The 144,179-nt window shown below is 42.8% G+C and overlaps 1 protein-coding gene across 11 annotated transcripts; it reads right to left on the bottom strand.

Moving 5' to 3' along the window:
* Positions 1-43,721: 43,721 nt before the first annotated feature.
* p4ha2 (procollagen-proline, 2-oxoglutarate 4-dioxygenase (proline 4-hydroxylase), alpha polypeptide 2) lies at positions 43,722-143,670 on the bottom strand. 11 transcript variants are annotated; one of them, XM_078230680.1, is made up of 16 exons: positions 143,531-143,670; positions 114,956-115,059; positions 107,182-107,278; positions 106,493-106,644; positions 104,283-104,420; positions 101,387-101,626; positions 90,410-90,606; positions 88,459-88,635; positions 80,990-81,060; positions 74,694-74,793; positions 74,029-74,082; positions 67,985-68,044; positions 67,845-67,910; positions 57,109-57,177; positions 48,704-48,800; positions 43,722-46,945 (listed from the first exon to the last, which is right to left on the bottom strand). In XM_078230680.1, exons 2-16 carry the CDS (start codon positions 115,035-115,037, stop codon positions 46,875-46,877), a joined length of 1,671 nt encoding a protein of 556 aa, XP_078086806.1. In that variant the 5' UTR covers positions 115,038-115,059; positions 143,531-143,670; the 3' UTR covers positions 43,722-46,874. The 11 variants fall into 11 exon arrangements, with proteins under 11 accessions (XP_078086806.1, XP_078086805.1, XP_078086811.1 ...); XM_078230679.1 differs by lacking the exon at positions 80,990-81,060 and adding an exon at positions 80,734-80,804; XM_078230685.1 differs by lacking the exon at positions 57,109-57,177.
* Positions 143,671-144,179: the final 509 nt, after the last annotated feature.

Genomic DNA, 144,179 nt, shown 5'->3' with positions numbered 1-144,179 from the left:
TCCAGCATTTATTTCCCATCCCTGTGGGTATTTAAAGGATAACCACATTGCTATGGCTCTGGAGTCACATGTAGGCCAGACCACTGATTTCCTTCCCTAAAGGACATTAATGCACCAGATGGGTTTTTAACGACAATGGTTTCACGGTCATCATTACACCTTTAATTCCAGATTTTTTTATTGAACTCAAAATTCACCATCTAGTGTGATGGGATTCAAATTTGGGTCCCTGGAGCATTACCTTGTGCCTCTGAATTACTACTCCAGCAATAATACCACGACACCACTGCTTCCCCAGTGCATGTGAGTGCCAAGTAAGTGATGTAATGTTAGGCTTTCACGGCGATTATGTGAATAAATAATACTCTTTATTTAAACCTATTAAAGTTTCCTGCTGGTTATTCAAATTGACCACACCCTTGGGAGTTAAGAAACACATGCATCTTCCTTTTGAAAAACATACTAAGTACAGAAAATAAGGGAAGATGATTCGCATTTTCAGTTTCATCCCCGTCTGTAACACCATACAGGCATGATGGGCCAAGTGGTCTCCTTCTTTTCTGTAAATTGCTAATTCCATGAGCACAGAGCATGCAGCCAGTGCATTGAAGCAAAGTTCGTGTTTTTGCGGGAACCCTAATGTAGCCCAGATGAAGCGTGTCTCATCAAGTGTGAAGTGATGCATTTTGGCAGGGAGAACATGGGGAGACAATATAAAATAAAGAGTACAATTGTTAAAGGGGTGCAGGAGCACAGGGACCTGGGTGTCTATGTGCATCAATCATTGAAGGCGGCAGGACAGCTGGAGGGAACAGTTAATAAAGCATATGGTATGCTGGGCTTTATTAATAGGGGCGCAGAGCACAAGATCAAGCAGGTTATTCAGAACTTATAAATGGCACTAGTTAGACCTCAGCTGGAGTATGAGTCGTAGAGTCATAAAGCTTTACAGCACAGAAAGAAACTCTTCAGCCCAACATGCCTGCTCCAGCACCTATCTATTTTAATCCCATTTTTCAAGTACTTTGTTTATAGCCTCGTATGCTATGGCATTTCAAGTGCTTATCTAAATGCTTCTTAAATGTTGTGAAGGTTCCTGCCTTTTATACCCTTTCAGGCAGTGAGTTCCAGATTCTCAATATTCTCTGAGTGAAAAAGTATTTCCTCAAATCCCCTCCAAATCTCCTGCACTTTACCTTAAATCTATGCCCCTTGGATATTGACCCTTCTACTAAGGGGAAAGGTTTCTTCCTATTGATACTATCTCTGTCCCTCATAATTTTGTACACCTCAATCACGATCCCCTCATCTTTGTCTGCTCTAAGAAAAACAACACCAGCCTAACCAGCCTCTCTTCATAGCTGGAACACTCCAGCCCCAGTGATGCGCGATTAAATCACTCGGGAGGCTGGATCGTACCCAGGAAATAAAGGCTTTTATTAGTAACAAGAATGGAGCATACTGCATAACAATACAATCCCAGACTAAAGGGTCACTCGGCAGTGCAGTGACCTTTATACTCCTACAGGTAGACGGAGCCAACCGGAGTGTACCACAGAACAATACCAACAGGTGGAACACCCCAACCCTAACCCCAACAGTAACAACAGTAACATATGTACAAGTACCCATAGTGCTAGCCATCTATGGTTCAGTACCCATAGTGGTAACCATCTATGGTTCACCACACCCAGCAACATCCTGGTGAATCTCCTCTGCACCATTTGTAGTGCAATCACATCTTCCTATAATGTGGCAACCAGAACTGTACATAGTACTCTAGCTTTGGCCTAATGAGCATTTCAAACAGCTCCATCATAACCTCCCTGCTCTGATACTCTATGCCTCAGCTAATAAAGGCAAGTATGACATATGCCTTTTTAACCACCTTATCTACCTGTCCTGCTGCCTTCACGGATCTTTGGACATCCATGCCTGGTTTACTGTACTTCCAATGGCTTACCATTCATTGTGTATTCCCTTGACTTGTTAATCCTCCCAAAATGCATCACCTCACACTTTTCAGGATTAAATTCCATTTGCCATTGTCCTGCCCATCTGACCAGCTACAATGTATAGCTCTGAGTGCCACACTAGGAAGCATGTGAACACATTGGAGAGAGTGCAGACAAGGTTTGCAAGAATGGATCTAGGGCTGAGAAACTTCAATTATGAGGATAAATTGGAGAGGTTGGAAGTGTTCTCCTTGGAGAGCAGAAGGCTAAGAGGAGATATGATTATGTTGTTCAAAATCATGAGGGAACTGGACAGAGTAGATAGGGAGAAACTATTCTTGCTCTTAAATGGATCAAGATTAAGAGGGCACAGATTTAAGTTGATTCGCAAAAGAAGCAAATCCAATATGAGAAAAAAAGTTTTCATTCAACGACAGGTTCAGATCTGGAATGCTCTGCCAGGAAGTGTGTTGGAGGCAGGTTCAATCAAGGCATTCATGAGGGCACTAGATGATCACTTGAGTAGAAACAATATGGAGGGGTTCGGGAAAAGGCAGGGGAATGGTACTAAGTTATGTTGCTCGTTTGGAGAGCCAATGCAGACATGATGGACCAAATGGTCTCCTTCCCTGTCATTACAATTCTGTGATTCTGTACTTCTCTGCATTTTGACTGTTAGCAGTCACAGAGGGCACTAGCACCTCCTGACCGATGTTGAGTCTCTGATGGTTTGAATTTCCTCTGCTGTGTGTCATAGCTATTCATGAAAAGCCTTATCCATAAAAAAAAAATACAGAGTAGTCTGGGTGACATTGATATGTATTTACTTTCCATCCTGTCTCAGCTGGGACGCAACTTTCCAAAATTCAATCTCAGCTCCACTTCTGACACCATGTTCCGCGCTCAAAGACTACAGTCTTTCGAGTATGATGTCTGTTATACCAAATGTAAGATGGATGTCTACAGGGAGTCCCTCACAGCAGAGGTCATATAACAGCAGTAAGCCAGAAAGAACATGTAGTAATGGTTGCATTTCAACATCCAAACTCACATGAAGGACTCGCTCAGTGGGCAAGCTACCTGTGATCTGCTTGCACCCATCAACCGCCAGTAAGGAGCAGCACCTTGAAGGAAAGAGTTTGACAATGACAGAGATAAAACTTTCCTGAGCGTCACATTTTTGCAGTATAAAGGGGTCTGTTTTCAGTAGTATAGATCTGCACTTGTTGTAATTGTTGCATGTCTGAATTGTCTAGAATTAATTAAATCCAGCTTCACTGGCCCAGTGTTCAGTGCTGGAAACTCCTATGAACCCAATTATAATAAAGCCTAATTGAGCAAAGGGTTAGGATTTTGCTGATTGAAACCACTGTGATCTCTATGTGCACATGTTTCCAATTGAAACTGGTTTAAATATTAATAGCATGGTCTGAGCATTCCTAAGGTCTAATGTTAACCCTTCCTGGTGGAAAACCAGCCAGCGAGGAGTTAAAATGTGCACTGTAACTACCCTGCGCAATCCTGCTGTCTGTCCGCCAATTACAATCTTAATCTGTTCCTTCCAACAAGATGACAGGAGAGTTGTTCTTTAAATATCAAACATTGATAAAGTCACTGGGGCCAACTAGAATTCAGGGCATCAAGGAACAGGGCAGGATTGTAGAGCTGAGGTAGAAGATCAGCCATCATCTTATCAAAAGGAGAAGCAGGATCCAGGTCTACTCTGTCTCCAGTTGTTAGATTTTTAAGGTTTTAATGGGATGCCTCAGGAGAAGCGGGTAGAATGGTGAAAGGGTAAGGGATGCACTAAAAGCCAGGAGGAGGAAGGCATGTAATTGACGAAAGGATGAGAAGGGAACCACTAAAAGTCATATTTTCTCCACAATTTCCTGAACTGCAGCCTTTGGTTTTGTGTGCCTTCTTTTGCTGTTATCGCCCCCACTACCTCCCAAAGGAATGAAGAACAAGATGGGAATAGAGCCAGAAGACTGAGAGAGAAACACAGTAGCTGCCCTTTAACAGCTACTAGCTGCCATTAAGACAGCACTTGCGGTTCCGAGGAGAAATGGTTCGGAGCCAAAATGGCTCAGTGGTCAGTTAAAGCATGGACATGTGCAAATCCTGCCACACTGTAGAACGCAAGGGCTTTTTCTGGCAGCTTGCCACAGGAAAATTGATGAACCCATTGAACCTAATTAATGATGCGTAACTTCTTTGATACAAATTTGCTCTGAAGATTGGGAGATTTGACTGAGATCGCCAAAAACAAAAAGAGAAAATTCTGGAAATATTCAGCAGGCCTGGCAGCATCTGTGGAGAGAGAAACAGAGGTAATGTTCCACCTGTAATTCTATTCTATGAGTCTATGATTATGCTTCTATCTCCGCAGATGCTGCCTGACCTACTGAGTATTTCTGGTATTTTCTGTTTTTATTTCAGATTTCCAGCACCCACGGTAATTTGCTTTTGTATTGGAGATATCCTGTATTTATTTGGAAAAGAAGAATTAACGTAACCATGCCCCAGGCCTGTTAAAACTAGTTTGGAAGACTGTCAGCAGGTTGGTGTATATTTACTTCATAGCAGGGATCCCAGTCTGCATCAGCAAATATCTCTGGACATGTTCAGGATTGGAACCATGTTTTTATAATTGCACGGCATGTATATCCTTTTCCAGATACTGCAGTTGGAGCAGCATTCCCATAGGAGCACCTGTGGCTGCAAACACAAGAGGTTAGCAGCAGCTTCGACTGCAGTTAGAGATAAGAGATTTGGCATAGCTTTAAGAAGTTGTCAGGAAGTTGCCAGAAGTTTCACTCAGTTCTTTGGTCCAACAAAATCTAATAGAGTAAATCAATGAACTTTTACGAGATAAGGCAAGAACAGCAATATACCCCTTAACAAAGAAACAACTGAAATGATTAGGCCTCCTTGTGACATTCACTGTATATGTTCTCTTAACCTTCGTGCGGGTTCAGAACTCTGAATTGCATTGTGGAAACTTCACCTTGATGTAAGAAATTAGGTCCTATAAATAAGTTTTGCATCCAGCAGATGCCAAGTCATAGAGTCCTCTATAGCACAGGAGGCAGTCATTCAGACCATTGAGTACATGCCAACTCTCTGTGGAGAAATTCCACTCCCCTACTCGATCACCAGAACCCTGTAGAGTCATTTCATAGAATCATTGAATCTTACCGCATTTGGAATACTGCACCCAGTTCTGGTCGCCACACTACCGGAAGGACGTGGAGGCTTTAGAGAGAGTGCAGAGGAGGTTTACCAGGATGTTGCCTGGTATGGAAGGGCTTAGTTATGAGGAGAGATTGGGTAAACTGGGGTTGTTCTCACTGGAAAGACGGAGGATGAGGGGTGACCTAATAGAGGTGTATAAAATTATGACAGGCATAGATAGGGTGAACGGTGGGAAGCTTTTTCCCAGATCGGTGGTGACGTTCACGAGGGGTCATAGGTTCAAGGTGAGGGGGGGGAGGTTTAACACGGATATCAGAAGGACGTATTTTACACAGAGGGTGGTGGGGGCCTGGAATGCGCTGCCGGGCAAGGTGGTGGAGGCGGACACACTGGGAACGTTTAAGACTTATCTAGATAGCCACATGAACAGAGTGGGAATGGAGGGATACAAAAGAATGGTCTAGTTTGGACCAGGGAGCGGCGTGGGCTTGGAGGGCCGAAGGGCCTGTTCCTGTGCTGTATTGTTCTTTGTACAGTACAGAAGGACACCATTCAGCCCATCGAGTCTGCACCAACCACAATCCCACCCAGGCCCTATCCCCATAACCCCATGCATTTACCCTAGCTAGTTCCCCTGACACCAAGGGTCAATTTAGCATGGCCAATCCACCTAACCCACATATCTTTGGACTGTGGGAGGAAACCGGAGCACCCGGAGGAAACCCACGCAGACACAGTGAGAATGTGCAAACTCCACACAGACAGTGACCCAAGCCAGGAATAAAACCCAGGTCCCTGGCGCTGTGAGGCAGCAGAACTAACCACTGTGCCACTATGCCACCCATTTCCTTTAAATATCTATCCAATTTTTTTTTTTGAAATCACCCTCATGGGCAGCAAGTTCCACGCAACATTACTGTGTTAAAACATTCTTCCTCACATTCCTCCTGCATCACCTGCCCAAAAACTTAAACCCAAGTTCCCTAGTCCTTGTATGATCAGCCATAGGGAAGAGGATCCCCTGTCTACTGTCCCAAATCTGTCATAATATAGTACAATTCTATCAAATTTCTCCTCAATCCTTTGCTCCAAGAAGAACCATGCCAGCCTTTCTTGTAACTAAAATCACCCATCATTGGAAACATTCTGCACTCTCTCAAGGACCCTTACATTGGTGACAAGAACTGGAGGAATATTCCAGTGGGAGCCTAACCAAGGCATTATAAAAGTTTAGCATAATTTCTTGCTTTGTATTCAAGTCTTGTATTTATGAAGGAAGCCCAAATTCCCTTATGCTTTGCTAGGTGCTCTCATAATATGTCCTGCCACACTCAAAGATCAATGCACGTGCAACTTCAAGTACTTCTGTTCCTGCACACTGTTTAGATTTATTCCAAACAAGGAGATCCCCAATGTAAATGCAAATCTGAATCTCTATCCCTGCTTTCAAAATGACACTTCTCTATATTAAATCTCATCTGCCACGAGCCTGGCAATTCTTTTAGTCTATTTATGTCATGTTGCAGGTAATTCGTAGAATCATAGAATGTCTAAAGTGCAGAAGAGACCATTCGGCCATTGAGTCTGCACCGATTCTCTCTCAGAGTATATTACCCAGGCCCTCTCCCCTGACCTATTCCTGTAACCCCGCACATTTGCCATGGCTAACCCATCTAATCCATCTAACCTACACATCTTGGGACACTAAGCGGCAATTTAGCATGGCCAATCCACCTAACCTGCACATCTTTGGATTCATTCATACCATCATTCATACCATCCACACTGTTTACCACTCCTCCTAGTTGGCAAAGTTAAAAATTCTACTCTGTATTCAAAGATCCAAGTCATTTATATACAGCAAAAAACACAGTGGTCCTTATATTGGCTCTTGGAGACAACCAGTCTAACATTCTTCAGTCTGATAGATAACCATTCACCATGACTCATCGTTTGCTGTCCTTTAACCTATTTTTAGTCAAATTCTCCTATTCCATTCCATCTCAATTTTATTAATTAGCCTTTTATATGGTATGTTGTTGAAAGCTTTCTTAAAAGACAAATAGACATCATCCACTACATTCTCTTTGTCAACCTTCCCTGTTACTTCATCAAAAAATCCAATGAGATCAGGCAAGTATGATCTGGATTTCACAAATCATTGCTAGCTCTCTTAATTACCTCTCCAAGTGCAAGTGTATAATGGGTCTGCATGGGTTTCCTCCGGGTGCTCTGAAAGATGTGCTGGTTAGGTGCATTGGCCATGCTAAATTCTCCTTCAATGTACCAGTACAGGTGCCAGATTGTGGCATTTAAGGGATTTTCACAGTAACTTCATTGCAGTGTTAATGTAAACCTACTTTTAACACTAATAAATAAACTTTAAACTTATCCAAAAGGCACCACTTTTAGCAGGGCAGCACTCCTATAGTAATGCATTGGCATGCCAGCCTAAATAATGTACTCAGGACTCCAGAGGGAGACTTGAACCCACAGCTTTGTGAGTCGAAGAGTTCTACCAACTGAACCACAACTGACACAGGAAGTAATTTACGAAATATGGTATGAATCTGAAGTATGATTACAAGATATCAATAAGTCAAAATGTTAAACATTGTTACCTCTAGTTATGCTTATGGCTGATCTAGATCTGGGCTGGAATTTAACTGCCACACCCGCCCCGGCATCGGAGCGGCCATGGCTCACAGAACGGCATTCTCCATTGGTCCCCGGCGGGATCTTACGAGCCTAGGGCGGGCGAGGCGATAAAATTCCGGCACTGGTCTTGCTTGGAAAAGGGGACAATGGCGGACTAGTTCTGACTGCCTATGCTTAGAGTGGGACTTCTGGTTGCTACGGAAACTTTGCTAAAACTCTGGCCTGTGGACTTGCTGTAGAGCGTAGGAATTGGAGGATATTGAAGGCAGAAGAACTGCTGTTTTTGTGCTGCCTAAAGAACCGTTTAATCCTAAATCATTCATTTTAGCTTGTGAACATGTCATGCTCTGTGAATGTTAGGCCCAAGAGATCTACAGGCTCCACTCCCTATTTACCTTGATGGATCTAACTGGTGACCAGGATTCAACTGAAACAAATGCTGGGAAGAAAATATTTTGAATGACACAACAGTTTCATTTGGCTCTGGCTTCAATATATCTGTTCAAATAACACATTCTACAGCATCATTCCTGGGAATTAAGGGATGGATGGGGTTGGGATTAGGTACAAAGAGGTAGGGATATATGGCAAATCATTATTCCATCCCAACTCACTTTTGGACGACTGATGTCTCCAGCTTGTCACATGCTGGTATGCAGCAGTTTCAAAGTAAGAATGGCCCTGCAGACAATGGGTCTACTCTAGCCAATTTTGAACAAAGGCAATCTTTCGTAGGTCTTAATCTCCCATAATGGCCTAAACATTAACTGTTGTAACACCATGATTTCAACAAGAAAGATTCATTTACTTAACTCCAAGAACAAAAGGAATCCTGACTCCAATTAAATACCTCAAGATTTCAGCCATCTTTGTCCAACATTGAGAAGGGACACCATGTGACTCCCCCAAGTTGCACTGTAATATTTTCCAGTGGAGCTGAACTCAAGCAGTTACTGTTTGACCTCCAACATGAACAGAACTCCAGGCAACAGCCTGTGCTGTCTTGTTTAAATCAAGGCAGTAGCAGCAAAAAGAAGCCGGGCCCTTGTCAAACCTGCCAACTGCTGAAACTTTGGAACTTATGCCTCCAGACTAATTCACTCAATGTGCCTTTTCCCATTGTGGAAGTCTTGCTCTGAAAAGACAAATCATTCTACAATCAATCAGCTTCCCCTCAGAAGGAACATTCCAGTTGACTTCTGATTCTGGACACTGGACACATGTAAAGCCCCAACTTGTATTTTATTGTGGTTGTGCCCTGAATCCTCTTTCTTTTTCCCTATCCCCCATTTATCATGTTAGTGCAAAAGAGGTGGGCATTGCCAAACACCCATCTCTCGCATGTGTGTGTAAAAATAAACCACCCCTTTTTATTTTATCTCAAGTTTTCTGCGCAAGTTATTAATAGAGGATTGGGACATTCCAAATCTAAGGGTTGGGAAAAATAAGCCATCATTTTATAAAACGGAGAAGCAGAATTTAAAAAAACCTTCCTGATTACAGACAGGTCGAGAGTGGGGAAATCAAGACAGTTTAAATTGACTCCCCCTCCTGTCCGTGACACTATTTTCTTCTCTGAAACCCAAGAGTGGAGACAATGGAGGCTAACTCTGCACCCTTCTAATACTAAACAGATTGCAACATTTCAACGCACTAAAATAAATCTCTGGTTTCAGAGAACTTGATCTTGCATAATTTGTCCCAATGACGTTTCCTGACGAGTTATGGCTGGAGCAGTGAGATCTTTGAATATATTTTCTGCCTTGCTAGCAATAAAAGATTTTTTTCCCTTGTGTGATGACTAAGTGAAACATTTCCCAGAAACAAATTGGGCACTGATATTGGGGGGTTTAACTAATCCTCGCAAAAGAAATGTAACATGTGGAGGTTTATTTAAAGGTGACTCTTTTTGCCAATAAAAAATTGCCTTATCATTTGCAATTTGGATGTGTATTGTAATTTCTCTGTAAACTTTAAATCCCAAAACTTACAGTGAGCAACTTGGGCTGAAAGGAACCCAGTGCTGTTCCAATCTAGGTTTTCCCTGGCTAACAAATTACTGATTCAGCTTTGAATCAGTTGCCAAGAGGACAAAAATCACACCTTCCTTGCGTTGCAGGAACGGGACCACTCTTCAGAGGTTTTCGATCATTTATTATTTTGTGACTTTAAACCTACATTTGATTAAAGTTTGCTATTCATCAAGGAATAGAGTTTGGTAGCTACAGATGTGTGTATATACATAAATTATGGTTACAAGAGGGACAAGAATTCAAATTCCATCATGCAGCTGGGGCTTTTAAATTCAGTTAATGAAATAAAATCTGGAATAAAAAAATAGAGACCAATTTTCCGACTGCATTGGGCCCAGCACAGATTGTGCTTGGGTCAAGCAGGGTCGGACAATCGTGAGGGAGGGGTTTAGTGCCAGCCAGAGCACCCTTGGGATTTCTCCCACTCCATACCTGGACGTAATCTGATTCCTGCTTTCACTGGGCTTTGTCTGTTTCAAGTCAGATTCGACCGGCTCCCGGGATTTTCCGACACTCAGGTGCAGCAGGAATGCTGCATAAATCACTACTGGTCTCCACAAATGGATGATGGCCACACCAGGGGGTTTGGAGGCCATTGAAGCCCCCAGGTGGTTGGGAACATGGCTGGGCAGAGCCCACCTGGCATTGCCCCCTGGCACCCTGGTAGAGCCCACCTGGCACTGCCTCCTGGCACCCTAGTAGTGCCCACATGGCACTACCTCATAGCACCCGAAAGTGTCCACATGGCAATGTCAATTGGCACTGCCATGTCAGCACTGCCAGGGTGCCAGGGGTTAGTACAAAGGGGGCAGGCACCGATGGACAAGAAATGTTGGCCTTACCCACAATGCCCGCATCCTGTGAATGAGTAAAAAAATAACACCAATCCTGCACTTGTCTGCAAGGCCAATGAAATTGCCTACTCCTGTGGCCAGTTTTGGGAAGAAATAAACACAACTGATGTTTACATTTGTACATCGGAAAGTTTGATGCTCAAAGACGCAGATGTTAAGATAGCAGATCTTTGACGATCTAAACTGTGGCTAGATGGGAGACCCTTTGACCCCGTACCGGAGAAAAGCTTCTTTGAACTTGTGTCCTGAACAGGTCATATATAAAGCAGCCAGGAGTTTTCACTTTTGGAGAGTGACATGATTGAGTTTACATCAATGCTAATACCCTGAAGTTTCAGTGGGACTGCCTAACCTTAACCTAATATATATGTACAAATCAGTCTTTGAATTTCAGCATTGCACATCTGATGCTTTTGAAGCCTTTCATCATATAGATTGTAAAGGTTCATTTCTCTAAAGACTACAGCATGCCACTGAGACTGGTTCTCACTACTGCACTGAGTGGTGGAAGTTTCTCTTTCAAAAATAGCTTAACTTTCATCTCCTGTGGCAGATTTAATGATGTAAAGCTCTCGTTTTTTTTTGTTTCTAAAGGAGTGGAAGAGGGAAGACCCATGAATGAATCCAGGTTTTTTCTCCTGAATTTCTTCACCTGCACCAGATACTTTCAAATTCAATTTCATATTATTTTTCCTGAAAACTAGAATGTATTTTGCATCCATTGATGCTGTGATTGAGACAGTATTGTGGCCTTTTGAAATTAAGCAAAAAATCTTTCTGTCATGTTGTAAACATAAAACATCGTACCAAAATAATATTATTTGATTTTGACCCGGGTAGGTTGTTTGGATGACGGAACAGAGAATGGGGAGGAAGGCACAGAGTTTCTGAAATATCACAATGAGCATTTTTTTGTTTGCCAGGATCCCCATCAGACATCAGTTTGATTGAGAGTCAGATGGGGAGCAATCTAGAACTGTCTGCATGCCCGGGGAGGGAATTTAAGTGAAAAAAGATCCAATGTGGTTTTCTGGTCCAACAGAAAATAATCTCACTACCAATGATGGAAAGAAGAAAGAGATTTATATAAAATACCTTTCATAGCCTAAGGTAATTGAGCACCTTACACCCAATGATGTGTGTGGCAAAAGGTGCTTTAAGTTTTAATGTTCAAAGTGGTCCACCACAGTTTTCTCTGCAAGAGGGAGTTCTGTGAATAATTTATTCCCAGATTGCTAATTTAATGAAAGAAAATACTCAAAAACATTACCACATTTAGAATGTTTAAAGCACTTGTTCTCAACAAGTTCCTAATATCGCCCAGAGTAGATATCTGGATACATCTTATTGGTTAAAAATTTGTAGCTTTTTTTAAATGGAGAACAGCAGTGCAGAGGACCATTCTTGTTCAAGTATCTTTGTTACATGAACATTTCCAATCACTGTAATTAAAAAACCCGAGCATACGCAATCTTTGAATTTCCACCAATTACTAACAATAATGATACCACAGCTGACTCCAAAACGTCATAGATCTTTATGGAATGAAAATAATAAATATATTTTACCTCAGTAATCCAGAGTCTGTTTCCTGAATAAAGTATATCCTGGTGAATTACTAGTCACTCAGCACAAAATAACTGCTAACTAATATAGAATATTAAAATATTTAATGACTACATTAGCACTCTAATTTTTAAAAAAACAATTTCCAGGATTTGGAGTGACCATGTAGGCCACATCAGATAAGGACGGCAAATTTTCTTCCCTAAAGGCCATTAATGAACCAGATGGGTTTTTATGACAATTGTTTCCAAGGTCATTAGACTTTTAATTCCAGATTTTTATTGGATTCAAATTTTTAACATCTGCCATGATCTGAACCCAGGTCCCCAGATCTAGAATTGGGTTCAAGATTAGACCATTGGGTTGCTGGATTATTAGTCTAGTGACAATACCAATGGGGCGGCACGGTGACACAGTGGTTAGCACTGCTGCCTCACAGTGCCAGGGTCCCAGGTTCAATTCCGGCCTCAGGTCACTGTCTGTGTGGAGTTTGCACATTCTCCCCATGTCTGTGTGGGTTTCCTCCGGGTGGTCTTGTTTTCTCCCACAGTCCAAAGATGTGCGGGTGACGTGAATTGGCCATGCTAAATTGACCCTAGGGTCGGGGGAATCATTAGGGTAAATACGTGGGGTTACGGGGATAGGACCTGGATGGGATTGTGGTTGGTACGGACTCGATGGGCTGAATGGCCTCCTTCTGTACTGTAGGGATTCTATGATTCTGACCATTATGCCATTGCCTTCCCTGCCTTATTAGTACACCATTGAAGTTTTTAATATTTTATACCATTTATTATTTCAATTCAGAGGAACAAAGAACAAAGAACAATACAGCACAGGAACAGGCCCTTCGGCCCTCCAAGCCCGCGCCGCTCCCTGGTCCAAACTAGACCATTCTTTTGTATCCCTCCATTCCCACTCCGTTCATATGGCGGTCTAGATAAGTCTTAAATGTTCCCAGTGTGTCCGCCTCCACCACCTTGCCTGGCAGCGCATTCCAGGCCCCCACCACCCTCTGTGTAAAATATGTCCGTCTGATATCTGTGTTAAACCTCCCCCCCTTCACCTTGAATCTATGACCCCTCGTGAACGTCACCACCGACCTGGGGAAAAGCTTCCCACCGTTCACCCTATCTATGCCTTTCATAATTTTATACACCTCTATCAAGTCTCCCCTCATCCTCCGTCTTTCCAGGGAGAACAACCCCCCAGTTTACCCAATCTCTCCTCATAACTAAGCCCTTTCATACCAGGTAACATCCTGGTAAACCTCCTCTGTACTCTCTCCAAAGCCTCCACGTCCTTCTGGTAGTGTGGTGACCAGAACTGGACGCAGTATTCCAGATGCGGCCGAACCAACGTTCTATACATCTGCAACATCAGACCCCAACCTTTATACTCTATGCCCCATCCTATAAAGGCAAACATGCCATATGCCTTCCTCACCACCTTCTCCACCTGTGACGTCACTTTCAAGGATCTGTGGACTTGCACACCCAGGTCCCTCTGCGTATCTACACCCTTTATGGTTCTGCCATTTATCATATAGCTCCTCCCTACATTATTTCTACCAAAATGCATCACTTCGCATTTATCAGGATTGAACTCCATCTGCCATTTCTTTGCCCAAATTTCCAGCCTATCTATATCCTTCTGTAGCTTCTGACAATGCTCCTCACTATCTGCAAGTCCTGCCAATTTTGTGTCGTCCGCAAACTTACTGATCACCCCAGTTACACCTTCTTCCAGATCATTTATATAAATCACAAACAGCAGAGGTCCCAATACAGAGCCCTGCGGAACACCACTAGTCACAGGCCTCCAGCCGGAAAAAGACCCTTCCACTACCACCCTCTGTCTTCTGTGACCAAGCCAGTTCTCCACCCATCTAGCCACCTCCCCCTTTATCCCATGAGATCCAACCTTTTTCACCAGCCTACCATGAGGGACTTTGTCAAACGCTTTACTAAAGTCCATATAGACGACATCCACGGCCCTTCCCTCGTCAACCATTTTGGTCACTTCTTCAAAAAACTTCACCAGGTTAGTGAGGCATGACCTCCCTCTCACAAAACCATGCTAACTCTCGTTAATGAGTTTATTCCTTTCTAAATGCGCATACATCCTATCTCTAAGAATCTTCTCCAACAACTTCCCCACCACGGACGTCAAGCTCACCGGCCTATAATTACCCGGGTTATCCTTCCTACCCTTCTTAAATAACGGGACCACATTAACTATCCTCCAATCCTCTGGGACCTCACCTGCGTCCAGTGACGAGACAAAGATTTGCGTCAGAGGCCCAGCGATTTCATCTCTCGTCTCCCTGAGCAGCCTTGGATAGATTCCATCAGGCCCTGGGGATTTGTCAGACTTTAAATTCTCTAACAAACCTAACACTTCCTCCTTTGTAATGGAGATTTTCTCCAACGGTTCAACACTCCCCTCCGAGACACTCCCAGTCAACACATCCCTCTCCTTTGTGAATACCGACGCAAAGTATTCATTTAGGATCTCCCGTACTTCTTTGGGCTCCAAGCACAATTCCCCACTTTTGTCCCTGAGAGGTCCGATTTTTTTTTTTCCCTGACAACCCTTTTGTTCCTAACGTATGAATAAAATGCCTTGGGATTCTCCTTAATCCTGTCTGCCAAGAACATTTTGTGACCCCTTTTTGCTCTTCTAATTCCCTGTTTGCGTTCTTTCCTACTTTCTTTGTACTCCTCCAGAGCTCCCTCCGTTTTTAGCTGCCTGGACCTACCATACGCCTCTCTTTTCTTTTTGACCAGTCCCTCAATTTCCCTGGTTAGAGGGTGCAGGACTTAATTAATAAATCAAAATGACTAGATAGCATTGATGTTTCTGAGTATTTCATTTTTAGAGTGACTTTGGAAATATTGTCACATGCATTTTAAAATTTGATAATTTGGTGGATAAGAATTTAACTCTTTATTTCAAAAACTATTCTACAAGTGCTTGGTTGCTCTGTATGACTCTCTGAAAGAGATGCAGTCTTAATAAGAAGGAAAAGTGGACTCATATTGCAAATCTATTATAATAAACTCCTCATTATAACTAATGTTTTCCCTGGTGCCAGCTGTAATTCTATTTAGGAGCAATATTCCCTTAGCAACATGATCCTTTGCTATGAATTACTTCATCAGTCTGCACAAATTAACGATACTGAAATTTCACCATACATTTAAATTGACAGTTTATTGTTAACTAAATGTTATCAGTGAATTGCCCATTCCAATTACCCGATGGAACTCCTTGACAGCTCAAGTAAACTTTCCATCTTTCTAACATCCATATGCAACCTCAGAATACCAAAGACCATACACCAGCATTCCAACACTTTTACAATTATTTTTGTCCGCTTCATGGTATAGGTTTCACCATTGAAGTACATTCTACAGATACACTCCAGCCATATGTTTATTGTTGTGTTTAAGTCTTCATTTAGCACTAGCCTGCTGTAAATTAACTTCCCTGTGAGAAATGTGTATGAGGCGTACTTAACATCACTGCAATCAAGCTCCATACTGAAAGCAAGCAAGATTCTGCAAAATATGTCATGTCTTGAAAGGAATGTTAGTAACGGTTATTTATGTCAATTTGTTATATTGCATGCATGCCTTCATTGCTAATTTATCTGAATGGTACACCAGACACAGGTAGTAACAAGATAGGAAAGATGAGAATTGTAATTCTTACTGCAGTTGCGTCTCTTCCATCCACCATTGTTAAATCTTCCAGAAACCAGACCTCCTGGATTATGTATTTCTCTTTAAGCCCATTAGGTAAGATTTTCAAAAAAGTGAACTGCACCTCTTCATCCTTAGTAACTAATTTTGGAAAAAAGATGCATTGCAGGATATGTTAGAATATCAAAACCTTTAAAAAAATGTTTTAAGAGAACTATAATTTAGTGCACAAGCAAAACAGTTTACTAGATTAAAGAAAAGTAATTTTTATCCCTATTTGATTGACTACCTGTGAGGCACAAGCAGTAATCTTCATTTTCTTCAGATACCTGTGTTAGCAGAACGTGCATCAGCTTTTCCCCTTTCGGAGTGAAAATGTTCTCTTGTAGCATTGTCTTCCGTAGATTTGTCATGTTCTGGCCTGTTACACGTGAAATGAGTTGGCACTCCCCTCTTGCTTCAGTTCGAAAGGTTTATTTGGCTACTTTCTCCCATTCGAATAATTTTTAATCAGTGTGGGCTGATCAACAGCCAAGCAGAAAACTGCTCTAGCCTGAGAAAAGAAAGAATGGGAACCAAAATGTACTGCACTTCAAAATGATAGGACCCATTAGCAATCCATTATTTTCCAGTGAAGTAATAAGTCTGTGAATCGTTTTGGTCAGGAGGGTAGTAAGTAACCTAAGATCACACATCAATTGTCAAAATCATGCCGGGATCTCTGTGTGAGTAGAGACACAAACTGAAAATGGGCTGATGGATGGCGAATTACCTTAACCTGATTCCAAATATGGCCAACATACTCAAGGGACTGTAACAAGCCCAAATCAATCAAGTACTTTTCTTTTATCTTCAGGCACTTAATGCAGGCGTACGGTGTCGATGGTGCAGAAGCAATTAGTTTGACATAAACTGTATTTCCTGGAATGTAATCAGATGGGCAGCATGCAGTCTAGACTTTTGATGCAGTTCCCAGAGGACTGCAACAGTTGGATAAGGATAGGTTATAAATGTGACAAACATTTTACATTCAAAGTCAGATTACTGTAGCAACTTTTCTAACCTACTACCAGTCCATTAGTGCTAGAACTCAGCAGTGCCATTAAAGCCCTGATCAACCAGTTACAAGTTTGCTGAAAACTGAGTGCTTTTTTCTATCACACACCACTAATAGGCACAAGACATTGATCCACTGCTATATCATGACTCATACAGCCCATTGCCTTACAAAAAATCATTTACAGCTATTCTGTCCCAAAAGAGAATTTTCTCATATTTATTGCTCCTCTTTCCACAGTTACTCCATTTTTGAAGATATTTTCTTGACAATGGACTACGACATGGGCAAAGGGATAGGAAATTAGTCAGAAATTTGGTTCTCACCCTTCATCATAATTAATTAACATTAATAATATATATAATACATCTATATTATTATAATATAATAATATATATAATAATATGGCTATATGATATTCATATTATATATATAATAATACATAATAATATGGAGCGGCACGGTGGCACAGTGGTTAGCACTGCTGCCTCACAGTGCCAGGGGCCTGGGTTCAATTTCCGGCTTGGGTCACTGTTTGCAGATTCTCCCCGTGTCTGCATGGGTTTCCTCCGGATGCTTTGGTTTCCTCCCACAGTCCGAAGATGTGCGGGTTAGGTGGATTGGCCAGGCTAAATTGCCCCTTAGTGTCAGGGGGATTAATTTGGGAAATGCATGGGGCTATGGAGATAGGGCTTGGGTGAGATTATGGTACAGACTCAATGGGCCGAATGGCCTCCTTCTGCTCTGTAAGATCCTATGATTCTATGAATATAGCTATATAATATAATAGCTAACATAATACTACGTTAGCTATGTGCAGTGAAGGTAGAGGCTCCAACATTTTTTCTATTGTCCTCATAACCAGAAATCCCTCCCAAACCAAGATTTGTTATAGCCTCGTGCTACTCAGAGATACAATCATCTATGTGTGGGACAGGGGTGTGGATATCTACCTCATCAGTGGTGGCACAGTTGTTAGCATTGCTGCCTCACAGTGTCAGGGACTCCAGTTCAATTTTTGCCTTGGGTCACTGTCCATGCAGAGTCTGCACGTTCTCTCCGTGTCTGAGTGGGTTTCCTCCGGGTGCTCCGGTTTCCTCTCTCAGTCTGAAAGACATGCTGGTTAGGTACATTGGCCATGCTAAATTCTCCCTTAATGTACCTGAACAGGCGCCGGTGTGTGGCGACTAGAGGGTTTACACAGTAACTTCATTGCAGTGTTGATATAAGTCTACTTCTGACAATAATAAATAAATAGATTGACCAGTAGAGAAGGCCTTTGACAGAATATCACATGTCTAGATGATGGATGTGATATTCAAAATTATATAGGGCCTTGGTGAGGCTGCACCTGGAATATTGTGTTCAGTTTTGGTCTTCTTATCTGAGGAAGGCGTTCTTGCTGTAGAGGGAGTGCAGCAAAGGTTTACCAGACTGATTCCTGGGATGGCAGGACTGACGTAAGAGGAGAGATTAAGTCAGTTATGATTATATTCGCTGGAGTTAAGAAGGGTGCGGGGGATCATTTCATCCAAAGATATGCAGGTTAGGTGGATTGCAATGGTAAATATGTGGGGTTACAGGGATAGGGCGGGGGTTGGGGAGTGGGCTTGAGTAATATACTCTTTCACAGAGCCAGTGCAGACTCAATGGGCAGAATGGTCTCATTCTGCACTGATTCTATGGTATCATCTTATCGAAAATAAATTTTAATAGGACTAGACGGGATAGATGCAGGAAGGATGTTCCTGATGGCGAGGATGTCCAGAACCAGGGGTCATAGTCTAAGCATGCGAGGTGCTAAGATAGGAAAATCAAGTTACTGAAAATGAAATGGACCAAATGGGTTTTCTTCCCCGCAATTCATGCTGTGTCAGTGTTTCACTCATGCAGACTAGATAGAATAAATGGTGACACTGCTTAGACTCTCAGCTGCAATACTCTGCATTCAAATACTTACACCAATTCTGCCATGCATCACTATAAAGATAATCTGATTCATTGGGCAGGGATTCTCCAGTTCTGCAGCTGTAAATGAAGATTTGGCTGAGTGCCAAATTCTCCGTTCTTGCTAGCAGCGGGGCTGGGGTGCACAACACTGGAGAATTCCAGCCACTGTGCATCACCTGTTTTATTATGCTGCGACTTTCCTTGTTGTTGTGAAGCGGGTAAGCTTCATATTGGCCCTGCTTCTGCAATCACAATAATTATATGGTATTTTCTCTCTTTGTAGCAAGTTCAACGGAATGCTGTGCATTAAAGTTAATAAAAGAATGTGCGCATCTTTTTAAAATCTAAAAGAAGAACGAACATTCCAGTTAGTATGGAGTGCTAAAAGAATAATGTTGCCAGCAATCCAGATAGCACTTAATAGGCCTGTTTCATTAGACTCCATATCAATAAATGTGGCTTTGCACATGGCACACACAAATAACTCCATTCTGTTTATTCACTAATCTCTAACAAGGCCTGAAATCATCAAATTGTATTGCATATTGATTGTTAAATGTGGGCATCACTGGCAAGGCTGGCATTTGTTATTCATCTCGAATGACCCTGACAGGACGGTGGTGGGCCACCTTCTTGAATCACTGTCACGGCTGAGAAATTTGATGAAGTGATGCAGAGTTGATGAGGGTAGTGTGGTTCAGCTTGTGCACATAGACTTTTAAAAGGCATTTAATATATTACCACATAATAAACTTGTTAGCCTGTAAGGTTAAAGGGGCAGTTGTCGCAAGCATATGTAATTGGCTAAGAGACAAAATGCAGGGAATAATGGTAAATGGGCATTCTTTCTCTGGAGCATGATGTATAAAGGTATTTCACATTGGGGTGGTTGTGAGAAACACTGCTTCAATTTTCTATTCAGTCATGGGATGTGCACATTGCTGGCTAAACCAACATTTATTGTCCATCCGTTATTGTCCTTGACAAGGTGCTGGTAAGCTGCCATCTTGAACTACCGCAGTCCACATGGCGTGGGTACACCCACTGTGCTGTTAGGGAGGGAATTCTAGGATTTTGACCCAGTGAAATAACAGTAAAGGAATAGTGGTTTAGTTCCAAGACAGGATGATGTGTGACTTGGAGGGAGCTTGCAGGAGGTAGTATTCCCATATGCCTGTTGCCTGTTTTTCTAGGTAGCAGTCATAGGTTTTGAAGGCATTGCCTAAGGAACTTTTGGTGAGTTTGTGCAATACATCTTGCTGCGTCTGTGCGTCTTTGGTGGAGGGAGTGAATACTTGTAGGTGGGGTGCCAACCAAATGGGTTGCTTTATTGTTGATGGTGTTAAGCTTCTTGAATGTTATTGGAGCAGCACTCACTCAGTTAAGTGGGGAGTACTCCATCACACTCTTGTCTTGTGCTTTGTAGATGGTGGACAGGCTTTGGGGAGTCAAGAGGTGAGTTATTCTCCTCAGGATTCCTAGTCTTTGAACTGCTCTTGCAGCCACAGTATTTATATGGCTAGTCCCGTTCAGTTTCTGGTCAATGGTGACCCCCAGAATATTGATAATGGGGTGTTCAGCAATGGTAATGCCATTCAACGTTAAGGGATGATAGTTAAGTCTTATCTTGTAGGAGATGGTCATTGCCTGGCACTTGTGCAGTGTGAACGTTGCTTGCCTTTTGTCAGCCCAAGCCTGGATACTCTCCAGATTTTGCTACACTTGAAAATAGACTTCTTCAATGTGAGCAGTAGCAAATGGTGCTGAACATTATGTGATCATCAGGGGACATTCCCACCTCTGACCTTATGATGGAAGGAAGGATACAATATGTTGCCGGCAGGCTAGTGATGACATCTTGGGTGGGAAGGGCAAGCTAGAGAGAGAGGTGAGGTGGGTGGAATGGAAACCAGGAGGGATGAACAAAGAGGATAATATTTTTAGGGGAGATGGCCTGGATGTGCACAGGGCCCCCCAACAAAGGATTTCCCACCTTCCTTCATACTTTTTAAACACTTTGTGTAAAAAAAAGCCTGCGCACTCCCATCTGCCCACAATAATTGGATTGTGGCATGGGCAGCTCAGGGTTGGGTGGGAAGATGGTGGACTTGCCACCACTCATACTTCATTTGTCCTCCACTAAAAACACACCAAGCAGGGGAGACCATTAAACCCAGGCCAATGGCCTTTGCTTGATGACACAGAACTCAAAAATATAGTGAAGAACATAAAAGCAAACATCAGGAGATTTATTTGTCTCCAGTTCAGCAAAAGATGAAGTAATATTTGAGCCGGGAATTGAAGTAGAACAAGTGGACTGTGTTACAGTAGATTATCTAGCTCACAGTGACCACACATAATTCAGCTTAAAGCAATTATGGAAAGAGACAGACAATAGTGAAGATATCAACTGGGGAAGAACAAATTGCAATGATTTGAGAAAGAACCCAGCACAGCTAGATTGAAAAAGACAATTACAGGGTGAATCAGAAATGGAGGGCATTCAGGAAAGAGATAGTTCCGCTACAAACTAGGCATATTCCTTTGAAGGGAAGTGGTGGAGCATCCAAAGCTATGCAACCTGGATTTCAGAATAAATAAAAGAAAACAAAAGTAAGTTTATGACAAATGTCAGTCTTTTATCATATGTTCAGGGTCTAGATGGATTTTTGGGGGGCTTGTCTATACTCCCAAAGTAAGCTGCTTGAAACTGTTGTTTGTTAAAACCATTACTTGTTATTTACAGGTACTTTCTACATATTGGGAATTCTTCCCGAGGTTGGAAGTTCTCCTCCCTCCAGATCTCTGTAACGTAATCAGGTGATGTTACATCATCATTATATCAGCCTCATCTGTGTTTCTGATGTTAACCCTTTATATCTCTCCCACAAATCTTTATACCTATCATATTTACATCCTCCTACATCTCCGCCCAAAGTCTCATACTCCACAGGGTTGGTCTGTGAAGTGCCTGACCAATCTCTCTGAAGTTGTTCTGAGCTCTTTCTGAAATCAAGGATATTCCATACTCTTCCTTCCATCTGTGTTTGTGTTCTCCTGGGTGGCACTAGAGCTTTGTCTTATTCCTTCTTTCTCTTCAGGAGCTAAGTTGAAAGCCCAAGTTTCAATTAGCTCTCTTTCAGAGGAGATTAAACATTCTTTAATCAAATGTGAATCATGGGATTTTCACAGTAACTTCATTGCAGTGTGAATGTAAACCTACTTATGATTAATAAATCAATTTTACTTTTTTAACTTTATTTTATGTGATTCCAATGGCTTGTACAATGTGATTTAGAAATTTGATCGTAGGTGTGGTGAACTCACATTTTTCATTTAGTGTTAGGCCTGTATCGGGCCTAAGGCTCTCAGGACTGCTCTGACCCAGTGATCATGATCTTCTCTCATGGAGCCATGTATAAAGATGTTGTCCAAATGGCATTTTACTCTTCCCATGCCTGCAAGAGTGTAGAATTTCTGGACTGGGTATAATTCCAAATGGTAATCTATTGAAACAATGAAGACCGAAGGGTGTTATGAATGTAGTCGGCAATCTAAATTATTTGTCCAGAGGCAGCAACTAAGACCTGCAGTTTCATCCAATTTGATGAATAGTGTACTCTTGGCTATTTGGGAAGACTGCCATCCACTGAGATAGATCTCACGTTCCATTGATCTGTTTTGTTGCATTAAACCCATGCAGATTTTTATAGAGCTGTTTGGATTGGGACTACAACCATTCCAGAACACCATTGGCATGGTAACCAGGGAGGTAACTCCTTGCTGTTGCATTTTCTTAATTTCACCCTTGACTTTCTACAAGAATGGGTGAGGGACTTTCCTCAGTACAAAGAGGCAATTTGGTTAAGCGTCAGCTCATAGGGTGATATGGCACTCAGTCTTTAATTTCCCTCAACCTGTAATAATTTTGAAATTCATTCCTGAATTTCCTGCTACAGTGCTCATCAGTAACTTCATCCATTTTATAGGTTTGTTTTAATTTTGAGCCTGCCTTTTTGCTTAGCAGAGAGCATTCTTGATTTTTAATGACATAGAGAGGTTTGAAAATTATTCTATCTTTATACTTCAACTTTTCCATAACTTGGTCTTTGACTTTCAATGTTGTCTCACCAGGATCCTGTAATTTGATAGTTGATGGTTACAATGTAATCTGCTTGAGCCATTTGACTTTGTCTGACAAAACAGAAACTCCTGCTTTAGTGTCTAATTTTAAACTCTCTAGGGTGTCCATCCACTTCAAGTTTAAGACTTCAGTATTTGTTTTCAGTATCATTGACATGAAAATGCTAGCAAACTGGCATGGGGAAGCAGAAGGTGGCATGTCTATTGTTTTTCTGCCATCTTGCTGGTAGCAGGAAATGTCATAGACAGTCTGCCTACCCAGAGACTAATTGAGGCACTGAAGTGACCAACTAAAGGTCTTTTTCCAGCTCATTGGCATTTTACCAGCTCTTGGGGAGACCCTCCCAAGTGTGGGAAGATTGCTGCATAACCCTTTGCCTCCCCTCTCTGACCATCAAACCACTTCGTACCCCTTTAGGCCAGGACAGCAGGACCCCAACCCACTCCATAAAATTCAGCCCATAACATATAACTGGTTTGCTCAGAAAAAGATTGAGACAATTAAAGACCCAAGATAACATCTTCATGTATAGTCAAAGGATATGGCAAATGTAGTGAATGAGTACTTTGCATCTGTCTTCACAAAACAAACAGACGATGTGAAAGCTGTGCTAATAAGATGAGAAGGAATTTGTACACAGGACAATGATAAATAGAGAAGACACACTGAAAGGATTATCAGTGGTGAAAGTAAGATACCTGGAATGAACAAAATGCATCTTAATTTGTCAAAGAAGCAAAGATAAACATAGCAGCGGCATTGCTCATAATCTTTCAATCCTCATTGAGTAGTATAGGAGGACTAGAGGGTTGCTCGTCTTAGAACACATTTCAAGAAAGGAACGAGGAGGGCAAAACTAAAGTCAGCCAACATAACATTGATCATGAAGTGTTGTTGGAAGCTATTATCAGGGACACAATAAACTTTCAGTTGGAAAGGCACGGGTTAATCAAAGAAAACCAGCAAGGATTTATTATAGGCAAGTCCTGACTAATTTGATAGTCAATCTTATCCCTTACCTCATCAAAGGATTCAGTAGATGCTGTGTATGGATTTTCAAAGGCTTCTGCAGAATGTCACATTGGAGGCTGGGTAAGAGAATGGAGGCCCATGTTATTAAGAGAAAAGTGGCAGTGTTGATACATAATTGTCTCAGTGACAGGATGCAAAGGGTTATGGTGTATGCTATTTATCAGACTGGATGGTGGTTTGAAGTGTGTTCCACAAAGTTCAGGTTTTTTTCTCAAGTTTTGCAATTTTTATCAACAATCTAGACTTGGGTATTGGGAGCAGCATGATAAAGTTTCCAGATGACATGAAATCATGATGAGGTAAGTTATATGCTTCAGAATGACTTAAAGACAATGGTGAGATCGGCAGAAATACAACAGATGGTTCAGTGTCAAAATTTGCTATATAACCCCCCTTTGAAACACTGTGTGAGAATCTATTACAGTACATTAAAAGTGCTATATAAAAACCTGTTGTTATTATCTATTTGGTTATTGTCAATGACTGCCAAACAACTTTTCTTGACCAGAAAGTAAAAAATTGTAAGCGTGTGCCTCATTTCCTCAGGTTGGAGGTTGTTGCGGGAAATGTTTTAAAATAATAAATTTTAAATTTTAACATTCCTTTTTTCTTATTTTTCCCTTCTCTTCCTCTTATCTCTGTTTGTAAATCCAATCTTTATTGCCTCTCTTTATTACTCTTTTTGTCTGTGATTTGGCATTGAATTCACCCACTCTCCAATTCACCCTCATGCCTAGTCCTTCTGTGCATTACTTTATCCTTTAATCTTGTTAGTTAAGGTGATGGACTGTTAGTCTCATAGTTCAGTACGAAGTCTCACAACACCAAGTTAAAGTCCAACATGTTTATTTGGTAGCAAAAGTCACTAGCTTTCGGAGCGCAGCTCCTTCGTCAGGTAAGTGGGAGTTCTGTTCACAAACAGGGCATATAAAGACACAAACTCAATTTACAAAATAATGGTTGGAATGCGAGTCTTTACAGGTAATCAAGTCTTAAAGGTACAGACAATGTGAGTGGAGAGAGCATTAAGCACAGGTTAAAGGGATGTGTATTGTCTCCAGACAGGACAGTTAGTGAGATTTTGCAAGTCGTGGGGGTTACAGATAGTGTGACATGAACCCAAGATCCCGGTTGAGACCGTCCTCATGTGGCCGTGTCTCATAGTTCACCAGGGCCCCTGTTGCTCTGTTCCTGTCACTGCCCTGCTACCAGCTCACAGTTCCAGCAAGTCTGTGGGCAGAAATTCTGAATACCTAAACATGCACAGACAAGGCTTGCCGAACAGGGCAAGACATAAGACAAATTTATAATTGTTTTAAATGCATGAACTCGCTTCAAAAATGCACTTTGGCAGTCAATTTCATATTCTAACTGTCTCACTGTCTTAAGGTAAACAATCTCTCACTGTCTACTGTAACCTACCCTAATTCTGAAGACCTCTATCAAGGCAATTTACAGACCTAATCGAAAAACTATCCAGTCTCTCTTTTTAAACTGTGATACGTGACAGGTAATACCATTCTAATGAATTTGTCCTGAACTTCTTTACACTATTTTTGTATCCTCCTTCCAATGGAATCTGGAAGCTCAAAACCATCCAGGACAAAACAGGTCACTTGATTGGCACCCTATCCATCATCAAAATCCATTCCCTCCACCACTGACCCGAAGCAGCATCAGGGTGCACCCTCTACAGATGCAGTGCAGCAACTTACCAAGGTTCCTTCAACAGCACCCTCCAAACCCACAGCCCTACCACCTAAAAGCAGATGCATGAGAATATCACAACCTGGAAGTCCCCCCTCCAAACCACTCACCGTAGAACCATAGAATCCTTCCAGAGCAGAAAGAGGCCATTCAGCCCATCGAATCTGCACCGGCTCTCTGAAAGAACATCATGTCTAGGCCCTTTCCTCCACCCTACCCCTGTAACTCCGCATGTATACCATGTCTAATCCACTCAACCTACACAGTTTGGGATATTAATGGGCAATTTAGCATGGCCAACCCATCTAACCTGTACATCTTTGGTCTGTAGGAGGAAACCGGAGCACCTGCAGGAAATCCACAAAGACACAGGGAGAACATGTAAACTCCAGACTGACAGTCATCCAAGGCTGGAATTGAACCCGGGTCCCTGATGCTATGAGGCAGCAGTGCTAACCACTGTGCCACCATGCCGCCCTATATACTCACCATCCTGAGTTAGAAATGTATTGCCGTTCTTTCATTGTTGCTGGGTTAAAACCCTGGAACTTCCTCACTAACAGCACTGTGGGTGCACCTACATCACATGGGCTGCAGTGGTTCACGAAGGCAGCCCACCACCACTACTTGAAAGGCAATTAGGGATGGACAATGAAAATGCTGGCCTAGCCAGTGATACCCAAGGCCCGTGAAAGAATTAAAAAATCTGTAGCGCAGCCACTCACTAAAATTCCTTCAACAACATCTTGCAACGCTTGGCCTCAAGGTGAACAAAGGCAACTGATGCAATGGAACATAACCGCCTGCAGGTTTCCCTCATAGTCACACAACATCCTGCCTTGGAAATATATCACCATTCCTTCATCACCGTAGTATCAACATTCTGGAGCTCCCTCCCTAACAACACTGTAGGTGTATATACCACATGGACAGCAGTGATACAAGATGGCTCACCACCACCTTCTCGAGGGTAACTTGGAATGATTAATAAATGATTCCCTTCCTATTGATGCCCATTTCCCATCAGCAAATGTAAAAAAATCTCTAAATCCGTTCACATTATTCCATTTGGAACCTCAGTGAGGGTTTGGACAAGCTTAACATTGTCTTCCTTCTTTTGAATTATGTGCTTTTAGATTCAAAATGAAGGATTCTGTTTATCTTTTTTAATGGCTAGATTCACTTGTGCTGACATCTTTTAATAACAAAAAGGTTGGCAAACAGAGCATGCCTTTTGGAAACTGTACTGAGTGGCCTAAATTAACTCGTGTTTCTCTAAGGTCATAGTAATTTAATCTTGCACTTTATACCCCAGTAGTTGATCAACAAGAGTTAGGCAAGTTTTTGATAGGCTAGAGATTCAAATGTTATGTGGGGTAGACAAGAAATTGGAGCTGAGACCACAGCCAGATCAACCATGATCTTATTGAATGGTGCAACAGGCTCAAAGGGCGAATGGCCTATTCCTGCTCGTATGCTCCGAATGAGACTAACTGCCTATAGCTTCCTGTATCACGTGTTATTCTAGTTATCTTGCTGACTTCACGTTTGCACAGAATTTTGGAATATTCAACTTATAGGGAGATATTGGTACAATTGTAAGGTCACTGGCTAAGTACTCCAGAAATCTAGGCTATGGGTTCTAATCCTTCCACGGCCTCTTGTGGAAATTAAATTATTTGATAAATCTGGAATATAAAGCTAGTTTCAGTAATGGTAGCCAAGACAGCTATCGTAGATTCTTGTAAAAATCATTTAGGGAAGGAACCCTGCCATCCTTACATGATCTGATCATATTTTCAGGCAATGAGAACATAAGAACATAAGAACTAGGAGCAGGAGTAGGCCATCCAGGCCCTTGAGCCTGCTCCGCCATTCAATAAGATCATGGCTGATCTTTTTGTGGACTCAGCTCCACTTACCCGCCCACTCACCATAGCCCTTAATTCCTTTACTGTTCAAAAATGTATCTATCCTTGACTTAAAAACATTCAATGAGGTAGCCTCAGCAGCTTCAATGGGCAGGGAATTCCACAGATTCACAACCCTTTGTGTGAAGAAGTTCCTCCTCAACTCAGTCCTAAATCTGCTCCCCCTTATTTTGAGGCTATGCCCCCTAGTTCTAGTTTCACCCGCCAGTGGAAACAACTTCCCTGCTTCTATCTTATCTATTCCCTTCATAATCTTATATGTTTCTATAAGGTCTCCCCTCATTCTTCTGAATTCCAATGAGTATGGCTCCAGTATACTCAGTCTCTCCTCATAAGCCAACCCTCTCAACTCGGAATCAACCCAGTGAATCTCCTCTGCATTCCCTCCAGTGCCAGTATATCCTTTCTCAAGTAAGGAGACCAAAATTGTACATAGTACTCCAGGTGTGGCCTCACCAGCACCTTATACAGCTGCAACACAACCTCGCTGTTTTCAAACTCCATCCCTCGAGCAATGAAGGACAAAATTCCATTTGCCTTCTTAATTACCTGCTGCACCTGCAAACCAACTCCTTGTGATTCTTGCACAAGGACACCCAGGTCCCTCTGCACAGCAGCATGCTGCAATTTTTTACCATTTAAATAATAGTCCATTTTGCTGTTATTCCTACCAAAATGGATGACCTCACATTTACCAACATTATACTCCATCTGCTAGACCCTTGCCCACTCACTTAGATATCTATATCCCTTTGCAGACTTTCAGCGTCCTCTGCACACTTTGCTCTGCCACTCATCTTAGTGTCATCTGCAAATTAATAAATTGCTTGAGCCATGCAAAATAGTATTGGAGCTTCTGGTGGTGAGGTGGCACCCCCCCCGACTTTCCAGCCTGTGGGCAAGGCCGCCACCTCTGAGTTAAATCCCAGCCATTGTCTCTTTCATCTCAGTTGCAGTCAAAATGCTGGATATTCGCCTTCTTTGAACATCACACATGGGGCCTTCAGTATCTGTCGTTGAATTACAGTTCATTAACTCACTAAGATATTCCTCCACCCACTTCACCCCCTATATCTTTGCAATTTCCTGCATTAAAATAGTGATGGTACTTCAAGATATTTGGTTAGCTGTACTGCTTTGGGCAATTATGAGGATGTGAAAACATTAAACATTAGTCTTTCTTTCCCTGCAGCCTTGGATTCATTCTACTATTTCTGGCCTCTATTGCATCCCAATAACTGATTAGGGTTTTCCCCAATATCAACAAAGGCCGATGCCAGGCAGAAAAAGGGGCATTGAAGATGCCGATGGCACAGCCAACTCCACTGTAAAGTGCAGCTTTTGAAAAAAATAACTTCAGGTCATGGGTTCCATCATGAATCGCTGGCAGGTGGCCTGACCTGCCTGCCCCACCAGCAATTTACAAACACAATGAATGGGGCACCATCTTGAAAGGCTGTCCCAGCACACAGTGAGCAAAATTTCATTCTGGAACTCCTGCTGGCACCCCCCCAGAAACTGCTTGGACACTCCCTCTGGCACTGGCTGGGCATCACCAGCACTGCCTGAGCAATACGAACGGGTGCCTGGGTAGTTCCAGGGGGCAATTGAATTGATTTGAATTGATTTATTATTATCACATGTATTGGGATAGAGTGAAAATGATTGTTTCTTGTGAGCCGTATAGACAAAACATACTGTTCATAGAGTACATTGGGGAGAAGGGAAGGATAGGGCGCATTCCTTCAGAGACCAATCATGATTCATGCCGTTCTGCCGTCACAATACTGTGGATGGATTTCCTGAGGGGCGGGGGATGATTCTGGTGTAGGGACCTGATAATCATATGTTAATTTACAATAATGATCTTCACTGAGATGGTAGGGGACAATCACGTCACATATTTACACCAAAGTTAAATGCAACTTTGCACTTCTCGCTATATTTTCTGCTCCTGTTGCCGAACGTGCCCAACATGAACAGGAGCGGAAAATCCCAGCCAGGCTCTGCTGCACCTTTGATGGGAGAGTACTGGAACTGTCTTGGTTCCACACTCTGGAAACCCCTTTACCTAAACCCTTGTCACATCTCTTGATATAACAGTCTCTTCAAACCTATTTCCTCTGCCATGCTTATCTCCTCCTTAACTCTCTGCTCTTGCCCATCAACATTTTTCAAATCAATGATACTCCTTGGAACTTTTATCTTTATGAAAACAACTACACAAATGCATGCTGTTAATGCAGCATTATATTCAACACCCCTACTTATATTACTTTGAGTAGGGTTTTAAACAATCAAACTTGAAATAATGGATGTTTAATTTCTCCCTCCCCAACAATTACAATATTAGATCCAATTAGGAGATCATTATGCAAGGAATTACATTAGACCTTTTATGTTCATAGATTTAAATTTGAAAGCAATTTGCAAACATAAGTGTCCAAAAAAAGGTTTAATTAGAATTTATTTTCTATCATCTTATACTTGAATCAATATTTGTCTACATAAAATTTTAAGTATCCCATTTGAAGGGGAAAGATACTTTACACAAAAGTGGTTGAGATCCATTAAAATCAGGATGTATAACTTGTGTGAGTGATATGGGTTAAATATTTAAGTATAGGGAAAAAGACTCATTCTGTATGCCAACTGAATTGAAATTGTTCATTTATTTACAAAGATAAGATACAGTTGGAAATCTGTTATTTATTTTTCAGAATATTAGATGTCCAGGTACGTCACGGTAAACCCAAATGAGTTATTTTGGCAGTTGCAAATGACTAGAACAGGAGTAGGCTGTTCAGCCCTTCGGGCCTGCTCTGCAATTCATTTAGAACACGGTTGTTCTATACATGACCACCAATGATACTCCCAGGTCCTGGAAGCTCCAATTGCTCTAGTATCCAAAGTTTTTTGCCAGAGAGTTCCAAGTTTCTGCATTCCATTTTGTGAAATAGTGCTTCCTGATTTCACTTCTTAATGCTTGAGACCAAATTTGAAGATCATGGGCCTGAATCCTCCTAATATAGAACTAGTTTCTCCATATCGACTCCATCAAATTATTTTACTGTCACAGATTAATCAGATCACCTGACTTGCTATTATAACATAATACCTTGGGTTTGGGCTTACTGTACAAAACACAAGGCACTAATCACTCATAAGGAATTGCTTTTTTTAAAGTTTATTTATTAGTGTCAAAAGTAGGTTTACATTAACACTGCAATGAAGTTCCTGTGAAAATCCCCTAGTCGCCACACTCCGGCGCCAGTTCGGGTAGAGACAAAGAGTAATAGAGGTTTACAGCATGGAAGCAGGCCCTTCAGCCCAGCTTGTCCATGCCACCCCTTTTTTAACCCCTAAGCTAGTCCCAAAAGCCGCGTTTAGCCCACATCTCTCTATACCCATCTTACCCATGTAACTGTCTAAATGCTTTTTAAAAGACAAGATTGTACCCGCCTCTACAACTACCTCTGGCAGTTTGTTCCAGACACTCCCCATCCTCTGTGTTAAAATTTGCCCCTCTGGACCCTTTTATATCTCTCCCCTCTCACCTTAAACCTTTGCCCTCTAGTTTTAGACTCCCCCACCTTTGGGAAAAGATATTGACTATCTATGATCTATGCTCCTCATTATTTTATAGACCTCTGTAAGATCACCCCTAAGCCTTCTACACCCCAGAGAAAAAAGTCCCAGTCTTTCCAGCCTCTCCTTATAACTTAAACCATCAAGTCCCGATAGCATCCTAGTATATCTTTTCTGCACTTTTTCTAGTTTAATAATATCCTTTCTATAATAGAGTGACCAGAACTGTATACAGTATTCCAAGTTTGGCCTTACCAATGTCTTGTACAATTTCAACAAGACGCCCCAACTCCTGTATTCAATGTTTTGACCAAAGAAACCAAGCATACCAAATGCCTTCTTCACCACTCTGTCCACCTGTGACTCCACTTTCAAGGAGCTATGAACCTGTACCCCTAGATCTCTTTGTTCAAGATGGGCAGCACGGTGGCACAATGGTTAGCACTGCTGCTTCACAGCGCCAGGGACCCAGGTTCAATTCTGGCCTCAGGTGGCTGTCTGTGTGGAATTTGCACATTCTCCCCGTGCCTGCGTGGGTATCCTCCCGGTGCTCCGGTTTTCTTCCACAGTCCAAAAATGTGCGGGTAAGGTTGATTGGCCTGGATAAATTGCCCCTTAAATGTCAGGGGGATTAAGAGTGCAAAATATGTGGGGTTATGGAGATAGGACAAGATCTGGGTGGAATTGTTGTTGGTGCAGGCTCGATGGGCCAAATGGCCTCCCTCTTCATTGTAGATTCTATGATTCTATGAACTTTCCCCAACAGCCTACCATTAACTGAGTAAGTCCTGCCCTGATTTGATCTACCAAAATTTATCACCTCACATTTATCTAAATTGAACTCCATTTGCCATTCGCCAGCCCACTGGCCCAGTTAATCAAGATCCCGTTGCAATTCTAGGTAAACTTCTTCACTGTCCACTATGCCATCAATCTTGGTGTCATCTGCAAACTTACTAACCATGCCTAGTAAATTCTCATCCAAATCATTAATATAAATGGCAAATAACAGTGGACCCAGAACCGATCCCGGAGGCACACCGTTGGTCACTGGCCTCCAGTTTGAAAAACAATCCCCTACAACCACCCTCTGTCTTCTGTCATCAAGCCAATTTTGTATCCATTTGGCTACCTCACCCTGGATCCCGTGACATTTAACCTGATGCAACAACCTACCATGTGATACCTTGTCAAAGGCCTTGCTAAAGTCCATGTAGACAACATCAACTGCACTGCCCTCATCTACCTTCTTCGTTACCCCATCAAAAAACTCAATCAAATTTGTGAGACATGATTTTCCACTCACAAAGCCATGCTGACTGTCCATAATCAGTCCTTGAGTCTCTAAATGCCTGTAGATCCTGTCTCTCAAAATACCTTCTAACAACTTACCCACTTCAGATGTGAGGCTCACTGGCCTGTCGTTCCCAGGCTTTTCCCTGCAGCACTTCTTAGACAAAGGCACAACATTTGCCACCCTCCAATCTTCAGGCACCTCACCTGTGACTATCGATGATTCAAATAATTCTGCTAGGGGACCCGCAATTTCCTCCATATCCTCTCTGGGATACACTTCATCAGGTCTAGGGGATTTATCTACTTTGATGCACTTTCAGACTTCCAGCACCTCCTTCTCTATTACATGTAAACTCCTCAAGACATCACAATTTATTTTCCCAAGTTTCTTAACGTTCATGTTTTTCTCTCGACAGTGAATACTGATGAGAAATATTCATTTAGGTTCTCACCCATCTCTTGTGGGTTCGCACATAGATGGCCTTGTTGATCCTTAAGAGGTCCTACTCTCTCTCTAGTCACTCTTTTGCCCTTTATGTATTTGTAGAAGCTCTTTGGATTCTCCTTTGCCTTATCTGCCAAAATAATCTCGTGTTCCCTTTTTGCCTTTGTGATTTCTCTCTTAATTCTACTCCTACACCCTCGATACTCTTCATGGGATCCATTTGATCCCAGGTGCTATGCATGTCATGTGCCTCCTTCTTCTTCTTGACCAGGGCCTCAATATCCCGAGTCATCCAGGTTTCCCTACTTCAACCAGCTTTGCCCTTCACTCTAAGAGTGTTCCGCTGAACACTGGTTAACACACTTTTGAAAGCCTCCCACTTGCCAGATGTCCCTTTGCCTTCCCACAGACTCCCCCAATTAACTTTTGAAAGTTCCTGCCTGATACCATCAAAATTAGCCTTGCCCCAATTTAGAATTTTAACTTTTGGGCCAGATCTATCATTCTCCATAGCTATCTTAAAACTAATGGGATTATGGTCCCAAAGTGATCCCTCACTAACACTTCTGTCACCTGCCCTTCCTTATTTCCCAAGAGGAGGTCAAGTTTTGCCCCCTCTCTAGTTGGGCCATCCACATACTGAATGGGAAATTTCTCCTGAATACACTCAACAAAGGGTACACCGAGGGAGAATTTAGCATGGAATGCACTTAGCCAGCACATGTTTTGGACTGTGGGAGGAAACTAGAGCATCCGGAGGTAACCCATGCAGACACGGGGAGAATATGTAGACTCCGCACAGACAGTGACCCAAGCTGGGAATCAAACCTGGGTCCCTGGCGCTATGAAGCAGCAGTGCTAACCACTATACCATCATGCCACTCGTTGGGTAAACAGATTGTGTGTTCATTTATTTAGATTGGGTACATAGGTATAAAGATTCAAGGGATCAGACTCGTGTGTATGTGCTCTGCTCAAAGTGAAGACAATTCTGGATCACATGACACATTACCCCTTTAATGTTGCTATCGCGTATTTCAACAACAACAGTTTCCTTGGTTAAGGGCTGCAATCAAGCAAGCTGCCCTCGAAACACCGGGTGTGTTCTCCATGGAATCCCTAAAAAAAAGAGGAGGCCATTTGACCCATTGAGTCTGCACGACTTTCCAAAAGAGCTGAGATGACTGACCTCCAACAATCACAACCACCTTCCTTTGCACTCAGTATGACTCCGGCTGGTGGAAGGTTTTCCTCTGATTTCCATTGACTCCAGTTTTGCTTGGGCTCTTTGATGCAACACAAGATCAAATGTGTCCTTAATGAAAATGGCAGTCATCCTCACCTCGCTTCCGGTGTTCAGCTCTTTTGTTCATGAAGTGAGCTGAATAGATCTACTGGAACCAAACTGAGCATCAGTGAACAGGTTATTGCCAAGCAAGTGCTGCTTAAAAGCACTTTTGGTCACCCATTCCATCACTTCACTAATGATCGAGAGTAGACTGATGGGGTGGTGATTAGCTGGGTTGGATTTATCCTGTCTTTTTTATACAGGGCACACCTGGGCAATTTTCCACATTGCTTGGTAAATGCCAATATTTTAGCTGTAATGGAACAGATTGGCTATGGGCGCAGCAAGTTCTGGACCACAAGTCTTCAGTACTATTGCTGGAATATTTTTCAGGGCCCAAAGACATTTCAGTATCCAGTGCCTTCAGATGTTTCTTAATATCATATAGAGTGAATCGAATTTGTTGAAGACTGACACCTATGATGTTGGGGCATCCAGAGGAGGCCGGGATAGATCAGCATTTGGCAATTCTAGTTGAAGATTATAGCAAATGCTTCAGTGTTAGCTTATGCACTGATGTGCTGGCCTCCCCCATATCTGAAGATGGGGATATTTGAGGAGCATCCTCCTCCAGTGAGTTGCTTCATTGTCCACCACCATTCACAGCTGGATGTGGCAGGACCGCAGATCCTAGATCTGGTCTGATGGTTGTGGGATTGCTTAGCTCTGTCTATCACTTGCTGTTCATACTATTTGGCATGCAAGTCGTCCTGTAATGTAGCTTCACCAGGTTGACATTTTATTTTTAGATATGCCTGGTGCTGCTCCTGGCATGCCCTCCTGCAATCTTCATTGAACAACTGAGCAACTGGACTATCTGCATACGAATTGCAGCAATTCAGGAGAAGGTTCACCACCTTCTCTTCTCAGGGCACCTATAGGAGTGGGCCATCAGCGTGGCCCTGCCAACATTGCCTCGACCCAAAGAATAGGAAAATAATCATGTTTGTTTTTCTCTTTGAAATTTGCTTTAAAGCAAAAGCTCCGAGTGCCAACATTAAAAACCACAACACAATAGCAGTTTGCTTAAGAACCTACACAAGGAATGCAAAGTATACTATTAAAACATCTTTAGTATCTCATAATTTAATTAATTTACTCATTATCAGATTAGCACTTAACGCCTGGTGTAAACAGAATATGCTTGAAGGCCATCATGCAGGCTGGCGAGGCGAGATATCACTTATACCCATTGTGACTCATAACTTCATCCTTGCAGTCATTTGACCAACTAATTGTTTGATGCAAAAAATGAAATCGTATTTTTACAATCTACTATTTCATCACTCAAGCTTTGAATTTAGGAATTTTTTTCATTTGTTTAGAGGATGTGGGCAGCATTGATTCGGCCAGAATTAATTGTCACTTCCTCATTTCCATTGAAAAGTTGGTCATGAGCTGCTTCTTGAACTGCTGCGGTCTATGTGGTACATCCACAGTGCCACTAGTGAAGAAGTTTTGAGATTCTGACCCAGCGACAGTGAAGAAACAGTGATATATTTCCAAGTCAGGATGTTGTGTGGCTTGGAGAGAAAGTTGCAGGTGGCATTTTACCCATGTGCCTGTTGCTCTTGTTCTTCTAGATGGTAGAGATCATGGGTTTGGATCGTACTGCCAAAAGGAGCCTTGGGAATTCCTGTAGTGCATCTTGTAGATGGTACACACTGCTGCTACTGTACATTGGTGGCAGTGGGAGTGGATGTTTGAAGTGGATGGGTTGCCAATAAAATGGGGCTGCTTTATCCTGGACTTGTACGTTATAGAAGGTGGGCAGGCTTTGGGGTGGTCAGGAGGTAAGTTACTCACAGCAGGATTCCTAGCCTTTGGCCTGATCTAGTAGCCTATTTATATAGCTAGTCTATTTAAGCTTCTCATTCATCGTAACCCCCAGGAAGTTGATAGTGGTGATTCCGCGATGGTAATGCCAATGAACGTCAAGAGGCAATGGTTAGATCTTCCCTTGTTGGAGATGGTCATTGCCTGGCACTTGTGTGGTGCAAATGTTAATTGCTATTTGTCTGCCCAAGCCTGGATATTGTCTAAGTTTTGTTGCATTTGGACATGGACTGCTTCAGTATCTGAGGAATCGTGAATGGTGCTGAACATTGTAAAATCATGAGTGGACACCCCCACTTCTGATGGAAGGAAGGTCATTGATGAAGCAACTAAACATGGTTGGGCCTAGGATACTATCCTGAGGAACTCCTGCAGTGATGTTATGGAGCTGGGATGTTTGACCTCCAACCATCTTCATTTGTGCTAGGTATGATTCCAACCAATATGATTCCAACCAATGGACAGTTTTCCCCTGATTAGCATTGATTCCAGTTTTGCTCGGGCTCCTTGATGCCATAATCAGTCAAAAGCTGCTTTGATGTCAAGGGTTGTTACTCTTACTTCGCCTCTGGCATTCAGCTCCATGTTTGAACCAAGGCTATAGTGAGGTCAGGAGTTGACTGGTCCTGGCAGAACCCAAACTGAGTGTTGTGAGCAGGCTGAGTATGTGCCCCTTGATAGCGCTGTTGATAGCCCCTTCCATCTCTTTGCTGATGATCAAGAGTAGACTGATGGGTCAGTAAGTGGCTGGGTTGGATTTGTCCTGATTCTTGTGTACAGGACAGACTTAGGCAATTTTCCACATTACCTGGTAGATGCTGGTATTGTAGCTATTCTGGAACATACTGGATAGGGATGTGGCAAGTTCTAGAGCACAAGTCTTCAGGATCATTGCCAGAATATTGTCAGGGCCCATAGGCTTTTCTGTATCCAGTGCCTTCAGCTGTTTCTTGATATCATGTGGAGTGAATCAAATTGGCTGAAGACGGACATCTGTGATGCTGGGGACCTCCAGAGGAGGCCGAGATGGATCGTCCAATTGGCACTTCTGGCTGAAGATTGTTGTGAATGCTTCAGCCTTATCTTTTGCACAGATGTGCTGGGCTCCACCATCATTGAAGATGGCGATATTTGCAGAGCCTTCTTCTACTGTGAGTTGATTAATTATCCACCACTATCATGGCCGGATGTGGCAGGACTGCAAAGTTTGGACCTCATCATTTGATTGTAGAATTTTTTACCTTTATCTATCACTTGCTATTTAAGCTGTTTGGCATGCAAGTAGTCCTGTGTTGTAGCTTCACCAAGCTGACACCTCATTTTTAGGTATGCCTTGTGTTGCTCCTGGCATGCCTTCCTGCACTCTGCATTGAACCAGGCTTGATCCCCTGGCTTGATGATAATGGTTGGGTGGGGGATAGGTTTGGCCATGAGATTGCAGATTGTGGATAAGTACAATGCTGCTGATGATCCACAGCGCCTCACGGATGTCCAGCCTTGAGTTGCTAGATCTGTTTGAAATCTATCCCATTTAGCATGCTAGTAGTGCCACATGATACGATGGAGGATATCATCAATATGAAGATGGGACTTCATCTCCACAGTTTTCAGTCTCACCAGAAAGCTTCCCTTCCAATATTGCTGATGATACAAAAAGTCACATGGATAGATGGAGCAGGAAATTGCTGTTGTCAGCGCACTTTTATAAGGTTGTATGTATGAAACAGTAGGGATAATTTTGCAATATGTAAAACTGGTGGTAATGAGATTTCATCTCTCAATTTTTACTTCTACTCTGTGGCTTCTACTGGAAAGTACTCATGCATTGATAACTGCAAACTGGTCAGGGTTCAACAATGATACAGCACATTGGAAAAAATCTTGCTGATATTCGTTGTCCATGCTAAACAGTACGTTACGATGAGAAGGCACCTTGAGGGTAAATATACCCAGTGCAGAGAGTGGGACAGTTGGTTTTCCATTTCAGCCTTCCTTGCTTCCTCTTCTTTGGTATCCATTGCCATCAACTTGTTAAGTATTAATATGGCTTTGGTTCATCATAGCAGTGAAACATCTGGATCCAAGCTACCCTTCCTTACTGATTGGAGGTGAGAAACCAAAATGGTTGAGTCTTCAGCACTTTCTGAAATGGCCGAGTGAGCCATTCAGTTTTATCAAACACTGGCAACTACAGATGCGCAGTAATTGCTGAGCTTGCCATGACACTCACTTCCAGAGAATGAATTTTTAAAGAGTTAGGTTGTAAGGGTAGGAAACTAGACGAAAATGCGACAGTAAGAAAACCGCATTCAATATGACATTCATTAGCGGTAAGTATCACTGATCATCCATCATTTGAAATCAATTATTATAATCATCCCTGTCAACCTGCCCAAGACACACAAACTATATTTTATATTCTGTTACTCAGAGCCAAGTTGCAGATGATAAACTGCAGGCAGAATTCTCCCATCCTGGGACTAAGTCCCGTGGCAGGGTGGGAATGTAGAGTGTTTCCTTCACCGCAGGCCGGCAGGAGAAGACATCAAATCTTCGAGCCCAACCTCGTTAATTATGCAATGGGTGTTTTGCATCATAATCTGTGGTGGGGGCAGGCCTGATGGACATAGTCCGCCATCGTATCTGGTTGCCATATTGAAAATGCATCTAACATCACCAAGAATGAGGTAAGACCTCCTGAAAATAGAGATGATTCTCCTGAGAAAGCAGGTGGATCTCCAGGAGTTTGCACATTCAGTTTGTCTGTGTGGAGTTTGCACATTCTCCTCGTGTCTGCGTGGGTTTCCTCCGGGTGCTCCGGTTTCCTCCCCCAGTCCAAAGATGTGCGGGTTAGGTTGATTGGCCATGCTAAAATTGCCCCTTAGTGTCCTGGGATGCGTAGAATAGAGGGATTAGCGGGTAAAATATGTAGGGGTATGGGGGTAGGGCCTGAGTGGGATTGTGATCGGTGCAGACTCGATGGGCCGAATGGCCTCTTTCTGTACTGTAGGGCTTCTATGAAACAGGTTTCCTGATCTGCCATGGTGAGGAATCAGTGGAAGATTCTGCAGGGAGTTTACACTGACGTAAAATTGAATTGTGGGCCTCCTGCCAACTTCTTTCCCTACCCCCACCCCCTCCTCACACTGCCCACCATAAAGTGCCTTGGGATGTCCCAGGCTTCTGAAATGAACTGTATAAATGCAAATCTTTCTGACTATATTTGAATATAATCTTGTTTATTACTGCATGACACGAATACATTTATCTTTCACCTAAAAGAAGCTGTGAGAGGGAATCTAAATATCAGCAAAATTATGGGAAATGAAGCAACAACAATCCAATAAAGTCTAACAACAACAAGTTTAGCACCAATTACACCAGTTGCTGCCATGTTCAATCTTGAGTAAGGTGGGAGTAGGTTCACCATTTAGTTTATCAACCAATTGGCTCAATGATAGTCACTTTAACTCTATATCAGGTTGTGGATTCAGTCTTCACTGTAGAGATTCAAGTTTCTCATCCACACTGACATTTTAATGCTCCATCGTCTGAGGTGCTGAGCTGGACTTTCTGTTTAGGGATGGAACCCCAGCGTTAGGATCAAGTATGGGTTCTCACCTTACACCATGTTGGGAACAATCACCTGAAGACGATTTTTGCAGGGTTGGCTTTAATGGCCATTAATGTCGCTCACTGTCCTATAAAGGAAAGGAGCACTCCAGTGATGCCCCACTTCGGTGGAAGCTGCTCATTTCTACAGAGACATAGTTGCCTGACTGTGATTCTGGTGGGGCAGCATCTGATTACCATGACAGATATAGAGGGTGTAGGTGTGGGGGAGGGGAGGGTGGTGGGCCTAGCAGGATGAACAATGGCCTTTCTCCCCTCTCCGAGAAGCTACCTCGTTTAACTGGCCATTTTACCAGCCACGATGTGGGACCCACCTGGCATGCTGGCTGGAAAATTCCAGTAGGAAGTCTTGATCAACCATTTCATTACTTCAATTGGTTACCCGCTACTTTCAAATGAGTACCTGTACTACCCCCCTCAACCAAGCCTTCTCAAAAATGGTTTGGGGAGAGGTGGTGTTGGCAACCTGCACATGGGCCAATGATAGGGAATTCCAGGCCTCCCAGCCCCAGGTCCTGCCCTTATCAGGCCTCAAAGCTTGTCCCCAGACCTTTGGATGAAACATTGAACTGAAGCATAGTCTGATCACTGAGGTGGATAGGATATATCCCAGACCACAATTTGCAAAAGAGCAGGGACCTCTGTGGCACCTTCTCTTTTATCTTATTGCTGTTTGTGGGACATTGCTGTGCATAAATTGGCAGTCACATTTGCCTCAAATAGATTTTCATTGGCCGTGAAACACTTTGGCAGGTTGTGAAGAAATTCCAAAGATCCACAACCCTCCTACTGCAGAAATTTCTGCTTAGCTCAGTTGTAAATGGCCAACCCTTTATCCTGAGACTATAGCCCCAAGGTATAGGCTCTCCAGTCAGGAGGAACAGCTTTTGGGGAGTCCTCAATCATTATAACCTGTCATTTTGCTTCTTCTGTGGTGCTCACTGTCCAAACCCTTGTTGAACATCGAGGGGACTTGTGGTGAGCCATAGTTGGTTACCACTATGAGTGCTGAGCCATGGATGGTCAGCACTATGGGGTTTGTAGATATGTTACTGTAATTACTGTTGGGGTTAGGGTTGGGCTGTTCTACCTTTTGATATTGTTCTGTGGTACACTCCAGTTGGCTCCGCCTACCAGGGGAAGTATAAAGGTCACTGCACTACCTGGTGACCCTTTAGTCTGGGATTGTATTGTATATAGTGTGCACCATTCTTGTCAGTAATAAAAGCCTTTATTTCCCGGGTACAATCTAGCCTCCCGAGTGATTTAATCATGCATCAGGACTGGAACACACATTTGCTGCCAGACAGCATTTGTTTTTTTGAAGAAAGCTTCCAGATAGCAATCAAAAGCTTCATGTAAACTTTTCCCTGCTAATTGAAACTACTCAGAGTTTGTGAAGGAACCTTGAGGTGGCCCCTTCAAGCACTGCTATCAAACTTTGCTTAAAATATGTGCATGGGTCCGCTTTGAGATCACTGTAAACAACACAGGGGCGATTCTCCCCCCAAAATTTTAAGTGTCGAAGTTTGAAGTGGGAGTTTCAAAATGAATCTCGCACACTCTGTGCACTGCAGAGTGCGATCGCATAAATCCTGTTGAAAATGTGTGAGCGGGGAGCTATTCTCACTGAAGAGGCTGGCAGCGTAATGCTGAGCGGCCCACGACGCTTGCGCCTCCCAATCGCTGGCCAACTCAATCGCTGGCCAGCCTCGCGACCCCCACATTGCTGGCCCCCCGAACATGACAGGGCCGGCCTCAACAGCCCTCCCCTCATCACCCCCACTCACTGAGGTGGTACTGGAATTGCAAAGTCTACTTGGACAGAAGTTTGTAAAAAGAGCTGTACAAGTACACGTATCCCACTGAGAGTTCATTGATTTATTTTTCAAAACCACAGCACAGCTCACAGCTCCTTGGCGGCTCATCAGTTCCAGTCAGATATAGCAATTGGAATAGTCACATCTGTTCCCAAAACATACTCTGCCAAGAATTTATGGTTAACAGGAGTCTGGGGAAGTGGAGGAAACTGCTCTCCCAGCTCTTAGCTCATTTACATGACCCTGGTCAGGGTGGACACAGATGTGCTTTATCCCTGTAAATTGCTCTCTGAAGTTTGAAAATGAAATAAAAGCACTGTAGAAAAGGGCAAAAAAAGATTTATATGGATGGTTCCAGTATTGAGATTCCAGATTCCAAGAAAGGTTGAGCTTTTGTCCTTTAGGAAAAAGACCTGAGAACGTGACAGAGTAAATGTGGAAAGAATGGGCCAGATTCACCGACCTCATTCACAGTCAGGATTCTCCCGTCCCACTGCAGGGAATGGAAATTTGGTTGAGTGCCAAATTCTCCATCCTGCTGGCAGTGATGGTGAGCTGTGAATCGCTGGAGAATTCTGGCCAATGTTTCCACTTGTGGGAGAGTCCAAAAGGGCCATAAATACACGACAGTTGTATACATGTACAAATAGTTGTATAAATAAACTCAGTCGAGGAAAAAAGGAGAAATGTCTTTACACAGGTAAGAATGTGGAATTTGAGGCAAATCACTTTGGTGCTTTCAAAAGGAAACTAGATGATCAGATGAAATTAAAGGGAAGAAAGAACTGAAATGAGATAAATAGAATGGCAGAAGATTTGTTCAAATGACAATATGATTATTGCAGCAAATGACCCATTTCTGTGCTGAATATTCAATCTAATTCCACATAAGTAGGGAAGACCTGATGAAGAACGTTCCAGCTTTTGTATTTATTTAAAGTTTTAAGTTTATTTATTATTGTCACAAGTAGGATTACATTAACACTGTAATGAAGTTACTGTGAAAATCCCCGATTTCTGCTGAAAGGTTTCTGCTAAAGATGCAGATTTGTAACAAAAGTGAATTTGCTCCACCATTCTGGTCCTCAACCTGACACTATTAAGGATTTATAAAATATCTGGGGAAGGTAATCTGACGTCCTTACCTGGTTTGGCCTACATGTGACTCCAGACCCACAGCAATGTGGTTGAGTTGTAAGCGCCCTCTGAAATGGCCTAGAAATTCATTCAGTTGTATTCAACTGCGACAGTAGAATAAAAGTGGATTGACCACTCAACATTGACCTAGGCACTGGAAATAACAACGGCAAACCCAGCCCTGTCACTGCAAAGTCCTTCTTCCTAACATCTGGGAGCATGTGCCAAGCTTGGGACAGCTGTCTCACAGATTAGTCAAGCACAACCTGATATAGTCATACTCGCAGAATCATACCTTACAGATAATGTCCCAGACACCACCATCACCATGTCCTGTGTCACCGGTAGGACAGACCCAGCAGAGGTGGCGGCACAGTGATATACATTCAGGAGGGAGTTACCCTGGGAGTCTTGAACATTGACTTTGGACCCTATGAAGTCTCATGGCACCAGGTCAAACATGGGCAAGGAAATCTCTTGCTGATTACCACACACCATCTGCCCTCAACTGATAAATCAGTGCTCCTCCATGTTAAACATCACTTGGAGGAAGCACTGAGGTCGGCAAGGGCAAAGAATTTAGTCTGGGTGGGGGTCTTCAATGTCCATCACCAAGAGTGACCCACCAATGACCAAGCTGGCTGAGTCCTAAAGGACGTTGCTGTTAGACTGGGATTGTGGTAGGTGGTGAGGGAATTAACTAAGAGGGAAAAGCATACTTGAAGTCACCCTTGCCAACCTGCCTGCCACATACGCATCTGTCCATGACAGTATCCGTACTGGGCTGAAGTACATTTTGAAGTAAAACAGAGAAGTCCAGAGACAAGTCCCCCATTGATCTGATTTTATCATTTTATTCATTCATCCTAACACAGTAAACAGTTGGACCACGACTTCCTCCAATCATTTTGAGCCATACAAAAAAATTAAAACAAATTCAATAACATTAAGATTTTTTAAAAAGTTAATAAAACCACTCTGTATTTGAAGAAAATATATGCAATGAAAACACCAGAAGTAAAAAGGCAAATGAAATCAAACATCAGTAATATTTTGCAATTGCAACGACCCAAGCAAATTTATGATTCAGCAGGGAAAATATGTTTCCCCTCCTTGATCTTTGGAGTGAAACTGGTAAAAGCAGCATTGAAAGAATTACAAAAGCAATTTTGTGCTTCTTTGGGGTTCCAATGCAATCTGTCTGATTGCCACAATGAGAAACAATTGACATTGGTTTCAGGCTTTTAAAAGGATCAAGATGAATTATGCAGATTTTGAAGGATAAAATTATAGGCCTAATTATATCTATTGGTTTCTGTAGATTTCAGTCCACTTACATGGGAGGTAGAAAAGGAAATTTATAACTACATTGTCACGTGGTGGCTAAATGAAGCTTCATATACATGAGTGCAGGGAGATATCCGAATTATTAAAACATCAAAAGATTTGAGGCTTAAAACTGTGTCGCAGTGAAGCCCTTTTTAGCTGGAGGAATCACTGGAATGCTTCTCCATTAGCAGAATCGATTTTGTTTTCAGCATTTTTTCCCTTAAGTTATTGTGCCCATTTTAACCATCCCTTTCAAGCCAAGAATGAACTACATTGAATTCACAGCGCAGAATTGAGGATTCTTATCACCACCTTGTCAAGGGATGGCCAATTAATGCTAGCCTTGTCAGTGATGCTCACGTCCCATGAGAAAATAGTAACTGACCAGTTTGCCAACTGGTTTATGCAGCATTTATGCTCCACAAGAGCTTTTATCTACCCCTCTTTATGTTACACTTCAGTGTATTCTTCTCTTTCTCCCTCATGTGTTTAACCAGCTTCCCCATAAATGTACCTATGCTATTTAACTCAATTATCCCTTGTGGTAATAAGTTCTACACTCTAATTACTGTTTGGTCACAAGGGCTAGGAAGTCTGGAAAGGTGGTTAACGTGGAGATTTAGTCAAATTTATCATCAGGACCCATTTGATTTTCTCCTTTATCACTACTTTAGATACAAATCTGGTTCCGTTAATGTTTAATTCTACAGGTTTGAGATAGCCTCTGTGTGCTTTTGTTTCCGGATGTCAGGTCAAGTACCAAGGAAATAGGGAACTGTTCCGAAATACACTGGGTGGACCTCTCCAAGTGGGTTTGAGGGTGGGAGAAGGGGAGGGGATATGCCGTGTTGCCCAGAAATCGGTTTCGTGCTGGCATGAATTTACAGTGGGGTCTTTTGCTGGTGCCTGCCACGGCAGGGTTGGAAAATCTGCCAGAGAGTGGCGTGAACCTCATTTGCATCCTGTTAATGAGATGCAGATGAAGGCCTGAGCCCATATACCAGATTCTCAGTGATGCTGGCGAGAAACATGTCTGGAGTTCAGGATGGAGGCTACCCACAACCCTAGAACACCACAGCAGTGGGTTGGGGAGCATCTGCAGGTGGACCTTCCAGATTAGTTCTCCTGGAGAAGGTCCATATTCCAGCCTCAGAATGTTTCTGGAGATCCATCCTTGTTGTCATGAGATCCATCTTCCGATCTCAGAGTGCTCCCAGAGATCTATCTTCTTCAATAGTGGGTCAGTGATGTTGATGACTTTTCAATGGATACAATGATTGTCTACATGCCATCCAGGTCTGTCCCACCCTTGAATACAGTGTGAAGTACCCGGATACATAATTAATGAGATCAGAGCAGGAAGGTTTGCCATATTTGCCAACAGACCGCCTCAGTGGGAAGCACTCCAGGTTCCTGCCCCCGCCATAGCACTAAATCTCAAACTGGAAGAATGCCTCCCTGTGTCTAAAGTTGTATCCTTTTCGCAGCATGACCCTATGATGAATTTGCTCAAAAATATTGATCAAGTTGGAGCGATTGACATTTTTCTACCAAATTATTCAGGTTAATATTTTCAGCACAGCACGTTTCTTTAATTTTTTTATTTATTCTTTGGATGTGGGAAACACTGACAAAGCTGAATGCATTGCCTATTGCTCCTAGTTACCTTGAGAAGGTGGCAATGGGCCCACTTCTTAGGTTGCTACATATAAACCTCTGAACCAGGACTCTCTTTCAGTGCAACGGAGTCACTCAGGGAAACAATTAAGACTGTCACTAATAATAACCACCCACCTTGCCTTGGCAGGACTGGAAGATCTCATGATGGGAAGGGCCAGAAAATCTGGTTGCAAATTATCCTTATTGCAGCTTAATAGTGATTTGGGTTGACTTGGTACTTAAAGGGAGAATGTTAATATCTGAAATTTAGCAAAACGATGATCAGAATTTGAAAAAATTATAACCTGATGCTGAAAAAGGAATGGAAGTCTGCTGAAGAGTTCCTCAAAGTCAAAATGGTAATAAGGAAAACCTCATGTAAATGGGAAAGTGAAGTCAGAAAGGGCAAACAATTTTCATATCAACATCCTCCTTAACTGGAGTGTTGCAGCAACATTTTGTTCTTTGGATGTGGAAAAGACATGGATTGCTCAGGAACAGTGTTACTGAAGTGTGAAGAATTGGAAAAGCATGGAGCTGTATCCATGTGGAGGAATGATGGGTCCAAACTGCACATTTTTCTCTATTCCAATTCATAAGACAGTCGGACAAAAGGATGAATGAACGCTCTGATATTTTCATCCATTTCTTTCTGTAGAGTGAAAGGATTGCTGTCTTCTCCCAGAGGGTATCACATGAGTGTTCTGCTCAAATGTTTTACTCATCGTCATTTAGATGGAATTAGCTTTGCGTAGGGAGTGGCCAACTGAAAATATTACAAGAAGGGATTTTAAAAATTGAATACCACAGTTGGCCTAGTTTTTGGGAGGTGGGGACGAGATGAACAAAAAAAAATCAATGGAATGAAAATAACATCAATGATCTGATCAAAGTGGAATGCATGAGGTGATGGGTACTTGAAGGGGAAATATCAAATGCTGACTGTTTGCTTGTCCTGATAAAAGAAGGGAAGGGTATAAACAAGTTCACAAAATCAATCCACTTCTGTCAATCCACACGGTCTCTTGAACTCTTGTCCTCTCTCATGTATCCATTTGTTGGAAACTGTGAATGAAACAAAACAGCAGTTAATCAGAGGTTACAGATCTACAACACATCATAATCATCTAGTGTAAGATTTGTAATTTATAATCAATCTTCATAAATCCCTTCCAGAAAATGAAAAGACATTAATCATGACTCTTTCATATTTCCTTCATTCCATGTTGTACTTCATCATTGTGACCATTTTTATTTTTGAGGAACATATTCAGCCACTGCTTACACAGGATGAAAAAGAGAGAAAGTTGTTGAATATAAAAGCAAAATAATGCGGATGCTGGAATCTCAAATAAAAACAGAAAATGCTGCAAAATCTCAGCAGGTCTGAAAGCATCTGTGGGGAGAGAATAGAGCCAACATTTCGAGTCCAGATGACCTTTCATCACGAAGGGTCGTCTAGACTCGAAACGTTGGCTCTATTCTCTTCCCAGAGAAAGTTGTTTCCTGGAATAAGCAGTGACTGGAAACCAGGATTCCTGGCTGTTTTGTTCTTTATCCATTTATGAAACTTAAATATCAGTGGGTTGTTTTTACAATCTAATGTTAACATGGATGTCAATTCATCTCTGATGCTCCTTATTTCTCACTACAAGGCAATGAGATCTGTTTTTGGATGTACCCCGTTTATCACCGAACACTCCCTTTATCCAATAAAGACACAGATTCACGCAAGTGATGAAGTATCTTCGTTGCAAAGTTAACACTAGTACTGAGGGGTCCTTGAAGCAATGTGACAATATGGGTATGGTGGTGTAGTGAAAAAGTTACTGGGCTAATAATTCACAGATCAAATTTCACCCTGGTGAATTAACAAGTTGTATTCATTTAAAAAAATAAATAAATCTGAAATTAAAATCTCATACTAAAAATCATGATGAAGCTGTTAGATTGTTGCAACAAAAGTCCTTCAGGGAAGGAAACAGGTCCATTTAGTCTTGTCTACTTTTGACACTTAACTGCCCTGGAAATGGCTTACCAAGACCCTCAGTTTTGTCAAACTAGGAATGGGCAATAAATGCTCACATTCAGAGAATGAATTGTTCCTTTAGTTCTTGCATGAAGCACACTAGCTTTTCACCTGTCAGGATAGGGTTAAAATCCAAGAGCATAATAGCATTGTGGGTGTGTGAACACCACATGGTCTGTGGCAGTCCAAGACGGCAGCTCACCATACCTTCTCAGGGGCAATTAGGGAAGGGCATAAATGTAGGTCTGGACAGTGATGCCCCATCTTCCATTATTAAATTTTAAAATATCAGCTGCCAAGTTCAACTGACGACGAAGCTGGACAGTTCAAGTGGGTATGGTGCTCCTAACTGGAAAGTGCTCGTAAACAGGCAAAACAGTGTCAGTGTTATTCAGAGAGAATAATTAGTATGAGAAATGGAAAAGAAAAATAGATTGATGGAGTCAAAATTATTCTCTTAAGCGAAGGCACATTTGTTGGTTTTGAGAGTGTGGGGAGCTTTATTCTGAATTTGGGCTTTCCGATATTTGACTTGGGAGTGTTTGACATTTTTATTGAATGCCAAAGTTGGGGGAAAAATCTAATTGCATGACTGAACACAGGCCTGTCTCATCTGAATATGACCATCAATAAACTTACCCAAAATAAACTGCTAAAAATAGATCTTGTCCACAAAAGGACGTGCCACATTCTGATAAAACCAGGATGTAAATAGATACAGCCCTCTTCATTCACTTTACACACAAACCACAATAAATAAATAAGCACATGGCTATCAACAGCAGGACACTTACCCCATTTACTTCCTACTAATACTGGACAGGCTGCGTGCCGTGTTCTATAATCACCTTCTCCACTTTTAAAAAGGTTATACCAAAAGACAGACGTGCCCTGAAAATTAAAAAAAATATTTAAATTGAGCCTTTAAAATTATAATGCATTAGACTGACATTTGTTTTGTGGGAAGCTGTCTTGTATTTTTTTTCCAGAATTAGAATTAAAGAGTTTAGAATGGTTTCCAATTCCCTTTATGCCAGGAAATTGTTGGAACAATATTTGCTTTTAAAATTTGGAAAGGCATTGCATTGTTTGGACATTTGAAAGCTGACGTGTGTTACAACCCCAGCTGCTGTTACTGCTGGACGGGAGGATTTCAGAACGGAATTCTGGCTCATTAAAAGATTGTAACTTTTACTTTTTTTAGAGGAACAGAGTCACAAGACTGATAATTAGTTTAAACAACAGGAAAAATCATTTATTGAACGCGAAAAGTTTGATTATGATACAATACTCCTTTGCTCCTCCTTAGCTTCACATATGTACACAGATTTCAAGGATACGACCACATTCTGAAACCAAATAGCTGATGCCATTCAATTGATCACCTGCGAATTTCTTCTCGCAGTCCTCCCATATGATTGTCACGAGCGTTTCCAAATTCCACTCCCCAAAAGGTCATGCTTTAAAATCTTCTTTCAAACAACGCTTTCCATCAGCTGTTTTCATTAAGAATCCACTCCAGGATTTTCCAACTATCCTTTCAAACAAAGTCTCCACTCTGCTTTTAACAAGGAATCCAGCGCGAGGTTTTCCATCTTTACTTTCAGGCTTCCTTTATCTTGAATTGCAGCATGCATCCAAAATTCTACAAAAACTCAGGTGCTCAATCCCCAACAGAATATTATTGCTTCACACCAAATCCTGCGATTGCTTAAGATATGTGGCTAGTCTGTCGCCAACCTCATCAGCTCTTCTCTTCCTAGGTCTGCCTTTGACTTCCATAAACAGTATCTTGCTTCAAAGGTACTTCCTCTTTGATCATTTTTAACTTGGCAATATTCTTGGAGTTTCTTTTCCATTCCCTGGTTTCTCGAACTAACTGTCCTTTAGTTCCCCTGAAACTTGCTTTTGTGCTTCTGATCATAGAAATCATAGAAACCCTACAGTGCAGAAGGAGGCCATTCGGCCTATCGAGTCTGCACCGACCACAATCCCACCCAGGCCCTACCCCCACATATTTTACCCACTAATCCCTCTAACCTACACATCCCAGGACACTAAGGGGCAATTTTTTAACCTGGCCAATCAACCTAACCCGCACATTTTTGGACTGTGGGAGGAAACCGGAGCACCCGGAGGAAACCCACGCAGACACGAGGAGAATGTGCAAACTCCACACAGACAGTGACCCGAGCCGGGAATCGAACCCGGGACCCTGGAGCTGTGAAGCAGCAGTGCTAACCACTGTGCTACCGTGCCGCCGTTACCACTGTGCTACCGTGCCACCGTTGATGTGGAGGTGCCGGCGTTGGACTGGGGTAAACACAGTAAGAAGCCTCACAACACCAGATTAAAGTCCAACAACTTGATTTGGTAGCAAAAGCCACTAGCTTTCGGAGCGCTGCTCCTTTGACAGGTAAGTGGGAGTACTGTTCACAAACAGGGCATATAAAGATACAAACTCAATTTACAAAATAATGGTTGGAATGCGAGTCTTTACAGGTAATCAAGTCTTAAAGGTACAATGTGAGTGGAGAGAGGGTTAAGCACAGGTTAAAGAGATGTGTATTGTCTCCAGCCGGGACAGTTAGTGAAATTTTGCAAGCCCAGGCAAGTCATGGGGGTTACAGATAGTATGACATGAACCCAAGATCCTGGTTGAGGCCGTCCTCATTTGTGCGGAACTTGGCTATCAGTCTCTGCCCAGCGACTCTGCGTTGTCATGTGTCGTGAAGGCCGCCTTGGAGAATGCTTACCCGAAGATCAGAGGCCGAATGCCCGTGACCGCTGAAGTGTTCCCCAACAGGAAGAGAACACTCTTGCCTGGTGATTGTCGAGCAGTGTTCATTCATCCATTGTCGTAGTGTCTGTATGGTCTCCCCAATGTACCATGCCTCGGGACACCCTTTCCTGCAGCGTATTAGGTCGACAACATTGTCCGAGTTGCAAGAGTATGTACCGTGTACCTGGTGGATGGTGTTCTCACGTGAGATGATGGCATCTGTGTTGATGATCCGGCACGTCTTGCAGAGGTTGCTGTCCAGATCACAGGTCTTGATCAGTCTGTTGAGTTGACGGGTGTGTTCTTTGGTCGGATCTGCGGGTAACTGTCTGTAGTGTTCCTCATTGTTCAGTTGTCGGTACACGTCTTTGCAGTAATCCGTTCTGTTCAGTATGACGATGGCCCCTCCTTTGTCTGCTGGTTTGATGACAATGTTGCAGTTGGTCTTGAGAACGCGGATGGCATTGCGTTGTGCTTGGGTGATGTTCGGGGCTGTCTTGTGAGTGCCCTCGACTTGACATGTATGCCCAAGCCGTCAGGAGGTGCGTCAACACCAGATTCATCAGCCGCACTCACAAGACAAAGGAGGGGCCATCGTCATACTGAACAGAACGGATTACTGCAAAGAAATGTACCGACAACTGAACAACGAGGAACACTACAGACAGTTACCCGCAGATCCGTCCAAAGAACACACCCGGCAACTCAACAGACTGATCAAGACCTTTGATCCGGACCTTCAGAGCACCCTCCGTGCTCTCATCCCACGTACTCCCCGCGTTGGACATCTCTACTGCCTCCTGAAGATACACAAGGCATCGTCCCATCGTATCGGGCAATGGGACTCTGTGTGAGAACCTCTCCGGCTACATCGAGGGCATCCTGAAACCCATTGCACAAAGAACCCCCAGCTTTTGTCGCGACACTACGGACTGCCTACAGAAACTCAGCACACATGGAGCAGTTGAATCAGGAGCACTCCTCGTCACAATGGATGTCTCGGCATTCTACACCAGCATCCCCCACGACAATGGCATTGCTGCAACTGCCTCAGTACTCAACGCCGACAACTGCCAGTCTCTAGATGCAATTTTACAACTCATCCGCTTCATCCTGGACCACAATGTCTTCACCTTCAACAACCAGTTCTTCATCCAGGTACACGGAACAGCCATGGGGACCAAATTCGCACTTCAATATGCCAACATCTTCATGCACAGGTTCGAACAAGACTTCTTCACCGCACGGGACCTTCAACCGATGCTATACACTAGATACATCGATGACATTTTCTTCCTTTGGACTCATGGTGAACAATCACTGAAACAACTATATGATTACATCAACAAGTTCCATCCCACCATCAGACTCACCATGGGCTACTCTCCATAGTCGGTTGCATTCTTGGACACATGCATCTCCATCAAGGACGGTCACCTCACCACTTCACTGTACCGTAATCCCACGGATAACCTCATGATGCTCCACTTCTCCAGCTTCCACCCTAAACATGTTAAAGAAGCCATCCCCTACATCCGTATACACAGGATCTGCTCAGATGAGGAGGATCGCAACAGACAGCTCCAGACGCTGAAAGATGCCCTCTTAAGAACAGGATATGGCGCTTGACTCATCTATTGACAGTACCGACGCGCCACACCGAAAAACCGCACCCTCCTCCTCAGAAGACAAACACGGGACACGGCGGACAGAGTACCCTTCGTCGTCCAGTACTTCCCCGGAGCCGAGAAGCTACGACATCTTCTCCGGAGCCTCCAACATGTCATTGATGAAGAAGAACATCTCGCCAAGGCCATCCCCACACCCCCACTTCTTGCCTTCAAACAACTGCACAACCTCAAACAGACCATTGTCTGCAGCAAACTATCAGCCTTCAAGAGAACAGTGACCAGGACACCACACAACCCTGCCACAGCAACCTCTGTAAGACGTGTCGGATCATCGACACGGATGCCATCATCTCACGTGAGAACACCATCCACCAGGTACACGGTACGTACTCTTGTAACTCGGACAACGTTGTCTACCTGATACGCTGCAGGAAAGGTTGTCCCGAGGCATGGTACATTGGGGAAACCATGTAGACGCTACAACACCGGATGAATGAACATCGCTCGACAATCACCAGGCAAGAGTGTTCTCTTCCTGTTGGGGAACACTTCAGTGGTCACGGGCATTCGGCCTCTGATCTTCGGGTAAGCGTTCTCCAAGGCGGCCTTCACGACACACGACAACGCAGAGTCACTGAGCAAAGACTGATAGCCAAGTTCCACACACATGAGGATGGCCTCAACCGGGATCTTAGGTTCATGTCACACTATCTGTAACCCCCATAACTTGCCTGGGCTTGCAAAATTTCACTAACTGTCCCGGCTGGAGACAATACACATCTCTTTAACCTGTGCTTGACCCTCTCTCCACTCACATTGTCTGTACCTTTAAGACTTGATTACCTGTAAAGACTCGCATTCCAACCATTATTTTGTAAATTGAGTTTGTGTCTTTATATGCCTGTTTGTGAACAGAACTCCCACTTACCTGACGAAGGAGCAGCACTCCGAAAGCTAGTGGCTTCTGTTACCAAATAAACCTGTTGGACTTTAACCTGGTGTTGTGAGACTTCTTACTGTGTTTACTGCTTCTAACAGTAAGAAGTTTAACAACACCAGGTTAAAGTCCAACAGGTTTATTTGGTAGCAAAAGCCACACAAGCTTTCGAGGCTCTAAGCCCCTTCTTCAGGTGAGTGGGAATTCTGTTCACAAACAGAACTTATAAAGACACAGACTCAATTTACATGAATAATGGTTGGAATGCGAATACTTACAACTAATCCAGTCTTTAAGAAATAAAACAATGGGAGTGGAGAGAGCATCAAGACAGGCTAAAAAGATGTGTATTGTCTCCAGACAAGACAGCCAGTGAAAGAGAAAGCAGCTCTCACATCCCTGCTAGAAGCAGTAAAGATGTGGAGATCTTTACTGCTTCTAGCAGGGATGTGAGAGCTGCTTTCTCTTTCACTGGCTGTCTTGTCTGGAGACAATACACATCTTTTTAGCCTGTCTTGATGCTCTCTCCACTCCCATTGTTTTGTTTCTTAAAGACTGGATTAGTTGTAAGTATTCGCATTCCAACCATTATTCATGTAAATTGAGTCTGTGTCTTTATAAGTCCTGTTTGTGAACAGAATTCCCACTCACCTGAAGAAGGGGCTTAGAGCCTCGAAAGCTTGTGTGGCTTTTGCTACCAAATAAACCTGTTGGACTTTAACCTGGTGTTGTTAAACTTCTTACTGTGTTTACCCCAGTCCAACGCCGGCATCTCCACATCTTTACTGCTTCTAGCAGGGATGTGAGAGCTGCTTTCTCTTTCACTACTAGCTCCAACTGCTATAAATGCAGCTAAAACTAAAACCCTTCCTACCCTAAAGGTGGCCCTGGTTACTTAGCAATGACTTAATGCTTCTCTCAGCTTGTTTATTTTTCATGCTGTGACATTCTCTCAGCACAATAGAAACACAATTTGAAATAAAACCAAACCCCCACATATACATTTGTCTCGCATGAATCTAACTTTAGGTTTACCCTTCATACCACAGCAACACTAAATTAAATCCACTTAAATCTATATCTTATTTCTATTATTCATCAATACAAATATAAATCCCTTAAAACTACCTCTTTTCCTGACACCTAGAATTTATTTTTCAAAAAGTCATAGGCTGGAGTTCTCTGGCCTTTCACACCGCGCTCATGCCAGTGAGAATTGAGAATTTGGCACTCAGCCAAATCTCCGTTTCCTGCAGAGGGATCGGAGAATCCCAGCTGCGGGTGAGGTCAGAGAATCAGGCCCATAAGTTCATCTTGGACTATCAACAGCTTGTATCTGCATGGGTTTCCTCAAGGTCTTCCAGTTTCCTCCCACAGTCTGAAAGACGTGCTGGTTAGGTGCATTGCCATGCCAAATTTTCCCTCAATGTACACGAACAGGCGCTAGAGTGTGGCGACTGGGGGATTTTCACAATAACTTCATTGCAGTGTTAATGTAAGCCGACTGATGACACTAATAAATAAACTTAAACTTAAAATACTTTTTTCAGAAATCACATTACTACAGTGAACTGACCAGCACGGACCTTGAGGGAGGAAAGGTGTTTGCTTATTTGAACTGAAATTAATTTAATTGATGGGAAAAAAAACTGTTCAAGGAAACGGCCCTGGTGGTTTACTGGAAATCACCTGACTCAGATGAGCTTCAAGTTTTGAACTCGTTTTATGAATTCAGTTAGGAATAAACGAAGAAGCGGAAAATCTGCCCAGCTTTCGTGTTCCTCGCATTGCTTGAAATACAGTATCTGGCTAGGAATCCTCAGCTCAGTGAAACTTGTCTGTATTTGGAAACCCGAGAGGCTGAGACAAGTTAGCTCTGTTCTCCAGCTCTATTATCCTCAATGCCAAAATTGGTGAGAACCTGCAGACACTTACTTGGACTCGTGACCTGTCTCCACATGAGATCGAAAGCATCAAACCCGGAAATGTCATCTTTTTTATAAAGTTTTTTTCTTCAATTGCCCATCTCTGCAGAGAGCCTCATTTAATTGTCCTTTTTATGTATGTGTGTGTGTATGTGCTGGTAAATTTGAAAAGGGATAGAAAGTTACAATTCCAGATTACAAATTGTGTCTTAACCAAAAAGCCATTTGAGAAGTTTTGTTTCATACTAAATAAATAATTCTGAGTTTATTGAAAAAGCCTGGTGAATGTATTTTATTCTGAGTCTAATAACATTGAAGGTAAATAATTGGTGAATTAAACTTTTAAACTAATGGTGGATCCTTTTGAGTAATGGAGCTAGAGAAGCTGCACACTCCTCTCATCCCAGTTGTAATAAAATGGAATACATTTTTGATTAAACAAAGATTTCATATCATCAAAAAATATGTCCCGTTCTGTTACGATTGGGATGAGAGAAGTACATTCAGTTTTTTTCATGGGTTGTGAGCATCGCTGTCAAAGCCAACATTTGTCCCCATCCTTAATTGCCTTCAAGAAGGTGATGGCGAGTCACCTTGAACAGCTGCAGTCCACCTGGTACTGGTACAGCCACAATGTTGTTGACGAATTCCAGGATTTTGGCCCAACGACAGTGAAGGAATGGTGATATATTTCTAAGTCATGATGGTGTGTGAACTTGCACGTGGTGATGCTCGCATGCATTTACTGCCCTTGTCCTTTCAGGTGCTAGAAGTTATGGGTTTGGAAGGCGCTGTTGAAGAAGCCTTGGTGAGTTGCTGCAGTGTATTTTGTATATATCACACATTGTTGCCAATGTGCACTGGCGGTGGAGGAAGTGATTGTTTAAGGTGGTGGATTGGGTGCCGATCAAGCAGGTTGCCTTGCCTTGGATGGTGTCCAACTTCTTGAATGTTGTTGGAGCTGCACTTGTCCAGGTAAGTGGAGAATATTCCATCACACTCCTGACCTGTGCCTTGTTGTGCACTCAAGTGTACTCATTTGATATTGCTAGGAACAAGACTGGAATCTAATCCAGGCAATGGGAGAGGTGACAGAACATTTCCTTAATATATAGACCACAGTAGCACGAGTGTATAACCTTATCTGGTGTTTGGATTCAAACCTAGTCCAGTCAATAGAATTGTGAGTTTTCTGTGGGATGGCCAGTATAGCACAACCTGCTAAAAGCCAGACTTTGCACCTATGAGTTGGTTTCAAACATGGTCATCAGAACAAGGGGAGGATATTCAGCCCCTGGAACTGTTCTGCCATGAAACAAGATAAAGTTGATCTGTACCTCAATTCAATTTACCCTCTTTTGCATCAAATCCCTTATCAAATTGCAGATTTCCACTCCCCTATGTGTTAAAAAGGTTTTATTCCTGTTAATTAATGATTACGATCAAATTCCATCACCTGAATCAGGCTTCTCTTCCATAATTCTCAATTACAAAGTGAAACAAGCATTGATTTTTAATCACTTTCCAGATTTAATCTTTAAAGTATTAAAGGAAACTTGCCATTCCTGCTGTATTTTTTCTTAATCTCTGCGTGAGCTTATAATTTTGGTGGTAGTGAGTGGGTCTGAAGTTATACTAACATTTCAGATCCTGGTCTCCCTAGCCTTAGGTATGTGCAGAGACCCAGTTTTGACAGGTGAGATGTATCAGGAGGTGGGGACATTTCAGAAGATCTAATTTAGTGACAGTTTTAGGCATAGTAATAGCACTGAGGAAAATCATTGACTTTTGCTAATGAAGGAAGAATAAATAATTGCAACCAGGTCAATCTCCCACAGTTTCAACAGGACACTTACCCATTCACTTCACACAGACACAGAAAACAAACAATTAATTAGCAATGCAAAGCTTGTGTAACAGTTACCTTCTTTGGATATATGGCAGCACCAAAGTCAGGAAATACCGTGGCTCCTCCTGCAGGAACATCACTCATCTGGTACAGAGAATTGCAAACAGATTTGTAAATACGGTGCCAAATGACTGATTTGAGAGGCTGCTTTCATGTTAAATGAATACAGCTGAAGCTATGGAAATCTTGATTTGAAACTGTTACGTTAAACGCATGCAGCTGATGCAACATAACCCAGCAATTACAGAGACTGAAGCTGCACACAGTCAACAATGTGATAAGTAACACGTATAAAACAATAGACAGCATAGCTTGGCAAATGACCAAAAGAATGCAGCACAAACTCCTGCCTAGGAATCTCACATCATAAAAAGGCCCTAATTTTTTGTTTGAATCTCTGATGAAGGCTCACAGCTATCACCACCCCAGCTTTCTCTGTCAGATTTTAACTGACCTGAAGTGCTTTTTAATTTCATTATTCTTGTTAAATCTAGGTATGTGTCCTTCTGTTTTTCCTGGGTATTTCTCCCTCACAGCTCCATCGCCCTTGACTTCACCTGGTGCATCACCTGTGGTTGAGAAATTGGCCATGGGTACCACTGCATGTAGAGTTTTGTCCTGGCCTTGTGGGGTAATAGAGAAACATGCAATAATGGCTCAGCAATGAACCTATCAGCTCGTGAAGTGGGTAGGTGCCTGGCTTCCACACCGCAGAGCCACACAGCAGCACAGCTATGCTTGAGAGTTTAGTGCAGGGAAGGCCAAACCTCCATCACCCACACCTAGGTGTTAGTGGTTTCAGGCTGGCATCATCCCAAATTATTCTTTTTACTTCATTAGGACTTTTTTGTTAACCCTCTTCCTCGGGCATGGAGTCCCTGCTGGAGAGAGTTCCCAGGGCAACTGCAGGTACCTTGCACATCTCTACTCTTTGTGTGAATGTCTGGACAGCGAATATGACCACTGCCAAAGCCACTGCTGTCACGAAATTAGTATGTGTGCGTGCTAGCAGGGCTCACTGGATTGTGTTTGTAAACCCAAATCGGCTATTGCCTCCCAAAACCTAGAAATTTTAGCCTAAAGATAATAAGGTTGAATTACAGATTTGTGAATTTGGAACTGGAACATCGACTCAGTGAATTATAAGTTCTCAGTTACTGAGGCTTTAAATACTGGTTCCGCATATATGGACCATATATATATAAGGACCTTACCACTAAATGGCACACTGACCTTTGGCATGAGTTCAGGCAGATTGAGTGAACATTTGGAAACTCGACAAGCTAGGCCACGGTAAGGAAGGATGGCTGGCCTTTGGCCAGTGCTTGGTTTAGTTCTGCTCGATAGGTTCTGTAACCAAGAAAGAGAACCCATCTCCCCATGGTTCACATCGGTATCCAAAAAAATGACATACCCCCAAAGTCCTAACCTTATCCACTCTGCCATTCCCAGTGCAAGGCTCTGGCTGAAGAAGAAAAGTACTGATCCTCTTACTTTCCAATAAGAAACGCAAAAAGTTTATTGATATTTGCTATAGTCTGCACTACATGGATCTGAAAATACTGTATGCTGTTACCCGAAACTTATAAGCTTTATTGAATTCATAAAAAGCCTTTTAAAAATGAATTAAATGAGTATTTACTTTGAGATAAGTTGAGATCAGATATTATAAACATAAAAGATTTCTAAAATGCTGCATTCAAAAAATGTATGAAACAAGAAACAGTTAATGGATGTTGCAAATTTTGGCACTGGGCAGCCAACAGGACAGATATTGAACACTGAGACATCAACAGAGCTATAGACATTACACAAAGAATTCAACGTTTGACAAAAAGCATGACATAAAGAAATAACTTTCTAAGTGCTGAAACAACATTGCAGTAAACACCCCTGAGCAGCAGTGAGTAAAAAAAAAGTCCATTCCTCCTAACGGTTGGACAAGCCATCATAAGGGAAACTATTGGAATAGATTCAGCAATGAAAGACAGTCATGATACACAACACTTGATTTCAGTACCTGCACAAATGCCCTGCATCAAAGGAAGGTCATATTAACCTAGCATTTACCCTGTGCATTTTACACCAACAGTTGTTGGGCATGATTTCCTGAAAGTTTTGCACATATCACAACACTTTAAAAAAATATATAAATCTGCATGATTCTACATAAAAATTATAACACAGAAAGAAGAGATTCAGCCCAGTCTGTTTTGACATTTCCTCTCCATAAGAATAAGATGCATTTTTTAAAATTAAAAATGGTACACAGTATCAAAAATTGAAACACCTTGAAAAGCACAGGGTAAAGCCAGCATCAGAGTCTTTTTAAATTAGTTACTCACTACAGGTTGCGATATATGTAGGTTGGGGCGTGTGCTGTGATGCGCGATTAATTCACTCGGGAGGCTGGATCGTACCCAGGAAATAAAGGCTTTTATTAGCAACAAGAATGGAGCATACTGCTTAACAATACAATCCCAGACTAAAGGGTCACTAGGCAGTGCAGTGACCTTTATACTCCTATAGGTAGGCGGAGCCAACCGGAGTGTACCACAGAACAATACCAACAGGTGGAACACCCCAACCCTAACCCCAACAGTAACAAGAGTAACATATGTACAAGTACCCATAGTGATAACCATCTATGGTTCAGTACCCATAGTGGTAACCATCTATGGTCCACCACATGCTGTCCCTTTAAGAGTGCAGACGAGATGACCCCGGAGCCAGTCTAGGACTGACTGAAGCTACAGAGACCTGAAATAATCTGCTCCCTTGTTAAGTTCTACAGGTCTACCTCATAGTCTTTTTATACATTACAAACAAGACCCAAACATAATAACTGGTGGCGAGGGTGAATCACGGCCCACAAACTGAGTGCTATGGTCGTTTTTTGAGAGAAGGGGGAGGAGATCGAACATTTAAAAGTTTTAAAGTTTATTTATTAGTCACAAGTAAAGCTTACATTAACACTGCAATGAAGTTACTGTGAAATTCCCCCCCCGGATTTCGGAAACAACGTGGGAACGATCAATAGAGGAAGGTAGTGTGGCAGACAAATCTGTCAAAAGGTGCGCGGTCACATTGGAAAGCTTCTTCATGACACTACTGAGGAGAAGCTAGGATGCATCCAAGGCAACCAGGAGGGATGAGGAGAAAAGTTACAAGTCATTTTTGATTCCGGATTCAATCAGCAATGAGATAAAAACTCAAAAACAACCCATCCCAGATATTTAGACCTACAAAACCCAAAAGAGACAAGTCAGCGAATAAGAAAGTTTGGCTCCAATAAAACCAAGTTGCTTCGACTTTGAAGGCCGAATTACGGATCTCGGGTGGGCTAGTTCGTAAATCCTTACTGTGTGCAGTGCACATGTTAATAATTCTTTCTTTGACCCCATGCCAATATGCATGCATTATACTTCTGTGAGATGTCTTGAGATACCTTCTTACATTAAAGGCCCTATATAAATGCAAGTTGTTGTTTTACAAGGCAAATCACAGGATACATATGCTCTGGTTCCTCTTCAAATCGTATCTGAACTAAATGAATTAGTCATGACTTTGTAACAGTGCACAATGTAACTGATGGGTCTGATTTTAACTCAAAATGCTTTGAGTGAGCTGAGGTTGGGCCCTATCTCTCTGTGAAAATGGATGTCAACACCTTGATCTGTAGTCCCCCTCTCCTCCCTTTATATTGGAGGTCAGTCCTTTAAAGAGGATTCTTTGAGCTGACCAGATGGCAGGTACTACCCAACACACTAACCTATCATTCTCTCTCTGATGCTGGCTTTTCAATGTGCATTTTCTGCTGTTATTTCAGGACTCCAGCTACTGCTGTTTGCTGTTTTTTTAAAACTCCATTGCTGCAGTATCAATTCAGCACAAAGATAATAAGATGCAAAATGTTTTTTTTAAAAAAAGGATTAAACATGTTGGATATAAAAATCCCCAGGCACTGATGCATACACATGCAATGAGAAAAATTATCAAATTACATCATAGGTGTTATCTTGCACATTATCATAAACTCCAGCAAAATCATGCAAAATTAGAGTTAAAAACCTTAAAGGAGGGTACACAAGGCTCAAATGCCTGTTGAATACAGCTGACACGATCATTGGTCACCAATTCCTACATGCCTTTTACCCCACTTGCTTCAACGGATCTAAATTTATGCCACTTCCATTCAAGTTTGTTTTTCAATCTCCTCTCCGCCTGCCATTTGACTTGTCCACAATCACCATAAATGCTCTCTCATTGGGGACGGTAAGCTTATACCATCATTAAATTCCCCAAGTAACTCCCTCCAGCATTCACCCACCCCTCCCCACCAATGCTATCAGGCTGATGAGATTTTAGTGGCTTAATCTCACCAAATCTCAAGTTTCCCTGTTATTTTATGTCACTCTTGCGTGCTGCTCTACCTACCTGACTGCTGGGCTATCTTATCTGGTTAGCCTTCAAGATTCTAGGAAAATCGGTTGACTTGAAAGGAGTGGACAATTAAACTAAGCAATCCTATAATTCATTCAGAAGGAGCCAGTGAAATTTGTCTTAAAGAAATCACCAGGATTGGGGAGAGGGAGTGAAGGAGGAGGAGAATAATAGCGCTATAGGGCTGGACTTTCAACCCCTCCACAACGGTGTTTTGTGGCAGCGGCCTGCCATTGGCCAGTGGCAGGATCTTCTAGTCCCACTGATGTCTACAGGTTTGGTGTATCCCGCATCCTCTTCTGCTGCCAGGGAATGTGCTGTAGGGGGAGGGGGGGTACCATCAGCGGGACTGGACAATCCCAATTTGGGCCATAGAATACTACAGCAGTGAACGAGGCCATTCAGCCCATCGAGTCTGCATAGGCTCTTTCGAAGAGTGATCCAGTTAGTCCCACTCCACTGCTTTTCCCCATAAAACAGTTTTTACTCATGTCACCTCTGGTTCTTCTGGCAGTTGTCTTAAATCTGTGGTCCCTCGTTAATGACTCTTCAGCCATTAGAAGCAATTCTCCTTATTTATTCAGTTTAAACACCCTCTGTCAAATCTCCTCTTGGGCTTCCTTGCTCCAAGAGGAACAATCCCAGCTTCTTCAGCCTCTCCATGTAACTGTAATCCCTTACCCATGGCACTATTCTAGCAAATCTCTTCTGTTCACTTAACAGTAACCACTTAATTTCAAATGCACTAACAATCATTCCGTACTTCACCCTGCATGACTTGAATCACCAGCTCAGTAGTATGAGAGGAAAACGTATCTTCCTCTCAACCAGAAAGCCGCTAAGAGTCAATTACCAGGGGCCATCTGCCGCCAAATTCTGCTCATTTCAGTTGGGAGAATGTTCATTCTTGTGAAAAGACAGCACTTCTGAGTACTTCCACGTGAGTTTCCCTTTCGAAGGATGCGCTGTCTAGGTGACGCCGATTCTCAAGAAAGATAAAAGGGAAACTATTTTTAATATTAACCATACTGAAAACAAGGAAATGAGGCAACAGATTGCAGCAGGGTTTCTGGCCACTGTTATTTAAACATGGGAGCTTTTGTGGTCCCATTACAAGCTTCAGGGCATTTTCTGATGTGATCAAAATTAGTTTGTAGGGAGGTGGAGTCGAGTACCAAATATATATGGAAAGTTTATTTACGTTAGCTTCAGCGTGGATGTTAATAGCATTTCTGTACGTCATAGCAGCTGAATACAATGACAGCTTGTGTCTCTGGATGGATATTAAACCTTCATTTCCACCCGCCCAAAAAAAACTCTTCTCCTTTTCTGGTGGTCTTGACTGTTTGCTGGGGGTCAATGATTTAAATTGATTATAGCAGCAGCTGGCTTCAACAATGTTTGGCCAGGAAGGCAGAGCAGGGTTGGGGGTGAGGGTGGGGAACAATAATCTAAATCTCTGATCTGCCACTGCAAAAAACCTATGAAGCACTTTGGGAAGCAAAGTGTTAAACACGTGATTGCTGTCCACTGACTCCTATTAGAAAGCAGGAGGACCTTCAGGAGAGAACTGTATCTGTTGTTCCTTTCCTATGATCGAACAGGCTGCTGGTAAGTGAATAGGTTAACAGATAACCAACGAGGACTTCCGGAACCCTGGAGCTGTAGCCCTTCCGGAGAAGACGGTGGAAAATGGAAATGAAGGGTAACTGCTTGCTCTACTTATTTAGAGATTGACACAGCAAAATGCAACTGCACAGAATCCTGTGGTTCCTTTAAATGGACAAAGGAATGTGGACAGGAAAAGGTCCAGGTTTAATGAGAGGCTGAGGTGAGCTTGTAGCATCCCAGCAAACTGCAGGTTTACCAATGACAAAGGTGACAAGAGTCGTATTTCTGTAGAATGTGAACCAGCACAATTTCCAAATGGTTGCATTCAACTTCTGAGAAAAAAACTAGAACTGGCATCTAGCTGTAACTGTGCCACTGTATCGAAATGCAAAGCCTCCATTGCTTCAACAAGTCTTTTCCACTGTAATGCTGGTTGAAGAGAATAACATAGATGCATTTAAGGGAAAGCCAAGATAGGAACTTGAAGAAGAAAGGAATGGAAGGACGTGCTGACAGAGATACATGAATTATGGTGGTAGGAGTGTCCGGAATAGTGACTCCAAATGGGTAACTTCAGCCTGGATGATACATTAGCTCCTGTTGTGGCAAAACCCCAATTTTAAAATTCTCATCATGGTTTTCAAATCTCTACATGATTTTGCCCCTCTCCATTCTTGTAGCCTCCTGGTGCCCCACACCTCCCAAGATCTCTGTATTCTTCTGATTCTAACCTATTGTGCATCCGCAGTTTCCACTGGTCCACCACTGGCAGCTGTGCTTTTAGCTGGCGAGGCCTTGAGCTCTGGAATTTCTTCCCTAAACCCCATCACTGCTCTTTCCTCCTTTAAGACAAGCTTTAAAACCAAGCTTCTGGCCACTTGTCCTAATGTCTCATGTGGCTTGGTGTCAGATAGATAGATAGAGCTCCTAGGGCAGCACGGTGATTAGTACTGCTGCCTCACAGTGCCAGGGACCTGGTGCAATTCTGGCTTTGGGTGACTGTCTTGCACGTTCTCCATATATGCGTGGATTTCCTGTAGGTGCTCCAGATTTCTCCCACAGTCCAAAGATGTGTAGGTTAGGTGGATTGATCATGCTAAATTGCACCTAAGTATCCAAAGACGTGTAGGTTAGGTGGATTAGCCATGGTAAACACGTGGGATTATGAGGATAGAGTGGAGGGGAGGTCCTGTGTGGGATGCTCTTTTGGAGAGTCAATGCAGACTTGATGGTCCGAATGGCCTCTTTCTGCACTTGAGAGATTCTATGGTCCAATGAAGTACACTGTGATGTTTTAATATGTTAAAGGCACTATTCAAATACAAGTTATTGTTGGTGGTGGCGGATTAACTATATCTTATACACAAGTCAATTTTTCTTTCCATTGACGTCAATGGGAGGCCTCCCATCAGTTTTTCATCTCACCCCTTCCCTTTCAATGATGATGAAAATTACCTCATCTCTAAGCTTTTAAATTACTCAAGACTGTCAGAGGAATAAAAGACTGTGGGTGGTTTGGAGTTCCATAACCTTTTGAACTTCTGAGAAAGAATGAGTCAAGTGACACTATTTGCAAGATAGTGAGAGTATAGGATGACTATAAGCACATGGATCTGGCTGCTTGGCGAATAGGCAATTCTTGAGGAGCAGTGCATAACGATTAAAGAGATATAAAAAAATTTGCAATGGAAAAAGTTTGAAATGTAAAAATGAGGGAACGATCCCCTATTAGATGATGAACAGTTACTTCACTTTCACAATCGCTTGAAGTGAAGATTCAGTAGCAATAACTGGACCTATTCACAGATCAGGCATAACGTCAGTGGGAGAAAGCTGCTTGTAATGTCAGCACATGAAGGGTGCATCTGGATCATCCAACTTGAAAGAAATTGGACAGCATGCACTAAATAATCATTACTATGCTTTGGCATATGTTTTCTTAGTGACAAATAAATAACTTCCATGTGTAGGTCTAAAGAAAGACTCTATTTGCCAGCATTAAGGTCCAGTCTTGGTTTCTTAGAGGATGCAAACTTTTACAGGAATTGTTACTGCACTCTCGATTCTACATGCCGCTAATTAACAACGGCATACCGAGGGATAGCGAGTTATATAGTCATACAGTATAGGACAGGCACTTCAGCCCATCAAGTGAGCACATCAGATGTGTTCATGAGATGGTACATGTATAGAGGCTACATTCCTTGTCATAGAGGATAGATAACTGCATTTGGCCCAATCACGTGGATCTGAGTTCAGTGATTGAGTCGTCATTTTAAAAATACTTTTTAAGGCAAGGGAATTAAAAGTTATTGGGGGTAGATGGGAATGTGGAAATTGAAACACAAACAGAACAGCTACGATCGTATCAAATGGCGGAGCAGGCTCAAGGAGCCGAATGGCCCACTTCTGCTCCTAATTCTATTATGTATGTTCGTATAAGGCATTTTTATATTTATGCTTCTGTAGTTCAGGGTGTGGGGGAGCCATGTCTCGACACTCCATGTATGGCATTGCCAGAACTATTTTAACAGGCCCTCAATTAGGCCATTGAGAAAAATAAATGTTTAAGCAATGTAAATGTAGCAGGTCAGTTCACAAAGGTCACATTCTTGTGATCCAAACATCAAATACAAAAAGCATCTTTAGTTCTCCATCTTCTGGGGTAGTATCTCAGTGTGCCGCTAAGAAGTTTCATCAAGCTTTTGCACTGCAAATCTTTCCTTCCACCTTTAATAAATGCTAGGCAGCTCTTGAATTCACTCCTCAGGTGGACTTGTAAAATGGGTAAAGTTCCCACAATGTCCTGAAGTCGCCCACTGCAGTCGGACATTGACAACTCAGTAAAAACGTGCGATTAGTGTGTGAAAAGTGTGTATTACAAAAATCAGCTGAAAGCAAAATACAAATGCTATGTTAACTGATGGGGGGCTTCCTGTGCTTTGGGGCATTGTGCACAGTGCTGCTTTGGGCCACTCTAAATAGTGGACCAGATTATAGGCAGACAGGTATGGAGTCTGCTTGTATAGATGTGTATTTTTTTATGACCAGCTAAACAGTCAATATTTCAGCATCAGCAAGCCATTTTAAAATATTAATACAGAACTTTTTCCTTGTAAAAGCAAAAACCTATAGAGAACAGGGAGCCAGGAAAGATTCAAAGTTTATTTGTTGAATTATTAACATCCTTTCCACTGATAATGGATGCTTGGAAGACTGTATTCAGGAGGTAAACCACTCACATCATTCATTATTTATTAATACAAATATATCCATGCTTTGCTGCCAATCACCACAATCAGTTATTTGATTAACATTAAAACTGTACCAGAACTCCTTAGGATTCAGGCCAAACAGAAAGCTTCCTTTCTGACAGCTCATAATAGCATTTTATGATACTGGATAAAGTGCTGCGGGTTGAGGGCAGCGGGACAGTCCTCAATTAGAGGCCAGTAGCCCGAAGCTGCTCTTTCCATTTCCTCCACCTTACAGTGTGCTGCCAGTTCCTGTCGGACTAACTGGGGACCCATCAGAACTAGAGGTCCATGTTTACCCCACCTCCTCTGGCAGGAACTGGAATCCATTAAAATTTGGGTCTCAGATACTGTTGGAAGCATAAAATTCACCTCCTTTATGCTGTTGTTTGTTTAGTGTACCTGTGCAGGCACTGCTCATGGGAAATTATCAATGTAAGGTCACCACAAGAGTCTCAAGCAAACTTGTGTTCCAATGTCAAAGGGTTATTGGAAAAAAATAGAAAATGGAACAAAGTGGATCACTTCTTCAGAAAGTTTGCAAGGGAATGACAGCTTTTTTCTGTACTTTTAAGTTCTATATCATTCTGTTACCTCATGTAACTCTAACATTTCAACACCATTATATCCCAACTGGGAGATTATACAGATGGTTTTGGGGCAATTTCACTCAAACCTACTTGAGGAATCTTCAGTTATGTTATGTCACTGCCTGCTCTCTTCCTTCCTCTGCTTCTTGTTTGTTCCTTCCTCTGCTTCACTACCTTTGGCATTCTCTTGCAACACCAACTTCCTGAATGACTTTCCCTGTGCCATCAAATGCTTGCTAGGAACCTGTCTTTTCAATTGTGTATTTGGCCTCACACCCTATATTCATTCCTTCAAGCTCACTTTCATGTTTAACTGTGCCATTTTGTAAAGCACTCTGAAATGAGAGATGTGGCGTACAAATATTGGAGTGGTTCAAATGTACATGTTACACTTTGTGTTTTGGATGGCTGGCAAGGGGAATGTAGCAACCTCACAATGCACATCCAGAAAATATTTGCTACCATTACTGGATGTTATATCCAAATATGGGGACAGATTTTTCAGTTGTTGCCAAGTCCATATTAGATTGCCTACTACACTGTGCTTACAGTAAAACAAAGTAAGAAAATCATATGCAAGTCAATCCTGCACAGTCAATTTTCTCTTCTTTTTGAATGACTAGACAGAAATTTGAGCAGGGTCCCTTATGGATGTGCCAGCATCCAATGGATCCAATGTGTTCAGAGGCAATAGCAGGAATTTCTTCCCTCACCTTCAGCTCCTCTCGTGCTGAAGAGCACAAGAAGCCATAAAACCATACTGGACACCCAAGAATGATGGGATTAGCTTACCTGCTGATTAATTTGGTTATTAAGTGTACCTCCTACCCAACTGATCATTGCACATACTTACATAATTTAATACAGTGGCAAGACGATTCCCAGTGCCTAATTCTCTGAAAGCATCAGGTTCCTCTTTCTATAAAATGAAATGAAAATGAATACACACACAGCAAGAGCACACACCATGGACGACCACTCATGGGTACTTACATAATTTAGAAAGGTGGCTAGTCTATTCCCCAGCGTCGCAAGATTGCTGTCGAAAGGGCGCTGCAACAGATTTTATTTTGAAAAAACAAGTTTATCCCAGATGTCCTCCTCTTAAGGCTTTAAACCCTCATTGGCTGTTTTCACCACACAAATCCCAGCAGAAAGTTGGATGTGAAATTCTGGTTTACTAATTTTGAACCAATTGAGTCAGTGCCTCAGACAATGATGCAAACGGATGTCTATTCTTCACCTGACACAAAAGGAGGTTTCACTGAACTCAGCATTACCCGGGATGGAAACCGGAGTGTGATCAATCGGAATTTTATCAAATAAATATTCTCTCAAGAAACACACTTTATTCCAACTTTCACATGGATTTGTGACAGTGAATTGGTTAAACGCTGAATATAGACAGGCAATGGAATTGAACAATGACTCAATACTGTGCGACTGAGCTCTCATCGCATAGCGATTGGGAACCAGTGAGATCACTGCTGAAGTCTTCGGACTCCTTGATTACACTCAGGCATGGCTACAAACCATAGTTGATGATTGTTCGACTGGCACAAATCAGGCTTAAACTTTTTGCTTTGTTGACAGTAACTTGTGTTTTAATAGATTTTTTTCTTTTCCATTTTACACAGAAATAGTTAAAGTCGTGCTCAATGATATGAATAGATAGATGCCAGCCCATCACAACCCCAGGTTTCATTCAACCATTGACTAGGAATCATAGGCCAATACCCTTTAGCTGATGACAGGCAACTGGACTGGAGGAGATTAAAGATTTAACGTTATTGTTCAATTTACTATTCAATCATGCCTTAATACTGGAGAAGACAGCTGATCAATAGTCAAGTTTGTACAAAACCCCTTTCCATTTACAGTCTGTCAAGGCAATCGGACTAAGGAATGTTCCCCTATAATTCCCAGGCATTGCCTGGACATGGATGTAATGAAATATCATTCTTAAAGATGAGTAGTTCATTTTCCAGATCTCTGGAGATTTCTCATAAAATTTAGGAAATCCTACACGGACAGAATTTCCTAGAATTTGCTATGGATTGAGACACATTCAGAACCATAGCTTTCTTGATTTACAACACCCTTATGATAGGTTAAACATGACAGATCTAGTTTGATGTCCCAATATCCATCACAGAAATCCAGAAAAAAGTATTTTGGAAGTTCCACTTGATGGTTTGGAGATTGGGAGAATGTACACATCTCCAGATGCCCGTATGAGACTAGAAGAATCAATACCACATCTAATTCTCAAATGAAGCATTTCAATTTGCAAAGCACTCGGACTTCATTGCCAGCACACCTGGATAACATAAATCTCTCTCGTCTTTATTTGCAACAACAGATGAAATTGAACATGGCAATGAAACAAATCATTCAGACTATTGAAAAGGGGTTTGGTGAAAATGGTGGTGTTGTGGATAGGTTGGAGGGATGTCAGAAGCTGCAGCGTGACATAGATAGGATGCAAGACTGGGCGGAGAAGTGGCAGATGGACTTCAACCCAGATAAATGTGTAGTGGTCCATTTTGGCAGGTCAAATGGGATGAAGGAGTATAATATCAAGGGTAAGACTCTTAGCAGTGTAGAGGATCAGAAGGACTTGGGGTCCGGGTCCATAGGACTCTTAAATCGGCCTCGCAGTAGAGGAGGTGGTTAAGAAGGTGTATGGTGTGCTGGCCTTCATCAATCGAGGGATTGAGTTTAGGAGTCGGGAGATAATGATGCAGCTTTATAAGACCCTCATCAGACCCCACTTGGAGTACTGTGCTCAGTTCTGGTCGCCTCATTACAGGAGGGATGTGGAAATGATTGAAAGGCTGCAGAGAAGATTTACAAGGATGCTGCCTGGATTGGTTGGCATACCTTATGAGGATAGGTTGAGGGAGCTCGGTCTTTTCTCCTTGGAGAGACGAAGGATGAGAGGTGACCTGATAGAGGTGTACAAGATGTTGAGAGGTATAGATTGGGTGGATTCTCGGAGGCTTTTTCCCAGGGCTGAAATGGCTGCTACGAGAGGACACAGGTTTAAGGTGCTGGGGAGTAGGTACAGAGGAGATGTCAGGGGTAAGTTTTTCACACAGAGAGTGGTGGGTGAGTGGAATCGGCTGCCGTTCGTGGTGGTGGAGGCAAACTCGATAGGGTCGTTTAAGAGACTTCTGGATGAGTACATGGGACTTAATAGGACTGAGGGTTATAGGTAAGCCTATATATAAGCCTAGGTAGGTAGGGACATGACCGGTGCAACTTGTGGACCGAAGGGCCTGTTTGTGCTGTATTTTTTCTATGTTCTATGTTCTAAAATCAGGGCATGATGATATGCAGATGTAATTCTATCAAGGGGTTCTCAATTAATTCAGAGATCAGACTGATAAGTAGCATCTGGAAATTGTTTGGAGAAGTCAGCACTTTTAGATTTTTGGGTTCCTGCAAAATCTATCTGCAAGAGTTTTCAGCCAGGTAGGTTTGTGTACAGCAGTAACAGGTGTATTTAAAAGACAAGAATGTACCAAATTTTTCAAAGGTCCCACACAAGACAGCAGCAGGACTGTTTTAATGGGCGATGGAGGAAATCATTGCACGAGTTGTTATTCAAGTATCTTGATGGCCTAAGACCTACAATAAGTTCAAAAGAAGACTTGGATCGTACAAAACTCTGAAACTGGACAAAGTTCACTGTGGACAATGAACACTTCATTCACGACAAGAAGTGCATTAAAACATGAAGACACTAAGCAAAGGATAACTTGCTGCTTCTGGCAAGGAGGTAGTTTTAAGCGATTGCAACAGTTAGTGCGTATTTATTGGCGGAATTCACCAGCCATTCACTCCCCACTTCCGCAGCCAGTGAGAGCGGAGAATTTGGCGCTCAGCCAAATTTCCGTTCGCTGCAATGGGACCAGCGATTCCCGGCTGCGGGCGAGGTCGGAGAACCGGGCCCATTGCTTCTTATTTTTGCTCCTGCTGATGCAAGGAATGGGTCAATAAAATGTCTTTCTCAGAGAGCTGAGAGCTTTCTGCCTCGAGGAATAACTGGCTGAATGAAAAGATACAAACAGCAGCAAGATCCTAACTGGATGACAAACTCAAATTGATGGCCGCTTTGTCTTTTTAACGATATTGTGGTTTAGTTTCTTTAATTGTTTAAAGAATGTTTCTTCCTGCTCAACCACTGACCCTCAGTGAATATGACTAGCGTTCGACAGACATGCATCTGCTTACTTTTGCCTTTCTTTCCTTGCTACAGGAAGTCAAAATGAAGAGGTTCCATGAAAGACCCAATTGTGAAGCTATGAGATCATCCTTTTTAACAGTTAAGGAGCCATTGTTGGAACTGGATATAAGTGATGAAACACATTAAAGCTGAGCTACAAGTAACCACTTACTGAATCAACAAATGACCTTCGCTCGCTCTCCTCCTGACCTTATTCATTTTGAGCCCTTCTGTCTCACACACACTGCTCACACAAGGCAAATCATTTCACCCCCGACTCCATTCATATAGGTATTTCCCAAAAAAGAATTGACAGGTGGAACAGATCATTGACTGGCATGGTGAATGCTGATTCAGTAAATCCCCTCAAGCAAAAGCTGGTCCTGTTTCTGGCTGGGATGGGGGGATCACTTCATACAAAAGTATGTACAACATAGCATCAGGGATCAAAGTGATTCCTAAAATCATAGAAGGGCTGCAGCACAGAAGGAGACCAATTGGCCCATTATGCCAGTTGTCTGAGGGGGCAATTTTACTAGTTCCACTCCTCACCCTTCCACCCCCACCTTCTCCCTAATTCTACACAATTTCTCTCTTCAGATGCTTATCCAATTCTCTTTTGAAAGCCATGATTGGATCTGCCTCCACCACCCTCTCCAGCAGCGCATTCCAGATCCAAACTAATTAAGGGGAACAGATTATCCCTATGTATACTGGTGAATCTATGCTGTACTCCTTCCCTGTATGTCCTTCTTAAGGTATTATGCTAAAAACCGCCTCATTACCATAGCCTATCACTCTGATCTCAATGCGTCCTTTGATTCTTACTCACGGAGGGTTTCAAGATAAGTCTTACATTAGGAGGAAATAATTCAACCCTCTTCTAGCTGTAGGTGAGGTAGTAGGAGCTCACCTATGTAGGGAAGCACCATTGTCATCTCATAGTGCAATCTGATTTGTTTTCAATCCATTGGGTAGATTGGAGAAACAAGTTACACTGGTTGGGAATTCTAGAAAAAATTATGTTCAAATTAGATCCGGAAGTTTCAGGACTGAAATGAGGAAACAGTTCTACCCAGGAAAGGTGACAGAAGTTTGAATCTCTTTTCTGCAAATGCCAATTGATGCTCAATAAATCAATTTTAAATTTGAAAACTGCATTGATAAGATTTATTTTGTGAGCCAAAATTACGAAGGAATGTGGAACAAGGATGGAATGGAGGAACAGACTTAGAACATAGAACATAGAACATAGAAAGCCACAGCACAAACAGGCCCTTCGGCCCACAAGTTGCGCCGATCACATCCCCACCTCTAGGCCTATCTATAGCCCTCAATCCCATTAAATCCCATGTACTCATCCAGAAGTCTCTTAAAAGACCCCAACGAGTTTGCCTCCACCACCACCGACGTCAGCCGATTCCACTCACCCACCACCCTCTGAGTGAAAAACTTACCCCTGACATCTCCTCTGTACCTACCCCCCAGCACCTTAAACCTGTGTCCTCTCGTAGCAACCATTTCAGCCCTTGGAAATAGCCTCTGAGAGTCTACCCTATCCAGACCTCTCAACATCTTGTAAACCTCTATCAGGTCACCTCTCATCCTTCGTCTCTCCAGGGAGAAGAGACCAAGCTCCCTCAACCTATCCTCATAAGGCATGCCCCCCAATCCAGGCAACATCCTTGTAAATCTCCTCTGCACCCTTTCAATGGCTTCAACATCTTTCCTGTAATGAGGTGACCAGAACTGCGCGCAGTACTCCAAGTGGGGTCTAACCAGGGTCCTATAAAGCTGCAGCATTATCTCCCGACTCCTAAACTCAATCCCTCGATTAATGAAGGCCAGTACGCCGTACGCCTTCTTGACCGCATCCTCCACCTGCGAGGCCGATTTAAGAGTCCTATGGACCCGGACCCCAAGGTCCTTCTGATCCTCTACACTGCTAAGAATGGTACCCTTCATATTATACTGCTGCTTCATCCCATTGGATCTGCCAAAATGGATCACCACACACTTATCCGGGTTGAAGTCCACTTGAGGAGATAATTGGCTTCTTCCTTTTCCTATTTGCTGATGGGAGGATAGGTCAGAGTGACAAACTATATATTGCTTGGGTTACCAACTCTGGTTGGACGTATTCATGGAGGTTTCTTCATGTGACCTCTCATGCAGCCCCCTGTCCCCCCAAACCTACCTGCCCAGTCAAACTTTTCCTTTTCTTCATCTCAAATATTTTTAGAACTCACAAAAACATGTTTAATAAAATGTACAAATTTGCTCTGCCGCTTTGGGTTTTCTCCCTGGTGTTGCTCACTGCAGTGCCAGAAGACTCCAGGGCAATCCTGGAGTGTTGGCAACCTGGATCTGAGCTAACAAGAGGAGAACTTGGAAGTTTTCGATCCTGACAGCAGGATAAAACAAGGGGTCAGCACAGAATAAATGGACACTATATGAATATGATCCAGCAGAGTACAAATAATATCTATTAGCTGAGTCAACGCTTTCATGTGGTTTGAACTGATCGGGTTTCACCATTTTACCAAGATTTTCATCCAGTTTCAACAAATTCCATCCCATGGTTTAAAATAAATCAACAATGACTTTTAGTCCCATGTTTTTATCCGTGATTCAGATTTTGGAAGGGCCATTCATTGCAAACTGAGTTTTAAATTTTGGGCAGTGATATAACTTCAAACCATGGCCTGAGGTTTCCGATTCTGAATGGCTGCATTCCAGAGTAAGAATCGGACTAAGAGATTAAGGCTGTAAACTCTAGACCGGAATGGCTGTTATGGCCACTTACTCTTGAGAAATCGAAATGAGGCTCATACTGTCCTCCGACTCCGTAATTTGCCACCTGCAACAGAGAGACAAACCAGTGAGAGGCTGTAGGGTTTTGGAGTGCTCAGACAGAACACAGCCAGCAGTTTACACAGAAACACATCTTAGCTGTGGTATAAATATCACACCACAAAACAGGAGGCTTTCTGACCGCAAAACATTACGTGAGCGAATTCTCGATGACACTTTCAAACCTGTGGTTGGCTTCACTTGCAGTTCAGTTATATGTGCCCTGCTCCACCCCCTGCCATCCGTTTAACCCTTTGATGACAAAAAGCATTTTCTACCACTTTTCGTTTGGATGTGTTGCATATTGGAGGGTGCAGTGAGAAAGCCGGCCCTCATTTAACAAAGCCAACTTCTTACAAAGAGCCAGCGCAGGCACAATGAGCCGAATAGCCTTGCTCTGTACTGCACAGTTCTCTGTTCTCAGGAATGTAATATAACCCGTGGGTATATCTCGATTCAGCATCCCTCCAGTAGAGGAAATTTGTCATTCAAGACGGTGTTAGCAAGGTCAAGTTGAAGCATTTGCTTTACTTCGTGACTTACAGCAGGGGAATGAAGCTAATTGCTCCTAATCCTTGCCCATCTTACACTGCAGATTCCAAGATTTGAACCGAGTACCTGAAGTAACTCTGCAGTCTCCATTTCCAGGCCCGTGATGTCCCCTATTCGTTTGTTGACTCGATTCACAACGGGATATTCGTCGTCAGCCAACCACGCACTACAGACAGGAAGTGACACACAAAATAGAACTGAGCAAAAAACACAACTGTGCGATGCATTCAAACTCGGAGACTGTACATGGCCAAAAGCTAAACAATATGAAGATTCAATAAGGAATGATAAAAGGATATGCTGTTACAGCAACAGTGCATAACCAGCAGTCTGCTGATGATCTCCAGAATCCAGACTTCAAAGTTGGACCAGATAGATTGACAATTTTGTAAAATTAAAATCATTAATTAAATTCATTTGGTGTAGCGATTTCCCACAGAAACACCTGCAGGAAATTCTTACAGGTAATGTTGCCTTTGAGCAGGAGAAGATGCAAAACAAACTGACACAAGTATAGACTGATATGGTGACAAATTAGATTAGGTTACAGATAGTGATAGACTGAATCACAATGACTAACGACATACTGTGCACATTTTTAACTTGAAACCAGCAATTCATATGGTCCACCTTTATTTTGCTTCATTTCAGAAATGTCCGCCATGGACAAATTGGCACTGCCAGATCAGGAAAGATGAGGCAAATTGGTAAAAAGTTTCAGATTAAATTAAGAGTGCATTGTTTCAGTAGCATGCCTAATAAGGTTCACAAAGAATACTGCTCATCAGTTTGTGATCTGCCAATGTGCCTGCTGTTTAATGACAACTCCTACAGCCGGAACGTGTGGGTAAAATGTGTTGAATCAGCAACTCATTTTACATCCTCTCAGGATTGACATCATTATGCAAAACAGGCTGCTGATTCACTATTGTCCATTTTGCACTACAGCACAGAATGAAAATGACACCTTCGCAGTGCGATGTAATGCTACTGGTTATAGGAAGGGTGCTTTGCCAGGCGCCAGAATCATACAGCCTCCAGTTTACTAGGAGTGCTAGCAAGTTGTAAGGGGAGACCTGGATGTCCTTGTACATGAATCACAGAAATTCAGATACAGCAAGCAATCAGAAAGACAAATGTTATGTACTGGAGTATAAGAGTAAAGAAGTCTTGCTATAATTATACAATTATAGCCAAATCTAGGGTAGTGCATGCAGTTTTGATCTCCTTATTGAAGGTGATATACTTGACCCAGAGGGAATACAATGGTGCATTTGACTGGTTCCTTAGATGAGGGAATGTCTGACGCGGACAGATTGAGTAGACTTCACTTCTTTTGTGAGAAAGAATGGAGAGGTGATCTCATGGAAATGTATAAAATTCTGAAGGTACTGGACAAAGTAGATGCTGAGAAAATGGCCACGATTTTGTCAGTCTACTGGATAGCGAACCGGTGGTGAACCCCTGTCAGTTCCATGGCCAGTTCAAGGGCAATGACCTCTTCCTGTGTGATGCTGGGTTCCTCAGCAGGCACAGGGGTGCCTGACTACAACAAGGTTTGCTGGGTGGTCTTCCCATGCCATGAGAAAGCCATGTGGCTCCGATTTAAATCCTGAGCCACCACTAAATTATAGTGGGCTCAAGGACAATGGATGTCATTAGTGTTCATTAGGGAGCCTAAAAGCCATCCCACCATTGGTAATCCTTAAATCAAGGGAGGTTTTGCTGCTGCCAGGACACTGACATGGGGCCTATCCCATGTTGAGTGTGCTGGCCATCACATTTCCCATGGTGATGGGCTGCATTAACTCTAGTTCAATGTTTCCCTGAAGTTGGTGACTGAGAGGGTGCTGGAGGGAGGCTGAGGCCATTTAGGAAGTGTACTGTCAGTCAGTAAGGGGTCTGAAAAAGAAAGAATGGACTTATGTTCTTTTATGAGACACTGAAGGCTCTCACTCACACAAAACATAAATCTACTCTTTGCTTTTAGACACTAAGCAACTCATTGCACATTCATGCTGCTTTCATTTGGAGAAATTCTTGTTATGGGGGCAGGGAAAAATAGAAATGACCTGTGTAATTTTTATATTGAAAATTACACATGCAATTGGCATCTGTCACACAATGGTTCACATCACTATGTTGTGTGTTTGCAAGCCACCCACGCCTCATAAAATCCAAGAATGTTCAGGAGACAAAAAAAAATCAAGTGACAGGAAATCCCTCACTCAGCCCTGGTCTCCAATCTTTGTAGTGCGTCTCTATTCTTATGGATGTGGGCCGTAGGCCCATGAGCCTTTACCTCTTCCTTCTATGCCGCAAGCAGATCACTCCTCCTTCTTCCTCTATTCTTGGTGTGGAAATTAAGTCATACTTTCCCATAAATGCTGCTTTTTGGAATGTTTTCCCTCCATCATTAATCTCTTTGCTTATGATTTTAATTTATTTCTCTTTTTCTGACATATTTTCTCCCTTCACACATCCTCACCTCAAGTTGTTGCTGAGATGCAGTCCCATGGATGCTGCTTACTCTCCATTATCTTGTCCAAATGGTTACGCTTCATTTGAGGCCTGACAGCAAATGAAGCCTGTTCGACTAACGGAAACCATCACAGTTGATCCTGTACTCAGCAGATGTTTAGACAGTCACACTTGCACCAGATGGAAACTCTGGTCAATTTTCTCTTCCATAACCCAAGATGTCAGGACCAATAGTACTGTCCCTAGCTCAGCAAGGGTCAAATATCATGCCAGAGTGTGTGGATTAGTTACTTACTGGCTCATGCAATATTCAGAACTTTCTATCATCAAAACACAAGCTTGGTGTCAAACACATGACTAATTTCCGGTTTACTTTGGCTTCCCATCTGCTCCTGTTAACCTTGGTGGTCTCCTGTACTTTGAGCACTGGCCATCTCCGATCCTAGTTTTCGCAAGTTAAAATACATTGGCCATAATTTCTAATAGGATGGTACCCATTTAATGCAGGAAAATCTTTAGTAACTTCCTAAAGCTTTCCATGAATTTGAGGAGGAGAGAAACTGAGTGTAATTAACGCCATACTTTTACCCAGAAAATCCATGTTGGAGAGACAATAATGGTTTCCTTATAATGTCTTCAGTCCAGTTCCTGGTGGGCACACAAACCTATAATGTAGCCTGTGACCCTTCACTATCTCGGAAAACTCAAAATGAGACATCCAGAACTCCTAACGTGACTGGCCATCCAAGCTGACAGAACTTGCCCATGCACAAGACTTGACCCGAGGGAGCAGAATATGTACGCAAATGGAGGACATTCACTGGATTTATTCTTCTAACGTACACATTCACTGACAGGTCAAGCATGTTGGAAAAATAGCCCAAAAGATGTGGAAAAACTGAACTCCACTCACCAGCAGCTACATCTGTTAACTAGTCAAATATTTAACAGCAGAAAGGCATCACACTTCTGTGCCAGAGAAAACGTAGTTATTTAAACAGCTTTATGTTGCCATCTGCTGTTGATCTTGATAATGGTCAGTTTGCACCTGGCAACCTTTCTCACTGTATAAATCATAATGGCCATTTCTCAAGAATTTTTCCAAGTAGTCACAAGATCTGTTTGAAATTCAGTGAGCTAACCGATGTTGAATTGTGCTGGTTAAATATCGCATTTATCATGGGAAAGAAAACATAGCATAATACAGCACAGAGGAGGAAGCCATTCAACCCATTCTGTTAATGCTGCCTCTTTGAAGGAGCTACTTAATTAGTCACACATCTGTGCTCTTTTCCCATATCCCTACAAAATTTTCCTTTCTAGCAGTCATTCCATTCCTTTTCTTAAGGTTACCACTGAATTTGCTTCTCCTAAAATTTGGGCATTGTATCGCAGACGAGAACAACTCACTCTGTATAAAAAATTTCTTTTGCCAATTATTTTAATTCTGTATCCTTTGGTTTCCACTACATATTGGTAAAAATATAATGGGTGGAATTTTCCAGCCATTCACGCTGACAAGATTTTCTGGTCCCGCTGCAGTGAATGGGGATTTGGCTGAGTGCCAAATTCTCCAACCTCGCTTGCTGTAGTGGCAGGATTTGAATGGCTGGAAAATTCCAACCCTAAGCTTTAAGATGGTAATTAATTTTGAAAATATATATTCTTTCACAGGATGTGGGCAAAGCTGGCCAAACCAGCATTGTTGCCCATCCTAATTGTCTTTGAGAAGGTGGTGCCTTCTTGAACCGTTACAGTCCATGTGGTATAAGTACACTGACAGTGCTGTTGGGGAGGGAGTTCCAGGATTGTGACCCAGTGACACTGAAGGAACAGTGATACTGTTCCAAGTCAGGATGGTGAGTGACTTGGCAGGGAACTTCCAGGTGGCAGTATTTCCATGCCCTTGCCCTTCTAGGAGGTGAGATTGCAGGTATGGAAGATGCTGTTGAAGAAGCCTGGGTGTGTTGTTGCAGTGCATCTTGTAGATGGTACACACAGCTGCCATTGTGTGTCAGTGGTGGAGGGAATGGTATTGAAAGTGGTGGACGAGATGCCAAGCAAGCGGGGTTGCTTTGTCCTGGATAGTGTCGAGCTTCTTGAGTGTTGGAACTGCACTCAGCCAGGCAAGTGCAGAATATTCCTTCACACTCCTGACTGGTGCCTTGTAGATAGTGGACAGGCTTTGCAGAGTCAAGAAGTGAGTTACTCAGGATGCTTAAACTCTGACCCATTCTTGATTTCACAATATTTAAATGGCTGGTCCAAAATATGTATTTTTAAATTAAAATCTGCCACCTTAAATCTCACATGTTTATACCAACTCCCTATGTGTTATAACCCCCTCAATCTAAATCATCCCCAGTATCGTAAAACTGTCCTCCCTTTCAAAATCCCTTTGCGTCATCTGCTACTTCTCAACTTATCTCACTTTCTGCACTTGCTTTTCTCAATCTGCATATTCCACATCGTGGGCCTGTACACTTCTCCCCAATTCCCCCTTTCATTACTGCTGCTATTTTTATATCTTTGGTTGGGGAATAACCAAATCTGGGTTGCAGGCACCTCTTTGATCTCTCGAGCATTGTGACTGGAAGAATACCTGTCATCCAGTGATAATTCTGCCAGGGAACATGGGAACTGACAAACTCGCACAATGACAACTGATAGCTCAGAGAGGAACAAATGGTTGCAATGTTAAAATACAAACAAAAAACTTAAAAATTTTAAACTTTAAAACTTTAAACTTTTGATATGTCGTTGGCTCTCAACTGCTCTCATGGGGAATTAGAGATGGGCAACAAACGCTAGTCTTGTGAGTGATACCCACATTCCACAAAAGAATTCAAAAGGCAGATTTTAAATATTTTGCTAAACATAGGGTGTTGAAAGGCAGAATTCACTGTCACAATCCTGTTGACATGGCAGGGGGTGAGGGGAGAATTCTCCGGTTATTCACGCCAGCGGGATTTGCTGGTCCCACTGGCAATGCACCGCCTTCCGTGGGTTTCCTGGTGGCATGGAGTGACACCAATGGAAAATCCCATTGACAGCGGCAGGACCAGAGAATGCTGCTGGCACTGAATAGCATGCCACCTCTCGCTGTCAAGAAACACATGGTTGGGAGGCTGGAGAACTCCCCCCACCCCCGAGGGTGTATAGATTATGGTAGAACAGAATTTATATCTTTGCTCAAGAAAGAGGAATATTAAAGGATGTGGGGATCAAGCAGAAAATTTAAGTGGAGATAAAACACTGGTAAAGATTCATTGGGCTGAACGATAGCACAGAAATAGACCATTTGATTTCATATTGCTTCAAGAACGTTTACACTGGAGTGGGACTTACACATCAGATTTTGCAAATGTACAGTCACTGAGTTTGTGAAGCCTAATATTAGAAAGAAAAGAACATTGGCCTGAATGCTACTGAAACAGTGACAGGTTGAAAGAGATGCTTGTTATTTGCAAGCAGGTTTTGCACTAATACTAAGATCTGCATCTTGACATCCTCACATGCAGTTTGAATGCTACAAGCCATTTCTCCTTTTATTCTTCTGAGATGCCTTTAAGATCAAACTATACTACGGCACCCAGAGAACCATGGCTTTCTGTTTAAACCTTACCTTTTTGACACTCTGTAATTGGCTACAGTTAGAACACCCGTTTTAGGGTCACGCACTGTTGCTCGAGCCAGCTGTGTTAAGAAAAAGAACGTGATAAATCACAGGACAAGCACAAACAAAGCCAACACACAAAGCCTCCAGGTTTTATTTTTGATTGGCCATCTGTTTTGACAGTAGGCAAGTTATCGAGGGTTACAAAGCCAAACAAAGCCAATCAAAGACCCTGTTTGCTTTGGTTGCATGGCAATCATCTTACCTCTTACTGATTCTATAGTTCGCTGTCTCTAGGATCCCAGTGACTGAGTTCCTAACTGTGGCTCTGGCCAACTGTGTGATTGAAAGATTAGAAGATAAGTTGACTCTTTGCACAAGAAACAATGGACTGACATGTGAACACTTTTGAACTATTTTGAGGTGAATCCCCAGCTTAACCACCATTAGGCCAGTGTGTCCCATAATTGCCTTCGATTTCATAACTGTCAACAAAAGAAATGGTTTCATCCAAGCTGCACCAGTGAGCAGTTCTAACAGAGCCAGTGATATGCCATTAGTTGGCAGTGGGTTTTGGCACTGGATCTTTCTACAGTTGCCGATCATGATGTTCATTACCAGGAAGGTACAGAACATAAAGGTCCAAGTCATTCTGACCACTTGGCTCCATTGTCAAAATCAACGACTGTACAGGTAATAAATACAGAACTTTGGGAGGAAGGGCTGAGAGTGAGGATTCAGCCATCCTTGTGTTTTAGGGAGGCCACTTTGTTGCATCAGTCAATCACTATCTCATGACAATGGTACATGCAAACACCAGAAAAATGGTGGAAGCGCTGAGCTGCCATTAAAACATAACTGGCTCACCTAGGTCAGTGTCTATTGAGAGACATTCATTTCCGGGATAGATCCACTCTCAAACTCACCTGTTCCCTCCATAGATGTTGTCTGACCTGAGTGTTTAGCAGTATTTTGTTTTCTTGATTCAGATTGTTTTGCTTTTTGGGTTACTATTGTTCTTCAGAGACATACCAACCTATCCTCTTCTGGAGTACATATAGATCAATCATACAACACACACTTGACTCTTCATGCTGCAGAGGTGGTGGACAGGCATCTCAATTGGAAACAGGCAAGAAAGCAGATGGAAATATTTGCAATGACCCAAGTCTTTCCTGTTTGGTCAAACTGCTGTTTAAGAAAGGGAATAGAAATGACCCTGGTAATTATAGACCGGTTAGTCTTACTGCGGTGGTTGGTAAATTGATGGAAAAGGTCCTTAGAGATGGGATTTACGACCATTTAGAAAGATGCGGATTAATCCGGGATAGTCAGCATGGATTCGTGAAGGGCAAGTCGTGCCTCACAAATTTGATAGAATTTTTTGAGAAGGTAACTAAGTGTGTTGATGAAGGTAGGGCAGTTGATGTCATATACATGGATTTTAGTAAGGCGTTTGATAAGGTCCCCCATGGTCGGCTTATGATGAAAGTGAGGAGGTGTGGGATAGAGGGAAAGTTGGCCGATTGGATAGGTAACTGGCTGTCTGATCGAAGACAGAGGGTGGTGGTCGATGGAAAATTTTCGGATTGGAGGCAGGTTGCTAGCGGAGTGCCGCAGGGATCAGTGCTTGGTCCTCTGCTCTTTGTGATTTTTATTAATGACTTAGAGGAGGGGGCTGAAGGGTGGATCAGTAAATTTGCTGATGACACCAAGATTGGTGGAGAAGTGGATGAGGTGGAGGGCTGTTGTAGGCTGCAAAGAGACATAGATAGGATGCAAAGCTGGGCTGCAAAATGGCAAATGGAGTTTAACCCTGATAAATGTGAGGTGATTCATTTTGGTAGGACTAATTTAAATGTGGATTACAGGGTCAAAGGTAGGGTTCTGAAGACTGTGGAGGAACAGAGAGATCTTGGGGTCCATATCCACAGATCTCTAAGGTTGCCACTCAAGTGGATAGAACTGTGAAGAAGGCCTATAGTGTGTTAGCTTTTATTAACAGGGGGTTGGAGTTTAAGAGCCGTGGGGTTATGCTGCAACTGTACAGGACCTTGGTGAGACCACATTTGGAATATTGTGTGCCGTTCTGGTCACCTCACTATAAGAAAGATGTGGAAGCGCTGGAAAGAGTGCAGAGGAGATTTACCAGGATGCTGCCTGGATTGGAGGGTGTGTCTTATGAGGAAAGGTTGAGGGAGCTAGGGCTGTTCTCTCTGGAGCGGAGGAGGTTGAGGGGAGACTTAATAGAGGTTTATAAAATGATGAAGGGGATAGATAGAGTGAACGTTCAAAGACTATTTCCTCGGGTGGATGGAGCTATTACAAGGGGGCATAACTATAGGGTTCGTGGTGGGAGATACAGGAAGGATATCAGAGATAGGTTCTTTACGCAGAAAGTGGTTGGGGTGTGGAATGGACTGCCTGCAGTGATAGTGGAGTCAGACACTTTAGGAACATTTATGCGGTTATTGGATAGGCACATGGAGCACACCAGGATGATAGGGAGTGGGATAGCTTGATCTTGGTTTCAGATAAAGCTCGGCACAACATCGTGGGCCGAAGGGCCTGTTCTGTGCTGTACTGTTCTATGTTCTTTGCACTTAACTACCTAAAGTCACTTTGAGAGCACCATCAGCACAGGACAATGGCAATTCAAGAAAGGGGGGGTGCGGTGAGGGAGAAGGGAGGGGGTGGTTACCACAACCAAATGAGGTCAACCAGGGCAGTAATAAGTATAGCCTTTTCTAAGCCACCCACATCCAGAGAACAAAAGAAAATTACAGCTGGGATTTTCTGGCCTGCCTTGGGGATGTGGAGGCCCACTCAAAAGTCCATCGACTTTTGGTGGGACCAGATGATCCCAGCGGTGAGGGGAGGTGGGGGTGGGGTGGGGACAGAAAATCCCAGCCTACATTTTTGCAATTCAAATGACAACATCGTATATTGAGTCACATCGGACCTATGTCCATGTCAACACTCATGCCCCACTCAAGCCTCCTCCCACACTTCATCAGCTAGCTCTATGGGATTGAATTTTCAATTGGCAAAATGATGCCCGTTCTGATAAGTGGTTTCTTTCTCTGGTTTTCGCTCAGACTCATTTGGACATGAATGAACCCCAAATCTGCCAGGAGCCAACGCAACCAGGCAGCATTTTACAACATCAATCTCTAAATTAAACAATTTGCTTTGGAGTATTGTCTTCTCTGGAGCAGAGAAGACTGAGGGGTGACCTAATTGAGGTGTTCGAGATAATGAGGGGCATGGACAGGGTGGAAAGGGAGCAGCTGTTCCCCTTAGTTGAAGGGTCAGTTCCGAGGGGACACAAGTTAAAAGTGAGGGGTGGGAGGTTTAGGGGAGATTTGAGGAAAAGCTTTTTTACCCAGAGGGTGGTGATGGTCTGGAATGTACTGCCTGGGAGGGTGGTATATCCTTTAAAAAGTACCTAGATGAACAATTGGTACGTGATAACATTCAAGACTATGGGCCAAGTTCTGGCAAGTGGGATTAGGTAGGCAGGTCAGGGTCTTTCATGTGTCAGTGCAGACTTGATGGGTTGAAGGGCCTCTTCTGCACTGTAGGATTCTGTGATTCTGTATACCACAATACAGAATCATCACAGAATCCCACAATGCAGAAGAGGCCCTTCGGCCCATCGAGTCTGCACCGCGCATGAAAGACACTTGCCTGCACTTGGCCCATAGCCTTGAATGTTTGAGTAAGATAGCTAGACATGGGTTCATCACACACAAACCACCTGTAAGCAATTTTAAGTTAATGAAAATGACTCTTAAAAACATATACTGGAGCTTTTGCGAGTTATGTTGGGGAGCAGAAGTCATTTTCTTCCTAACTTATATACAAAAACTTTTAAATCATGAGTTTCATTGTGCCAGAAGGAACGGCTTAATTTTTGGAGCTCATCAAGTGAGAGCAATCAGAGGAAATGGTGATTACTTCAGATTGGGAGTGCAGATAGTTTTGTGGGTGGGACCTGCTGCTAACATGATTTTTAAAAACTAGTGCAAACATTGTGGTGACCTGGGTCACGCTGAATGCAATTTTTGCTTAAAATTATGTGATCTTTTGTGAGCATGGCAGAATTGATGGCACAAAAACAGGCTGTTCGGCTCTAACTGGCTGTACTGGTGTTTATGTAACAGATGAGTTTCCTCCTAACCCTCTTCATCTTGCCCTATCAACACGCCTTCTGTTTCTTTCTCTCTCATGTTCTTATCTAACTTCTCCATAAATGAATCCAAGCTATTTTTCTTAAATACTCCCAAGTGGTATTGCTTCTAATTTTTTTAACTAGTTTTTGGGTAGAGAAGTTTACCCTGAATTCCCAATTGGATTTAGCCATTCGCTTATATTTTATGACCAAAGGTTATGGACACCCTACAAGTGGAAATTTTGCCTGCTCATCAATCTTTCATTGTCTTAAAGACCTCTATCAGGTCACCACCCTAGCCTTCTCTTTCGTAGACAAAGGATACCCAGTCTGTTCAACCTTTCCTATATTGCAGAATTGTCAAAGTTACAAAACTGCATATTAATCTTCAGACAGAAATGTGCTTCTCCAATTCTCCCACCACCACAGCCAATGATAATAGGATTCCATATCCCTCCCACCCAGGACTCACACAGAAAGCCATTAACACCTGAATCTGGCCCAGAAACTGGCAATGATCTGTCAAAATTTAACCTTGAAGATTTCCTTAAAGCACCATTTTTGTGAGACAATTAGGAATGTCTTCTGATGTCTCCTGGAGCCTCTCCACCTTCTTTAAGACACTCCTGAACACCATTTTCCCCTTTTTTAATATCTCCTTATGGGGCTTAGTATAAAATTCTATTTGATAACACTACTGCGAGGTGCCTTGGTATATTTTACCAAGTTGGAGGCACCATTTAAATTAATGTTGTTGTTGTGTGTTTCTTATTGGTAGATATTAGCACATATTTCAGGGAGAAGGAAAGGCCACTCTGCCCAAAAAGCTTCATCCCTCTCCTCTAGTAAATAATGGTCCTTTCATGGCAGAGATAAAGATGCAATAAAAACTGAAATTTTTTTCTTTGTTCATGCGTGGGACATGGGCGTCACTGGCTGGCCAGCATTTATTGTAAGAAGTCTCACAACACCAGATTAAAGTCCAACAGGTTTATTTGGTAGCAAATACCATAAGCTTTTGGAGCAGAGCTCCTTCGTCAGATGGAGTGGATATCTGTTCTCAAACAGGGCACAGACACAGAAATCAAATTACAGAATACTGATTAGAATGCAAATCTCTACAGCCAGCCAGGTCTTAAATGTACAGACAATGTGGGTGGAGGGAGCATTCAACACAGGTTAATTGTGTATTGTGTTGATTCGGGCTCCCCAGAACATTAGCTGACTTTCTGGATTAATAGTCTAGCAATAATACCACTAGGCCAGCGCCTCCCCAAATGGGTCTAATTTTCCCAAAAATCAGTGGTCTCAGAACAGACATTTAAAAAAAAACTATATTGGACTTTGCATTAGTTGCAAAACAGAAAGCCTTAGCCCTTCTCATCTTCTCCAGGGACGTTGCAAATTGGTGAATAATTAAAATTCCCCTAAAATAACCCAAAGTCCCAATTCTTGGAAAGTATCTACAATTAAGTCATTAGCGTTATCTCAAAAATATGCTGTCATTTTCCAGGTACTCTTGTCAGCATCCCCATTGTGATACCAGGTAAACAGCTGGCACCTGCGACTGGCACAAAAATGGAGTGATAAAATCTGCAATGTACAAAACGCCCAAATTGTTGGCTTCACATCTTCAGTTATCTGGTGGTGAGTCAGACACTAACATGTGGTTTATATTTCTATGTGGTTAGTACTGTTATAGTTGCTGGAGGACTAGTGTCACAAGATTCCTCTATTGGCCCAGTGGTTAAATGAATCACTATATGAGGTACTAAGTTATGCAGAAAAGAAAGGTCCCAGAACTATGCCAAGTTATCTGAACCGGGGCAGTTAAGGCATTTCAGAATCCCTAGGCTAAAGAGAGAATGGGAGAAAATGGGCATAAAAATATTACGATTTAATAGATACTGGCAGAGCTCCCTCAGTATTGTTGATGGTGGGTTGGAGGAAGGAATACTTCAGAAGAACACGGTTGTTATCAATATGTGTGATTTGAGAAAAGTTACAAGTAACAAGTGTGTGAAACATTAAAGAAAGTGAGTGAATGCAGATTATTTACTGTATTATTGGGTAATACCTGAGGGCTTTGCACACGGGCAGTCAAGATCAACTGCTGTCTTTGAGTGAAGTTGAGTGAGAGCATGGGAAATGCTTCGGATATCTAACTGCAAGTTATAAGGCGCACAGAAACAACCCAGGATTTATTTCACAGTCATGTATTTGAGACTCAAATTTTACTTTGAAATTATTATTTCTAGTTGAATAGTAAAAGGTGAGGCAAAGTGGAGTAGGGTGGAGAACAAGAATTTATTTACAGTAGTTGCGTTCCCTTTGCACCCCTCACCCCACCCCCCCACCTCCCCCCTGCTCGCCCCACCCAACTAGTTCCTCATCTTGGATTTTTGCTGAGGTTACCATGGCTGAGATTGCATCAGGGGCTTCCGTTTTAACAAAATCTGCCTTAAAATAGCAGTAAACGTGATAATACCTCCTCAGCAATGCATGTGGCAAGGCAAGAGCAACATACCTAAAGGGACAGATATTTAAACTGAGCACAGTGATTTTAAGGCCTTCTTTTCCTTTCAGTCAAGCATTGACAAAGGGACAATCAATGTTTTGGTTGAGCCCACAATGACTAACTTAGACATGCAGAATGAATGTCAGAATCACACAATGATCTGACGAACAAATGCTGGGCGTTGGATGGAGGCCAGGGAATTTGCTGAGATGGCCATTTTTCATCTGGACAAAATGATTTTTTAAAATCCAAATCCACATTCTTGCACTCAGTTGAACTTGAACATTTTACATTGGTGCACTGAAGCAGTCAGATTTGTACATGGGAAATTCCCCTATGAGCTGGTTCCATGTGTTTCACAACACTTGAATATTACTGTGATGAGCTGGCTGTAATATTTTCCACAGTTGATTATTCATGCACAAATGAGAATGCACAAGTGATGAAAGAATCATGCACAGAAATTCCAAATTGGCCCTAATGCCACAGTAAAGTATGTAGACTAGAACTATAGAACACCAAAACCTGTCAGTTTGCTCACAGTGGTTAGCACTGTTGCCTCACAGTGCCAGGGACCCAGGTTTGATTCCAGCCTTGGGTGACTGTGTGGAGTTTGCACATTCTCCCCGTGTCTGCGTGAGTTTCCTCCGGGTGCTCCGGTTTCCTCCCACAGTCCAAAGATGTGCAGTTTAGGTGGATTGGCCATGTTAAATTGCCCCTTAGTATCCAAAGATGTGTAAGATTAGCGGGGTAAATACATGGGGTTACAGGATAGGGCCTGGGTAAGATACTCTGTTGGAGAGTCGGTGCAGACTCAATGGGCTGAATGGCCTCCTTCTGCACTTTAGGGGTTCAATGCTAAAGACCTTCATGGACATGGCCAGAAACATAGATGTCTCTTCAGCCCATTTTATTAATGGATTAACAATTCATTCCCAAAGGTCAAGCACTCAAACAGCTGCCACAGTACAAGTCACCAGAAGATATACAAAGCAATGTTGCAATGCACTTTAAGTGAAGTTAAATGTGGTTCTTCACTTACCATGGGCTTGGCTATCTCTTTAATTTTTTCCATTTCTGCATCAGACAGCATCTCATGGTAACGGACAATGTGTGGACTGTCCCACTCGTCCTCCTCTTTGATTGGGGCGATAATTAAGCGTGGGTGGTTGTTATTATTATGATATCGGCAGAAGAGTCTGCTTTGTCTTCGAGTAGTCTGCAGGAAAAGTGAAAAACTAATGAATGAAGTCCCTGGGTGGGATTTTACTGGCACGCCCGCCCGAAGTTCGTACGATTCCGCTCGAGGCCAACGGAGAATGCCGTTCTCCGAGCCTCACCCACCCCCGGAATTGGGGCGGTCATGCCGGTAAAATTCCGGCCCCTGTGTGGCTCTGACATGCTTTCCCTTCTCAAATGATATGTTTTAAGCATTTTGTGCTGATAGCCCTGGTTATTCTGCATTCACCTCTTGTCGATGGCAACAGTTCTATGCTGGAAAATTCAATAGCACGAGGCGAGTTCATCGGATAGAATCATGGAATGATATAGCACAGAAGGAAGCCATTCATCCCATCACACTGTGCCAGCTCATCAAATTGAAATAGTCTGTCAAAGGGAATAAAATCTAGTCCTTGTATATACATCTCCATCAAATCATCTCAAGGCTTACCTATCTCAAAAGTGAACAGCACGAGCCTTTTAAGCCTATTTTGGTAACTACAGCGATTTACTAAAGTGGCATAATTTCATGGCCCTTTCTAAACCCTTTCCATAACCTTCACATCACCACCAAGAGACCCAAAGCTGGGCACAATATTCCAAATTTGGTCCACCCTCGGTCTTGTGCAGGAACAAACAGATTACACATTGCTTCACATTGAATAGCTATTTTAATATACTAATAGCCTAGTTATTTTGGCTATGGCTTCTCAGCATAGTAAGAAGTCTCACAACACCAGGTTAAAGTCCAACAGGTTTATTTGGCAGCACAAGCTTTCGGAGTCTCAAGCTCCTTCAACAGGTGAGTGAGGACTTGTGTTCACAAACAGGGCATAGAACGACACAAACTCAATTTACAAGATAATGGTTGGAATGCGAGTCTTTACAGGTAAGGTACAGACAATGTGAGTGCAGAGAGGGCCAAGCACAGGTTAAAGAGGTATGTAGTGTCTCCAGCCAGGACAGTTAGTGAGATTTAGGTCATGAGCCGTTAGGAGCTATAATACCATGAAACATTCCATTTCAACTGATTCCCCGTTCACAATGTAAGCACGTTTGGTCTTGGTCATTCCCAAAAGTGTAACACAGCATTTATCAAGGATAAGCACTATTTGCCAGAGTTAGGCCTGTTCTGCACAACATCAAAATCTGTTCTCTTCCACAGTCCTGGGAGTTGCACATACTTTCGTAGTGTTCATGAACAACATTGTTCCAACATATTTAGGTCATTTATCAAGCTAGTACAAAGTGAAGATGTTAGCACCTATCCTTGTGGAACACCATTGGTAACTAGCTTTCAAACAGATCTACAGCCATCAGTACTAGCATTCTGCCTTGGGAAATGCTGCCAATTCTTAATCTACTGGGGCAACTTCACACCAAACTTACAAGGTTCCACTGTGTAGAGAAACAGATTTCACGGCAGCTTATCAAAGGCTTTCTAAAATTCCACGTAGACAGTGTCTTTTGGGATAGCCTCATCCTCCAACCTAGTAACTTTATCAAGACATTCTAGCAAATTAGTAAGACATGGCTTTTGGTTCAGAATCTTTACCTAAATGATGATAACATGCACCTTCCTTATAACTGGCATCAGACTATTAGGCATATAGTTCCCTTGATCAGACTTGTTACCCTTTTTGAAAGTCAGAATTAAATGAGCATCTCCATCATGCAAAGAAATCAGACTAGACTGAATTCATCAACACCATTTTAAACATTTCCCCTCTGTACACTCTTACAGTTTTGACTTCTTCCTTTTGTGCTTTTACCATTTTAATTCCTTCTCCTCTACACAGAGCTTCATATGAATCCCGCTCAGATATGTAGTTATCTGGCCGCATGTCGACCTCCTTCTTTGACTGAGATTGATAGAATTCTTCATCCATTCTTTGATCACTTTGACCCTCTTCATGCAGTAATTTCTTAAAGTAATGGAGGTTACTCTTTGCCCTTAAATGTGTTGGATCTAAACATGGAAGAAAGAAGTAAGGTACAATTAAGTTCGAATGGAGAGATTTTTTTAAAATGGCATAGTTCAAGAAGTATCTCAAAATACCCCACTGGAGTACTGTGTGCAGCTTTAGTCACCTACAGTCATTATTCAAACAGTGGCATTGAGAGGTTAGAAACATGAACAGTAAACAAGTATAAAAACAAAGGTTCCTCAATGCTGCTTGATTGGCACTGAGTGTTGCTTTGAGTGCACAGACTGCCAAGCTGGGAGTTTGGTGAAGAGGGGAATTATAAATTAATTAATGAAAATAAATTTATTAACACAGACAGTTGGCAGGACAGGTCGTGTGTCACAGCTGCAGCATCTGGGAGTTCCTGGATGCCGCTGCAATCCATGGCAACCGCATGTGCAGTAAGTGTCATTCACAACTCCTGATACTGAAGCAGTCCATACCTGTGAACAGCAAGGCCTGGACAGCATCCAGGCTTGGGTTGATAAGCCGCAAATAACATAAGCTGCACAGAATCGGCAGTTAATAACCATCTCCAAGAAGAGTCTAACTACTCCACTGTAACATTCCACTATAGGTGCCAATGTTCTTCAGGACTGTGCTGGAGTTGGTAGGACCATTTTTGTTCTTTAGGCAGCCATGTTTAGATGAGCAGTTTTAACTTTTGGGTGCTCTACACTTCTTAGGTTAATGTTTCACAGAGGCTCTGTTTTCCTGAACAGCACATGTTCAGTTCCAGCTGCATTTAGGACAGCCCAATTTCAAGCAGGGGGTAGTTAGGCTTCTTATCTGCATATGCATAGGGCCTAATGTCTGCTTCAGCCATGGTCTGTGGACACCTTAAACTTCAGCCTTTACCAACTCAGTGGGCCTCTGCTTTGCAAAGAGTGTCCATGCACACTGTCTGCCACAAGCTTCCTCCCACTTTTGCGCCGTAAATCTCTGTCCTTGTTCGTGGCTGGGATTCTTTGGTGCTGCTGAAACTAAATGGGATTTTGGCTAGAACGCCAAGTTCTCTGGTCTTACGTGCAATGCGGCAAATAATGTTGGAGAATCCCGCTTTTGATTCGTAAAATAATATGGCGACAATGAATTTCTAGCCCATCATGTTTAAAATAATGAAGTAAATGTCAGAAGTGTGGGCCTTACAGAGGAAATGGGAGTTTTGGCAGGCATAAATTTCTCAGAATTCTCAGCATGGTTCCATCTTAACAACCCAGGTGGCCTAAATAAATGGCACAAAAAATGCTTTAAACAGCTGAGTAAGAAAATACCAAAACACTTAAGCAATCATTAAAAGGAGAAGAAGAAGAAAGGCAGCAGTATGATGAAAGGAACGTTAATGCTTACGCCCCTTAAAAATGCTGGATATTTTCCCCCTTCACAGCTGCTGGTCGACAATTAAAAAATACTCTCTCAGGAGAGCACAGTGAGTTTAACTGGAACCTTTCTTAGCTGAGACTGGGAGATGTAAACATTCTGGACTATTTCCAAATTGGACATGCTTGCTTCGCAGATGTTCACTATCAAAACGTTATACAAACATAATTTCAGCAACATGTTACATTAATTAAGGGAACTTGGACAGATGTACAGCCTCTATGATTTAATAATGAAGGATAAAAGAATCCACATTATCTTGGCTTAAATTAAGTATTTCTTACAAGCCTGTATCAGAGAATTTCTATAGAAAACTATGTTAAATGCCACAAGCAGTACAAAAGAAGGCAGGGGATTTATTAAGCAGTGGTATCATAAATTCCATAGAAACATAGAAAATAGGAACCGGCACTGGCCATTCAGCCATGCCATTCATTATGGTTATGGCTGATCATCCAACTCTCAAAAGACAGATATGAATAAACAAGTTCCTTGTTTACTTCATCCTTTCAGAATACCGACCATCATCTAGCCTGAACTCGATTTCTGGCAAAGTTCAATCCCTGTTTCAAGAAATTCCTCGTTTAGCCCGAAACATGCCCTTTACAAAAAAAAATCTATTCTCTCAGGGTTATAGTCTAGTGTCTTGGCAAATTTGATCATGTTATTTCAGGTTTATATAGTCAATTATAGTGTGCAGCTGTTTGGCATCTGCATTAGGAGTTTCATTTGCCTATAAATAAGAACGTTGAAAATTCTACAAGCAGGAGAAGGCTGTAGTTAACCCCTTTTTAGCTTGTCACACTTGGTATTTGATCTCGTGTCTGTAGTATAAAATCTTGAGACAAGTCAATATTTGACATATCTGCTTAAAGCCCTCCTTAAAAGAAAACTTAAGCAGCATTGCTTTCAGCTCTTCGAGCATGCTCCATATTCAATTAGATCATGACTAATCTGTACCTCAACTCTATCTATCTGCAATAGCTCCATATCCTTTACGGGGGGGCGGGGGCGGATAACTCAAACCATCAAGTCCCGGTAGCATCCTAGTAAATCTTTTCTGCACTCTTTCTCGTTTAATAATATCATCCATATGTTTATCTAATAACCATTTGAATGCTCTTAATGTTGACAAGTCCACTACTGCTGCAGGCAGGGCATTCCACGCCCTTACTACTCTTTGAGTAAAGAACCTACCTCTAACATCTGTCCTACATCTCTCACCCCTCAATTTAAAGCTAGGTCCCCTTGTGCTAGCCATCACCATCCGAGGAAAAAGGCTCTCACTATCCACCCTATCTAATCCTCTGATCATCTTGTATGCCTCTATTAAGTCACCTCTTAACCTTCTTCTCTCTAACGAAAACAACCTCAAGCCCCTCAGCCTTTCCTCATACAATCTTCCCACCATACCAGGCAACATCCTGGTAAATCTCCTCTGCACCCTTTCCAACGCTTCCACATCTTGCCTATAATGCAGCGACCAGAACTGTACGCAACACTCCAAGTGCAGCTGCACCAGAGTTTTGTACAGTTGCAGCATGACCTCCTGGCTCCGAAACTCAATCCCTCTACCAATAAAAGCTAACACACCGTACGCCTTCTTAACAACCCTATCAACCTGGGTGCCAACTTTCAGGGATCTATGTACATGGACACCCAGATCCCTCTGTTCATCCACACTACCAAGTATCTTACCATTAGCCCAGTACTCTGTATTCCTGTTACTCCTTCCAAAGTGAATCACCTCACACTTTTCTGCATTAAACTCCATATGCCACCTCTCAGCCCAGCTCTGCAGCTTATCTATGTCCCTCTGTAACCTGCCACTTCCCTCCGCACTGTCTACAATTCCACCAGCTTTAGTGTCATCCGCAAATTTACTAATCCATCCTTCTACGCCCTCATCTAGGTCATTAATAAAAATGACAAACTGCAGTGGCCCCAAAACAGATCCTTGTGGTACACCACTAGTAACTGGACTCCAGGATGAATATTTCCCATCGACCACCACCCTCTGTTTTCTTACAGCTAGCCAATTCCTGATCCAAACCACTAAATCACCCTCAATCCCATGTGTCCATATTTTCTGCAAAAGCTTACCATGGGAAACCTTATCAAACGCTATCTCAGAGGAAATAATTTCTCTGGAAGGAATTTTTTGGCTAAGTGTCAATTCAGGCAAGAAAAGCAAGGTGGGGCCCATTGGTTGCACTGCTGACTTTCCCTGCCATATTTTTTGTTAGTCAAAAAAGTAAGTGGCATTCGCTACCACAGAAAGCAGTTGAGGCCAAAACATCGTATGTTTTCAAAGAGGAGTTAGATATAGCACTTGGGGCGAAGGGGATCAAAGGATATGGGGGATCTGGTTGATCAGCCAGATCATAATGAATGGTGCAGCAGGCTCGAAAGGCTGAATGGCCTCTTTCTGTTCCTATTTTCTATGTTTCTATCCCGACTTTTAAAGTGTGGATTCACATTATGTCATTGGCAAGGACGGGAACAATCAGGTGGTGAAATCCCATTGACGTAAAAGCCCGCTGAAAGCCTGCTGCTGGACAATTAAGTGCCTGAACAAATGAATTTGGAGCAGGAGTAGGCCACTCGGCCCCTCGAGCATGCTCTGCCATTCAATAAGATCATGGTTGATCTGATTGTAATCCCAGCTCCACATTCCAAAGGCACTTACTGGGCAGGCCTTCCTCAAAAGGAGACCATAGTGGGCTCTCACTGGCAAAGCAAGACCCCCGTTGCACAAATTAAATTCTGTACTAAATTATGTTTATTCATCAAATTTTGGAAAAAGGACATGATTTGCAAAATAGTGTGGTTGAAACACAACCTCGGTGAATTGGAGAGAATCCGCTGGGTTCATGTCACTTTAATAAGGTTAGTCCCCACAATCTCCAACATCTCCACACTCCCACCACTGGCTGCTTGTCATCTCCTTTCTGGCATAGTTAGCCAATTGGAAAGCAAACACATTGGTGAGGATTGAGTTCTCATGACAGGTACATCATCATCCCCTTCTCCCACCTCCCCCCCGCCACCCCCCACCCAATCGCTCCCCACCCACTTCCTTCCTCCACCCACCCCATTTCACCTCCCCCCACTGGCTGGAGCATTAGTGGGAACTCTGCATCTTTTTCATGAAGGATGCCTGATGCTATTTAAGAAACAATCAGGTACTTAACTGGCCAGCGTCAAGCTTTCCACGCAAACAAGCCCCCAGTGGGGCCTAAATCCTGCCAAGAGCTGCTGGGCAATCTGAGTCTGTCAGCACTCCATTGCTGACAGTGTCACAGGGAGTGGAGGCTGCGGTTGGTCATGCTCCCAGGCCTACCTAGAGGATCGTCACCAGATCCAGGAAACGGGGGAGTGGGGTGGGATGGGGGTTTTGGGGAAGTGAAGTGGTGGCTTTCAGCATTTCCTGAGTGCCACTTTAGTGGTAGTTATTGTCAGTGCAGACGCGATGGGCGGAAGGGCCTTTTCTGCACTGGACGACTCTAACTCTATAAAAGCAAAATCTCAGCAAGTGACTTTTGGGAAACCTCGTTCATTCCAGCATTTATTTATTCTCTGGAATATCTTTTAAATACGATTGGAAACATGAAACAAGCTCAATGTCCAAGAAAAACAAACCATTTTGATGTTTCAAAGCAGAACTGTAAACTCAAGTCACTGAGGAATTAATGGCAGGCTGCATGAACGTACGAGTACAGGTCAAAGTATTCCTATTGGTTAAACAATCACAGTGTGAGTGAAGAGTAAGCTGCCAAATTCAAACTCTCTGATACACTATTTTAGTCACAAATCTAAATTTAAATTCTTTGCAGTAATATTGCAGAAAATAGCAATTTCAGCATTTGAAAGACAAAGGACATGGTCATCACTGGCAAGGCCAGCATTTTTTTGCCCATCCCTCATTGCCCTGGGGCGGTGGTGATGAGCTACCTTCTTGAATGACTGTTCACTGTTTGACAGAACCGAGTGACTAGTGAGGTTAATCCAGAGCTGAGAGTCAAGACTGTTGGTGCAGGACTGGAGGCAAATATATGGCGGACTGGGTATACATGGCAGGTTTCGTTCCCTGAAAACCATTAATGACACATGTTGGTTTTTGACATTAATTCAACAGCTTCATGGTCACTTTTACCGACACCAGCTATTTATTTACAATAAAAACCCAAAACGGTGGAAGTACTCTGCAAGTCAGGCAGCATTTGTGGAGAGAGAAACAGCAGTTAATGGGCCCGATTTTACCATCAAGTTGCGTCCATTTTTGGGTGCAAAAACTTGGTGAAGTCGGGCATGAGGTAAGTAGCGCGATTCGCGCCCGCCTCCACGCCAGTTCCTCCTTTACCAAGGCCTGAAAATGGCCGCGATCGGGACAAAAGTCATGACGGCCATTTAAATGCATTTGCATGCATTTCAATAGACTTAATGGGCTGCACAGTCAACGTTACCGGCACTTTCCCCTTTACCACCGCGTTCGCCCATCCGGAATCAGCGTGAAACAGACATGCTCCATAAAAGTCCGATTCGGGCGCTCCATCACTGAGGATTAGTGAGGAGGTAGTGTCTAACGTCCGATGGCTCTGTGCTGCTTATGGGGGTCCTTTCATTGCGGCTATTTTGTTCCTCGGGTAGGGGGTGGGGGGAGCTCTGCGAGTGTGTGGGCGTTGGTGGGCTGTTGCTCAGCAGGGTGTCTGATGTCTGATTTGCAGCATGGACCTGGGTCTCAGCACTGACCTCGGGTCTTGTAGATGCTGCTGGGTCCTAGTGCACACAACACTCTTCCAGCTGAAGGATGTGCACAAAGTCCTTGCAAATTGCACTGCTGCAGCCTCTGAACTTTTCTGGGGAGCACGTAGGTGGGGGAAGGGGGATCCATAGAATCATAGAAAATTACAGCTCAGAAACAAGCCTTTTGGCCCTTCTTGTCTGTGCCGAACCATTTTTTGCCTCGTCCCACTGACCTGCACTTGGACCATATCCCTCCACACCCCACTCATCCATGAACCCGTCCAAGTTTTTCTTAAATGTTAAAAGTGACCCCGCATTTACCACTTTATCCGGCAGCTCATTCCACACTCCCACCACTCTCTGCGTGAAGAAGCCCCCCCTAATATTCCCTTTAAACCTTTCTCCTTTCACCCTTAACCCATGCCCTCTGGTTTTTTTCTCCCCTAGCCTCAGCGGAAAAAGCCTGCTTGCATTCACTCTATCTATGCCTATCAAAATCTTATACACCTCTATCAAATCTCCCCTCAATCTTCTACGCTCCAGGGAATAAAGTCCCAACCTATTCAATCTCTCTCTGTAACTCAGATTCTCAAGTCCTGGCAACATCCTTGTGAACCTTCTCTGCATTCTTTCAACCTTATTTACATCCTTCCTGTAACTAGGTGACCAAAACTGTACACAATACTCCAAATTCGGCCTCACCAATGCCTTATATAACCTTACCATAACACTCCAACTTTTATACTTGATACTCCGATTTATAAAGGCCAATGTACCAAAGGCACTCTTTACGACCCTATCCACCTGTGACGTCACTTTTAGGGAATTCTGTACCTGTATTCCCAGATCCCTCTGTTCAACTGCACTCTTCAGAGTCCTACCATTTACCCTGTACGTTTGCTTTGGTTTGTCCTTCCAAAGTGCAATATCTCACACTTGTCTGCGTTAAATTCCATTTGCCATTTTTCAGCCCATTTTTCTAGTTGGTCCAAATCCCTCTGCAAGCTTTGAAAACCTTCCTCACTGTCCACTACACCTCCAATCTTTGTATCATCAGCAAACCTGCTGATCCAATTTACCACATTATCATCCAGATCATTGATATAGATGACAAACAACAATGGACCCAACACCGATCCCTGCGGCACACCACTAGTCACAGGCCTCCACTCAGAGAAGCAATCCTCCACAACCACTCTCTGGCTTCTTCCATTGAACCAGTGTCTAATCCAATTTACTACCTCCCCATGTATACCTAGCGACTGAACCTTCCTAACTAACCTCCCATGAGGGACCTTGTCAAAGGCCTTGCTGAAATCCAGGTAGACAACATCCACTGCCTTCCCTTCATCCACTTTCCTGGTAACCTCCTCGAAAAACTCTAATAGATTGGTCAAACATGACCTACCACGCACAAAGCCATGTTGACTCTCCCTAATAAGTCCCTGTCTATCCAAATATTTGTAGATCCTATCCCTTATCACACCTTCCAGTAACTTGCCCACCACCGACGTCAAACTTACTGGCCGATAATTTCCCGGATTTCTTTTGGAACCTTTTTTAAACAACGGAACAACATGAGCCACCCTCCAATCATTCGGCACCTCCCCCGTGAATACTGATATTTTAAATATGTCTGCCAAGGCCCCTGCAAGTTCAACACTAGCTTCCCTCAAGGTCCGTGGGAATACCCTGTCCGGTCCTGGGGATTTATCCACTCTGATTTGCCTCAAGACAGCGAGCACCTCCTCCCCTTTAATCTGTAAAGCTTCCATGGCCTCACTACCAGTTTGCCCTATTTCCGTAGACTCCATGCCCGTTTCCTCAGTAAATACGGATGCAAAAAAACCATTTAGTATCTCCCCCATCTCTTTTGGTTCCATACACAGTCTACCACTCTGGTCTTCAAGAGGACCAATTTTATCCCTCACTATCCTTTTGCTCCTAACATACCTATAGAAGCTCTTTGGATTTTCCTTCACTCTGTCTGCCAAAGCAACCTCATGTCTTCTTTTAGCCCTCCTGATTTCCCTCTTAAGTAGCTTCTTGCACTTTTTATACTCCTCGAGAATCTGATCTGTTCCTTGCTGCCTGTACATTTCATACAACTCTCTCTTCCTCTTAATCAGTGTTACAATCTCCCTCGAGAACCAAGGTTCCTGATTCCGATTTACTTTGCCTTTAATCCTGACAGGAACATACAAACTCTGCACTCTCAAAATGTTTCCTTTGAAAGCCTCCCACTTTCCATTTACATCCTTACCAGAGAACAGCCTGTGCCAATCCACACTTCCCAGATCCCTTCTCATTTAATCAAATTTGGCCTTTTTCCAGTTCAGAACTTCAACCCGAGGACCAGATCTATCCTGATCCACGATCAGGTTGAAACTAATGGCATTATGATCACTGGATCCAAAGTGTTCCCTCACACTCACATCCATCACCTGCCCTAACTCATTTCCCAATAGGAGATCCAATATCGCATCCTCTCTAGTTGGCACCTCTATATACTGATGTAGAAAATTCTCCTGGACACATTTTACAAACTCTACCCCATCTAAACCTTTAACAGTATGCGAGTCCCAATCTATATGTGGAAAATTAAAATCCCCTACTATCACAACTTTGTGTTTCTTGCAGTTGTCAGCTATCGCTCCGCTGATTTGCTCCTCCAATTCTCGCTGACCAATGGGTGGTCTATAATACAACCCCATTAATGTGGTCATACCTTTCTTGTTTCTCAGCTCCACCCATAGGGCCTCTGTAGACAAGCTCCCTAATCTATCCTGCCTGAGTACCGCTGTAACATTTTCCCTGACCAACAATGCCACCCCCCCACCTTTTATCCCTCTGCCTCTATCCCGCCTGAAACATTGGAACCCTGGAACATTGAGCTGCCAGTCCTGCCCCTCCTGTAGCCAAGTTTCACTAATGGCTATAATGTCATATTCCCACGTGTCTATCCACGCCTTCAGCTCATCTGCCTTCCCCAAAATACTCCTGGCATTGAAATAGACACACCTCAAAAGATTATTTCCACCACACTCTACCCTTCCATTTGTAATTTTGCTTGAACTAACCTGTCTTTTTACCCCTGTTCCACTATTTGCTCTGGCACTCTGGTTCCCATCCCCCTGCAAATCTAGTTTAAACCGCTGCCACTCTGCCTGAGATCGTTGGGGGGGAAGGGGTGGGGGTCTGCTGCCACATTGCCTGAGATCGGTGGGGGAGGGGTAAGGGGTGGGGTATGTAGCCACTCTGCCTGAGGTCAGTTGGGGAAGGGGGGTCTGCTGCCATTTTGACTGAGATCGGTGGGGGGGGAGGGGGGTCCGCTGCCACTCTGCCTGAGATTGGTGGCGGGGGGGGGCAGAAAGGCGGGGTCCGCTGCCATTCTGCCTGAGATTGATGGGGGGAGGGAAGGGGGGATCCACTGCCACTCTGCCTGAGATCGGTGGCGGGGGGAAAAAGAGGAGTCCGCTGCCATTCTGCCTGAGATCGGTGGGGGGAGGGAAGGGGGGGTCCACTGCCACTCTGCCTGAGATCGGTGCGGGGGGGGGGGGGGTCGTGTGCCATTCTGCCTAAGATTGGGGGGGAAGAAGGGGGGTCCATGGCCATTCTGCCTGCGATCGGTCGGGGGGGAGGGGGCCGCGGTTGGTCTGGATGGCTGCGGGGTGGGGGGATGAGGGGGTCAGTAATGTTGGAGGGGTGGGGCAATGTCTGTGGGGGCCAGGGGAAGGCATTATTTGGCCCAGGAGGGGTGTGGCAGGGGAGCACCATTCTCGCCTTTTTTTTGCCATGCGCAGTTGAAGGTTGCCGATTGGAGCTGCAGGTTTTGGGCGCGCTAAGCCCCACCCACAGGCTTTTGCAGTACGATTCGGAATCGCTGGTATTTTTTGCAGGCAGAGTGCCTATGGGGGCCTGAGAACAGGCCTAAAAGTTGGATCTGAAACACCCCCAGTTTCAAGTCTGCCCAGCAATTAGAATCAAAATGACAAAATAAGGCCCAATGTTTCAGGTTGTTGACCTTTCAAAAATAATTAGATTTGTAACAGACTTTGAGCAAGAGAATGTAAAAACAGGTTGGGCCTCTACCCATTGGAGTTTAGAAGAATGAGATGGAAGCTTATTGAAAAATATATGATCCTGAGGGGAATTGACAGGGTGGTTCCAGGAGGATGTTTTTTTCCTGTAGGAGATACACAGAATTGGAGAAATAGGTGAACTGTTTTTTGCTTGAGAGGTTCATTGGTTTTTAGAATTTTCTTCCGAGTGAAGGCTGGGTCATTGAATTTATTCAAGGTTGAGTTCGATAGATTGACAAGGGAGTCAAGAGTTATGGGAGAGAAGACAGGAAAGTTGAGTTGAGACCACAACTAGATTCATCATGATCTTATACAATAGCAGAGCAAGCATGAAGGGCCACATGGCCTACTCCTGCTCCTAAACCCGATGTTTCTATGAAAAAAAACAAAAGGGAAGATCCGTGACAGGATGCAGGGAGGAATGATTTTCTTCCCAGATTTTATTTTGATTTTCAAACTGCCATAGTGGGATTTGAACTCGTGTTCTCAGTCTGGGTTTCAGGGTCAATAGTCCAGTAACAGAACCACAATGCTGCCATGCCCTTCTATTATCTAAGTAAACCTGTATTCTTACCAACAGCAATTAGGCGCTTTGTCAGTTCAATAGCACGCTGCATGTCGCCCATTTGGTACACAGAGTAGCTGAGGTAGTCCAGTGCTTCGGCCTGTGTTACAACACTAGACTCCCCTTCTCCAAGCTGCCTGAGGGTTTGCTGCATCCAGAGTACGGTGTGGTAGTAATCACCATCATTGTATGCTATCTTCCCCAACTCAAAACAATCCTCAACAGTGAGAGAGACAACGTGCTGTGCACCTGCAAGAGAAAGTTGGCAACTGTACAAACTACCAACAACAACTTGCATTTATGCAGTGCCTTTAAAGTAGTGCAACATCCCAAGGTGTATCACAGGATTTTTACCAAAGATTTGACACTGAACACAGTAAGGAAATATTAAGTTAGGCAAGTAAAAGCTTGTGCAAAGAGATAGATTTTAAAGAACACCGTAAAAGAGGTAGTGAAGGTTAGGTAGGGAATTTCAGACTATAGGGCCTAGGTAGTTGAAGGCATGGCCAGTAATTGTGGAATGATTAAAATCAGGGATGTGCAAGAAGCTAGCATTTAAGCCCCGCTCTGGTCATTGCACCCCACCGATTCTCCCTCCGCAGTCGCCGCCCCGATTTGAAACCCCCCTCACCCCAGCCGATTGCTGCCCTTCCTGGGCGCGAAGCTGATTTCACCAGCAGAACGGGGTCAGCAACATTGCGAGAGGTAAGAAACCAGGCACGAGCCCAATGTTTTGCCTCTCGCCCAACCTTACTGGCTCGCCACACCGAGGAGCGGTAAGATTGTCCGCCATTGCTTTTATTTTCTGCATTAACCTATGATGTGGCACCGTATCAAATGCCTCCTGGAAATTTAAGGGACATCCACCGGTTCTCCTTTACCCACAGCATATGTTACTTCTTCAAAAAACTCCAATAAATTGGTTGAACATGATTTCTCTTTCACAAAACCATGTTGACTCCGCCTGATGACCTTGAATTTATCTAAGAGCCCTGATATAACAGCTTTAATAATTGTTTCTATCATATTCCCTATGACAGATGTTAAGTTAACAGGCCTGAGGTTTCCTGCTTTCTGTCTCCCTCCCTTTTGAATATAAGAGTTACATTTGCTACTTTCCAATCTAATGGAATCTTCCACAATTCTAAAGAATTTTGGAAAATTAAAACAAATGCATCAACTAAATTACTAACTACTTCTTTTAAGACCTTAGGATGAAGTCTATCAGGATACTGGGATTTGTCGCAACAATTTGCTCAGGATTACTTCCCCAGTAATTATAATTTTCCTGAGTTCCTCCCTTCCACTTCCTTGCTTCTCTGTAGTGAAGACTGATGCAAAACATCAGTTCAATTCATCTGCCACCTTCTTGTTTTCCATTATCAATCTTCCAGACTCATTTTCAGTAAGACCAACACTCACTTTGTAAACTCTTTTAAAAATATTTATCGAAACACTTGCTATCTGTTTTTATGTTTCTGGTTAGCTTTCTCTTGTACTTTATTTATCCCTCTTTTTGTCATTCTTTGCTGTTGTTTTTATATTCTGTCCAATTTTCTGACCTGCCACCCATTTTTACACAATTATATGGTTTTTTAAAAACTTTATACTATCTTTAACTTTTTTGGTTAACCACAGACGATGGGTACTCCACTTGGAATTTTTCTCATTGGAATTTATCTATTCCACGTGTTCTGAAATATCGCTGTATTTTTGTGACAAGCTCCCGTTATTTCTTCCTTTATACCCCAGGGGTCACTGTTAGGAGGCCTGTACATCACTCCCATTACTCAGTTATACCGGGCATTGGTGAGGGCACATCTGCAATACAGTATTGTTTTTTCACTTTTAATGAAAACATGTCTACACCACTTATATCAGCTGAGTTTACAACAGCATAAATACTGTATGATTGAGATTCATTTACTGCTTTTGGATCTTTTCTCTATTGCCTATCATTCAATAGACTAAGAAATATTTCACAGATATTGTTGATGTTTAGGGCATGTGGCAGGCTTAGTGGGTACCTTCAGGCACTCCTCTCAATGTCCTAATGAAGAAGCCGAAAGGTTGAAAGGGTCACACCCATGGCCATAATTGATCCTGTTGAAGGGGATTTCTCCCTCCACACTGATGGCCGTAACAGTTCTGGGCCTTTTTTTTTCTTTTAAGTTCTCTGCAGGGATCCAAGGGCACCTCTGTTTTGAGGCATTCTCACACTCCCTTTTCTCCCTGAGCAGTGTCCAGTTCTGGAGGCCAGTGCCACTATGGCCTCCCACATTGGTATTCCACCTTCCGTCCTTAATTGAACAGCAAAGAAGGACATGTTATTTTAATTAGCCATTTTCTGTCAGATTGCACTGGGGTGCTGGTGCCAGACACCAGTGGTGTCAGGGCTTGTAAAAGAAAATGAAAACATATTGTTTAATATTTTCTTTTGTTCCAGTGGGGAAGCTAAGGAAGTAAATCTGAGCACTGGCTTATCAAAAGGTGTGGCTTTTGCTACCAAATAAACCTGTTGGACTTTAACCTGGTGTTGTTAAACTTCTTACTGTGTTTATCAAACTCAACATTGAGTTCCTGATACTGGTGGGAAAATTCAGTCCTAAGTGGCTACTAAGAAGGCAGTACAAATTCTATTTTGTTTTTTTCCTTGCTTTAAAGAAGCCCATTATTTGCTGTAATTTTTCTCCCAGTTACCCAATACTGTTGCTAGGGAACGTGTCATTTTTTGGCTGTTACATGAATGCAGTGTGGTACCAAGCTACCCAAGGTGTATACTTCAGAAGAAGCTTCCTGACGCAAAGTTTAAATTCAAGTCAAGCAGCTGCAATGCAATAGCTGGATACAAGTCATGCTTTGCACATTTTATCAGCATTAACCCATATTGTGCTGTTCTATGTACCTGGCAGCTTGCCCTTGGATATACTTTCTGAATCCAGTCTGTAAGTGTCCTGCAAACGCAAGAGGGCCTTTGCTGCGCCACTCTCATCTTCATCTGTGGGGAAGTTCTCTCGTTGGATCGAGAGGTTAGCAATGAAAGCTACCGAGCAACAGAAAATTTAGAATTGTAAGTCAAATAGTTGAACAATACACTTCATGGATGTCTTATTTAACATAATGGTGCCAAATTGCTTGCAAAACCAGAAAAAGGAAAGCAGAGCTGTCCAACACTAACATAGAAAAGCTTGATGAATAGTGAAATTATACCTAGGTGCCCAAGATTCATCACAGTCTATGTTAAATTGACTAACAATTCATGAACTTATGAACTACAGTGGGAGTAGCTTTAATATTTATGAGCTACAGCGGGAGTAGCTTTAATACTATTATTCCAAGTTTCCCTGGATCAGAAAATAGAAGAAAGCAAGCAAAATTCAACCAAGCTTCCTGCTTCTCACCAACAAAAAAGGTATAAATCAATACTGGGTGAGATCAGCTGATTTTGGCAGCCTGGAATTCCTTAATGTCACAAAAGCTTGTTTCAGTCACAACTTTTAATACTGGCACAAGCTGACTAAAATGGGTCAGCTGAGTGGAATGGGCACAATGTGACATCAGCAAGAGTCTGTGTACATAAAATAGTGAGGAAAAGAAAAACAATAGGAAACAAAACCAAACAGGAAAACAGACGATCAATAGTATTTTACCCTCCCACACTTGGTTAATATCTAAATAGGTGGCACAGTGGTTAGCACTGCTGCCTCACAGCACCAGGGACCCGGGTTTGATTCCGGCCTTGACTGTCTGTGTGGAGTTTGCACGTGCTCCCTGTGTCTGCATGGGTTTCCTCCAGATGCTTCGGTTTCCTCCCAGAGTCCAAAGTTGTGCAGGTTAGGTGGATTAGCTATGGTAAAAGTGCAGGGTTATGGGGATAGGGCAGGGGGTGTGGTGGGCCTGGGTAAGATGCTCTTTCGGAGGATCGGTACAGACTTGATGGGCTGAATGGTCCCCCTCTGCACTGTAGGGATTCTATGGTGCTGTAGTGAGAGTTGTGGAATCGGATTCCATTAGAACTTTCAAAAGGCAATTAACCACATGCTTGACAAAAATGATTTGCAATGCGATGAGGAACAGGTTGGGGTGTGAAACTAAATTGGACAGTTCTTTTAAAAGAGCCAGCATGGGCATGAAAGACTGAATAGCACCCGCCAGCAGTCTCAAAGACCTGATTTACCTTTTGCACAACTGCCAGAAATTAGTCAGGAGTTTGTAACATGAGGCCCGTGTGTCTGCAATTTAAAACTCATCCGCAACCCACCCCATATTCTCCTTGATGGGAAATGTGGTGGGGCGGAATCTGCACACATGCCCTATGATGTCAAGGTCGCCACTGTGAAGGCCTAGGAGAAATTCGAATTTCATTCCCACCCCTCATCCCTGCCTGATGATATTTTGGTTGTGATGGGAGGAATTTGGAAGCCTGTGAGGATTCCACTGGAAAAGTAACCTTGTGAATCTTAGGGGACCATAAAACCATAAGACATAGGAGCAGAATTATGCCACTCAGCCCATCGAGTCTGCTCCGCCATTCAATCATGGCTGATTTTTTTCTCATCCCCATTCTCCCGCCTTTTCCCCATAACCCCTGATCCCCTTATCAATCAAGAACCTATCTATCTCTCCCCTAGGGGAGAACTGATGTGGAATGGGGAACCTTTTGGCAGGCAAGTTTGAAAAGGTCTTAATTTCTAATGTCTTTATTAAGTGCTGTCTTACACGACAGATGTGCCTTTAATGGAAAGGTTTATCAGGATCTATCCTGAAAAGTTGGCTAGTACATTTACCAGCAAGTGCTGAGATGCATTAGAGTACTTTACTTCTCGACCCTCAGACTGCCTAAGGAGAAGACAGCAGGGTTTCCCAGCACAGTTTGAATGCATGCGAGCACTTTCTCTAATTACTCTAATGTACTGGCCAACTTTTCAGGACAGATCCCTGTGATAAACCATTCCATTAAAGTAATCCCCAACACGATATTCCACATAGAAATTATTGCTATCACTCTCCACATAATTAAGAATGCCTCAGAATAAGAATGCATCAGAAATAATACCCCAATTGCTTTCCTTCAAACAGATGGAGATCCCAGTGGAAAATACTTCCATCACTTACCATCAGAAGTCTGCTGCAGAACCAAACTCTCCAGTTTTAGCCAATCCGTGTTCAATCGCTTCATCAGTTTGTATGCATTCACTGGATGACCCAGATATCCTTCCGGGTCAGAGGTTGATGTGTGTGTCAGCTGATCCATCTTTTCAGCCCAGCTATGAATACAACATAAGGTATAATTATTTGGGGTTGAAAATTGTAATTCCACCAAAGATTTTATCCCGCAAAAGACGACTTTCTTTTTGCTAAATCCGTGTAAGGACTGGACTCCTTATTTCTCCGTGGTGCTGGAGTAGCCATCTCTCATTGCAACTTTGAAAAGGTGAATGGCTAGTCAATGCCTCCCTATAAATTGCACTGTAGCACTGACTGAATAAAAGGTCTTGGATAGTGATACAGTTATGAAACAGTGGACCCATTTGCATGAAATGATGATTTCACTTCTGTCATAAACCTGTGTGTATTCAGCAGTGTGATGGAAACCAGCGCTGAACAACATAAGCTTTTAATTTTAGGCACCTTGTGCTAACAGGGAATGATGACCATGGGTCCTAACGTCAACTGGAGACACACGATCAATCTTTATAACACTAAGTATAAATTAGGGAGATCTTCCACAGCTTTCAAGAAGTAAGCAGCTACATAATCATCATGTTACTAAACTTTGATTGCAAAATATTGCCAATAACTACCTTTTAATTTCTGTTAATTTACTCTCTTCTGCTTTTATATATTCTTTCAGAGATTTCACCAGATCTTTTTCCACATAAATTAAGTCTGTCATCTGACCTGAAAGAAAGAGGAAATATTTCAAAGACAGTTAATTGAAGAATGCCAAAGCTCTAATATTTAAGCTCTTGGATGTGTGTAATGAAATAATATTAATTAGTGGAAGCCAAGATTTCCCTGCTTCTGCAATATAAATCAACCAAACTCAGATCATTTTTGATGCTTTTTATTTGCTGTCAAGATTATGAACCAAACTTGAAGCATACAAAATTGTCTGAAGAAGAATAGCCAGGGTCATGCACAAGATCATTAATAGTCTTTACTATGCAAAAGATCATTAAAAGTCTTTACCGTACATGACCACCACATGGTCAACATTCAATGCTGCGACAGCCCCTTAAGAATTTACTTGCCTTAAGGTCTTTGGCAATCAGGTTGCTCCAAGATAACAATGGGATTTCAGCACTGATTCAAACCAAGAGGTGAACGCAGTATAACTCAATAACTAAAACAGACAGTGCTGGAATACTCCACAGATCACTGCTAATGATTGATGAGCCAGCTAGAAACCTAGAGGGTCTGAACACTAGGAGCTGGGTTCTTCCCACTCAGCCTCAGGCAATCCTGAAAGCCAATCCCCCAGATTCGAGAAATCCTAGCGGAACAAACTAGATTGGCAAAGATCTGGTTTAAGGTGATTAAACTCACACACTTAGGAGCTTAAGCCTTGGCACTGCCAATCTGCATCCAAACCTTTTAGATTGAGGTTAGTGGGATATATGTTCCTGTGGAACAGTGTATGTACTTAGTTGAAATTCAATGGAGGGAAGTGCAAAGTATTACAAGAAGGGAGGACATGCAACAGAAATTAAATGGTACAATTCTAAAGGAGGTGCAGGATCAGAGAGACCTGGATGTATCTGTGCACAAATCACTGAAGGTGGCAGGGGAGGTTAGAAGGTGGTTAAAAAGACATTGGCCAGGATTTTCCCAGCCCACTGCACTGCTCGAGTAGGTTCATCGGTCGTGAGTCTCCCAAGCGCTTGATTTTAACGCAATCAGCTCCCTGCCGGAAATCGGCACAGAGATGATGATCATGTGGAAATGTCATTGAAATTGACATTTCCATATGATTAGCTGGCCCGGGTCGATATTCTCTGGGCCCGCTAGTGGCCTCCAATGGGAGGGCTTCCCACCAGTGGGGTTCCAACTGCTCCTCCCTACCGGGCAGTGTCAGAGGGGGCAGGGTGCTGATCAGTAGGGGGGACCCTCTAATACTCTGCAAGTGGGATTAGTGGGGAAGGGGGGGGGAGGGATGACAGCGATCAGGGCTGGCCATTGGGTGGGAGTGGGTATTCGAGCTGGCAATCGAGGATGGGGGTTGGGGGGGCCGGGGGGGGGGGGGCGTGATCCGGTAGGCCAGCGCTCAGGAGGTTGCAGGGAAGGCCAGCGATCCGGAGGCCGGTGATGGGGGGGCCAATGTGCATGCGCCGATTTCCGCACTGATAGATCGACACATGTGCAGTGGCTCACTCAGCACTATGCTACTGGCCTCCTGGGTAGGAATAGGCCCTGCCCACTGCTTTTCAGAATAAATCAGGCTGAGGTACTCTGTATTGCTCAAAGTGTTGGACATTCATTCTGGTAAGTACACCCAAAAAATGGGCTGGAAATTCTCCAGTTTTACTACCTGTTAGGCACTTAGTTTTGCTTTGGGAGAATCCTGGCCTAGAAGATTCTGAGTTTCATAAACAGAGATAGAGAGCACAAAAGCAAGGAAGCTATAGTTCTTGTTTCTCTTTCAGAGCCTAATGGTGCACATGGGAGACTTTAATCAGATTCCATGGCTTTTCCTGGGACAGGTCACTAGCATGACACCAGAGGCTTATAGCTTGAGGGGTGCCACTCCACATCAAACATGGTTGATCAGGAGTCTCTCCCACTCTTACCACCTGGCATTGGTGTGTGTTAGAGTTATAGAGTCATAGAGGTTTACAGGATGGAAACAGGCCCTTCGGCCCAACTTATCCATGCTGCCCTTTTTTTTAAACCCCTAAGCTAATCTCAATTGCCCGCATTTGGCCCATATCCCTCTATACCCATCTTATCCATGTAACTATCTAAATGCTTTTTAAAAGATAAAATTGTACCCACCTCTACTACTACCTCTGGCAGCTTGTTCCAGACACTCACTGCCCTCTGTGTGAAAAAATGCCCCTCTGGACACTTTTGTATCTCTCCCCTCTCACCTTAAACCTATGCCCTCTAGTTTTAGACCCCCTACCTTTGGGAAAAGATATTGACTTTCTAGCTGATCTATGCCCCTCATTATTTTATAGACCTCTATAAGGTTACCCCTCAGCCTCCTACGCTCCAGAGAAAAAAGTCCCAGTCTATCCAGCCTCACCTTATAACTCAAACCATCAAGTCCCGGTAGCATCCTAGTAAATCTTTTCTGCACTCTTTCTCGTTTAATAATATCCTTTCTATAATAGGGTGACCAGAACTGCACACCATATTCCAAGTGTGGTCTTGCCAATGTCTTGTACAACTTCAACAAGACGTCCCAACTCCTGTATTCAATGTTCTGACCAATGAAACCAAGAATGCCGAATGCCTTCTTCACCACTCTGTCCACCTGTGACTCCACTTTCAAGGAGCTATGAACATGAAGCCCTAGATCTCTTTGTTCTGTATCTCTCCCCAATGCCCTACCATTAACTGAGTAAGTCCTGCCCTGGTTCAATCTACCAAAATGCATCACCTCGCAGTTGTCTGAATTAAACTCCATCTGCCATTCATCAGCCCACTGGCCCAATTGACCAAGATCCCGTTGCAATTGGAGATAACTTTCTTCACTGTCCACTAAGCCACCAATCTTGGTGTCATCTGCAAACTTACTAATCATGCCTCCTATATTCTTATTCAAATCATTAATATAAATGACAAATAACAGTGGACCCAGCACTGATCCCTGAGGCACACCGTTGGAAGGATTTTGCAGGTTGATACTCAACCTTTTCCCATTTGCTAGTCATGTTGGTGTCATTTTTTCTTTTGAAAAACATTCTTCCAAAGATTTGAAAGTGTCTCTATCAATATTCTTGGACTCAAAAGATCAAAAGGACGGCAAACATTGCAATTCATGAAAACTCCCAAATGCAATTAATTTGTCCTGGGAACATGGTCAGATCCGTGGACAGGGTCTGATTCTGGAGAGTTTTTTTAAAAACTAGCACAAATGATCACGGAAAGGAGCATTGAAGTTAATTTGAGCTTAAATTACAATAATATTTTGCAAGGGTTACACCTATTTTAGGAGCTATCACAAATAACCTGTTCAGGTTGTAGAGAGTTGTTTTTCAAATTGGAGGCCTGTGACCAGTGATGTGCCTCAGGGATCAATTCTGGGTCCACTGTTATTTGTCATTTATATTAATGATTTGGATGAGAATATAGGGGGCATGGTTAGTAAGTTTACAGATGACACCAAGATTGGTGGTATGGTGGACAGTGAAGAAAGTTATCTCCAATTGCAGCGGGATCTTGATCAATTGGGCCAGTGGACTGACGAATGGCAGATGGAGTTGAATTCAGACAACTGCGAGGTAATGCATTTTGGTCGATTGAACCAGGGCAGGACTTACTCAGTTAATGGTAGGGCATTGGGGAGAGTTACAGAACAAAGAGATCTAGGGGTACATGTTCATAGCTCCTTGAAAGTGGAGTCACAGGTGGACAGAGTGGTGAAGGGGATATGCTTGGTTTTATCGGTCAGTACATTGAATACAGGAGTTGGGGCGTCTTGTTGAAGTTGTACAAGACATTGGTAAGGCCACACTTGGAATACTGTGTGCAATTCTGGTCACCCTATTATAGAAAGGATATTATTAAATGAGAAAGAGTGCAGAAAAGATTTACTAGGAGGCTACCGGGATTTGATGGATTGAGTTATAAGGAGAGGCTGAATAGACTGGGACTTTTTTCTCTGGAGCGTAGGAGGCTGAGGGGTGACCTTATAGAGGTCTATAAAATAATGAGGGGCATCAACAAGGTAGATCGTCAATATCTTTTCCCAAAGGTAGAGGAGTCTAAAACTAGAGGGCATAGGTTTAAGGTGAGAGGGGAGAGATACAAAAGTGTCCAGAGGGGCAATTTTTTCACACAAAGGGTGGTGAGTGTCTGGAACAAGCTGCCAGAGATAGTAGTAGAGGCGGGTACAATTTTATCTTTTAAAAAGCATTTAGATAGTTACATGGGCACGATGGGTATAGAGGGATATGGGCCAAATGCAGGCAATTGGGATTAGTTTAGGGTTTTTTTTTAAAAAAGGGCAGCATGGACAAGTTGGGCCGAAGGGCCTGTTTCCATGCTGTAAACCTCCATGATTCTATCCCTAGGCAGCTTTGCTGAGGGGATATCCTCGATCATTGTACAAGACATTCTTACCGAATGCAGCCAGTTCCATGTTTATCATATGTTTCAATGCAAAGCACTTGTTTCACCAAACTGGTGGAAAGAACCAGGATCCAGACAGCTTTTAAAAGTAAAACAAATGAGTTTTTTTAAATTTCACTGTTTAGAATACTGAAAGCTTGCCAGCCAGACAAGTTCCAAGCTCTATATTTTCAAACATGCTTCTGAGGGACCGACCTGTATTATTCTACACAGTGCTGAGCTTTCAAACCACATCAATAAAAAACAGGAGACTGAAACAGGTCTGCAGCTGAGCGGCATCTCCTGTTAATCTGCATTTGCTGGTGCCTCACTGAAATAAATCTGGAATAAACTGAGGGTGGGATTTACCTTGAATATTAAAGTCAGAAGGAGAGGCTAACTTTGGATTTTTATTCATTTATTTGAGAGGACAAAATTTGACAGAGGAGCCTTGTGGAAATTGATGCGTGTCCCTAACATTTCACAATATGAAAAGATATTAACTTCCTCTACAAAATAGAGGAAAATATAAATGTTCTTCTGGTTCCCTTCAGATGTTTTTAGATGTACGATACAATGCAATGGGCCACTGTTTCCATGGCAACCAATGGTCACACTGGGGCCAGAATTCTCCAGCCGTTCACATCCTGCCACCGCTGCCAGCGAGCATGGAGAATTTGGCACTCAGCCAAATCTCCATTCACTCCAGCGGGACCGGAAAATCCCAGCTGCAGGTGAGGTCGAAGAATCCGGACCGAGCATTTTAAAAACTTCCAACCCTGGAACGAAGGGATATCTTCTATATCTTGCTGAGGGAGGTCTGTCACATAAAGACATTTTTATAAAGTGACCCAGTCATGAATCTGAACGGATGTAAAGGTCCCAAGGGATCTTTTCAAAAAGTGTGACTTTGGGATATGTGATCAATCAAATCAAATCCAGCAGAATATCATTGCATTGAGCAGATTTTTCTCAATGCTAGTGGGGTTGTTGCTTTCAGCTCTTGGTGCCTTTAAGATGGTCAGGCCAGGAAAAGGTCTCTGTGCTGATTGTGTAGGCCCAAAGCCCACCCAACATTGGATCTTGTGCCCTAATTAAAATCAGACAGGCAAACTTGCCCACAACTTCATCTCCCTCCTCTATGTTGGTTGCACAAAGTGGCACACAACCTCAATGCCTTGGAATCCATTCCCTTAAGGAAAGGTTGAGGTGAATAGTATAGATGCATTTAACAGGAAGCTGAATAAGCTCAGGAGGGAGAAAGAAGCATGCTGTGAGAGTTGGACGAAGAGGCGGCTTGTATGGAGCATAAGCACCAGTATAGAGCAATTGGGAATAAACAGCCTGTTTCCATGCTGTTCATTCTACAGAATTCCTGTTCCATGAATGTCAACCTCCATATCCTTGTTGAAATCTCTAAACTTCCACCTCTGCAACATTGCTCAGCTCAACACATATTTTATCTCCTCTCATCACCGAAACTTTCATCTGTTCTTTCATTACCTTTAGATTTTCGATTTTTATAAGGCCCAGATGTTCATTAATTTGTTCTATACCACTGCCGGAGTTGGCAGCAGCTCACTAATTTTATAGATTGTAAAATAAAACCATTCAAAATGAGACAAATTTCATTCACTTCCTGTCGGGTTTCTTTTCTGAAGGAGATCTGGGGGGAAAAAACACAACAACTGCCCGAACAATAAAAATTCTAGACAGCAACAACATAGTGAACAAAACAAAATGTCTTCAAAAGGATTATTCCTCAAAGTCCAGACTCTGAAGGCAATTAAAATAAAAACCCTAGCTTCACATTTTATCATGGAACCATAAATACCATAGAATCCCTGCAGTGCAGAAGGTGGCCATTCAGCCCATTCAGTCTGCACAGACCACAATCCTACCCAGGCCCAATTCCCATAACCTCACATATTTACCCTGCTAATCCCCCGACACTAGGGTCAATTTAGCATGGCCAATCAACCTAACCCGCACATCTTTGGATTGTGAGAGGAAACTGGAACACCCGGAGAAAACACACGCAGACACGAGGAGAATTTGCAAACTCCACACGGATAGTGACCCGAGGCTGGAATTGAATCCGGGTCCCTGGCACTGTGAGGCACTCTTTCTTGGCATAATCTTTACATTCTTTTTTGGCACAGACTTTCTCGGCAAGAAGCTCCCAGAAGAGATTCTGGTATTCAGTTGAGAAAGGCTGTATGAACAATAATTGAGGATGTGGTTTGATGGTGGCGCAGGGGTGGAGAGAAGATAAGGAATCAGTCTCTGCTTTCCCTAAACCAAAGGGGCAAATGGCAACTTGAGCAAGGTCGACACATCTGTGCGAGGTCCATAATCCTATTGTGGCACAGTCAGAAAACTATCACATCAATATCACATTACTCATGGTGCATTACTCTACAGAACCTCGTGTTACCAGCAAAACACAGTAAAAGACAGAGGCAGAGGGAAAGAGAACAATTGGATGTGGATACGACTGCTTTTAGGGCATAAAACGAGGCAATAATACCTGATTTCATAGGAATATATCCCATATAACAAGGGTGCCTTATAAACACTTGGTGCGATATTAATTCAGATGATATTCAGATGTCCTCTGCAGCCACTAAAAATAGGCAGTAGGCTCCCTGAATATTCTAATGATAGGTTACCGGCTGTTTAAGGCCCCCATTTTGAAATTGGCTAAAAACAAAGGGAGAGTTCGTGCTGTGCAAGCTGCAACTAGTTTTTCCAGCTTTAGAGTGGCCTTGACAACCTTTCTACTACTAGAGGCTGAAGACAAGGCAAGTCCACTTCGTCACTTAACTGAACATGGAGTCAGGAAGTGCAGGAGAGCTTGGTCTGACCCTGCAGCAATACTGTGGGCCCTAACAAAAAAGACTTATTTCCCATTCCACACAGCCCCACTTGTCTTCCCAAGATCTAGATAAGGGCCACTGCAAATGTATGGCCCAACTGATCTCACTCTGAGTCCAACCTCTGAGCACTATTGTGCCAAATTTATTGTCCAATTTTAAGGTATCTTCTCAACTACAACAGACATGAATTCCAAAAACCCAAACACTTCCCTTCAAATCAATGGATGGGAAGGGAAAAGATCAACTTAAAAGAGTGAATTTTAATGAAGACTGCTCGGGTTTCTAACATATGGTTATCTTAATGTTGAGGTGCAACATCATCATCACCATCTCTGATTTGAGTCAAAAACAAAGTAGACTGCAGAAGTGTCCTACAACCTTAACAGTGCACCAAAAAGAAGAACATTTCAATAAGTCTTACCTATAGATGTGAAGAATTCAGCCTCTATTTGCCAGACATTGCACCCGATTGCCAACAGAAGAAAAAGAGCCCAATGCTTCATCTTCAAAAAGCGTGGCAGAAATCTGAAGATTTAAAATATCACGTCACTAAGGAATCACCATTCAATTCAGTAAATACCAAGATACCCCCATGTATATTACAGTAACATCTTTTCAGATTGAATTATGAGGCAAACCTGATAGTTTAGCCATGAAAATACTTCCAAGTGGAAGGACATATGTTCCAGATCCATACCTAATAGTCATAGCATATGGTCCTGAAGTGGTCAAGTCTTTCCTTCAAGGAATATTAGGCTATTCCAGTAAGCAAACAGTGGCCTGGCCAATAATTATCCCTCAACCAACATCAATACAACAGATCATCTCACCATTATCGAATTACTAAGATAGAAGCAAATTACTGCTTTTCTGGAATCTGAAACAACAACAGAAAATGCTGGAAAATTTCAGCAGGTCTCACAGCATTTGGGGAGAGACCTCTTTTTAGGTCAAACCAAACCAATTTGGGGAGAGAGAACAGGGCTAATGTTTCGAGTCTGGGTGACTCTTGGTCAGAGTTCAAATCATTATAGTGTCCTCCTCTAAATGCCTGAGCATAACAGCAGGCAGAACAGAAATAAGTACTTTTATATGGATAGTCACATATCCCTGAATATTTATTTCCCAGTTAGATGCATGCTTGTTAAAGCCACTGCTTCGAGGAACTTCAGAGCAGGCACAATTGTTTCCCTGCCAATATGAATAAGTCACAGAACATTTAATTCTGCCAAAACCTAGCTTAATAATAAGGCTTATTGTTTAATTCAATCAAGCTTAGTGAATAAGAAAGCTATTGTCTGGTATTAACCAACTGTATTAATTAGGGATTAGATATTAATTAGCTACCAGTTGGCAACTAATGATTGAATAAGTAATGAACCTTAATTGAGTCACAATTAACAAATGAAAAATGGATCACTAGTTATATCAGAAAGACTGAGTTTTATTTTAAAAACGTGAAACCTTTTTTGCTGTATGAAGAATGTGCAATATGTCAGCAAGAGAGGTCTTCAAGCTCTGATTAGCCTTAAAAACCTTAAAACCTATGAAGAACCGAAATAATTTGATCCTGTAAGAATAGCAGATTGTACAAAGGGATAGTATGAAACAGTTCTATGGCATTCCTGCTTAAAATAATTAAGAAAGCTGCCTTATGTAATTGGAATCCAATTAAATTATTCTAATAAGAAATCGACCAAGTGTCATGTAGCAACAAACCCAACTTTGGTGTAAAGTAAAAGTCATTTTGAGGATAAAAGTAGATGTTCTGAAGGTCTCCCTTGCTAGCATGTATTGAAGATCACCTAAAGCAGAGCTCCTAGTGAGGAGTTGTCATAGATGGAGTTGAAGACTTTCGAGGCAACATTCCTGAGGAACAACTGTCAGAGAAGGAGTTTGATGGTTTATGCTACCACAGACTGATCACCTGCAAGAAGCTGTAAAAGTTTGCCTCAAGTTGATAAGTATTCTTTTCTCTTTCAAGGAACCTCTTGAAATTCACCACTAAAGAGTCCTGCTTTTTGCCTTAATTGGTTAAGTCTTTTATGAAGCAAAATTGAGTCATTTACCAAAGGGAATAATCAAAATCAGTCAAATAAATTGGAAAACATTCTAAAAAATGTCAAAGTTTCAACCCATTCAGCCCTGAAGAGTTGAAACCAATAAGAAGATTACAAAGAGTGTTCTGGGACATAGTGTATTACATAGAAGTGGAAACAGCTACTTCCCGAGGTAGAATAGGCACTGGCAAAAGGTCACTTGGAACAGCATAATTTGGTACATTGAAGTTGTAGATTTTTGCAGATCTGGTAATTGGTCCTCATGGTGCCCCCACAACAAACTATCCACCAAAATATATTATCTCCAATCTTCTGATCATTATCAGCACTCAATTTTCTCACGTTCCCAATAAAATGAAGCCATAACTCCCACATGATATTGCTTCAAAATCGGTGATCCAGCATTTTCTTCTTTATATTGTTGTTTCCAAGTCAAGTTTAAAATGCCAAACAGTTACATTACTTATTCTAGTGAATAGCTCAGCAGTTAGCACACCAACAATGGTGTGAAGTTTGCATGGTAGCGCAAAAGAAATATAATTAATTCCACAATGCATGATACCAGGATCTTGTGCCATCTTTAGAGAATTTTTTTAATGTAGGTACAATTCTTTCAAGTCTCTTATTTGATTGCAAGTGTCCAAGTGGAGACGTAATCTCCAACTGCTAGTCAGCCTAGCCAATCTTTAATTTCGAAAGTTGTTGGCCTCCAATAAGACTCGCAAGTAATTCCTTAGCCCTGGGCAGAGGAAATCCATGAACAGTCAAACTATTCAATCGGTGCCACAAACCCTTAAATCACCATCAAGTTTTGATGCAGGGACAGTCAACCTTGCCCCGTTGTGAGTGATACCCTCTATTTTTTATAACTGATCTTAAAAAAAAGGCTTCAGCCTCCTTCACATCAAAGGTATACCCCTTGTTAAACCTGTCAGGCTGAGTAGGGACCAATATTTCCATAGGTCCTTGACTGGTGAACATCTTAGTATTGGCCCATTTTAACAACAGGGTACAAAACAAATCTCAGCCCTGCAGTGATGCACCTTTACCTTCATTATTATCTGATTTTATCTGATTTTCATACCTAACTTAGAAGTTTATTACTAACAATGGGTGTCCAGAGTAAATTTTCAGAAAAAAATGTTGGTTATTTATTTTTTACAGGCAGGTTTCCCAAATTTCTTCACAAATACTTTTGATGGCATAAGGCCCCAGTGCCCAAATCAAAATCAAACATTATACCATCCATCCAGTGTGGTCTCCAATTTTGCACTATTCCCTTTTGTGCTGTTGGTATATGTACAGAAAACAGGCAACTGTACTTCAGCTGTGTCACTTTATAGTTTCTTCCTCAGATTCCTGGTCAGAATTGATATTGTGCACACTGGATTTTGTTTGAATACTCATACTTTCATGATACAAGCTTAGCCCTTTTATTCATCCCAAAAGAGAAAATGCGGGAAAATCTCAGCAGGTCCGGGAGCATCTGTAAGGAGAGAAAAGAGCTGACATTTCGAGTCTAGGTGCCCGCTTTGACAAAGCGTCATCTGGGCTCAAAATGTCAGCTCTTTTCTCTCCTTACAGATGCTGCCAAACCTGCTGAGATTTTCCAGCATTTTCTCTTTTGGTTTAAAATTCCAGCATCCATAGTAATTTGCTTTTCCCCTTTTATTCATCCTCCTGCATCCTTGCTAACAGCACTGACAAGCTTACATGCAATTATGGTACGTAACCGTCTCACCTAAACATTAGTCTGGAAGATGCTTATGTTTACAACACCTATGACATGGTCGACTGGTTCTTTTCAATATGGACCTGTTCGACTCTGAGCTATGTTTTGCCAGCTCATCTGGTAGCATTCTCCATCCCAAGTACTATTTTGAGAGCTCGAGCACATGTGGGCCTGGCTTCACTGAACAGCTTCCACTGTATCGACATTTCCTTCCAACCACAGGCACTCTTATTGCATCATCTGGATGCCCACTAAAGTCATACATTTTGAACCATTTCCTCAGTTCTGCCACAGACTGAGAAATGTTTACATCATCCCTCCGTCTCCTCTCATTAAATGGGAGCCAATCCACAATAACGGAGTGGCTTTGGGCCCAGACATTCTTAGACAATCAGGGTCAGAAGCAATTAGATTCTTAATCAATGCATGTTTTGCAGTTCTACAGACAGTGAGAAAAACTGCTCTCATTTCAATAAACTTAATTTGCCTCAAAATAAAAAATAAAGTTTTTCTAAAAACTTACTCCAGCTCCACTCTATTATTCAATTTTCCCAAGCAATGTTAACATGACAAAATTAAATTCCAATAATGAGATAGAGTTACGTAACAACTCGATAACAATGCATTGTCATTTATTCTCGCTGCTGCTTTTAAATCCAAATAATCACTCAGATTGGCAATGACTGACTGCTTTTATTAATTTTTTAAAAATTGAGATGGAAACCCAAAACCAATCGCATTCAGCACCACAAATATTGATCGAGTAAAAGGCAGGACAGAAACGGCCAATCAGGCTAACCATGCTTTAGATTTAGAGCAATTCAATGGTTTTGAAACTGATCTGGAATGGGAAATAGAGATGCAGTGTGTTAGTTGTATGTGGGTGATGGGAATGAACTGGGATCAGTTTTCTTTGGTGAGAGTATGAACCATGGTTTGGAAACTGAAAAATGCTAAATCTGTTGCCTGCAGGTCATCTCATCACGGTGAATTCATCAATCCTAACGGTTCGTTGCTCACCATTTTACCTGCAATAAAGTTAGATTGGTATCTTTGAACGGATTCATAAATGTTAAAACAATATTTTCATTTCTGATTAAGTTGTAATAAAGTGATTTAATCCCCGAAAATGAATAATAAATACATACAGACCGACTGCCTGCCTCTCTGCTGCAGCAAAGTCCATACCTGGGTCACTTGGTGCTCCTGGGGAGGGGACCTACAGGGAGGAACTTTCCCGTCCCGCCTGCTGCCAGCATCGTAGCAGGCGAGACAGAATATTCGGTTGACCATGCAAAGGCCCATTGACCTCGGGCAGAAATTTCCGATCTTGGGGCGAGTGCAGCCGGACAATACTGCCCAATGTGTCTGCCAGTATTCAAGGCCTTCTAAAATCAGTAGGCACCAGGGATATTGGAGTGCATCATTACCCTGGGAATGTAATTTTAATTTAATTTACGTTTTGGGTTTTTTTTAAACAGTGGTAAGTGGTGCCCCTTTCAAATAGAGCATTGGTTCCTCTTGATTAACAATCTAAAAGGTTTGTTCAAAAGAGGTATAAAAAAATAGACCACTATTGTGTTTTTTTGACTTTCGGAGGTGCTTACTTGTAATCTGTAACTCTAAATAACTTCATATGAAAATGTATAAGGGTGGGTTCCATTTATTTCCTTTGTCAGCTGATGTACAGCACACTGTTTCTGTCAAGAATTGGGACCTGGGTAGTTGGTCCTTATATTGCTGCCTTCCATTCACACCAAACAGGCACCAAATTATATCTTATTCACATTAATTTATGACCTTATCACAGTTAAATTGAGATAACAACATATACAGACTGAGTAAGCCAGAATATTTTTAGTTTAGTTACGGCATCATGATTGGCACAGGCTTGGAGGGCGATGGGGCCTGTTCCTGTGTTGTACTTTTCTTTGTTCTTTGTATATCTTGTTGCCAATCTACAAAACTTTCATTTTTCAGTTCAGTAATTTTGGTTGGCACAGTGGGTTAAGCATTGCAGTTTGATCCTTGGAATGCTTTTACTAATCATAATTGGATTAAAGTCTTTTCTTTCTTTTGGCTTTCAGAGCTCCTTGGGAAATAAATTTGGGAAGCCTGATAGCCCAGATTTTGCTGCAACAACGACAGTGAACCTTTCAGCATTCACTCTCACTAATCGACTGAAACTGACGGCCACTTTCAGAGTCTGCACATGCGCAGAATAACACAGAAATACAGAAATTGCTGTTAGCAATTTTTCACTTCTCCAGAGGGTATGTTATTGTGGAATACTTAAATAATCCATGAACTGAAAAAAAAACCTCAGTTATGCTGTTAGCCTCATTACAAATGCACTTGAAAAGGGTCCCGCTTGTTGAATGAGGTGGAACGGAGTTTTTTTGAACAGTGCACTAACTTCATAATTTCTACTGAAAATTGTTCTGCCCTGTAAAGCTAATTTATACTTGTGGAAATCTCTCTTATTAGGATAAAGTTTCTGTAAATTCTTTTTAGAAAATGTATTTGAATATATTGGCCTAAGTTTTCCATCCCACCCACCATGGGCGCGGGCGGGGCAGAGAATTCAACAGACAAGCAAAAGGTCCGTTGACCTTCCAGTACCAGGGCAGTTGGGGCTGGAAAATCCTGCCCATTACATTTCAGCTTCTATACTCAATCATAATAATTTGTTATTAATAATTTATTTATTTTGAAAATTTTAGTAAAAGGTGAAGAATAATCACTGCTTTCAACTGCCTGGCTTGCTGTCTGTAGGAATACTTTATAATGACTGGTTGCTTGACCTTCTTGCTGACATCACTGCTGCTGGATGCCTGGAGAATCCTTCGACTTGCCACCAGTTTAAAACTGCCATCAGGAAAGGGGGAATCCATGCCACAGAGATTGTTACATCTTTACAGGAGCTTTATTTGAGGCCAGCGTTGAGCTAAATGTCAACTTATCTATTTTCTCCACAGACGCCAGCAGACTTGCTGAGTGTTTTTTACATTCATATTTTAGGCATCTTTAGTGTTATGATCCAGTTGACTGTGTTATATCTGGCCTGGGATTTAAAATCCTAATAATTAACCTAATTGAAGGAGCGAAGCTGGCTCCTGCACCTTCCCCCCGCCCGCCCCCCCACTCATCAAGGGTGCAGCCTATGTGGAGCGAATACACTCACAGTACTGTTATGGAGGGAGTTCCAGGATTTTGATCCAGCGATAGTAAGGGAATGGCGATATGTTTCCAAGTCAGGACTGGGAGGGGAACTTCCAAGTGGTGGTGGTCCCATCCATCTGCTGCCCTTGTCTTCTTGATGGTAGTGGTTGTAGATTTGTAAGATGCTATCTAAAAAGGCCTTGAGTTCCTGCAGTGCATCGTGTAGGTGGTACACACTACTGCCACTGTACATTAGTGCAAATAGCCTCATTATGAATGCCTGACTGAGAGCTGTGGAAGTTGATCACTGAATATATCTAAGGTTGAATTAGACAGATTTTTCATTAACAAAGGGGTTATGGGGGACAGACAGGAAAGTGGAATTAAGGCCACGATCAGATCAGCCATGATCTTATCAAATGGCAGGACAGACCTATTAAAGGAACAAATGATGTACTACTGCTCCTATTTCTTACACTCTTATGGACTTCCTCCAGAGGCAGCAACCCCATTCCATCCAGCTTCTGCCTCCCCAGGACAAAAAGGGACCTTTTTAAAGGAGATTGGTCTTCCGAACTGGGAAAAATCCCCACTCGAGCTTCCTGCCTCTGGCTTCTGTGGGGCGACTTTTCCTGTTCCACCTGCCACAGGAATCATAGCGGGTGAGGAGCAGACCATGGAAAAGTCCATTAACCTTGGGCAGGATTTTCTGGTTTCGGGTGAGTGTAGCTGGAAAATCCTGCCCTGTGTGTTTCATTCCCTGTCCTTATAAAGCACAAAATTGACCTTATTTTTGGATTAATAAATCCCCCTGAAATTCTTACCATTTGACATTTACCTAAAAAGCACACTAAATACTGCGTTGCAGAGCTGGTTTTATACCAGAAGCCTGTAATTGTACTCAGTATAGAACTAGAGACAGTTTCACTCCCAAGCACGTCGTAATTTCCTTTCATGATTATCCTTAAATATAAGCAGACACAATCGTTTATCATCTTCCATCTGTTGACAGAATATAAATCTATATTGTGTCTTCAATGCGGTTGAGTAAACATAGAACATAGAACATAGAAAGCCACAGCACAAACAGGCCCTTCGGCCCACAAGTTGCGCTGATCATATCCCTACCTCTAGGCCTATCTATAGCCCTCAATCCCATTAAATCCCATGTACTCATCCAGAAGTCTCTTAAAAGACCCCAACGAGTTTGCCTCCACCACCACCGACGTCAGCCGATTCCACTCACCCACCACCCTCTGAGTGAAAAACTTACCCCTGACATCTCCTCTGTACCTACCCCCCAGCACCTTAAACCTGTGTCCTCTCGTAGCAACCATTTCAGCCCTTGGAAATAGCCTCTGAGAGTCTACCCTATCCAGACCTCTCAACATCTTGTAAACCTCTATCAGGTCACCTCTCATCCTTCGTCTCTCCAGGGAGAAGAGACCAAGCTCCCTCAACCTATCCTCATAAGGCATGCCCCCCAATCCAGGCAACATCCTTGTAAATCTCCTCTGCACCCTTTCAATGGCTTCAACATCTTTCCTGTAATGAGGTGACCAGAACTGCGCGCAGTACTCCAAGTGGGGTCTAACCAGGGTCCTATAAAGCTGCAGCATTATCTCCCGACTCCTAAACTCAATCCCTCGATTAATGAAGGCTAGTACGCCGTACGCCTTCTTGACCGCATCCTCCACCTGCGAGGCCGATTTAAGAGTCCTATGGACCCGGACCCCAAGGTCCTTCTGATCCTCTACACTGCTAAGAATGGTACCCTTCATATTATACTGCTGCTTCATCCCATTGGATCTGCCAAAATGGATCACAACACACTTATCCGGGTTGAAGTCCATCTGCCACTTCTCTGCCCAGTCTTGCATTCTATCTATGTCCCGCTGCAACTTCTGACATCCCTCCAAACTATCCACAACACCACCTACCTTGGTGTCGTCAGCAAACTTACCAACCCATCCCTCCACTTCCTCATCCAGGTCATTTATGAAAATGACAAACAGCAAGGGTCCAAGAACAGATCCCTGGGGCACTCCACTGGTCACTGACCTCCATGCAGAGAAAGACCCCTCCACAGCCACTCTCTGCCTTCTGCAGGCAAGCCAGTTCTGGATCCACAAGGCAACAGCCCCTTGGATCCCATGCCCTCTCACTTTCTCAAGAAGTCTTGCATGGGGGACCTTATCGAACGCCTTGCTGAAGTCCATATAGACCACATCCACCGCTCTTCCTTCGTCAATGTGTTTGGTCACATTTTCAAAGAACTCAACCAGGCTCGTAAGGCACGACCTGCCCTTGACAAAGCCGTGCTGACTGCTTTTGATCATACTAAACTTCTCTAGATGATCATAAATCCTGTCTCTCAGGATCCTCTCCATCAACTTACCAACCACTGAGGTTAGACTCACCGGTCGGTAATTTCCCGGGCTGTCCCTGTTCCCTTTCTTGAATATAGGGACCACATCTGCAATCCTCCAATCCTCCGGAACCTCTCCCGTCTCCATCGACGATGCAAAGATCATCGCCAAAGGCTCCGCAATCTCCTCCCTCGCCTCCCACAGTAACCTGGGGTACATCCCATCCGGTCCCGGCGACTTACCAACCTTGATGCCATTCAATAGTTCCAACACATCCTCTTTCTTTATGTCCACATGCTCGATCCTTTCTGTCCACCGCAAACCAGCAGTACAACCACCCAGATCCCTTTCCACCGTGAATACCGAGGTAAAATATTCATTAAGCACCTCCGCCATTTCTAACGGTTCCGCACAAACTTTTCCCCCTTCACCTTTTAAGGGTCCTATGCCTTCACATCTCATCCTTTTACTCTTGACATATAAACAGAAGATTTATTACCAGTTGATAGATTTGTTTACTAGACTGTCACTGGGGCTAAAAGCAGCCAAAGAGTTTATTCTGGAGCTTCTAAAATGCAAGAAGATTATATCACATGATGCATGCCTTTGCACTGAGTAACTAAGACATAGTAATAAGAGCCTAGGACATAGGGGCAGGAATAGGTCATGCAGCCCCTGAGTCTGCTCCACTATTCATGCCCATATTTCCTGATTCCCTTAATGTCTAAGAGTTTTTGATGGAGAATTGTGTGTTTGATTTCTAAGCTAGATTTTGTACCAGTAATGTTGATGAGTGTCCACTGTAACTCAGTTGAACCTCAAGGTTCCAGGTTCAAATCCCATTCTAGGATGTGAGTGTTTAAAAAAAAATGACAGTTGCCACTCCAATGCAATACAGAGGCAGCACTGTGCTGTTGGAAGTGCCGTCTTTCAGTTGAAACTTTAAACCAAAATGCCACCAGCCTGTTCAGTTTTTTTTATTCATTCATGGGATCTGGGCATCGCTGACTAGGCCAGCATTTATTGCTAATCCCTACTTGTCCTCAAAAAGGTGGCGGTGAGCTGCCTTCTTGAACTGCTGCAGCCCATGAGGAGTGAGTATGCACAGTACTGTTAGGAAGGGAATTCCAGGATTTTGATCCAACGGGAGTAAGGGAATGACAATATATTTCCAAGTCAGGATGGTGTGTGATTTGGAGGGAAACTTCCATATGGTGGTGTTCCCATGTGTCTGCTGTCCTTGGCTTCTTGTTGATATTGGCTGTGGGTTTGAAATGTGCTGTCGAAAGAGCTTTGATGAGTTCCTGCAATGCATCTTGAAGGTGGTACACACTGCTGCGATGGTACATTATAGATGGAAGGAGTGAATGTTTGTGGATGGGGTGCCAATCAAGCGAGTTGCTTTATCCTAGATGGTGTCAAGTTTCTTGAATGTTGTTGGAGCTGTACTCATCAAGGCAAGTGGAGAATATTCCATAACACTCCTGACTTGTGCCCTGTAGATAGTGGACAAGTTTTGGGGAACTGATCTGCTCTTGTAGCCACAGTATTTATATGGCTGGTCCAGTTCAGTTTCTGGCCAATGGTAATTCTAAGGATGTTGATACTGGAGGATTCAATGATGGGGGTAATACTATTGAACATCAAGAGCCTATGGTTGGATTCTCTCTTGCTGGAGATGGTCATTGTGGCATTTCAATGATGGGAAAGTTGTGTGGTGGATGGAAAGATCCCATGGCATTATTTCAGTGAAGAACAGGGGAATTATCCTGGTGTCCTGGCCAGTATCTGTCTGTCAATCAATGTTGCACTATCACAGATTACCTGGTCATTATCACTTTGCTAACCACATTCGTAAATGTTGGCAGATGTTAGTAAATGTTAGTCTGTGATGCCAACACAACCATAGCAGAAACAAATTGTAATAGATTCAGTTCTCTACCGTAATGATTAATTTGTTACTGAATCGGTTTATAAGCTGGAGGTTTTTTTTTGTTTACATATTCAAATATAGATCACAATGTAATGCCTTATGCAAAGGCCTTTCTCCCTAATTTGACCTGCTGCCATTATTGTCCCTACACCCAGAACCTAACTATAGTGGAACCTATTATGCTCAAACTAAAGGTCTTCCAATGGTTTGAAAGAAAAATTGACTTCTCCAAACTCTCAGATTCAATCCTTACACTGCAGCTGTGAACTTAAATGGGGTCAGGGTTTCCAGCCTTTAGCAACATCAGCAACCCTTGCTGTGCTTGTAAACGGCAAGATGAAAATCAGACTCAGTTTTAAAATGTTCTCTGCAGTTAATCTGCCCTCTAATAACTTGTCATCAATGTCCACAGATGACAATGGAATAACAAGCACCCTTGGCGCCCTACCCAGCCAACTGCTTCAAAAATGGAATAAACTGAACAGTGAGAACAAAACTCGTTTCTATTGCACAATTGCTTTTTAATCCGTGAAAAATGCATGAGCTGTTCAGTGGTTTAAAATGGATGCTTGAGGAATTGGGTGACTCAATATTTTATTGACAATGTCTGTCTCATTGCGTTGGAGTACATTGGATTAGTGACCCATGATATAAATAATTTCATTCTCCTCACCTCTGAACAAGATGAAACGGGGTCTCCTTGAGCTCTTGGGTGGAACCAGACAGCACTGACAACATTGAACATGAACCAATTTGCAAAGCTTAATTTGAAATATTTGACATTGTCAGCCTTGCAGATTTTGTGGCATGGGCTTGCAAGAGAGGATGAAGTATCATTTGGAACAGACTGTGATCAGGAGGAATCCCTAACTTGCAGTCAAGGGTCACAATGTTATTTCACCCTGAGCAATGACTCAGGGTTAAATAACAATGTGAGGAACATTCTTTTAGCTCTGCCACAAAGCAACACTGTGGGCTTACTGCCAATGTCTTTAAAGAAATCCTCTCCCCCTCTTTAATGCCAGAACTGAATTGGTGAGCTGTGAATTCATACTGAAAATGAGCCTGTGGGAATGTGATTTGCTAAGAGTCACATTTTAAGATTCGGAGGGTTGTAAGTGGTCCTTGGTTCCATTCCAGGTACCTATGAGCTAAATTGTGTAAAAACAAGTAGTTCCCAGTCAATCCTTGCTGATCCCTGGTGCATTGGAGCACTCGGAATAACCTCACCATTACCTCAGCTAAATCACTATACAGTATTACCAACAGTAACCTTAGACTGATCTGGAATGCTCCCAGCTCTATTAAAGCTAAACTTGTTCCAACAAGTTATTCTGTTGCAGCTAGGCCACAACTTTGCTCCACACATACGACTCGGTCAAAGAATTCAAAGTTAAGCTGTTTTTAAAAAAATACATTTTTCATAATTTAATAAATGTACTCTGAGGCTACTTCTTTTAAAAATGCATTTTATATTGAACAAGGAGGCAATTGATTCCCAAAGATCCAATTAGCCAAATGTAGCATAGCACTATTTAGGCCGTAAATCTCCAATCTTGCACGCCCTGCTACCGTAGCCAGCAAGAATGGAGAATTTGGCGCTCAGCCAAATCTCCGTTCACTGCGGCAGAACCGGAAAATCCTGGTTGCGGGCAAGGTTTGAAAAGCCAGCGATCAATTTGATAAGGCTCTTGTCCAGGATCATGGGACATTTTATTATGTTAATGGTAAGTTATTGCTGTTGTACATTGTGCCCCCCTTGGCCTGGTTAAGAATTCTTGGCACTTAAACACAGGCACATACCATGCAGACATTAAACAAGCCGGTTTCAGAACTCGAAATAAAAACCATTCTGAGTGAACAATCTTGCATATACTACTTTGTTCCTCAATATATTGCCAGGAAGATGCTGGGATAAATCTATATACATTGTAGAGGAGATGAGAGATTTAGGAAGGCCTAGTCAGCGGAAGTAAAAGTTATAATAACATCAAATTCGTATCCTATGGCATAATGCCTGGGAAACAGGGTCAGTGAAGAATATGAGATTCCATCTGTTCCAACATGCAGAACAGTAGCACTGACCAAATTCCTATGCTGAGTTCCATTCACATTAAGAAGTCTCACAACACCAGGTTAAAGTCCAACAGGTCCAACAAGTCAATCAGTTCCATTCATCCAACTCAGGAATAAAAATGTGTGATTAGTGCATTAGAAAATAAAATTAAACATTATTTTTATGCTTTGCTTACTAGTCCACCCTGAAGTGATTTGCCACCATGCAATAGACAGAGTGGAAAGAGGATAATAGACCAGAGATCTGAGTGTCAGGTCTGGTGTCAGGTTGCACATTTAGCAGCACCTCAGTGTTTGAAGGTTATTGGCTTGTGCCCAGCCCCAGGATTTGAGCTGTAATCTGTGCTAACGCTGTAGTTGCTGCCCCTGTTATTGAAACTCAGCTACCTGATTAAGAATCGTCTTGTAACTAAATACTGGTGTTGAGCTCACCGGCAACAGTCACTGTACTCAACTTAGTTATTTAGCAGATCAAGTTTCCATTTGCTGACTTTCAGATGTGAAATTTTGTGCAGGGTGAAACCCTTTATATTTTGACTCGGCCACAAGTCAAATCGGTGAGAAACCTAGACCTGCAATCCATTGTACATAATAGTTTAAGGATGGTGATGACGATTTTGGGCTGCATACTCTGGACTTAGACCAGAGCGATGTTACAACTTAACTCCCATACAAAAGCCATGGTTGGTTTAAGTATTTGAGTACTGTGGTTAAAGAAAGTGTCGTTCACAGCCTAAGGGTTTCCCAAAGCAATTTGCAGCCAATGAAGTGCTTTTGATATGCAGGCAATTTGCACACAGCAATCAGATAATCTGTTTTACTAACGCTGATTTGGAGGTTACTGCTGGCAGAAGACAGCGTTCGATAAGGGCCCCCATGCTAGGCTTCTAGAAAAAGTGAGAGGGCATGGGATCCAAGGGGCTGCTGTCCTGTGGATCCAGAACTGGCTTGCCCAAAGAATGTGGAGATGCCGGCGTTGGACTGGGGTGAACACAATAAGAGTTTTAACAACACCAGGTTAAAGTCCAACAGGTTTATTTGGTAGCAAACACCATTAGCTTTCGGAGCACTGCTCCTTCGTCAGATGGACTGGAAATGCACATTTCCACTCCATCTGACGAAGGAGCAGCGCTCCGAAAGCTAATGGTGTTTGCTACCAAATAAACCTGTTGGACTTTAACCTGGTGTTGCCCAAAGGAGGCAGAGAGTGGGTATAGATGGGTCTTTTTCTAAATGGAGGTCGGTCACCAATGGTGTGCCCCAGGGATCTGTTCTGGGACCCTTGCTGTTTGTCATTTTCATAAATGACCTGGATGAGGAAGCGGAGGGATGGGTTGGTAAGTTTGCTGACGACACGAAGGTTGGTGGGGTTGTGGATAGTCTGGAGGGATGTCAGAAGTTACAGAGGGACATAAATAGGATGCAAGACTGGGTGGAGAAGTGGCAGATGGACTTCAACCAGATAAATGCCTAGTGGTCCATTTTGGCAGGTCAAATGGGATGAAGGAGTACAATATAAAGGGAAAGACTCTTAGTACGGTAGAGGATCAGAAGGACCTTGGGGTCCGGGTCCATAGGACTCTAAAATCGACCCCGCAGGTGGAGGAGGTGGTTAAGAAGGCGTATGGTGTGCTGGCCTTTATCAATCGAGGGATTGAGTTTAGGAGTCCGGGGATAATGATGCAGCTGTATAAGACCCTCGTCAGGCCTCACTTGGAGTACTGTGCTCAGTTCTGGTCGCCTCATTACAGGAAGGATGTGGAAAAGATTGAAAGGGTGCAGAGGAGATTTACAAGGATGTTGCTTAGATTGAGTGGCATGCCTTATGAGGATAGGCTGAGGGAGCTCGGTCTTTTCTCCTTGCAGAGACGTTGGATGAGAGGAGACCTAATAGGGGTATATAAGATGTTGAAAGGCATAGATGGGGTGGACTCTCAGAGGCTTTTTCCCAGGGTGGAAATGGCTGCTACGAGAGGACACAGGTTTAAGATGCTGGGGGGTAGGTACAGGGGAGATGTTAGGGGGAAGTTTTTCACACAGAGGGTGGTGGGCGAGTGGAATCGGCTGCCGTTAGTGGTGGTGGAGGCAAACTCAATAGGGTCTTTTAAGAGACTCCTGGATGAGTACATGGGACTTAATAAGATGGAGGGTTATAGGTAGGCCTAAAAGGTAGGGATATGGTCAGCACAACTTGTGGGGCCGGAGGGCCTGTTTTGTGCTGTAGTTTTCCTATGTTTCTATGTTTCTGAAACCAGGGAAAGTACCCAGCTCTTCTTCTTCAAAGGAGCGCCATGGTATCTTTCACATCTACCTGAGCGGGAAAATGGGGCCTTAGTTTGACATCTTATTTGAAAGGCGGAACCGCCACCAGTACGATGTTCTTTCAGTACTGTATTGGGGACTAGCTTGGGTTTTGTGATCAATAACTCTGAAGTTAAATTTCTTCTCTGTACTCGGGGGGTGAATTGAAGAAGTCCCAGATTTTGGACCATAAACCTGTATCTAATCTCAGCATCAGCGTGAATACAAAGATGGCCAGCGAGCTGCCGTCCACCATGATCCAATCTACAATCTTGCACACATGGTGATCCTCGACATTCACATCAGCCTTCGGGTTTCAGCCAGTCACAGTTCCTTGACTTCCTGGGCAGTCCTCTGGTCCATGATGAGGAGGCGATGCCGCGTGCTTGGCTGGACTTTCATTAACAAGGCAGGAAATGAATCGGGAGATTTCATGACTCTGCAGACACATCCCCATATAAACAGCTTCTGTATGCACTTATTTCCATTCAAGGAGATGGGGCAGGATCGAGTTAGGTCTGCTGACCCCAGACGTAGTTTGGTACTGGCCATAAATGCATGGGAGTGCTGAAGTAAACTAGTTATCAGTATCTGACTGATCTCCAATGCCCACAAATGAATTAGTTCTGCTGGTGTCTGTTGACAGGCTGAAGCAGAGTGCTAGCTTTGATTGATTGACATCTTTATGAGGTTATAGTATGTATTTTCTTTGTTATACTATTTCAATGCCTGGAAGTTTATTTGGACGAGATAAAGAGATGCAAAATGGGGTAAAGCTTCTATTAATTAAACTATGAATGCTAGTGCTTGATTTTATAAAGATGGAACAGCAGCAGTTCTTTTTCAAACCAGATTTCTGAATTGGTGTTTTTTTTTTCACGAGCATTTTAAGACATGCCATTGTATCAAACCAATGTTAATACAATAACACTGTGCATATTCGGTTCAGTGGGCATAGAGGATGCAGGGGGTATGGAAGATATGAGGGGCATGGAGCTTGAGTTTAATGAAAGGTATATAGAAAGGGAATGAGTGAGCATGGAGGACATAGAGGGGCACGCAGATTGCATGGGCATAATAGAAGGCATATGGATGGGGAATGGGAGATATGAGGGGGCATGGGTAAGAACTTTTGAATTTATCTTCCAAAAAGATTTTTAATCCAGACTATGGTTCCTAACTCCCATGTGGGGCTGTGAAACATGATTCCTCAGTAAGCTGACATGACTGCACAAAAATTAGGGTTAGTATGACTATCCTTGCAATGGAATGGGCCAGGTCTGGAGTACTGGGTGTGGGCTCACTAAGTTGCATATAATTTTACTTCTACCTATTTTCTCCCGATAATATAATACCTTCAGATTAAAACTTGGTTTGAGAATCCTTATGACTGTTGTCAGCAATGACTCGATTGGTTGAATTCTTCCTTCTAATTTCAATGGTTTTGTTGAATCCCAAACTGAAAAATCAGGCCTGGCTCGCACCATTACTGCAGGCCACAAAAATTGCCAGCACCGGGAATCCAGGAATCTGGTCTTGCCTGCCATTTTCATCTGGAGTCAGCCCAGTTCCCTGAAAATCTTTGTTTTGAGATTCGACCACAACCAACGGAATCAGAGGGGCATTCATCCAACCAAGCCACAGCTGACAACAGTCATAAGGCTTCTCAAACTAAATTTTAATCCGAAGATACTTTATTTGGCGGATAACACAGGAAGAAGTAAAATTTAAAGTCATAATTTATGCAACTTATATCCACTGAAGCAAAATTTTGTCTTAAAATTCAAGTATTTTTAAAATTCCAAAATTTCTATTTACAGTGATTAAAAATATGTAGCCCAATTTTTTTTTTCTTTAAATAGTAACAACCACCGTTCCCTTCATTCAACCTTTCCATCAGGAAATCCTTGGTTGTGGTGATTGGATAAATAAACCTTGTTGAATGGACAGCTTGAAGAGCCCTCATCATGAGAGCGCCAAAGTCAACCTGAACCAGAGCAACCAGAACTACAGATAGGGTTTCATAATTATTTCCCACCTCAGCTCTCAAAGTGAGGGATCAGCACAGAAATAACAGCACACTCTTTAATCAGTATGCCGTTAACTAGTGGCTCATATCTGAGACATCTGAGGAATTTAACCCTCGATGCACACAAAACACCAAGTGGGATCAAGCCCAAAGTCTTCAGGATACTTTTCCTTTGTCAGCGAGGCATTGTAGAAAATCAGACTTGAAGCGCTAAACCATAGCCCAAAGCAAGGAACAAAGTTGCTTCAAGTAGCATCTCCTACACTCAATAAACTGTGCGCCCAACCTCAAAACTAACGATTTACTGCCCTACCGCCATGGTTCATTTTGCTTGGCTCATCTTGCTTCAGCCTTTAGAAAGTACAGACATTTGTAGAATTTACTCCATCCAGTTCAGACAAGCTACCGCATTCTTTCACTTCAGAAATATCCAGCATTCCAAAACTAACAGGACAGACATAAACAAAGTACACAGTCATGTCCACTGCAGCAGCATTTACTGAGAACTGTTTTGTGAATAGATCAAAGTACACTGCTTGCATTGTTCACCATAACGCTAATGAATATACTGAGCTGATACCACCTGCCACATCCAACATTATAATTACTACATTTAAAGACAAGACCGGTTTTGTGTGATGAATTCCCAAGTTCCAACATACTGTGGGAGTTCTGTTCAGTTGTCTCTGTACTGTAGCACTATTAATACATTATAACCCAAGACCGGAATTTTACCACCTCTCAGGGCAATAAATCGTTAGTTTTGAGGTTGAAAACACTGTTTACTGAGTGTGGGAGATGCTACTTAAAGCATGGTCATAAAATACTGCCCATATCTTTGCTACGTTATTTTCCTTTCGGTAAAAAAAGTCCACTTCAGTAAAGGAACTTTTGCTGTACCTCAGCAGTGAGACAAGCATATTGTTCTTGTCCAAAAACAACTTGTGATCATATAGTGCCTTTATACAGAAAGAAAATCTTTAAACACCTCATGGAAGCATAATTAGACAAAGAAAATGGCTACCAAGTCAACAGATATTGTTTGAATTTAATTTGAGGATCAACACCAGATGACTTGTCTTTGAGGCTCTTTGGTATTTCTCCCATCTGACTCTGAAGTATTTCAGGATTCTAATCCTCAAACATAAACAGCAAGGAACTGGAGAGCCAAAAAATCTCTCAGGTATGATTTATTCTTCCTTCGAGTTTTAAAGTTTATTTATTAGTGTCACAAGTAGGCTTGTATTAACACTTGAATGAAGTTACTGTGAAAATCCCCTATTGTTCATGATCAATGTCTTTCTCTGGTTACAGGCAGACAGCAATCAAATCCAACTTTAAACAAATGGATTAATCATGGGAAAATACTTTGCATACCCGAGCTGGTGCTGAATCCCCTCATTACAGATGGTTCCCAAATGGAATTCAAGGTTAAGCAAGCTCATCTGTGAAATGAGGCCATCGCCAATGCTAACCCCGTTCCCCCCCCCCCCCCCCCCACCGCCGACTTCCCCCCAAATCTGCCACTGCAACCCCCGACCCTATTTAACTCTGACAGTGGATTTTAGTGCCAGGATTGTCCTTGACAGTTCTCTCAGTCAGTCAGTTATTGTAACTTGAGTGGAAAATATTGATGGGATATGGCACTGTGGCACAATGGTTAGCACTGCTGCCTCACAGTGTCAGGGACCTGTGTTCAATTCCGGCCTTGGGTCACTGTCTGTATGGAGTTTGCACATTTTCCCCGTGTCTGCGTGGGTTTCCTCCGGGTGCTCCGGTTTCCTCCCAGAGTCGAAGATGTGCAATTTAGGTTGATTGGCCATCCTAAATTGACCCTAGTGTCGGGGCATTAGTAGGGTAAATATGTGGGGTTACGGGACTAGGGCCTGGGTGGGATTGTGGTGGAGCAGACTCAATGGGCCGAATGGTCTCCTTCTGCATTAAAGGGATTCTACGGTTCTATGAATAGAGTTTGGACCAATCTTCTAAATACCAGTTAGGAGAACCATTCCCAGCCCCCTGCCCCCACCAAGGAGATTCCTGGTGAAGGGTTACAATCCTGAAGTTGATATGTAAATAGTTTCAGCCCAGTTACCCCACACTGGAGATTGCCAGATGCTGCTGTTTTCACAACCGAATATACTGTGGGCCATCAATACAAGGTAGTTAGTAATAAATCCAAAGAGGAATTCAGGAGAAATCCTTGATCCAGAGGGTACATAGAATGTGGAACTTGCTACAACATGGAGTAGCTGAGGCTTCATGGGAAGCTAGATACACACATGAAGGAGAAAGGAACAAAAGGTTTTGCTGATAGAATATGATGAAGAATGGTGGGAGAGGGCTCATATAAAGCTAAGCACCAGCATAAATCTTTTTGGTCAAATGTTTCTATGCTGTAAATACTATGTAATACTGTAAGTGCGGTTTTCTACAATTTGGATTCAGTGTTGCACAGAAGAGGTTGATGACAACATTGCCAGTAAGGCAGATAACATTTGTAAATTTAACCAAACGTCTAAGTAATTGGTTACCCCTTTTAGAGTTGATGCTGGGGTCATTTCAATTGCTGGTGCATTTAAGACTCACACAAACAGGCACACGCATGCCATGGCTCAGTATCGTCAACAGTTTGCATAGTATTTAAGCCCTAAGTGTGTGGTTAGAGTTTAGAAACATCAATGGAAATCAGCTCTACAAAACCCAAATATAACTGTGTGGGGATGCGCCTTTTCAGGCTTTGATGCATATGGCACCTCACATTATTAATTCAAACAGCAATAGGTCATGGACAATTGGGAGAACCCTCCAAAACATTTCTGGTGTTTAAATCTCAATAGAACCCCCTGCGCTACAGAACAAAGTGATAGTGATTTGCTGCAGTTCACTCAGAGAATCTGAATTACGTTTTTACATGCATGTTGTATCCTGGGACTATGAATTGTGATGGCAGAGGTTCCAACATTCTTTACATCATACGGCTGACCAGGAATCTCTCCTGTTCTTACCACCTGCCATTAACATGTTGGAAGGATTTGCAGGTCGGGACACAACCTGTTTTGGCCATGTTATGAATGCAGCAGAACAAAGAGCTGGGCCCAATTAAAGAGAAAATAAAATATACACAGAAAGTCCCATAAACCTTGTGCAGTAAATGGTCAGGAAGCAACTTCAGAACGTTGTGAATTCTCAACTTGTGATTGGTTTAAAGTTTTGATTGTGCCACGCATGCACATACTGGCCTCAAGCCAACTTCAGACCATGCTCTGGCCTGCAGCTCATTACAGTTCAGTGATCTGCCATGTATAAGGCCTAACAATCTAAATCAAGCAAGTGGCGCCAGCAACTCTGTGCTGTCCTCCCCACGATTCTCACTCTGCATGTCCTGTTGTGATGCTATAAGTTGTGGAAACTGGAATCATGGAAACAAATTCAACCTAACCCACCCCACTGTGAAGCAGATAGGACCGAGAACACTAAGTGTTAGACCCTGCCCATGAGCTACAAAATTCCAACTTCAATCCCTGCATTTATGGTCATTTTGTCAACTTTAAGTTGGGCAACTACAAGGGTACTGCTGAATTACATTTCCCAAGATCAATCCGGTTTCCTCCCACAGTCCAAAGATGTGCGGGTTAGGCTGATTGGCCATGCTAAAAATTGCCCCTTAGTGTCCTGAGATGCGTAGGTTAGAGGGATTAGCAGGTAAAATGTGTAGGGATATGGGGGTAGGGCCTGGGTGGGATTGTGGTCGCTGCAGACTTGATGGGCCAAATGGCCTCTTTCTGCACTATAGGGATTCTATGATTCTATGAATCAGGAAACACCATTTGTAAGCAATGCAGTCCATCTCTTTCTATGCAGTCTGTCACTTTCATACAGCACTGAGAGTGCCACACTATTGAAAGTGCAATCAACAACAATTTGTATCTATCCAATGTCTTTAATGCAACAAAATATCCCAATTTACTGTGATGTTCTCTTCAAAAAAGCAAAATACACAAATACGACACTGAGTATATAAAGGAAATATTAAGACTGATGACCAAAAAGTTGCTCAAAGAGATAGATTTCAAGGAGCTTACCATCCATCTACCCCAGCCTTGAATTTATTCAATAATGGAGCATTCACAACCCTCAGGGATATAAAGGTTGAAAGTCCATGGAGTGGCAATCAGCATCAGATTGCCATGCTGCTCCTGGTTTCTTACTTGGAGATCCAGTCACTCCTTTATTGCCTGACTCTCCGACTCAGGCCGGGCAAGAACTGTCTAGTTTAACTTTATTTATTAGTGTCATAAGCAGGCTTACATTAACACTGCAATGAGGTTACTGTGAAAATCCTCTAGCTGCCGCACTCCGGCACCTGTTCGGGTACACTGAGGGAGAATTTAGCGTGGCCAATGCACCTAACCAGCACGTCTTTCGGCCTGTGGGAGGAAACCGGAGCACACAGAGGAAACCCATGCAGACACGGGGAGAACGTGCAGACTCCGCACAGACAGTGACCCAACCCGGGAATCGAACCCAGGTCCTGGGGCTGTGAGGCAGCAGTGCTAACCACTGTGCCACCGTGCTGCTCTTTCAACGGGTTTCTGAGGCTGTTGAGGGCTGGAGGAGTTAAGGAAGCCAGGCCCTCCTTTTTAATGGCACTGGCTGTCAAAATGCATGCAAGTTTAAAGGTCCCGCCACTTTCAGAAGCCAGGGAGAAACTGGGTTTGTAAGTTAACTGGATTGGATTGGAGGGTGGTGTGGGGGCAGGAGAGGCACTTGGTTGGAGAGGGATCAGTATTGGGTGGTTGCGTGCTAAGGGTGGTGGTGGGTATTTGGGTGGTCAGTGAGAGTTGGATGATCAGACAGTTGGTGAGGGGAAAAGTCGAGTGGTCAGAGGGGGTGGGTGGTCAGTGGGTTGGGGGGGGGTGGGAATTGGGTGGTCAGTGGGTTGAGGGGGTGGGAGTTGGGTGATCAGTGAGGGTTGGATGGTCAGTGGGGAGGGGAAAGTTGAGTGGTCAGTGGGGGTCTGAACCTTCCACAGTCCAAAGTTTATGATTCTTATTATACTTTCAGATGGTTCGACAGCGCAATTGCCCAATGAAAGCTTGAAGTATGACTGTGCAATCCTTACCTGGGGACTTATCGGGGGCAAGGATTGGGGGATCCCCAGTACATTTTTGGGGTACCCCCAGTTATGACTACACCCCGGAGCCCGGACCTTATCACCAAAATTCCAAAGATTCACAACACTTTGACTGAAAAAATTTCTCCTCATCTCAGTTCTAAATAATCAAATCCTTATCCTGACTCTATCCTCCCATGTTCAAGATTTTCTCAGCCAGGGAAAGCAACCTCTCAGGGACCTTGTCATCTCTCCTGAATCCTCTGTGTTTCAAAAAGATCACCTCTCAAAATTTTTAACTCCAGAAAATATAGGCCCAACTTATTTAGCCCCTTATCATGGGAAAACCATCACATCCCAAGAACCAGCCTAGTGTTCCTGCACTACATCACCTCCAAGACAAGGATATTCTTCCTTCGGTATACAGTTGCAAACAGTTCCCCAGGTATGGTCTCACCGAAGCCACATACAATTGGAGCAAGACCTTTTCATTCTTGTATTCCAAACCGCTTGCAATAAAAGCTAACATGCCATTTGTCTTCCTAATTACGAGCTGTGCCTGAAGTTTAACTTCGTATTCCTTGTACAAGTATACCCAAGCTTCTCTGAACATTAACATTTAAAAGTTTCACGTGTTTGAAAAAAAATCTGCTTTTCTATTCTTCCTGCCAAAGTGAATTATAATACAATTACTATACAATTGGATAGTCAAAAGTTTTTTCGGAGGGTGGAAGAGTCAATTACTAGGGGGCATAGGTTTAAGATGCGAGGGACAAGGTTTAAAAGAGATGTACGAGGCAAGTTTTTTTTTAAACACAGAAGGTGGTGGGTGCCTGGAACCCACTGCCGGGGAAGTAGTGGAAGCGGCAATGATCGTGACTTTTAAGAGGCGTCTGGGCAAATACATGAATAGAATGGGAATAGAGGAATATGGTCCCCAGAGGGGTAGGGGGTTTTAGTTCAGACAGGCAGCATGGTCATTGCAGGCTTGGAGGGCCGAAGGGCCCACTCCTGTGCAGTAATTTTCTTTATCCTTTGTTTTTTGTGAATAACCTCACACTTCCCCACATTATACTGCATCTGCCACCTTGCTACCCACTCATTTAACCTGATTATATCTCAATGCAGCCTGTGTCCACCTCATTGTTCACATTCCCACCCAGCTTTGGAAATAGGTGGTCTTCATGATGGCAGAGATATGGACAGAAGCTCTCGCTCAGGTCAAATGTGACACATAGTTGCGGATAGTCTGCTCAAGTCTCCTAGAGTTGCCAGGAGAGAACAGTTATTATCTGGGGAGCAGAACTTGTCGTAGGGATTGAAGGCAATGGCTTCAGTCTTCATACTATTTATTAAGAAACTTCAGCTCATCTCGTGCTGAATGTCAGACAGTTAGTCTGACAATGAACAGTTGAAAGAGATGGTGGTGAGGTAGAGCTGGGTAGGATCAGCATACATGTGCAAACTGAAGAGTTTTCAGATGATACTGCCAAAGGGCAGCAATGCGAGGAAATAAGATATTAAACCGAGACATCATCTGTCCAAACAAGTGAATGTAAAAGATTCAAAGACACCATTTCAGAAGAGTTTGGGAGTGCTCTAGCACAACTATCCCTCAACCAATATCACCTGGGGAAGAACGAGATTATCTGGTCATCATCACATTGCTGTGCAACTTGCTGTGCACATACGGGCTGCCATTATTCTTTCATAGGATGTGGGTGTCGCTGGCCAGGCGAGCATTTCATGCCCATCCCTAATTGCCCTTGATAAGGTAGTGGTGAGCTGCCTTATTGAACTAAAGTGGACCATGTAGTGTAGTTGCACCCACTTACATTATAACAGTTACCACACTTCAAGAAAGTACCTTGTTGGTTGTAAAACCCATTCTGAGGAGGCTGTGAAGATGCTATATAAATACAAGTCTTACTTTTCCTTTTAAGAAGGACCAGGATGCTTTCAACAATTGGGAAATAGACAGAGGAGAAGGAATAATTTGCAAACTGCAACTACACACAAGAGTCTCCGGATTCCAATGATCTCAGTTAACTAATTACAGATGCCTTGAACTGAAATGTAACCTTCTAATTGCCCACATTTTGAGCTAAAACATGACTGCAGTTCCCAAAAGAGCTTTAGCGAGATTACAAAAATTACCTGACTGTGTTTTGGGAAGACTGGAACTTTTGTCTGAAGTTTGCTCAAAGCTGCAGGCAATCTGTTCAATCTTGCCTCTTCACCAAAATGAAAATCAGATCCACACCTCTTCAGTTTGAGACAGCCTACACTCAGCAAAGTCATAACCGTTCTACAGCAAACAGTGTCAGGGTTGCTATGTCTCAGTTTTCTTTATAAGGAGTGATTTCTTTTCAATGCCTCAAAATATTAGGCCACTTCTTTTATAGTCTCCTTCACTGCAGCGAACACCCACAGAGCATTTTGTTTTACTTAAGAGGTGTCCTAATACAGAAATGTTCCAGTAAACCATTTTATTTGGCATATATACACAGTAATGATAGAAGCTGCATCAAAACACATAGTAAGGTCTGAAATATTATGCATCCATGGCACTGTCTGGTGGCCCCACTGAGTCTAAAGAAAAGGCAGTGCTTCTCCTTATTAGGGTCAAGCTCTTCAGCTGATTGAATACCAGGAAGGGTAACCTGATACGGTTAACTTTGCACCTGCATTGTACCAAGTGAATAAAATGACAATATTGCCTTGGGACATGGGAAAGAAATAGCAGCCAGTAAAAACTGAGGGGCAAAGATTGTAATGCTGCAGGAACTAAGGATAATCTCTCAGCCTCTTGCCCTCTCTTATCTCAATAGTTTGCTTACTAGGGAGCATTCAGACCCACTCCATGGGCTTTGAGTGCATAATCTAAGCTGACCCCCAGTGCAATAATGAGGGAATGGCACACTAGATGTGCTTGTTGCTTTTTAGATGAGATAGGTGGACTTAAAATACCTCATGGCACTATCTGAAGAACAGCAGTGAGGTTCTCTCCAGTTTCCAAGCCAATAATTAACCTTCAACCAATTGCTATTCCTGGGACTTGCTGCGTGCAAATCGCCGGAGATAATTCCTACATTAGTACACATCAAAAGATATTTTGTCTTAGGTTGTGAGAGATGCTATGTGATGGCAAGTCTTCCTTTCACAGTGTCGCAGAATGGTTACTGTGCAGGAGGCCATTCAGCCTATCAACTCCGTGTTGACGCTCTGAAGGAACAATTCATCTATTGCCACTCTCCTGCCTTTGCCCCGGAGCCCTGCACATTCTTCTTTTTCAGATAATAATCCAATTTCCTCTCGATTGAACCTGCCTTCACTACAGTCTCAGACAGTGCATTCTAGATCTTAACCACTCGCTATGTGAACAAGTTTTTCCTCATGTCACCATCACTTCTTTTGCCAATTATCTTAAATCTGGGCCTTCTGGTTCTCAATCCTCATGGGAATCATTTTTCCCCCATCTACTCTGTCCAGACCCCTCATGATTTTGAATACTTCTATCAATTCTACACTCAACATCCACTTCTCAAAGAATAACAGTCCCAACTTCTCCAATCTACCTTCATAACTGAAGTTCCTCACTCTTGGAACCATTCTCATGAACCTTTTCTGCACTCTGTCCAATGCTTTCATAGAATCATAGAATCATAATAACCCTACAATGCAGAAGGAGGCCATTTGCCCATTAAGTCTGCAAAGACAACAATCCCACCCAGGCACTATCCCCGCAACCCCACATATTTGCTCCGCTAATCCCTTTAACCTATGCATCCCGGGACACTAAGGGGCAATTTAGCATGGCCAATCAACCTAACCCGCACATCTTGATTTGATTTATTATTGTCACATGTATTAGCATCCAGTGAAAAGTACTGTTTCTCGCGCACTATACAGAGAAAGCATACTGTTTATAGAGAAGGAAACGAGAGAGAGCAAAATGTAGTGTTACAGTCATAGTTAGGATGTAGAGAAAGATCAACTTAATGCAAGGTAAGTCCATTCAAAAGTCTGACAGCAGCAGGGAAGAAGCTGTTCTTGAGTTGGTTGGTACATGACCACAGACTTTTGTATCTTTTTCCTGACGGAAGAAGGTGGAACAATGTCCAGGGTGCGTGGAGTCTTTGGACTGTGGGAGGAAACCCATGCAGACACCACGCAGACAGTGACCCGAGGCTGGAATTGGACCTGGGTCCTAGCACTGTGAGGCAGCTTTCTAATATGAGATACCAAGAACTGGGCAAATACTCCAGTTGAAGTTGAACCAGTGTTCTATACAAGTGTAACATAACTTGCTTGCCTTTAGTACAATGTTTCAATCAATATTGTGCAGGATACTGTGTGCTTTATTAACTGCTCTCAATATGTCCAGCCACCTTCAGCCATTTCAGTTTTTATGCTCCTGCTCCTTCTTTAGAGTTGCACTCTTTTGTCTTCTTCCTTCCAGAAATTAATCACTTCACACTTTCTTTCATTTCTTATTGATAATCATTCTCTGTGGTTTTTTACAAGTTAAAACTCTCCCTGATTTAGAAGGAAGCTTATTAAATACATGACAGATATTCACAGTATTCCAGGACAGGGACGGGAAGGACCAAGGAGGGAACATGTAAAACAAAAATTGGTCATGGGGCAAAAGTGTTCTTCTGCAAGTTTGTTAGGCTGTTTCAGAAGGTTGGGAATGAGATTTCTGGGGGGAAATCCCAGAAACTATGGGCAGAGCTGCTGGTCAGAGTTCCCTGTATCCTGCAATAGGCTGTTTAAATAAAAAATCTAGATTAATAGACTGGATACTGACACAGTTGAAAGGGCTAACTGAACAGGCAAAATATTCCAGCTACTTTAACAGGGGCTGTCTGAGCAGATTGTGTTATTTGGGCCAAGGGAAGTTCTGCGCAACCACTCCTTCTATACTCAAGCAAAAATATATTTGAAATTACTGATGATGCTAAACATATCTTTCATTCAATGGCAGTATTTGGTAACTTCAGATAATTTTAAAAGGTGGGGAAGCAACTTGGAAGTGGGCAAAGGATAGGTTAGTGTGACTAACTAGGATTGCTCATAGAGAGTAGGGACTGGTCAGTCCAAATTGCCTCCTGTGCTGTATGACTGCACTATCACTCTCTGACTTTAATCATATCTCTGAGCCAGAATTTCCAGGTTCAAGTCCCATTCCAGGACTTGGAAGGCTGCACAGTTTGTGTTCATAGCACAGACAAACAGATTGAGTATCAACCTGCAAATTCTTCCAATAATCCTGATGGAAGCAGAGTGGGCAGGAGTGTCACCTGGACAGCCAGGACCTGCAGCGGGCAATGGCAAACCACTACAATACCTTGCCAAAGATAAGAATGGGCCAACACATGCAAATCCATACACCCTCTGAGGGCACATGGAGAGAGAGAGACAGAGAGAATTCAGCTCATTGGAACCCCGCCAACCAACAGGGCTGTTACTGTTTGTGGTCCAGAGTTGTGCCCACTCACAGCTGGAAGCAGCTGGAAGAGACGTTGTGGTAAAACCGTGTCTGTGTTTCACCTTTTCCTGGGGCCTGAAGTGACGAATTGGTGTGTGTGCTACAACGAAAAGGATTGCTAAAGTACTGAGGAGGTCAAAAACATCAACATTTCCACAGCAACAGTCGAAACATAAGTGTAACTAAACCCTTGTTAAAACTGGAATTGAATTTTCTGGTCCTTTTTCAAAAGCAAACAAGTATTGTATTCAGTGAGAAGAACATTAAACAGGTATTTCCATTGCCAGCAATGTTTACAAACTTATCACTTTGTAACTGAACATGGTAATGGGGGTGGGATTAAAGGGCAGCTCTCGAACATTCTGACAAAACATTGCTTATATAACAGTAGCGGGCACTCTTTCATTAACTTCAAGCACAACTCTGCGAGGTGCAGGCGGCAGAGCTTGGGAAGAGACAGCAGTGGGATTTCTAGAGGCTACAGATCTCCTGAAAACACATTGAACATAAGACGGAGGGGGGGGGGGGGGGGGCAAAGAACATGAGAGAGAGAGAGAAAGAGCTGCAGATGAGATCCATTCTCCGCGATCGGGTGTCTCTGCCTGATTTCTGATTGCTGTGGGAGATTTCAGGCTGAGATTTCAATCACCATCTCTCTCTCTCTCTCTGCAGGGATAAGACACCAGGACATCCCAGTCACCCCGCAACCCAAGAAATATCTTACCTCCAACAGGGTCTGGGGTCCCTCCTTGTTGATCCGCGGCAGTTCGTTGATCCTCACTCTTTCTCTCTCCCTGGCTTTTCTGCTTCTGATTTCCAGAATCTTGAAATCTCTCTCTGCTGCCACGTAGTGATCGGCCCCCGAAAGCCAAACGTCTCCTAAAGACACCACCCTCTCAATTCAGCCTTAGAGAACATTCCACTCCCAAGCAAGTAAGTGTGAAACTAGAGGGGTTCTTCTAGTTAATGGGAACCAGACTAAAGTTTGCAAATCTTATTCTATTATTCGATTCAGAGCGAATAATAGAATAATATTGTTTTCAAATAAGACTCCATCTATTCCCTTAGATTGGACGTGAAAATATTCTACAATACAATTGGGAAAAAAACACAGGGAAATGTTTTGATGTTAAGTGATCTCTCAGACCTCACATATGTTTTCCACCAAGATTGCCCTGAACCCATTAGAATTAAAAATAAAACTCAGTTTGTGTTATGGGGAAAGAAAGCTTCTCCAGACGCCCCCATTCCTTTTGTATCACTAGGAGAGTGCTTTGCATCACAGTGTGTCACTGGGAGAGCACTTTATTGTTTTACTGCTGTGTTTTAAAGGCAGAAATCAGGATGGCCCATTTGTTTTGATGCATTACGGT

The sequence above is a fragment of the Mustelus asterias genome, chromosome 16, assembly GCF_964213995.1.
Source record: "Mustelus asterias chromosome 16, sMusAst1.hap1.1, whole genome shotgun sequence".
NCBI lineage: Eukaryota > Metazoa > Chordata > Chondrichthyes > Carcharhiniformes > Triakidae > Mustelus > Mustelus asterias.
The sequence above is the reverse complement of the archived record's forward strand: the minus strand, read 5'-3'. Positions and strand labels throughout refer to the sequence as shown.

Coding starts and splice junctions, on each gene's coding strand:
- p4ha2 (XM_078230680.1), bottom strand. CDS start 115,037: ATGAAGCATTGGGCTCTTTTTCTTCTGTTGGCAATCGGGTGCAATGTC. Junction 107,279..114,955: donor TGAATTCTTCACATCTATAG/GTAAGACTTATT, acceptor TCTTTCTTTCAG/GTCAGATGACAGACTTAATT. Junction 57,178..67,844: donor TTGCCACTGTATTAAATTAT/GTAAGTATGTGC, acceptor TCTCTGTACCAG/ATGAGTGATGTTCCTGCAGG.